The sequence below is a fragment of the Salmo trutta genome, unplaced genomic scaffold (genome assembly GCF_901001165.1).
Source record: "Salmo trutta unplaced genomic scaffold, fSalTru1.1, whole genome shotgun sequence".
Classification (NCBI taxonomy): Eukaryota; Metazoa; Chordata; class Actinopteri; order Salmoniformes; family Salmonidae; genus Salmo; species Salmo trutta.
This window is the reverse complement of record NW_021822222.1, coordinates 186882-321313: the sequence shown is the minus strand read 5'-3', so window position 1 is coordinate 321313 and position 134432 is coordinate 186882. Positions and strand designations below refer to the sequence as shown.

The window sequence follows — 134432 nt, the reverse complement described above, 5'->3', positions numbered from 1 at the left end:
TAAATAATAAATAAAATAAAACACCAGTTACCAAACAGGAAGGAGATGTCGTCCTCTGAAGAGGGTGGTGTCAACAGGCGTTCTACCTGTCCTGGACCTTCTACCTGTCCCGGACCTGCTACCTGTCCCGGACCTTCTACCTGTCCCGGACCTGCTACCTGTCCCGGACCTGCTACCTGTCCCAGACCTGCTACCTGTCCCAGACCTGCTTCCTGTCCAAGACCTGCTTCCTGTCCAAGACCTGCTTCCTGTCCAAGACCTGCTACCTGTCCCGGACCTGCTGCCTGTCCCAGACCTGCTACCTGTCCCAGACCTTCTACCTGTCCCAGACCTGCTACCTGTCCCAGACCTGCTACCTGTCCCAGACCTGCTACCTGTCCCAGACCTGCTACCTGTCCCAGACCTGCTGTTTTCAACTCTCTAGAGACAGCAGGAGCGGTAGAGATACTCTGAATGATCAGCTATGAAAAGCCAGGTGATATTTACTCCTGAGGTGCTGACCTGTTGAACCCTCGACAACTACTATGATTATTATTATTGACCCTGCTGGTCATTTATGAACATTTGAACATCTTGGCCATGTTCTGTTATAATCTCCACCCGGCACAGCCAGAAGAGGACTGGCCAACCCTCATAGCCTGGTTCCTCTCTAGGTTTCTAATCTCCACCCAGCACAGCCAGAAGAGGACTGGCCACCCCTCATAGCCTGGTTCCTCTCTAGGTTTCTAATCTCCACCCAGCACAGCCAGAAGAGGACTGGCCTCCCCTCATAGCCTGGTTCCTCTCTAGGTTTCTAATCTCCACCCAGCACAGCCAGAAGAGGACTGGCCAACCCTCATAGCCTGGTTCCTCTCTAGGTTTCTAATCTCCACCCGGCACAGCCAGAAGAGGACTGGCCACCCCTCATAGCCTGGTTCCTCTCTAGGTTTCTAATCTCCCCCCGGCACAGCCAGAAGATGACTGGCCACCCCCATAGCCTGGTTCCTCTCTAGGTTTCTAATCTCCACCCGGCACAGCCAGAAGAGGACTGGCCACCCCTCATAGCCTGGTTCCTCTCTAGGTTTCTAATCTCCACCCAGCACAGCCAGAAGAGGACTGGCCACCCCTCATAGCCTGGTTCCTCTCTAGGTTTCTAATCTCCACCAGCCAGCCAGAAGAGGACTGGCCACCCCTCATAGCCTGGTTCCTCTCTAGGTTTCTAATCTCCACCCAGCACAGCCAGAAGAGGACTGGCCACCCCTCATAGCCTGGTTCCTCTCTAGGTTTCTAATCTCCACCCGGCACAGCCAGAAGAGGACTGGCCACCCCTCATAGCCTGGTTCCTCTCTAGGTTTCTTCCTAGGTTCTGGCCTTTCTAGGGAGTTTTTCCTAGCCACCGTGCTTCTACACCTGCATTGCTTGCTGTTTGGGGTTTTAGGCTGGGTTTCTGTACAGCACTTTGAGGTATCAGCTGATGTAAGAAGGGCTATATAAATACATTTGATTGATTGATTGATTGATTGGATGGGCCCGAAAAACTAAAACAAAAAAAAAACACTAACGAGGAGGGAGTCTGAGACCACCTGTATGTAATATGTATGAGGAGGGAGTCTGGGACGACCCGTATGTAATATGTATGAGGAGGGGTCTGGGACGACCCGTATGTAATATGTATGAGGAGGGAGTCTGGGACGACCCGTATGTAATATGTATGAGGAGGGAGTCTGGGACGACCCGTATGTAATATATGAGGGGGAGTCTGAGACCACCCGTATGTAATATGTATGAGGAGGGAGTCTGGGACGACCCATATGTAATATGTATGAGGAGGGAGTCTGAGACCACCCGTGTGTAATATGTATGAGGAGGGAGTCTGGGACGACCCGTATGTAATATGTATGAGGAGGGAGTCTGGGACGACCCGTATGTAATATGTATGAGGAGGGAGTCTGGGACGACCCGTATGTATGATGAGGGAGGGTCTGGGACCACCCGTATGTAATATGTATGAGGAGGGAGTCTGGGACCACCCGTATGTAATATGTATGAGGGAGTCTGGGACCACCCGTATGTAATATGTATGAGGGAGTTTGGGACCACCCGTATGTAATATGTATGAGGAGGGAGTCTGGGATGACCCGTATGTAATATGTATGAGGAGGGAGTCTGGAACGACCCGTAGTAATATGTATGAGGAGGGAGTCTGGGACGACCCGTATGTAATATGTATGAGGAGGGAGTCTGGGACGACCCGTATGTAATATGTATGAGGAGGGAGTCTGGTACGACCCGTATGTAATATGTATGAGGAGGGAGTCTGGGACGACCCGTATGTAATATGTATGAGGAGGGAGTCTGAGACCACCCGTATGTAATATGTATGAGGAGGGCTGAGACCACCCGTATGTAATATGTATGAGGAGGGGAGTCTGGGACGACCCGTATGTAATATGTATGAGGAGGGAGTCTGGGACGACCCGTATGTAATATGTATAAGGAGGGAGTCTGGAACGACCCATGCGACTTTGTAAAACACAAGATTGTCTCACCTAGAAGGCTGGTAACTACGGAGACCAGACCGGTCCCGGCGCCCAGCTCGATGACGTTCTTGTCCAGCAGGTTGTACGTGTCACGATGCGTATCCAGGAAGTAACACAGCACTATGGCCTGATGGGAAATAACAGGACATTATAAAAATGAAGTTATACATGGTGAGGAAAAAAGTGGAATTTAAAAGTAATGATTGTGATGAAGGTGAGCAGAAGGGTAGTGTTAGTGAGGATGACGAAGGTGAAGGTAAGGGTAGTAGTGTTAGTGAGGATGACGAAGGTGAAGGTAAGGGTAGTAGTGTTAGTGAGGATGACGAAGGTGAGCGTAAGGGTAGTAGTGTTAGTGAGGATGACGAAGGTGAAGGTAAGGGTAGTAGTGTTAGTGAGGATGACGAAGGTGAGCAGAAGGGTAGTGTTAGTGAGGATGACGAAGGTGAAGGTAAGGGTAGTAGTGTTAGTGAGGATGACGAAGGTGAGGGTAAGGTAGTGTTAGTGAGGATGACGAAGGTGAGCGTAAGGGTAGTGTTAGTGAGGATGACGAAGGTGAAGGTAAGGGTAGTAGTGTTAGTGAGGATGATGAAGGTGAGCGTAAGGGTAGTAGTGTTAGTGAGGATGACGAAGGTGAGCGTAAGGGTAGTAGTGTTAGTGAGGATGATGAAGGTGAGCGTAAGGGTAGTGTTAGTGAGGATGATGAAGGTGAGCAAGGGTAGTGTTAGTGAGGATGATGAAGGTGAGCGTAAGGGTAGTAGTGTTAGTGAGGATGACGAAGGTGAGCGTAAGGGTAGTGTTAGTGAGGATGACGAAGGTGAGCAGAAGGGTAGTAGTGTTAGTGTGAGGACGAAGGTGAGCGTAAGGGTAGTGTTAGTGAGGATGACGAAGGTGAGCAGAAGGGTAGTGTTAGTGAGGATGATGAAGGTGAGCGTAAGGGTAGTGTTAGTGAGGATGACGAAGGTGAGCGTAAGGGTAGTGTTAGTGAGGATGACGAAGGTGAGCGTAAGGGTAGTGTTAGTGAGGATGACGAAGGTGAGCAGAAGGGTAGTGTTAGTGAGGATGACGAAGGTGAGCAGAAGGGTAGTAGTGTTAGTGAGGATGACGAAGGTGAGCGTAAGGGTAGTGTTAGTGAGGATGACGAAGGTGAGCAGAAGGGTAGTGTGTTAGTGAGGATGATGAAGGTGAGCGTAAGGGTAGTGTCAGTGAGGATGACGAAGGTGAGCGTAAGGGTAGTAGTGTTAGTGAGGATGACGAAGGTGAAGGTAAGGGTAGTAGTGTTAGTGAGGATGACGAAGGTGAGCGTAAGGGTAGTGTTAGTGAGGATGACGAAGGTGAGCGTAAGGGTAGTAGTGTTAGTGAGGATGACGAAGGTGAGCGTAAGGGTAGTAGTGTTAGTGAGGATGACGAAGGTGAGCGTAAGGGCAGTAGCGTTAGCGAGGATGACGAAGGCGAACTTTAAAGGCGCGTGTCGTACCGAGGGCCACATCACAGCTCCGTAGAGGTCATGTGACTCCTTGATCCTGATCTGATGATCGGCGAAGGTGTACCCCTCCCAGGCTTCCATGGTGATCAGAGACTGGATGATCCTCCTGGACATGATGGCAGCTGCCAGCTCAGCATCCGCAACATCAACTGGCAAACACAATGACGTCATATTTATTCTGTGAAGGAGACGTGAATTCTAAGGTGGTATTGAACTATTTCCAAACCATAACGGAGAAGGATGGTTACATTTCCCATCATCCTCTCTGTCAGTACAGTCTCAGGTTGTTGATGTATTTCCCCATCATCCTCTCTGTCAGTACAGTCTCAGGTTGTTAATGTATTTCCCATCATCCTCTCTGTCGGTACAGTCTCAGGTTGTTGATGTATTTCCATCATCCTCTCTGTCGGTACAGTCTCAGGTTGTGATGTATTTCCCATCATCCTCTCTGTCGGTACAGTCTCAGGTCGTTGATGTATTTCCCATCATCCTCTCTGTCAGTACAGTCTCAGGTCGTTGATGTATTTCCCATCATCCCTCTCTGTCAGTACAGTCTCAGGTTGTTGACGTATTCCCATCATCCTCTCTGTCAGTACAGTCTCAGGTTGTTGATGTATTTCCCATCATCCTCTCTGTCAGTGGAAAGAGCCTCATCTAAATCTCCATTAAAGTTGAGACCTGGCTTGGCCCAGAAGTCTCCCCCTGCCCCCACCCACTCCTCCTCATTGGTTGTCCACAGTAATGTAGGGTGACCTGTGACCTGTGACCTAGGGTTAGCAGGGCAGTAGGGTAATATAACCCCTCTACACGGCTAGTTGCCACAGCATCAGTACGGTAACCTAGCCCCTCAGTAGGGTAATTATAACCCCTATACACGGCTAGCTGACCCAGCATCAGTACAGTAACCTAGCCCCTCAGTAGGGTAATATAACCCCTCTACACGGCTAGCTGACCCAGCATCAGTACAGTAACCTAGCCCCTCAGTAGGGTATATAACGCCTCTACACGGCTAGCTGACCCAGCATCAGTACAGTAAACCTAGCCCCTCAGTAGGGTAATATAACCCCTCTACACGGCTAGCTGACCCAGCATCAGTACAGTAACCTAGCCCCTCAGTAGGGTAATATAACCCTCTACACAGCTAGCTGACCCAGCATCAGTACAGTAACCTAGCCCCTCAGTAGGGGTAATATAACCCCTTACACGGCTAGCTGACCCAGCATCAGTACAGTAACCTAGCCCCTCAGTGGGGTAATATAACCCCTCTACACGGCTAGCTGACCCAGCATCAGTACAGTAACCTAGCCCCTCAGTGGGGTAATATAACCCCTCTACACGGCTAGCTGACCCAGCATCAGTACAGTAACCTAGCCCCTCAGTAGGGTTAATATAACCCATCTACACGGCTAGCTGACCCAGCATCAGTACGGTAACCTAGCCCCTCAGTAGGGTAATATAACCCCTCTACACGGCTAGCTGACCCAGCATCAGTACAGTAACCTAGCCCCCTCAGTAGGGTAATATAACCCCCTCTATGTAGCTGATTAGTAGTGTACTCGCTGGGCAGGTTTATTTGCGGCCCTCTCTGACAGACAGACATGCAGCTGGTATATACCAGTTATGTAAGCTAGTGAGGGGAGGAGACGGAGAACAGCTCTTAATAACTTCACAGCTTGTGTGTGTGCGTGTGTGTGTGTCGTGTGTGGTTGTGTCAATGTACCCACGATTACGATGCTATATAAACAAGTCTATGAAGCACTTATAAAAACATGACTTTAACACTCATAGTGACCATTAATGAACGAATAACACCAATCTACCCAGAGTGCACTTCAACTACCGACAACCGACGTTTCCCAGACGTACAGCGATAAACCATAAAAGTCGACGTCGTAGTGATTTCATCCCATAAATCGACCCGTTTTCGTCTGTATCCCGTGTGGTTTCTGAAAGTTCTAGCTACGGTACCGTACCTTCCGTTTCAGCATCTTCCTCAGTCTGGACAGACTGGGTCGGGAGGAGGTTCATGTCTCTGGTTGTCCGGGGACTGGGGTAAGGGGTGAGGAGATTGTGGGTTAGTAGGGGTAAGGGGTGAGGAGATTGTGGGTTAGTAGGGGTAAGGGGTGAGGAGATTGTGGGTTAGTAGGGGTAAGGGTGAGGAGTTTGTGGGTTAGTAGGGGTAAGGGGTGAGGAGATTGTGGGTTAGTAGGGGTAAGGGGTGAGGAGTTGTGGGTTAGTAGCGGTAACAAAAAAAATCGGACCGTGTTGCTCAAAAACGGTGCGTTGGATGTCCAGGGAACAGAGTCGGGTTCCTTTAGGCTTGGTGCTCCGGGTCTCAGTCAGTCGGCTGGCTGTGTGTTGTGAGGGGTTGGTATATGATTCTCTTTCTCCTTGCCCTCCCTCTCTCTCTCTCTCTCTCTCTCTCTCTCTCTCTCTCTCTCCTTTCCTTCCCTCCCTCCCTCGGCATACTGGGTATGGTACCTCCCCTTCTCTCTTCTCTCTCTCTCTGTGTTGACATACTGGGTATGGTACACCCCTCCCTCCCTCCTTTCCTTCCCTCCCTCCCCTCCTGGCATACTGCCTGGTGGGTCAGCCAGAGAGAGAATGTGCAAGCCAAAGAGAGAGAGGGAAACATGAATTAGAGAGATGAAGAAAACGGTGAGAGAAGGTTAGGAAGAGCTAGAGAGAAGAGGAGAAGAGAGAGAGAGAGAGAAGGCTGGGAAGGGCTAGAGAGAAAGAGAGAGAGAGAGAGAGAGAAGAAGGCTGGGAAGGGCTAGAGAGAGAGAAAGAGAGAGAAATATTGTGACAAGGAGGGGGAGATTATCATTCCAAACACAGTTTGCTACAGTTAGCATCCCTTCCTGCTACAGTTAGCCTAAATAAGAACGCTGTTTCTGAGGCTGCACTTCCTGCTACATCCTAGCTGTTAAATAACGATGCTGTCTCTCTGAGGCATCCCTTCCTGCTGCATCCTAGCTGTTAAAGACGATGCTGTCTCTCTGAGGCATCCCTCCTGTTACATTATAGCTGTTAAAGAACGATGCTGTCTCTCTGAGGCACCCTTCCTGTTACATTAGCTGTTAAGAACGATGCTGTCTCTCTGAGGCATCCCTTCCTGCGCATTATAGCTGTTAAAGAACGATGCTGTCTCTCTGAGGCATCCCTTCCTGTTACATTATAGCTGTTAAAGAACGATGCTGTCTCTCTAGGCATCCCTTCCTGCTGCATTATAGCTGTTAAAGAACGATGCTGTCTCTCTCAGGCATCCCTTCCTGCTGCATTCTACCTGCTGCATTATAGCTGTTAGAGAACGATGCGTCTCTCTGAGGCATCCCCTCCTGCATCCTAGCTGTTAAGAACGATGCTGTCTCTCTGAGGCATCCCTTCCTGTTACATTATAGCTGTTAAAGAACGATGCTGTCTCTCTGAGGCATCCCTTCCTGCTGCATTATAGCTGTTAAAGAACGATGCTGTCTCTCTCAGGCATCCCTTCCTGTTACATTATAGCTGTTAAAGAACGATGCTGTCTCTCTCAGGCATCCCTTCCTGCTGCTTCTACCTGCTGCATTATAGCTGTTAGAGAACGATGCTGTCTCTCTGAGGCATCCTTCCTGTTACATTATGCTTAAAGAACGATGCTGTCTCTCTGAGGCATCCCTTCCTGCTGCATCCTAGCTGTTAAAGAACGATGTAAACAAGCAGACACATCGTGTAAACAAGCAGAGACACATCGTGTAAACAAGCAGAGACACATCGTGTAAACAAGCAGAGACACATCGTGTAAACAAGCAGACACATCGTGTAAACAAGCAGAGACCATCGTGTAAACAAGCAGACACATCGTGTAAACAAGCAGAGACACATCGGTAAACAAGCAGAGACACATCGTGTAAACACAGAGACACATCGTGTAAACAAGCAGAGACACATCGTGTAAACAAGCAGAGACACATCGTGTAAACAAGCAAGACACATCGTGTAAACAAGCAGAGACACATCGTGTAAACAAGCAGAGACACATCGTGTAAACAGCAGAGCACATCGTGTAAACAAAATAACAAGACTGCCTTTGTAATACAAAAACATTTTCATTATTCCAAATCTTCATCCCAAAACATAGAAAATACACAACAGACAGACAGCAGAGACGCCTCCTTATCAACAACATCATGGGTTTAACACAGCAGCGTCTTCTACACCCGCTACGCTCATATATTATCCCTCATCATTCAGAAACACATTCAGAAAACGGTTCCCAGTTTCCCAGCGGGTTTCAGCGCCTGTTTATCGGTCGAATATATCCCCTCTGATCATCATCACCACCAGACGGTCCAGTTTTAAAGTTTAAAAGTTCTCTCACAGTGTCTTCCTCCCTCTGCCTCTCCCCCTCCACCTCTCTTCCCCCTCCCCCCACCTCTCTTCCTCCTCCCCCCCCTCCCTTCCCTCGTTGGCCCCCGACACGGACTGGGCCGTTACCATGGCGACCCAAAAAACCCCGCTGATCGTCGTCACTGTCGTCCCCGGAACTGCCGCCGCCACTCCGCATCCGTCCTACTGGGGAGGAGTTTAGGTACGCCGTTATTAGGAGGAGGTAATTCCTTCCTCTGCTGGCTGGCCCCCTCCCACAACCAGGTTGGCCCCTCCCGTATTCTGACTAACCACTCCTACTTCTTTCTTCCTTTCTTGCTGGCCACTCCCACATCATGGCTGGCTCTTCCCATATCCTCTTGAGCAGGTTCTACTGACCTCTGCCCCCAGAAACCCCCCTGATCCCTCCTCTACCTCTTCCTTTCCTCTGCTTTGGCTCTGACCCTTCCCTCTCTTAGCACTTGGACGGGGAGACAGTCCCTTCTTCTTCTTCATCTTCTCTCCCTCCGTCCTCCCTCTCTTACTCCTCCTCCGTCCTCCCTCTCTTTCTCTTTTATACAGGTGACAGCCCGGCGGAGGCGCTGGCTCTTGATGGCCTGTCTCTCCTGCCTGCTCCAGACGGAAGAACGAGTCGATACGCAGCTGGGTCTACAGGGAAAGAGGAGGGAGAGGAGGACGGAGGGAAGGGAGGAGAGGGGAGAGGAAGTAGGAGAGAGGGGAGGGAGGGAGGAGAGGGAAGAGGAAGTAGGAGAGAGGGGGGGAGGAGAGGAGGGAAGAGGAAGTAGGAGAGGGGAGGGAGGAGAGGGAAGTAGGAGAGGGGGAGGGAGGGAGGAGAGGGAGTAGGAGGAGGGGAGGGAGGGAGGGAGGGAGGGGGGGAGGAGGAGAGGGGGAAGAGGAAGTAGGGAGGAGAGGGGGAGGGAAAGGGAGGGAGGGAGGGGAAAGGAGGAGAGAGGGAGGAGAGGGGGGGGGGAGGGGGGGGGGGGAGGGAGGGAAGGGAAGGGAGGGAGAGGAATGGAGGTATACAGGACAGATCAGAGGCAAATTGAGACACATTCACAATAAATTCACTATCCAAGTCATTCACAATAAATTCACTGTTATACCCCAAGTCATTCACAATAAATTCACTGTTATAACCCCAAGTCATTCACAATAAATTCACTGTTATACCCCAAGTCATTCACATAAATTCACTGTTATACCCCAAGTCATTCACAATAAATTCACTGTTATACCCCAAGTCATTCACAATAAATTCACTGTTATACCCCAAGTCATTCTCAATAAATTCACTATCCAAGTCATTCACAATAATTCACTGTTATACCCCAAGTCATTCACAATAAATTCACTGTTATACCCCAAGTCATTCACAATAAATTCACTGTTATACCCCAAGTCATTCACAATAAATTCACTGTTATACCCCAAGTCATTCTCAATAAATTCACTGTTATACCCCAAGTCATTCTCAATAAATTCACTATCCAAGTCATTCACAATAAATTCACTGTTATACCCTAAGTCATTCACAATAAATTCACTGTTATACCCCAAGTCATTCACAATAAATTCACTGTTATACCCCAAGTCATTCACAATAAATTCACTGTTATACCCCAAGTCATTCACAATAAATTCACTGTTATACCCCAAGTCATTCACAATAAATTCACTGTTATACCCAAGTCATTCACAATAAATTCACTGTTATACCCCAAGTCATTCTCAATAAATTCACACTGTTATACCCCAAGTCATTCACAATAATTCACTGTTATACCCCAAGTCATTCACAATAAATCACTGTTATACCCCAAGTCATTCACAATAAATTCACTGTTATACCCCAAGTCATTCACAATAAATTCACTGTTATACCCCAAGTCATTCACAATAAATTCACTGTTATACCCCAAGTCATTCACAATAAATTCACTGTTATACCCCAAGTCATTCACAATAAATTCACTATCCAAGTCATTCACAATAAATTCTCTGTTATACCCCAAGTCATTCTCAATAAATTCACTGTTATACCCCCAAGTCATTCACAATAAATTCACTGTATACCCCAAGTCATTCACAATAAATTCACTGTTATACCCCAAGTCCATTCACAAGAAATTCTCTGTTAGACCCCAAGTCATTCACAATAAATGCACTGTTATATACCCCAAGTCATTCACAATAATTCACTGTTATACCCCAAGTCATTCTCATAAATTCACTGTTATACCCCAAGTCATTCACAATAAATTCACTGTTATAACCCCAAGTCATTCACAATAATTACACTGTTATACCCCAAGTCATTCTCAAAAATTCACTGTTATAACCCCAAGTCATTCACAATAAATTCACTGTTATACCCCAAGTCATTCACAATAAATTCACTGTTTATAACCCCAAGTCAGTCAACAATAAATTCACTGTTATAACCCAAGTCATTCTCAATAATTCACTGTTATAACCCCCAAGTCATTCACAATAAATTCACTGTTATACACCCAAGTCATTCACAATAAATTCACTGTTATACCCCAAGTCATTCACAATAAATTCACTGGTTATACCCCAAGTCTTCACAATAAATTCTCGTGTTATACCCCAAGTCATTGTCAATCTGTACTTGTAATAATTAGGACCATTGACCCAGACTGGTACCTGCTGTGTGCTGAGCTGTTTGATAACAGGATGTAGAGTCCTCTTCTGTCTTCCTGCTGTTCCAACCAAAACGACTCTCACAGAACGTTGGCTTAGGGTTAAGAAAAGCTGTGTAGTGCCTCAAAGATGACACACACACACACACACACACACACACACACACACACACAGAAACCAGGGACACAAACACACACAGAAGCAGGGACACAAACACACACAGAAGCAGGGACACACACACACCACACCACACACACACACACAGAAGCAGGGACACACACACACACACACACACACACACACAGAAGCAGGGACACACACACAAGCAGGGACACACACACACACACACACACAACACACACACCACACACACACACACACACACACACACACTCCTAGAGGATATTCCTTGAGGAGGTCGAGATGTGGGCGTCCCCAGCTAAAGGAGCTTTCTGATAGGTCGACACTGGGCTGCAGGATAGGGCAGTTGCCACCGCAGGGGTCTGGGAAACCCGTCCGCAGCTGAAGGCCTCTCAGCTTCCTCTTGACCTTGGAGTCACGGGGGTCCAGAGGCCAGACGCTGCTGCTGCTGGGCCGAGGACCACCACTCACTGGAAGGGTCAAAACGGAGACAAAAGCATCAGACAGCATTGTGCCGTCTCTGTGATCTCTGAGGGAATTGAAACCCACAACCTCGGCATAGATAAAAAGAGCCACACTGGACAACTAGTTCATTATTCATCACCACACAAATATATATATATATATATATATATATATATATATATATAGATACACACACACATCACACACACACACACACCGTTCCTGACTGGTTCTGTACCAGGTCCAATCTACCATGAACATCCTGACTGGTTCTGTACCAGGTCCAATCTACCTGAACATCCTGACTGGTTCTGTACCAGGTCCAATCTACCTGAACATCCTGACTGGTTTCTGTGCCAGGTCCAATCTACCTGAACATCCTGACTGGTTCTGTACCAGGTCCATCTACCTGAACATCCTGACTGGTTCTGTGCCAGGTCCATCTACCTGAACATCCTGACTGGTTCTGTACCAGGTCCAGGGAACAGACCAATCTACCTGAACATCCTGACTGGTTCTGTACCAGGTCCAATGTACCTGAACATCCTGACTGGTTCTGTACCAGGTCCAATCTACCTGAACATCCTGACTGGTTCTGTGCCAGGTCCAATCTACCTGAACATCCTGACTGGTTCTGTACCAGGGTCCAATCTACCTGAACATCCTGACTGGTTCTGTGCCAGGTCAATCTACCTGAACATCCTGACTGGTTCTGTACCAGGTCCAGGGAACAGACCAATCTACCTGAACATCCTGACTGGTTCTGTACCAGGTCCAATCTACCTGAACATCCTGACTGGTTCTGTACCAGGTCCAATCTACCTGAACATCCTGACTGGTTCTGTACCAGGTCCAGGGAACAGACCAATCTACCTGAACATCCTGACTGGTTCTGTACCAGGTTCCAATCTACCTGAACATCCTGACTGGTTCTGTACCAGTCCGGGGAACTCGTTGAGGATCTCCATGCCGGTCACGTAGCCAAACCCCAGGGACTCCCTCCGTGTAGTCACTACCCAGCAGGTAGGCCAGGTTAATCAGCTTGGTACGGTCCACACCTGGGGGGGACGAGGGTTAGAGAGAGGAGTCTAGTGGGGGGGTTGGTGTCTAGTGGTTTGGGTGGGGGGGGGGGGGGGGGGGGTTGGTGTCTAGTGGTTTGGGTGGGTGGGGGGGGGGGTGGTGTCTAGTGGTTTGGGTGGGTGGGGGGGGTTGGTGTCTAGTGGTTTGGGTGGGGGGGGTTGGTGTCTAGTGGTTTGGGTGGGTGGGGGGGGGTTGGTGTGTAGTGGTTTGGGTGGGGGGGTGGGGGTTGGTGTCTAGTGGTTTGGGTGGGGGGGATTGGTGTCTAGTGGTTGGGTGGGTGGGGGGGGTGGTGTCTAGTGGTTTGGGTGGGTGGGGGGGGTTGGTGTCTAGTGGTTTGGGTGGGTGGGGGGGGTTGGTGTCTAGTGGTTTGGGTGGGTGGGGGGGTTGGTGTCTAGTGGTTTGGGTGGGTGGGGGTTGGTGTCTAGTGGTTTGGGTGGGTGGGGGGGGTTGGTGTCCTAGTGGTTGGGTGGGTGGTGGGGGGTTGGTGTCTAGTGGGTTTGGGTGGGTGGGGGGGTTGGTGTCTAGTGGTTTGGGTGGGGGGGGTTGGTGTCTAGTGGTTTGGGTGGGGGGGTTGGTGTCTAGTGGTTTGGGTGGGGGGGTGGGTGTCTAGTGGTTTGGGTGGGGGGGTTGGTGTCTAGTGGTTGGGGTGGGTGGGGGGGTTGGTGTCTCTAGTGTTGGGTGGGTGGGGGGTTGGTGTCTAGTGGTTTGGGTGGGTGGGGGGGTGGTGTCTAGTGGTTGGGTGGGTTGGTGTCTAGTGGTTGGGGTGGGTGGGGGGGGTTGGTGCTAGTGGTTTGGGTGGGTGGGTGGGGGGGTTGGTGTCTAGTGGTTGGGTGGTTTGGGTGGGTTGGTGTCTAGGGTTTGGGTGGGTTGGGGTGTCTAGTGGTTTGGGTATGTGGGGGGGGTTGGTGTCTAGTGGTTTGGGTGGGTGGGGGGGTCGGTGTCTAGTGTTTGGGTGGGTGGGGGGGTTGTGTCTAGTGGTTTGGGTGGGTGGGGGGGGTCGGTGTCCTAGTGTTTGGGTGGGTGGGGGGGGTTGGTGTCTAGTGGTTTGGGTGGGGGGGGGTGTGTCTAGTGTTTGGGGGGGGGGGGGGGGGGGGTGGGGGGGGCTTGGGTCTAGTGGTTTGGGTGGGGGGGGGGTGGGTGTCTAGTGGTTTGGGTGGGGGGGGGGGGTGGTGTCTAGTGTTTGGGTGGGGGGGGGTGGTGTCTAGTGGTTTGGGTGGGGGGGGGGGTTTGGGGTGGGGGGGTAGTTCTAGTTGGTTCTGTAGATCTAGGTACCGGTAGGGTTCTACGTACCCAGTTGGTTCTGTAGATCTAGGTACCGGTAGGGTTCTACGTACCCAGTTGGTTCTGTAGGTCTAGGTACCGGTAGGGTTCTACGTACCCAGTTGGTTCTGTAGGTCTAGGTACCGGTAGGGTTCTACGTACCCAGTTGGTTCTGTAGATCTACGTACTGGTAGTATTCTACGTATTTGTTCTGGCTGAAGAAGTTCTTGTAGACGTGTCGTCCTCCGAACAGCCAGACGTCGCTGTCGTCGGTGACTGTCCCGTGGGTCTGGTCGGTCCGGTCCAGCGCTGCACACTGGGCCTCGGCTTCACCGGGAGCCACCAGGAAGGGTACGCCAAACACCTCAACAGCTCCTGACGGACAAGACACACCGAGACGTTAGACCCCGGTAAGGGGATCGTCAACGACGAGGGGCTACGCTTTCTATGGGAAATAATGACCTACGGGAAAAGGTGTGTTCCACCGAGCGCTAGCAGTGAAGAACTGACCTTCCATGGAGTTGTATTATTACCCAGAAAAACCCATAGAGGCCCAGAGTTGATTATCTTGTATATAACATGGATATAATTTAACACATTGCAGGTACAAATGTGTTCAACATTCACTGAAGTAGTTAGCACGTTTACTAGATAGATACGGTAGTTTCCGTTGTAACCAAAAACAAACAAGCTTGTTTAGCTAACCAAACTAGCAGTCCTGGCTTGTTCAGCTAACCAAACTAGCAGTCCTATAGCTTGTTTAGCTAACCAAACTAGCAGTCCTATAGCTTGTTCAGCTAACCAAACTAGCAGTCCTATAGCTTGTTCAGCTAACCAAACTAGCAGTCCTATAGCTTGTTCAGCTAACCAAACTATCAGTCCTATAGCTTGTTCAGCTAACCAAACTATCAGTCCTATAGCTTGTTTAGCTCACCAAACTAGCAGTCCTAGCTTGTTTAGCTCACCAAACTAGCAGTCCTATAGCTTGTTTAGCTAACCAACTAGCAGTCCTATAGCTTGTTTAGCTAACCAAACTATCAGTCCTATAGCTTGTTTAGCTAACCAAACTATCAGTCCTATAGCTTGTTTAGCTAACCAAACTAGCAGTCCTATAGCTTGTTTAGCTAACCAAACTAGCAGTCCTATAGCTTGTTTAGCTAACCAAACTATCAGTCCTATAGCTTGTTTAGCTAACCAAACTATCAGTCCTATAGCTTGTTTAGCTCACCAAACTATCAGTCCTAGCTTGTTAGCTAACCAAACTATCAGTCCTATAGCTTGTTTAGCTAGCCAAACTATCAGTCCTATAGCTTGTTCTGCTAACCAAACTATCAGTCCTATAGCTTGTTTAGCTAACCAAACTATCAGTCCTATAGCTTGTTTAGCTAACCAAACTAGCAGACCTATAGCTTGTTTAGCTAACCAAACTAGCAGTCCTAGCTTGTTTAGCTAACCAAAATAGCAGTCCTAGCTTGTTCAGCTAACCAAACAGCGTCCTAGCTTGTTCAGTAACCAAACTAGCAGTCCTAGCTTGTTCGCTAACCACAACTAGCAGTCCTAGCTTGTTCAGCTACCAAACTAGCAGTCCTAGCTTGTTCAGAGCTAACCAAACTATCAGTCCTAAGCTTGTTCAGCTATACCAAACTATCAGTCCTATAGCTTGTTCAGCTAACCAAACTATCAGTCCTAGCTTGTTAGCTAACCAAACTATCAGTCCTATAGCTTGTTGAGCTAACCAAACTAACAGTCCTATAGCTGTTGAGCTACCAAACTATCAGTCCTATAGCTTGTTTTAGCTAACCAAACTAGCAGTCCTAGCTTGTTTAGCTAACCAAACTAGCAGTCCTAGCTTGTTTAGCTAACCAAACTAGCAGTCCTAGCTTGTTTAGCTAACCAAACTAGCAGTCCCAGATTGTTGAGCTAACCAAACTATCAGTCCTATAGCTTGTTGAGCTAACCAAACTATCAGTCCTATAGCTTGTTGAGCTAACCAAACTATCAGTCCTATAGCTTGTTTAGCTAACCAAACTATCAGTCCTATAGCTGTTTAGTCTAACCAAACTATCAGTCCTATAGCTTGTTTAGCTAACAAAACTATCAGTCCTATAGCTTGTTCAGCTAACCAAACTATCAGTCCTATAGCTTGTTTAGCTAACCAAACTATCAGTGCTATAGCTTGTTTAGCTAACCAAACTATCAGTCCTATAGCTTGTTTAGCTAACCAAACTAATCAGTCCTATAGCTTGTTCAGCTAACCAAACTATCAGTCCTATAGCTTGTTTAGCTAACCAAACTATCAGTCCTATAGCTTGTTTAGCTAACCAAACTATCAGTCCTATAGCTTGTTTAGCTAACCAAACTATCAGTCCTATAGCTTGTTTAGCTAACCAAACTATCAGTCCTATAGCTTGTTTAGCTAACCAAACTATCAGTCCTATAGCTTGTTTAGCTAACCAAACAAGCAGTCCTATAGCTTGTTTAGCTAACCAAACTATCAGTCCTAGCTTGTTTAGCTAACCAAACTAGCAGTCCTATAGCTTGTTTAGCTAACCAAACTATCAGTCGTATAGCTTGTTTAGCTAACCAAACTATCAGTCCTATAGCTTGTTGAGCTAACCAAACTAGCAGTCCTATAGCTTGTTTAGCTAACCAAACTAGCAGTCCTAGCTTGTTCAGCTAACCAAACTAGCAGTCCTAGCTTGTTCAGCTAACCAAACTAGCAGTCCTAGCTTGTTCAGCTAACCAAACTATCAGTCCTAACTTGTTCAGCTAACCAAACTATCAGTCCTATAGCTTGTTTAGCTAACCAAACTAGCAGTCCTATAGCTTGTTTAGCTAACCAAACAAGCAGTCCTATAGCTTGTTCAGCTAACCAAACTATCAGTCCTACAGCTTGTTTAGCTAACCAAACTATCAGTCCTATAGCTTGTTTAGCTAACCAAACTATCAGTCCTATAGCTTGTTTAGCTAACCAAACAAGCAGTCCTATAGCTTGTTTAGCTAACCAAACTATCAGCTTAAGTCCTAGCTTGTTTAGCTAACCAAACTAGCAGTCCTATAGCTTGTTTAGCTAACCAAACTAGCAGTCCTATAGCTTGTTTAGCTAACCAAACTATCAGTCCTATAGCTTGTTCAGCTAACCAAACTATCAGTCCTATAGCTTGTTCAGCTAACCAAACTAGCAGTCCTAGCTTGTTTAGCTAACCAAACTAGCAGTCCTAGCTTGTTTAGCTAACCAAACTAGCAGTCCTAGCTTGTTTAGCTAACCAAACTAGCAGTCCCAGATTGTTGAGCTAACCAAACTATCAGTCCTATAGCTTGTTGGAGCTAAACCAAACTAGCAGTCCTATAGCTTGTTTAGCTAACCAAACTATCAGTCCTATAGCTTGTTTAGCTAACCAAACTATCAGTCCTATAGCTTGTTCAGCTAACCAAACTATCAGTCCTATAGCTTGTTTAGCTAACCAAACAAGCAGTCCTATAGCTTGTTCAGCTAACCAAACTATCAGTCCTATAGCTTGTTTAGCTAACCAAACTATCAGTCCTATAGCTTGTTTAGCTAACCAAACTATCAGTCCTATAGCTTGTTTAGCTAACCAAACTAGCAGTCCTAGTTTGTTGAGCTAACCAAACTATCAGTCCTATAGCTTGTTGAGCTAACCAAACTAGCAGTCCTATAGCTTGTTTAGCTAACCAAACTAGCAGTCCTAGCTTGTTCAGCTAACCAAACTAGCAGTCCTAGCTTGTTCAGCTAACCAAACTAGCAGTCCTAGCTTGTTCAGCTAACCAAACTATCAGTCCTAACTTGTTCAGCTAACCAAACTATCAGTCCTATAGCTTGTTTAGCTAACCAAACTAGCAGTCCTATAGCTTGTTTAGCTAACCAAACAAGCAGTCCTATAGCTTGTTCAGCTAACCAAACTATCAGTCCTATAGCTTGTTTAGCTAACCAAACTATCAGTCCTATAGCTTGTTTAGCTAACCAAACTATCAGTCCTATAGCTTGTTTAGCTAACCAAACAAGCAGTCCTATAGCTTGTTTAGCTAACCAAACTATCAGTCCTAGCTGTTTAGCTAACCAAACTAGCAGTCCTATAGCTTGTTTAGCTAACCAACTAGCTCCTAAAGTCCTATAGCTTGTTTAGCTAACCAAACTATCAGTCCTATAGCTTGTTCAGCTAACCAAACTATCAGTCCTATAGCTTGTTCAGCTAACCAAACTATCAGTCCTATAGCTTGTTTAGCTAACCAAACTATCAGTCCCTAGTTGTTGAGCTAACCAAACTATCAGTCCTATAGATTGTTGAGCTAACCAAACTATCAGTCCTATAGCTTGTTTAGCTAACCAAACTAGCAGTCCTAGCTTGTTTAGCTAACCAAAACTAGCAGTCCTAGCTTGTTTAGCTAACTAAACTAGCAGTCCTAGCTTGTTTAGCTAACCAAACTAGCAGTCCCAGATTGTTGAGCTAACCAAACTATCAGTCCTATAGCTTGTTGAGCTAACCAAACTATCAGTCCTATAGCTTGTTGAGCTAACCAAACTATCAGTCCTATAGCTTGTTGAGCTAACCAAACTATCAGTCCTATAGCTTGTTGAGCTAACCAAACTATCAGTCCTATAGCTTGTTTAGCTAACCAAACAAGCAGTCCTATAGCTTGTTCAGCTAACCAAACTATCAGTCCTATAGCTTGTTTAGCTAACCAAACTATCAGTCCTATAGCTTGTTTAGCTAACCAAACAAGCAGTCCTATAGCTTGTTTAGCTAACCAAACTATCAGTCCTAGCTTGTTTAGCTAACCAAACTAGCAGTCCTATAGCTTGTTTAGCTAACCAAACTAGCAGTCCTATAGCTTGTTTAGCTAACCAAACTATCAGTCCTATAGCTTGTTCAGCTAACCAAACTATCAGTCCTTTAGCTTGTTTAGCTAACCAAACTAGCAGTCCTAGTTTGTTGAGCTAACCAAACTATCAGTCCTATAGCTTGTTGAGCTAACCAAACTATCAGTCCTATAGCTTGTTTAGCTAACCAAACTAGCAGTCCTAGCTTGTTTAGCTAACCAAACTAGCAGTCCTAGCTTGTTTAGCTAACCAAACTAGCAGTCCTAGCTTGTTTAGCTAACCAAACTAGCAGTCCCAGATTGTTGAGCTAACCAAACTATCAGTCCTATAGCTTGTTGAGCTAACCAAACTATCAGTCCTATAGCTTGTTCAGCTAACCAAACTATCAGTCCTATAGCTTGTTTAGCTAACCAAACTAGCAGTCCTAGCTTGTTTAGCTAACCAAACTATCAGTCCTATAGCTTGTTTAGCTAACCAAACTATCAGTCCTATAGCTTGTTTAGCTAACCAAACAAGCAGTCCTATAGCTTGTTTAGCTAACCAAACTATCAGTCCTAGCTTGTTTAGCTAACCAAACTAGCAGTCCTATAGCTTGTTTAGCTAACCAAACTATCAGTCGTATAGCTTGTTGAGCTAACCAAACTATCAGTCCTATAGCTTGTTGAGCTAACCAAACTATCAGTCCTATAGCTTGTTTAGCTAACCAAACTAGCAGTCCTAGCTTGTTTAGCTAACCAAACTAGCAGTCCTAGCTTGTTTAGCTAACCAAACTAGCAGTCCTAGCTTGTTTAGCTAACCAAACTAGCAGTCCCAGATTGTTGAGCTAACCAAACTATCAGTCCTATAGCTTGTTGAGCTAACCAAACTATCAGTCCTATAGCTTGTTGAGCTAACCAAACTATCAGTCCTATAGCTTGTTTAGCTAACCAAACTATCAGTCCTATAGCTTGTTTAGCTAACCAAACTATCAGTCCTATAGCTTGTTTAGCTAACCAAACTATCAGTCCTATAGCTTGTTCAGCTAACCAAACTATCAGTCCTATAGCTTGTTTAGCTAACCAAACTATCAGTCCTATAGCTTGTTTAGCTAACCAAACTATCAGTCCTATAGCTTGTTTAGCTAACCAAACTATCAGTCCTATAGCTTGTTTAGCTAACCAAACTATCAGTCCTATAGCTTGTTTAGCTAACCAAACTATCAGTCCTATAGCTTGTTTAGCTAACCAAACAAGCAGTCCTATAGCTTGTTTAGCTAACCAAACTAGCAGTCCTATAGCTTGTTTAGCTAACCAAACTATCAGTCGTATAGCTTGTTTAGCTAACCAAACTATCAGTCCTATAGCTTGTTTAGCTAACCAAACTATCAGTCCTATAGCTTGTTTAGCGAACCAAACTAGCAGTCCTAGTTTGTTGAGCTAACCAAACTATCAGTCCTATAGCTTGTTGAGCTAACCAAACTAGCAGTCCTATAGCTTGTTTAGCTAACCAAACTAGCAGTCCTAGCTTGTTTAGCTAACCAAACTAGCAGTCCTAGCTTGTTTAGCTAACCAAACTAGCAGTCCCAGATTGTTGAGCTAACCAAACTATCAGTCCTATAGCTTGTTGAGCTAACCAAACTATCAGTCCTATAGCTTGTTTAGCTAACCAAACTATCAGTCCTATAGCTTGTTTAGCTAACCAAACTATCAGTCCTATAGCTTGTTTAGCTAACCAAACTATCAGTCCTATAGCTTGTTCAGCTAACCAAACTATCAGTCCTATAGCTTGTTTAGCTAACCAAACTATCAGTCCTATAGCTTGTTTAGCTAACCAAACTATCAGTCCTATAGCTTGTTTAGCTAACCAAACTAGCAGTCCTATAGCTTGTTCAGCTAACCAAACTAGCAGTCCTATAGCTTGTTCAGCTAACCAAACTATCAGTCCTATAGCTTGTTTAGCTAACCAAACTATCAGTCCTATAGCTTGTTTAGCTAACCAAACTATCAGTCCTATAGCTTGTTTAGCTAACCAAACTAGCAGTCCTAGCTTGCTATTATGAAAATCGAATTCAACGACGCCAATAAATGTTTTCAATTTGACTTTTGCTTTCAAAAGCAGCTTAAAACATAAAAGAAAACATAAAACATGTAAGAATGAACTGTAACCGTTGAATTCTACCGTGCTGATATACAGTCCGTTACATGGAAATAATGCCCTTTCAAGCCAATCAGAAACATGGATTCAACAATGTCCTGGTATAAACACATATAAACTCAGCAGAAGAATACGGGGCATTATAAGCACTGAAATAGACCCAGGGTTTTTCCTGGATAAAAAAAGGGGCTTAGGCGGTGACCATGGCTGGCATGTTTTCAGTTTTAAAGCAAATTTCCTGTAAATCTATACCTTTTGCCATGGAGCTGAGAGAACAGGCTGCAGTTTTACGTCTCATTTCCTGTAAATCTATACCTTTTGCCATGGACAATGCTGTGATCTTTTAATCAAAACATAACCACGTCAATACTGATAACTTTCAATCACTTATTTTGGTGATTGTTTAGTTTCTCAAAGATTGTAGGATATTATTATAAGAAACTCTACCGTTCAATAGTTTGGGGTCACTTAGAAATGTCCTTGTTTTTGAAACATTAAAATGGTCCATTAAAATAACATCAAATTGATCAGAAATACAGTGTAGACATTGTTAATGTTGTAAATGACTATTGTAGCTGGAAACAGCTGATTTTTTATGGAATATCTACATAGGCGTACAGAGTCCCATTATCAGCAACCATCACTCCTGTGTTCCAATGGCATGTTGTGTTAGCTAATCCAAGTTTATCATTTTAAAAGGCTAATAGATCATTAGAAAACCCTTTTGCAATTATGTTAGCACAGCAGAAAACTGTTGTTTTGATTAAAGAAGCAATAAAACTGGCCTTCTTTAGACTAGTTGAGTATCTGGAGCATCAGCATTTGTGGGTTCGATTACAGGCTCAAAATGGCCAGAAACAAAGAACTTTCTTCTGAAACTCGTCAGTCTATTCTTATTCCATGCCAGAAATTGCCAAGAAACTGAAGATCGCGTACAACGCTGTGTATTACTCCCTTCACAGAACAGCGCAAACTGGCTCTAACCAGAACAGAAAGAGGAGTGGGAGGCCCCGGTGCACAACTGAGCAAGAGGACAAGTACATTAGAGTGTCCAGTTTGAGAAACAGACGCCTCAACTGGCAGCTTCATTAAATATTACCCGCAAAACACCAGTCTCAACGTCAACAGTGAAGAGGCGACTCCGGGATGCTGGCCTTCTAGGCAGAGTTGCAAAGAAACGGCCATATCTCAGACTGGCCAATAAAAAGAAAAGATTAAGATGGGCAAAAGAACAGACACTGGACAGAGGAAGATTGGAAAAAAAGTTTGGGGCAGAGTCAGGGTCAAACACAATCACACCCACTATGAACACTGTTGGTGCAGGGTGGGAAAACAAACAGAACACAATAATACCCCCTTTATCAGACTGACTAAATGTGTGTGTTGACTGTGTCCCCTACCTGGCTCTCCAGACACATCTGTCCGGTAACGGTGGCAGCGATGCGTTCCTGCTGCTGCTTCTGTTCTCTCAGACTGGACTGCTGCTCTCCAAGACTGCTCTCTAGCGCCACCAGCTCATCCTGGTGGACAATACAGGTACTGCATCAACCCAGTTCCACTACTGTACACAGTAACAGCTCCCCCTACAGGACAACACAGGTACTGCATCAACCCAGTTCCACTACTGAACACAGTAACAGCTCCCCCTACAGGACAATACAGGTACTGCATCAACCCAGTTCCACTACACAGTAACAGCTCCCCCTACAGGACAATACAGATACTGCATCAACCCAGTTCCACTACTGTACACAGTAACAGCTCCCCCTACAGGACAATACAGGTACTGCATCAACCCAGTTCCACTACACAGTAACAGCTCCCCCTACAGGACAATACAGGTACTGCATCAACCCAGTTCCACTACTGTACACAGTAACAGCTCCCCCTACAGGACAATACAGGTACTGCATCAACCCAGTTCCACTACACAGTAACAGCTCCTCCTACAGGACAATACAGGTACTGCATCAACCCAGTTCCACTACACAGTAACAGCTCCTCCTACAGGACAATACAGGTACTGCATCAACCCAGTTCCACTACTGAACACAGTAACAGCTCCTCCTACAGGACAATACAGGTACTGCATCAACCCAGTTCCACTACACAGTAACAGCTCCCCCTACAGGACAATACAGGTACTGCATCAACCCAGTTCCACTACACAGTAACAGCTCCTCCTACAGGACAATACAGGTACTGCATCCTCAAATCTCTACTGTACAAACAGCTCCTCCTACAGGACAACACAGGTACTGCATCCTCAAATCTCTACTGTACAAACAGCTCCCCCTACAGGACATCACAAATGCTGCAACAACAACATCTCAACCACACACAGAGAAATAGACATTTTCCTGTCTATTTCCTGGACATCATCTCCATGCTCTGTCTTTTCACCACTAAATGTAAGCAGTACTTATCTTACCACGTTGATGTCTTCCCACTCGTTGCGTAGAGGAACAGACGCTGAGGCAGGAAGAGCTGGGCTGGTCTCTGTGGGAGGCTCCTCTTCCTCCTCCTTCTCTTCCAAAGGGATAGCTCTGCTACTTAAAGCCTCCTCCTCTTCCTCCTCCCTCTCTTCCAAAGGGATAGCTCTGCTACTTAAAGCCTCCTCCTCTTCCTCCTTCTCTTCCAAAGGGATAGCTCTGCTACTTAAAGCCTCCTCTTCTTCCTCCTTCTTCTTCTTCTTGGCCACGTCTTCCTGTGCCTTAGATGGAGCACCGCCCCCAACCTCTATCGGTGAATCATCTGTCTCCTCCTCCTCCTTTAGCTCCTCTCCTTCAGACACGTCAATGAAGCTCTCTGAGTCACTGTCCTCCTCACCGTCCTCCATCTTCACAATCTGTCCATTCCTCTCCTCCTGCGATGGAGGTAAAGGCCCAGTCAGTAGGCTTCTCCTCCCCGTGTTCTGTCCATTCCTCTCCTCCTGCGATGGAGGTAAAGGCCCAGTCAGTAGGCTTCTCCTCCCCGTGTCCTGTCCATTCCTCTCCTCCTGCGATGGAGGTAAAGGCCCAGTCAGTAGGCTTCTCCTCCCCGTGTCCTGTCCATTCCTCTCCTCCTGCGATGGAGGTAAAGGCCCAGTCAGTAGGCTTCTCCTCCCCGTGTTCTGTCCATTCCTCTCCTCCTGCGATGGAGGTAAAGGCCCAGTCAGTAGGCTTCTCCTCCCCGTGTCCTGTCCATTCCTCTCCTCCTGCGATGGAGGTACAGGCCCAGTCAGTAGGCTTCTCCTCCCCGTGTCCTGTCCATTCCTCTCCTCCTGCGATGGAGGTAAAGGCCCAGTCAGTAGGCTTCTCCTCCCCGTGTCCTGTCCATTCCTCTCCTCCTGCGATGGAGGTAAAGGCCCAGTCAGTAGGCTTCTCCTCCCCGTGTTCTGTCCATTCCTCTCCTCCTGCGATGGAGGTAAAGGCCCAGTCAGTAGGCTTCTCCTCCCCGTGTCCTGTCCATTCCTCTCCTCCTGCGATGGAGGTAAAGGCCCAGTCAGTAGGCTTCTCCTCCCCGTGTCCTGTCCATTCCTCTCCTCCTGCGATGGAGGTAAAGGCCCAGTCAGTAGGCTTCTCCTCCCCGTGTCCTGTCCATTCCTCTCCTCCTGCGATGGAGGTAAAGGCCCAGTCAGTAGGCTTCTTCTCCCCGTGTTCTTCTCTCTGTTTAGACCTGATGAAGGAATGACACAGAGATCCTGACCCAAACTGTCCCCCTGACTTACTGCAGAGTGGAAAGCTCTGTTCCTGTTGTCGATGGCTTGCTCCAACTCCTCTCTGTTCCTGTTGTCGATGGCTTGCTCCAACTCCTCTCTGTTCCTGTTGTCGATGGCTTGCTCCAACTCCTCTCTGTTCCTGTTGTCGATGGCTTGCTCCAACTCCTCTCTGTTCCTGTTGTCGATGGCTTGCTCCAACTCCTCTCTGTTCCTGTTGTCGATGGCTTGCTCCAACTCCTCTCTGTTCCTGTTGTCGATGGCTTGCTCCAACTCCTCTCTGTTCCTCCTCAGAATCTCCTCCACCTCCTCTCTGTTCCTCCTGGTGGCGGTTTCATCCTGTTCCTCCCTGCCGAGGAGCACCCTGTCCGCGGGAGGAATGGGGAGGCTAAGGGGGAGGGGCGACTGTTGCTCATCGCCCTTCTCCACCTCAAGCCTGTCCTCATTGGTCAGAGTTGTCCTCAAGGGCGTGTCCTTCCCTTCAGTCTCCTCCTGTGAGCTGCTGATGACGACCAATCGGTTCGCAGGACGCTGGTGACTGGGAGAGTGGGGCTTAACAGGAGAATTGCCAATCATGGTGGCGTATTGGGACGGGCCTACCTCCAACTCTTCTCCCATGGCTCGCTGAATGGCCAGGAGGGTACGAGGAGACACACTGCCACCAGCACCCTCCTCCTCAGCCCTCCTCCCTCCCCTACCCCAGGAGCTATCCTCCTCCTCAGCCCTCCTTCCTCCCCTACCCCAGGAGCTATCCTCCTCCTCCTCCTCAGCCCTCCTCCCTCCCCTACCCCAGGAGCTATCCTCCTCCTCCTCAGGCCTCCTTCCTCCCCTACCCCAGGAGCTATCCTCCTCATCAGCCCTCCTCCCTCCCCTACCCCAGGAGCTATCCTCCTCCTCAGCCCTCCTTCCTCCCCTACCCCAGGAGCTATCCTCCTCCTCCTCAGCCCTCCTTCCTCCCCTACCCCAGGAGCTATCCTCCTCCTCCTCGTCTGAGAAGCTGCTATCCATGGCAGCCTGGATGGCCTTCAGTGTCCTAGGGGAAGTCGGTGCTGTGTCTCCCAGGCTCGGGTTAGTGTCCTGGGGATGTTTAGACGATGATGAGGGTCCCTCCTCCAGGCTCTCCTCCTCTGAGATGGGTCTCCAAAGGGGATCAGGTCTCTGCCTTCCCCCCGTCCTAATCCTCCCTGACAGGGGACCACCCAGCCAGGGAGAGGCCGCAGGCTGGATGTCTGGGACCCTCTCACTGTTGTCGGTCTTCTTCGGACCTGAGGAGCGAGCGCACACACACACACACACACAGAGCATATGAGGGGATGAGTTTGAACAGGTCAATGCGGAGAATCGCTAAATTTGATCGCTGACCCCCCCCCCCCTTTCAACCTCTAACCTTTGATGAGGATGTAGTGGGTGGAGTCTTCTGAGAGGAGGCGTCGTGTCTCCACGCTGTGCCCCTCCCCCTGGTTGTATAGCTCCACCCCCGGGGCGTTCCCTGCACTCCGGTTGGACATCTCTCTCTCCACCCCCTCCAGACGCACGTTCAGCTTGTTCCTCTGCAGCAGCCCTGCTAGCTGGTACTGGGAGAAGTCACCTGACCTCTGGGAGAGGGGGGGGGGGGGCTGGGTTAGGGGGTGGTACCTCAGGAGGTGTGTGGTACATGGTGTGTGGTACATGGTGTGTGGTACATGGTGTGTGGTACCTCAGGAGGTGTGTGGTACATGGTGTGTGGTACCTCAAGAGGTGTGTGGTACATGGTGTGTGGTACATGGTGTGTGGTACCTCAGGAGGTGTGTGTGGTACATGGTGTGTGGTACCTCAGGAGGTGTGTGGTACATGGTGTGTTGTACCTCAGGAGGTGTGTGGTACATGGTGTGTGGTACCTCAGGAGATGTGTGGTACATGGTGTGTGGTACCTCAGGAGGTGTGTGGTACATGGTGTGTGGTACATGGTGTGTGGTACCTGGCGTGTGGTACATGGTGTGTGGTACATGGTGTGTGGTACATGGTGTGTGGTACCTCAGGAGGTGTGTGGTACATGGTGTGTGGTACCCCAGGAGGTGTGCGTGGTACCTCAGGAGGTGTGCGTGGTACATGGTGTGTGGTACATGGTGTGTGGTACCTCAGGTGGTGTGTGGTACATGATGTGTGGTACCTCAGGAGGTGTGTGGTACCTCAGGAGGTGTGTGGTACATGGTGTGTGGTACCTCAGAAGGTGTGTGGTACATGGTGTGTGGTACATGGTGTGTGGTACCTCAGGAGGTGTGTGTGGTACATGGTGTGTGGTACCTCAGGAGGTGTGTGGTACATGGTGTGTTGTACCTCAGGAGGTGTGTGGTACATGGTGTGTGGTACCTCAGGAGATGTGTGGTACATGGTGTGTGGTACCTCAGGAGGTGTGTGGTACATGGTGTGTGGTACATGGTGTGTGGTACCTGGCGTGTGGTACATGGTGTGTGGTACATGGTGTGTGGTACATGGTGTGTGGTACCTCAGGAGGTGTGTGGTACATGGTGTGTGGTACCTCAGGAGGTGTGTGGTACCTCAGGAGGTGTGTGGTACATGGTGTGTGGTGCATGGTGTGTGGTGCATGGTGTGTGGTACATGGTGTGTGGTACATGGTGTGTGGTACCTCAGGAGGTGTATGGTACATGGTGCGTCGTCTCTTGCTGAATTCCTTCATGTCTTTAAGAATCTCGTGTTTCACCTCAGGAGGCATGGCAGAAAACTCCTCAGAGTTGATGTCCACAGAGTCTTCATAGAAATCCCCCTGACAGACAGACAGACAGAGACATACGCACAAACAGACAGACAGACAGACAGACAGACAGACAGACAGACAGACGTCACAACGTAGCAAAAACGTTATGAAACAAAAAGGAATACAGTGTTCTTATTGGACAAGTTGATAAAGCACCGCCCTCTCTGTTTTCTCCTCTATCACATGACGTGGGTGTTGACCTCACCTGGTAGATGTGACGGCTGTCCTCCTCCTCCTGCTCCTCCTCTGAGCTGCTCCTCTCTCTCTCCTCCTCCTCCTGGGCTGGCAGGGCAGGCAGAATGTACATGTCCTCCTCTCTCCTCCCAGCAGACAGGCTGGGCAGATGATCCTGACTGGAGCAGAAACACAACACAGAGAGATTGGTTACAGGTCTATACACAGACCAGATCTTCTATGAAACATGGAATGGTCCGTGTTCAGACGTCACCATCTTAGTGCTTGTAGATCTGTTATGAAGCTCTGAGCGGGCTTTGCCTTTCATTTAGGTCATGGTCTTCCTCCTCTCCTCTCCTCTCCCTTCCTCACCTCCTCTCCTCTCCCTTCCTTACCTCCTCTCCCTTCCTCCCCTCTCATCTCCTCTCCCTTCCTCTCCCTTCTTCACCTCCTCTCCTCACCTCTCTCTGCTCCTCTCCCTTCCTCCTCTCCTCACCTCCTCCTCTCCTCCCCTCTCTCTCTGCTCCTCTCCTCCCCTCCCCTCTCCTCACCTCCTCTCTCCCAGAGCAGCTTTGATGGCCTGTCTCTTCAGGAAGGTCTTGAGGAGTTTGTCATTGGTCTGTTTGGACTCCATAGTCTTCTCCTCCTTCCTCTGTCTTCTGATGGCCTGGAGGGAAGCACAGGGTTAACACACACACACACACACACACACACACACACACACACACACACACACACACACACACACACACACACACACACACACACACACACACAAACATAAAAACACAGACAGACAGACAGACAGACAGACAGACAGACAGACAGACCACATAAACAAACACACACACACACACACACACACACACACACACACACACACACACACACACACACACACAGACAGACAGACAGACAGACAGACAGACAGACAGACAGACCACATAAACACACACAGACAGACAGACCACATAAACAAACACACAGACAGACAGACAGACAGACAGACAGACAGACAGACAGACAGACAGACAGACAGACAGACAGACAGACCACATAAACACACACACACACACACACACACACACACACACACACACACACACACACAAACATAAAAACACACACAGACAGACAGACAGACAGACAGACAGACAGACAGACAGACAGACAGACAGACATACACAGACATACACAGACATACAGACAGACAGACCACATAAACAAACACACACACACACACATGGATGGACAGACGGACAGACAGACAGACAGACAGACAGACCACATAAACACAGACAGACAGACAGACCACATAAACAAACACACACACAGACAGACAGACAGACAGACAGACAGACAGACAGACCACATAAACACACAGACAGACAGACCACATAAACACACAGACAGACAGACAGACAGACAGACAGACAGACAGACCACATAAACACACACACACACACACACACACACACACACACACACACACACACACACACACACACACACACACACACACACCAGGGTCTGTTTCTTGATCAGAGGTGCATCTCCATCGAACACGAAGACAGGTCTGATGCGGAAAAAGAGCAATTTACAGAGGCGATGGAACAAGGTGAGGAGGTGGGCGTTCTGGACACTGTTACCCTCCCTGTCTCTCACACCCTTCACCGCCTGGTTCAACCAGATACTGATGTCTGGGAGGGGGACAGGGTCAAGGATATCTACTTGCACAATACACTGGACACTAATTCTATATAAGATGCAGACACATGCAAACAAACAACGTGTTATGACTGGGATATGCAGGAGGTGTGGGTGGGAGATTGACTGGAAGAAGTAGGGAACCTTACTTTTAAAAAAAAGTCAAGAACAAGAAGAGAGAAAGAGTTTAAGAGAGCAATAGGGGGGGCTCCTTGTGGTGCCCGGAAGGATACCGACAGCCAGGATCTTGCCCTCGAGTGTCTCGGGGTTGATGGGCTTCCCGGTGGTCTCAAGCAGCTTCCACAGCCCGTGTACCCCCATTGCTCTCCGAGTGACAACCTAGACAACATAAAGACAGAAATAAGACTATTAGCAAATCGCCCACATCGCAGTAGCTATTTGAAAAGCTCGATTCAAATACATACATGTGGCTATCAAACTCACCTGTACTAGAGAACAATAGTTTATTAACCAGAATTGATTATCTTCGGTACTTTGTACTAAGTTGTCTTCTCTGGGTGTAACAATATTTTATTTCCTACGGTGGAACAATGTAGCGCGGATAATAGTTCCGCATTATTCCACGGTTTGGTCATTTTGTTAACGCTGTAGTCTCAACTTCCGTTTACTGATCGTGAATCAGATTTTGGAATATCTGTTTACTGTCACCGCTATCGATGAGAAATCGTAGGAGCTGATTCAGAGTCAGTTTTGTGCAGGACAGCCCGTCCGCCAAGCCAACAGTATCCGGCCGGTGACAACACAAACAAGATGGCGACCAACATTTAATAACAGAGGAAATCTTTTGTTTTTCTTTCATCGGGTAACACAGTATGTACAGTGTTTTATTCTGACACCGTTACACTTCATTTTACACCGCTAATGTTAGCTAACAATGTCTATAAGTTTATGTCCAGGACACGGTTTGTTGTCAGTTACTGTTAGCTGAGGAAAGCTGAAGTCTGTTCTCTGAAGTCCTTATCTAACCCGGCTGGGTGTGGATCATGTGCTGACAGTGCTGTTAAAGCTCATCCACACATAACTAGTGACTTATTTTAACCTCGGAGCTCAGCCAGAGACTGAAGTCAACTAGTTAACTAGCCAAGTAAACAAATAGTTGGAAATGTCAGCTGTTTTAACTCTAATTTTACCAATTCAAAACATTTTTTTTTTTAAGAAATTGAAGGCAGAAAAAGTCCGTTAGTTATTTACAGGTAGCTGTGTGATATTCTCTCGCTACTTTCTTATTTTATTTTATTTGTTTAACATGTCTAACAGGGTGGTTAACTCAGAATCAATATTTGTTTGTCTGTCTTCAGGAGAGAGATCTAACTGCCATCCTGGAAGTCATCCATCGTCCTGTCCCTCTGTCATTCGACTGGACTGTTGTGAAAACTTCCTGTACCGTCATGTCTACTGCTGCAGTAGCAGACAGAGGTAAGCAGTTATCACCCGAAATCATTTCACAGACTGTTGTTTACATCCTCTCAGCCAATCACACAAAGCGATGTTGAGACCTGATAACTCCTCCAGTCAATACAATGAGAGAGAGAGAGAGAGAACATTCCAGAATGTCTGCCATGTTCCAGGTTCCGTCCGTCCAGTCAGGGGCCCCGGCGACGGCATGGAGACAGACGAGCCCCCAGTCGCTAAGGAGATCGGTGTCGTGGATACGCCTCTGTCTTCGGTGCCACTACTTAAAGTAGCTAGTCCCAAACAAAGCCCCAAGACGACGCACCCTTCCCCCGCCAGCCTCCAGCACAGCCCCCACTCCACCCCCCAGCAGAGCCCTAGAGCCAGTCCCAGAGACATTGCGTCTGCCCCCCAGCCCCCCGGGGTGCTCCACCTGGGGAAGGTTCCCCGGGAGGCCTGCGTAGTGGTGGAGGCGGTGAGGATCGTTGTTCCCCGTGCCGCCATCAGCCGGAGTGGGGGTCATGTAGGTCCGGCTGAGGAGAAAGGAGAGGCCTGGGCTGGGCAGCAGATGGAGGAACGACCCCCGTCTCCCTCCCCTCCTCTGGAGGACCTGAGAGGAGCCATTGAGAAGCTGCAGAACTCAGAGAGAAGACTGCTGCAGGACAAGGAGGGGCTCCTCAACCAGCTCCACGTACAGACTGAGGTGGGTAAATGAGTTAACGTAAAGGCCCAGTGCCATCAAAAATGTCAAATTACTGTGTTTTTATATTTCCACACTGAGTTTGGAGTACTACTGCGAAAATTATGATAAGGCCCTTTTAGTGTAAGAGCAATTTGAAAATACTTCCTGAAATTTCAGCCTGTTTTGGTGGGGTGGAGTTTTTGCCTGCCTGGTGACAGACCAATAATTTAATAGACCAATAAGAAAGAGTTCCAAACCTCTCTGCCAATAACAGCTAGTTTTCAGTTTTCCCTTCCTCATTCAGACCACTCCCAGACAGTCCTAACTAAATTCTTGCTTGAGAAATTACTCTTAGCTAAGAAGCTATTTCTGTTTCTTTTGAACCATTTTTAATTGAAGACAATCACGGTAAGGACCTTAATCGTTCCCCAGAAATGATTCGATATTGAGATAAAAACGGCTGCATTTGGGCTTTTAACACTTTTAACCACAATATTTGGGATTGTTCAGTGACTGTAGGAGTTAATCTGGATCCTGAGTTTTGTTCAGTGACTGTAGGAGTTAATCTGGATCCTGAGTTTTGTTCAGTGACTGTAGGATTATATCTGGATCCTGAGTTTTGTTCAGTGACTGTAGGATTATATCTGGGTCCTGAGTTTTGTTCAGTGACTGTAGGATTATATCTGGGTCCTGAGTTTTGTTCAGTGACTGTAGGATTATATCTGGATCCTGAGTTTTGTTCAGTGATTGTAAGAGTTAATCTGGATCCTGAGTTTTGTTCAGTGACTGTAGGATTATATCTGGATCCTGAGTTTTGTTCAGTGACTGTAAGACTTAATCTGGATCCTGAGTTTTGTTCAGTGACTGTAGGATTATATCTGGATCCTGAGTTTTGTTCAGTGACTGTAAGACTTAATCTGGATCCTGAGTTTTGTTCAGTGATTGTAGGATTATATCTGGGTCCTGAGTTTTGTTCAGTGACTGTAGGATTATATCTGGATCCTGAGTTTTGTTCAGTGACTGTAGGAATTAATCTGGATCCTGAGTTTTCAGCACTTGCCTTTGTCCCGATAAAATAACGATAGTACTTATGTTTTAAGAATCTGTCGGCACATGAAATACAGTACTTCGGTCCATATTTAAACCAACTCAACATCTGTATTCTCCTATAGGTGAACAGAGAGTTGAAGAAGTTGCTGGTAGCCTCTGTAGGGGACGACCTGCAGTACCACTTTGAGCGTCTGGCCAGAGAGAAGAACCAGATGATCTTAGAGAACGAGGCTCTGGGTCGCAGCCTGGCCTCCACGGCAGAACAGCTGGAACGCATGTCCATACAATGTGACGTCTGGAGGACCAAGTTCCTGGCCTCCAGGTGTGTGTGTGTGTGTGTGTGTGTGTGTGTGTGTGTGTTTGTGTGTGTGTGTGTGTGTGTTTGTCAGTGTGTATTGACTGACTGTTGTGTGTGTGGTATCTCTTCAAGAGTGATGGCGGAGGAGCTGACCAATGCCAGGGTTTCTCTCCAGCACCAGACCAGAGAGGCTCAGAGCGCCATCACAGACCTGCTGAGTGAGAGAGACGAGTTCTCCAGAGACATGATGCTAACCCACAGGTACGACACTGATATATGAACCTGGTGCTCAGTTAAAACACACAGACGTGATGCTAACCCACAGGTACGACACTGATATATGAACCTGGTGCTCAGTTAAAACACACAGAAGTGATGCTAACCCACAGATACAACACTGATATATGAACCTGGTGCTCAGTTAAAACACACAGACGTGACGTTAACCCACAGGTACAGTAGGACTTCTGTGCTTCACATAGGAACATAAAGTTGCTGAGATACACACTTTCATTACCAGCGATACAGATGATGTGTTTGTGTTGTCTCTCTCCCAGGTCTCTGGAGCAGCTGCTGGTTTCTCTCCAATGGGGTCGACAGCAGACCTACTACCCTAGTGCCCAGCCACTCAGCACGGGAGAACTTGCCCTAGCCAATCACAAGCTGGCAGAAGCCATCAACTCCCGCCTGCTGGGTAAGGTAGGGCCTGTAGGGAGCAGCGGCGGAGCCGGGCTGAGGAAAGGAAGACAGGCCTCAGAGCTCCCTAACACCTCACACACGCCTGCTGAGAAGATGGCTGAGAAGGTAGGAAGTGGAGTCGGACCCCCAGCAGGACACTCGCACTGACCTCTACCCAGAAACCACCACCTCACTCTTTCTGTCTTTCTCTCCTTCTTCCCATCTCTCTCTCTCCCCCACAATCCCTTCTCAGGTGTTGAAGATCCTGGACCCTATTTCCTGTTCAGACAACAAGGAAGAAACCTCCCCCCTCTCTATCTCTGACTCCTCCCCCTCGGCCTTCCTGACCAATAAGAAGAGCATCGGCCGGTTCCACCCTTACACTCGCTATGAGAACATCACCTTCAACTGCTGCGAGCGCTGCAGCGGAGACATCCTGGTACTCTAGGGGATCAGAGGGCAGGGGTCATGACCTTTTAACCTGGACAGGTCAACGCAGGCCGCTGTGAGGAACACCAGTCGGCTCTCCGTCTCTCCGTCGAACCGTCTGGTTTCACAGCGGCCTCAGAACGGGACTTGACTGGAAGTACGGCAGAACAACCGCTGGTTTTAATTGGCTGATCTCTCAGTCCATCACCGTCTCATAACCCTTAGAACCTCCCACTGCATTGTAGGCTTCAGAACGTGAGCAGAGCAAGTGATTTAAACGAGGAAGTGAGTTCGGAAAATCTTAAAAGTACTCATCTTAGAATCATTTGGGCTTCCCAAAAATAATATGGTTGAAATTATATAACACGCGTCAAAGTAATTCCACGGACGGCCGAGTGTCTGTGGGTCTCTGATTCTTCCCTGGACTTGACTGATGAATTAAGGTCACTAATTAGTAAGGAACTGCCCTCACCTGGTTGTCTAGGTTACTAATTAGTAAGGAACTGCCCTCACCTGGTTGTCTAGGTTACTAATTAGTAAGGAACTCCCCTCGCCTGGTTGTCTAGGTTACTAATTAGTAAGGAACTGCCCTCACCTGGTTGTCTAGGTTACTAATTAGTAAGGAACTGCCCTCACCTGGTTGTCTAGGTTACTAATTAGTAAGGAACTGCCCTCACCTGGTTGTCTAGGTTACTAATTAGTAAGGAACTGCCCTCACCTGGTTGTCTAGGTTACTAATTAGTAAGGAACTGCCCTCACCTGGTTGTCTAGATTACTAATGAGTAAGGAACTGCCCTCACCTGGTTGTCTAGGTTACTAATTAGTAAGGAACTGCCCTCACCTGGTTGTCTAGGTTACTAATTAGTAAGGAACTCCCCTCACCTGGTTGTCTAGGTCACTAATTAGTAAGGAACTGCCCTCACCTGGTTGTCTAGGTTACTAATTAGTAAGGAACTCCCCTCACCTGGTTGTCTAGGTTACTAATTAGTAAGGAACTCCCCTCACCTGGTTGTTTAACTCTTTGAGAGAGGTTACACCAGACCTGACATTAGACGGTCATTCATAAGGGAGGGAGATGAGGAAAGGAAACATTTTAAGACTGTTGGGACTAGCTTTTAGCTAACCACTAGGCTACCTGCTGGTTACTGGCCCAACGCTCTAACCACTAGGCTACCTGCTGGTTACTGGCCCAAAGCTCTAACCACTAGGCTACCTGCTGGTTACTGGCCCAACGCTCTAACCACTAGGCTACCTGCTGGTTACTGGCCCAACGCTCTAACCACTAGGCTACCTGCTGGTTACTGGCCCAACGCTCTAACCACTAGGCTACCTGCTGGTTACTGGCCCAACGCTCTAACCACTAGGCTACCTGCTGGTTACTGACCCAACGCTCTAACCACTAGGCTACCTGCTGGTTACTGGCCCAACTCTCTAACCACTAGGCTACCTGCTGGTTACTGGCCCAACACTCTAACCACTAGGTTACCTGCTGGTTACTGGCCCAACGCTCCAACCACTAGGCTACCTGCTGGTTACTGGCCCAACGCTCTAACCACTAGGCTACCTGCTGGTTACTGGCCCAACGCTCTAACCACTAGGTTACCTGCTGGTTACTGGCCCAACGCTCTAACCGCTAGGCTACCTGCCTCCTCTACACTCTAACCACTAGGCTACCTGTCTCCTCTACACTCTAACCACTAGGCTACCTGCCGCCTCTACACTCTAACCACTAGGCTACCTGCCGCCTCTACACTCTAACCACTAGGCTACCTGCCGCCTCTACGCTCTAACCACTAGGCTACCTGCCTCCTCTACGCTCTAACCACTAGGCTACCTGCCTCCTCTACGCTCTAACCACTAGGCTACCTGCCTCCTCTACGCTCTAACCACTAGGCTACCTGCCGCCTCTACGCTCTAACCACTAGGCTACCTGCCGCCTCTACGCTCTAACCACTAGGCTACCTGCCTCCTCTACGCTCTAACCACTAGGCTACCTGCCGCCTCTACGCTCTAACCACTAGGCTCCCTGCCTCCTCTACGCTCTAACCACTAGACTACCTGCCTCCTCTACACTCTAACCACTAGGCTACCTGCCTCCTCTACACTCTAACCACTAGGCTACCTGCCGCCTCTACGCTCTAACCACTAGGCTCCCTGCCTCCTCTACGCTCTAACCACTAGGCTACCTGCCTCCTCTACACTCTAACCACTAGGCTCCCTGCCTCCTCTACGCTCTAACCACTAGGCTACCTGCCGCCTCTACGCTCTAACCACTAGGCTCCCTGCCTCCCCAGCAGTATGATTGATTCACCATCAGGTTTTCATTCTGAGTGTTATATTTATTGAATTGATCTGATGATAATCCCTGTATCATCTCTAAGGTTCCTCAGACGAGCAGCGAATTTCAAACACTGATTCATCCGCAAAGACCAGGGAGGTTTTCCAATGACTTGTAAAGAAGGGCACCTATTGGTAGATGGGTAAAAATGGAATATCCCTTTGAGGATGGAGAAGGTATTAATTACACTTTGGATGGTGTATCAATACACCCAGTCACTACAAAGATACAGACGTCCTTCCTAACTCAGTTGCCGGAGAGGAAGGAAACCGCTCAGGGATTTCACCATGAGGCCAATGGTGACTTATTAAAACAGTTACAGAGTTTAATGGCTGTGATGGGAGAAAACTGAGGATGGATCAACAGCATTGTAGTTACTCCACAATACTAACCTAAATGACAGAGGGAAAAGAAGGAAGGCTGTACAGAATACAAATATTCCAAAACATACATCCTGTTTGCAAACAAAGCACTAAAGTAATACTGCAAAAAATGTGGAAAATAAATTAACTTTTTGTCCTGAATACAAAGTGTTCTGTTTAGGGCAAATCCAATGCAACACATTACCGAGTACCACTCTCCATATTTTCAAGCATAGTGGTGGCTGCATTATGTTATGGGTATGCTTGTAATCGTTAAGGCCTGGGGAGTTTTTCAGGATAAAAAAATAAACGGACTGGAGCCAATCACAGGAAGAATCCTAGAGGAAAACCTGGTTCAGTCTGCTTTCCACCAGACACTGGGAGATGAATTCACCTTTCATCAGGACAATAAACCTGAAACACAAGGACAAATATACACTGGAGTTACTTACCAAGAAGACAGTGAATGTTCCTGAGTGGTCTAGTTACAGTTTTGACTTAAATCGACTTTAAAATCTATAGAAAGATCTAAAAATGGTTGTCTAGCAATGATCAACAACCAATTTGACAGACCTTGAATGATTTAGAAAAGAATAACGGGCAAAATGTTGCACAATCCAGGCGTAGAAAGATCTTAGAGACTCACTCGGAAAGACTCGCAGCTTTAGTCGCTGCCAAAGATGCTTCTACAAAGTATTGACCATTAAGGTATTGACCGAACATGTTTTCACTTTGTCATTATGGGGTATCGTGTGTAGATGGGTGAGAATTATTCTCGCTCTGGCAAATTGGTTGTTGATCCCATTGCTAAACGGCCATTTTTTAGGTCTTTCCATAGATGTTCAAGTAGATTTTAAGTTTAAACTATCTAGGCCACTCACTAACATCCACTGTCTTGGCCACAACTCTTAAGTGTAGATTTGACCTTGTGTTTTAGGTGTGAATACATGATATATTTATGCTATTTCATTTTCAACACATTTGCTAAAATTTCTAAACACATTTTCACTGTCATTATAGAGTATTGTGTGTAGATGGGTGAGAGAAAAAAATATAAATTGAATCCATTTTGAATTCAGGTCAAAGGGTATGAATACTGTCCTTTCTGAAGGCACTGTATCTTCCCAATTTAGAGACTGAAAACATTTCACTTTTAAAGAAAACGTGTAATTAGATGAAAGAAAATAAGATTAATGTTTTTTTTTTGTGCAAAAGGTTGTTGTTGACCATTTTTCTCTTTGTAAAGATTTTTCTAAATTCTTTCATGTCAGAGACCAGAATTAAAGATTTGTTAAATCTATTTCCTGTTTAGTGAGAATCTATCCATCATAACGCTTGAATACAGGATAAATGGAAGTTAAACTGGAGAAAATGGTTTTTAACTTAAAACTAGACAATATAATGACATTAACATTTTTGTGGTTAAATATAATGAACAAAAATATATAAATGCAAACAATTTCAAAGATTTTACTGAGTTACAGTTTATAAGGAAATCAGTCAATTGAAATAAATTCATTAGGGCCCTGGATTTCACATGACTGGGCAGGTCCGCAAGCCATGGGTGGGCATGGGTGGGCCCACTCCACTGGGGAGCCAGGCCCAACCAATCAGAAAGTTTTTCCCCACAAAATGGCTTTATTACAGACAGAAATACTCCTCAGCAACCCCCCCCCACCCCACCTACCGCGAAGAAGTCGGATGTGGAGGTCCTGGGCTAGCGTAGTTACATGTGGTCTGCGGTTCTGAGGCCGGTTGGACGCATGGAGGGAGCGATGTTGGAGGCAGTTTACGATAGAGAAATTAACATTAAAATATCTGGCGACAGCTCTGGTGGACATTCCTGCAGTCAGCATGCCAACTGCACACTCCCTCAGGCCACTTTAATAAAATGTGCAGTTTTGTCACACAACTCAATGCCACAGGTGTCTCAAGTTTTGAGGGAGAGTGCAGTTGGCATGCTGACTGCAGGAATGTCCACCCGGAGCTGTTGCCAAAGTGGCCTTTTATTGTCCCCCTGCACGAGGTGCACCTGTGTAACAATCATGCTGTTTAATCAGCTTCTTGATATGCCACATCTGTCAGGTGGATGGATTATCTTGACGAATAAGAAATGCTCACTAACAGGGATGTAAACAAATTTGTGCAAAGATTTGAGAGAAATAAGCTTTTTGTACATGTGGAAAATGTTCTGTATCTTTTTATTTCAGCTCATAAAACATGGAACAAACGCTTCACATGTTGCGTTTTATATGTATTTTTTCAGTTGTACATTGACACAAAGTATCAATACGCCAAAGATTCCTTAACAATCAACAGTCTCACTGAGTTGCTTATGAAAATGTTTAATGTTCATGGCATTTAGAAGTGCTTTTTCATCAGTTCATCTCTGAATCCATTAACACAACATGGTGAAACGGAAGCACATTCAGAGGAGAAATGTCTGGTTACTCTTCCTCTCGTCATTTCTTCCCGCTCTTGGCTGTACTGTTCCGATCCTCCATCTTGCTTTTTAGTGAGGTCCGTACCGTGGTGGTGGTCTGCGTGTTCTGCCTGTTCTCTGAATCCCCTGTCGGTCCTGCTTCCTTACTGACTGTTAACCTGTCTCTGCTACTGAATACACTGTCCTTATGTCTCCTCTCCTCCGTACTATCTCCGTCCCTGTCTCCTTCTCTGTCCCTGTCTCCTTCTCTGTCCCTGTCTCTGCTACTGAATACACTGTCCTTATGTCTGTTAGTGGATCCTCTCTCTCTGACCACACCATTCATCTGTCTCTGTCTCCACTCCTCCATAGCATCTCTGTCTCTTTCTCTGTCCCCAGTCCTGATTGCTTGGTCTCTGTCCCCAGTCCTGATTGCTCTGTCTCTGTCTCCTTCTCTGTCTCCTCTGTCCCCAGTCCTGATTGATCTATCACTGTCCCCACTCTTCAATACACTGTCTCTCCTACTAAATGCCCTCTCTCTGTCCCCACTTGTGAATGTTCTATCACAGTCTCTGTCCCCAGCCCTGAACCCTGTGTTTCCTCTGGTTCTGCCACTAAAAAATCTCCTGTCCTTATCTGATCCTCTGTCTCTGTCCTGCTGGGGTTTCTCCTGGTAGAATCCATCATGTTTCCTCTTGGGTACGTGCTCCAGCGCCTCCTTCCACCTCCCTCTCTCCTTCAGCGTCAGCAGAATGCGTACCATCTGATCCAGGGTCAGGTTCTTGGCCCCCGTCTCCCATTGGAGGAAGTCATCCAGCGGCAGACGAGCCGTGTTCAGCTTCAGACGCTTGGCGTTGGCCAAGGAGAGCCCTGATTGGATGGAGCGGTCCACCATGGAGCCTACGATGTAGACCTTAGAGTTGTCGAAGGTACGGAGGACGTTAGGGGAGTCAGCCGTCAGGTAGACCAGGTCGTCCCGGGGGAACAGGTCCACGTGACGTCGCTCCGTGGAGGTGACGAGGAGACGCTCCCAGGCCTCGGCGCCGTACCGTTTAACCAGCTCCCGGCGGTAGCCGCCGTCCGGCTGCAAGTTACAGAAGTGCAGGTGGAAGGGGTCCGCTGCTCGTCTGTTCCACCCCTCCACCTCCATCAGCTGGGATACAGTGTTCTCCACCTCCCGACGAGTCATCTGCTGTTCGTAGGACATATCAAACACCAGTGGCTGTCCGAACACCATGGCCTGGGCCGACCTCCAGCCCAGCAGCTTATCCAGGGAACGACCCCAAAACTGGAGCAGAAAGGTGTTCCTCAGTTCCCCCTCCTCTTCTCCTCTCAGACCACCAGGCCTGATCCTATCGTCCTCCTGAATCCTCTCACTCCTCTCTGCCTTCCTCTTCTCCTGCTTCTGCTTGTGGCTTTTCTTGTGGCCCTCCTTGACGGCCAGGTATTTCAGGTACTTCTTCTTGGAGGATTTGGTTTGTAGCTCCGCCAGGATCCCCAGCTCTTCGTCAGTCATGGTCTCTGGCACCAGCTTCCCAGCCTGACGCCACATCACTATCAGCTCTCTGGTGGCCTCCAGTGGTGAGATCTCCTCCTGCCCTGTTACACCTCCAGCAGCACAATCACCACCTCCCAGTTTCTCCTCCTCCTCCACCCCGGGGACCTGCAACCTCATCACAGACTTCCATATGTCCAGATCCAGTTTCTCTTCAGTCTGATCTGCTTTAGACTGAGGGAGGGGTACATCGTTTCTTAGCGTGGCCCCAGTATAGAGAGGCCGGCTTGGGGTTGCAGAATGGTGGGGTGGGAGAAGGCAGGTGATCGGTAGATGTTTATTTGCGACGGTAGATACCAACGGGAGACGCCGCCGCAACTCGTTCAAAAGCGGTGTGGTGAGAAACCTCATCATTTCAATGGTTTGATGATACATACATATGGAGTCAAGATGTTGACACTCACGTCGTTTATATTAAAGTCCCAGAACTGGCCATCAGGAGAGGAGGAAATACCGTTCGACAAGATGGGAAGCGTTTGTTGTTCCGTAATCACGAAAAATAAATTATACAAACTGTAATTAAGGTCCACTCTGAACAAGGACAGAATGAATCATATAATCCAGGTAGTATTCCACTGAATGACTTATATTTGTGTCAGTCTGAATTCAATTTTACATCCGTGCTTATCGAAAAATATCGAAAGGTCACGTTGAAAACGTGTGCAACGCCATTATGGAGTCGTGCTGATGCAAGTGCAAAACATATTTGTTCCGGGATTAATGTCTCCGGGCATAACAATTTGTTCAGAAGACCGTCTCACATTTCACCAATCATACAAAAACATGTTATTTTCCTACGCCAATACATAGTAAACAACGTTAAATGCAAGAGAGAATTTGGAACCGGAAATGACCCTAAACTACCAACTGAGTTTAAAGTTCACCTGAGTCCAACTCAGTGGTTCGTATTTACACTAGATGACTGATAGGGGGCGCTGTGTTGAAGCCACCGTGCCTCCATCTTGGCACTCCCCCGCCGTTGTAAAACATTTTATTATTATTATTATTTAGAATGTTTTAATTTTTTATTAACAGTAACATTTTAAAACATAACAGTCAGAGGTATTCCACCAATAAATTATTTTTTACATTTTTAAAAATAAACTAATCCACATTATATAATTTCAAATACAGACATGTGGCAAATAAATTTTTTTTGTATACGTTTCCGTTGTAAAACATATTTAGGAAGCTATAGAAAGGGAGCTCCAAAAAAAACGCTAAAAAACCCATTGGGCGTCTATTATCAGAATGCTAACAAAATTAGCACAATTAATAGCGAATTTCCATGGAGGCTGCTAGCTAAATATTCGACATTCGTTTTTTTGCCACGTTTATTCTATTACAGACACCTTAATGCATACTTTTAAATTATATTGTGTGAGCGAAACATAAAATAAATAAAAAAAATATTCAAACATTTTCCTTGAAGTATAATTGTTTTAGATTACAAATGTTATTGTCCCCACTAGAACAAGAAAATACTTAAATACATGTACTTTTGTCCTTGAAACATTTAAAGCTGCAATATATACATTTTTGGAATACTCCACCAAATTCACATAGAAATGCGTGTTATAGATCTGTCATTCTCATTGAAAGCAAGTCTAAGAATCAGTAGATGTGTCCTATGTGTGCTATTTCTATGCTTCCTGTAAGTTTTGTTTTTGTGTCCTTTACTTTAGGTTTTGTACACCAGCTTCAAACAGCTGAAAATAAATGTTGGTTATGGAAAATATATTTCACAGCGGTTTAGATGGTACAATGATTCTCTACTCTAGACTTGCTTGTTTTGTCACATAAACTGAAATGAGGCAAACTATTCTAATGTTAACAACCAGGAAATGGTGGTGCGATTTCTGCATAGTGCATCTTTAATTGAAATACTGTAGAATTACATTCATTCCAATGGAAGACTGCGCCTACTGGGGAGTGGCAATATGGCCGACCAGCAGCTTCAAAGCCTCTCAATGGCCAATACGCAGAATCATCAATCCCATGGTTTAAATACATCTAGGGTTTATATACATCGCGTGGTGTTTTATTTTATTTTATTGTATTCACAGGAATGTCCCTGTATTGATATGTAATATTGGTATTATCGCTGCAATAATAATAATACAAAAATAATACAAATTTGTGTATGTGACCAATAATATGTTATTTGATTTGAAAGAGCGGCATATGCCTGATTTGTGGAACCTGTTTTCCGAAATATCCAAAATTATGGCAAAAGCATTGGGCAAAGTCAAATCAGTGATGAGAAGTGGGTTAGTTCTGATTTCTTGTGTTTCTGAGGAACAGAATAAATGTCTGTTGGACATCAAACAAGCTGATGAATATAATGTAGGACACCTGTCTAGGGAGGACACCTGTCTAGGGAGGACACCTGTCTAGGGAGGACACCTGTCTAGGGAGGACACCTGTCTAGGGGGGTCATTTCTGGGGTCTCATAGGATTTTGTAGTGCTTTATTTAAGGGAATTCCAGGAGTGATCGACGTAGAATGAATCACATGGTTAACGGCAAGAAGGAGAAGAGTTAGTCTGTTCTAGTGTTGTTTTTTTTGGACGTGGAGTCTCTCAGCTGGGACGTCTGTACCGTTAGAGCTTCTGTAGAAAGGCCTTTTACAATGTTCCTTCTGTCAAATGTCTGGACATGGAAGAAGTGTCTGCAGACGGGAGAAGCTGAGATGTGGGATGTGTGGGGAAACACCACAATGTATGAGATGCTAAATGTCTAGTAGAAGAGAATAGACAAGGCGCAACATGTTGCCACTGTGGTGGGGAGCATGAAGACGCAATCATTGGACTTCCCGATGTAGGGTGAAAGAGACTGAGGTTGCTAAAATCAGGGCAGTTGAGAGTCTCCTATGCAGAGGCTGTCAAAAGGGGTTTGTAAGAGTGAGTATGTTTGAAGGTCCGGCGGTATTGCAGAACGGTATGCTTACGTTGGAGCCTTCACCACAGACTGAGAATCAACAGCAGGACCCAGAAATCTTTCATGTGAAGAAAGTGGACTCTGTGTCATTTATAGCATTGGTGATAAATGGAACTGCACAAGTTGAAAGTAGGTCAAGAAAGATCGATATCATTGTTAATGTAGCTGAACTATTTCTGGGATTAAAATATGTTTACATTATTATTATTTTATTTTTTAGTGGTTAAAGTTTTTGTTTTCACTCCATCCAGTAGCTGGTGGCAATACACCATTTTTGGATGTAGTCCGCCAATAAAACCTCGAAGAAGAAAACCATGCTGCCTGCATGCCCCCGGACTTTCTCTCCCCGCTTGACCACCTCCCTCAGATGACCACTCAAGCCATGAATTTTCTATTAACTGTCAATCTCATTAATGTCTTGTTTTGTTTCTTTAAAGCGCTTTGAGATTCTTTATGTAATGAATAGTGCTATAACAGGTGAATAAATTATTATTAAATGTTGCTGTTTCCGGCGGACATTTTATGTGGTTGCAAACAATCTACGTGCCTTCGATGTCACTTCCGTTTGTTTGTTGTGATCCGCTAGTGGTGGTTGCTATGCGGCTCGGAGCGGGACCGTTGAAATTAGGAAAACAGCGACCACCAAAACATTTAGGGTTGTTTTCGCGAATATAAGTAGTAGTAAATGCTAAAAAACAATTTAATTTATGGATATGACAAAAAACGAATAATTTGTTACGGAATTAGCCAGCTAGCTAGGAAGCTACCTGTTGAACAGTGAACTTTTCCAACAGTTCGACGTTAGCTAACTATAACTAGGTAACTACTAGTACTGTACACTAGCTAACGGTTAATGTAACCACAGACAAAGAGCTAGTTACCAGTTAATATGTCGTGCAACAGTCGACGTCGTTAGCTAGCTAGTACAATCATGTAACTAGCTAACTAACACCTTAATGTCCTTGAACTCTTGAGTTTGCTAATCCTTCTTAAATCTTCGGTAATACTAAAGTTATATGCTAGTAGTTAGCTGACAAAAGCAGATAGCTACCTCGCTTTTGTCAAACAAGTAGTGAACGTTTAAAAAAAAAACTCTAGCATCAAAATGCCTCCGAAGAAGCAGAAAAACCCATCGGTGAACATCTCCAGCTCGCTAGAGGAGTCGGAAGAGTTGAGTCTGGAGACCACGGTGCCCACGGAAGACATCTCGTCTTCAGACGAACGAGACCGCACCGGGACCCAGAAAGTCACCCGACAGCTCATCGAGAGGAAGGAGCTCCTGCACAACCTTCAGCTGTTGAAAATAGAGATGTCGCAGAAAAATCTCATCATAGATAACATGAAAGTGGACCACTTGACAAAGGTAAGTTAATTAGCTAGGATCTTATTTATGTTATCTTTAACTCTGCATTGTTTGGGAAATGACCTGTAAGTAAGCATTTCACTGTTACTCTACACTTGTTGTCTATGAAGAATGTGACATAAAAAAACCCATCTGTCCTGCTTTAAATTTACTCTTGACAGTTGTAATAGTAGAATGCACAAGGTGACATGTCTAAATTGGGTAGTGCATCATCAGGTCCTCTTGTCATGTCCGTCATTACAGACCATAGAGAGATATTTATAACTTGTCAGTCATTACAGACCATAGAGAGATATTTATAACTTGTCATTACATTACAGACCATAGAGAGATATTTATAACTTGTCATTACATTACAGACCATAGAGAGATATTTATAACTTGTCATTACATTACAGACCATAGAGAGATATTTATAACTTGTCATTACAGACCATAGAGAGATATTTATAACTTGTCATTACAGACCATAGAGAGATATTTATAACTTGTCAGAAATGTCCAGATCAACTAGCCCCATGTCAGCTAAAGTTAAAAAAAACATTTACTCATAGTGTTAAAAACAAATCAAAATATATTTTAGATTCTTCAAAGTAGCCACCCTTTTCCTTGATGACAGCTTTGCACACTCTTGGCATTCTCTCAACCAGCTTCACCTGGAATTATTTTTCCAACAGTCTTGCTGAGTACTTGTTGGCTGCCTTTTCTTCCCCCCTCCCATCTATCTCTGACCACCATCCAGTCCCATCCTTCAGCTCCCCTCAACCCCTCCCATCTATCTCTGACCACCATCCAGTCCCATCCTTCAGCTCCATCCAGTTCCATCCTCCAGCTCCATCCAGTCCCATCCTTCAGCTCCATCCAGTCCCATCCTTCAGCTCCATCCAGTCCCATCCTTCAGCTCCATCCAGTCCCATCCTTCAGCTCCATCCAGTCCCATCCTTCAGCTCCATCCAGTCCCATCCTTCAGCTCCATCCAGTTCCATCCTTCAGCTCCACTCAACCCCTCCCATCTATCTCCTGAACACCGTCCAGTTTGGATTTCTATTTGCCGTATATTTTTTTAACTGTGTTGTTTCACAGAAGTTGTGAACCTATATACATTTTACAGACCCAGGATAATTTCCAATTAGTTATCTTGTTGTTTTTTTTGTCCTACTCTTTTAGCTCCAACCACAACCTGTCCTTTCAACATGAATTTCACATGGTATTGTAGTTAATCAGGTAGAAACTGCTAAAGGAGGCCAAAAACATGCTGCCATTTTAGATTTATTCAGGTTATATACCAGATATCACCAGAATGGTGTTTGTCCTGTCCGGCTGAAGTAGTGCACTATAATAGGGAAGATAATAAAGGGCCATTCGGGACACGCTGATGTATCACACTACTTGTTCTGTGCTCTCTTCCCTAGACGGAGGAGCTGGAGGAGAGGCTGAATGTTGCCCTGCACCAGAAACAAGTCCTGGCTCTGAGACTGGACAGCCAGCTACAACTCACCCAGGATGAGAGCAGGTAGGAATAGATCTGAGACCTTGACTAACAAGTCCTGGCTCTGAGACTGGACAGCTCCAACTCACCCAGGATGAGAGGAGGTAGGAACAGAGCTGAGACCTTGACTAACAGGTCCTGGCTCTGAGACTGGACAGCTCCAACTCACCCAGGATGAGAGCAGGTAGGAACAGAGCTGAGACCTTGACTAACAAGTCCTGGCTCTGAGACTGGACAGCTACAACTCACCCAGGATGAGAGGAGGTAGGAACAGAGCTGAGACCTTGACTAACAGGTCCTGGCTCTGAGACTGGACAGCTACAACTCACCCAGGATGAGAGGAGGTAGGAACAGAGCTGAGACCTTAACTAATAAGTCCTGGCTCTGAGACTGGACAGCCAGCTACAACTCACCCAGGATGAGAGCAGGTAGGAATAGATCTGAGACCTTGACTAACAAGTCCTGGCTCTGAGACTGGACAGCTCCAACTCACCCAGGATGAGAGGAGGTAGGAACAGAGCTGAGGCCTTGACTTACCTTTAGCCATAATAATATGTCTGATACAGAGTCTCTCTGATCAGTCGTAGAGGTCAACACACGATCACCTTGCTGAACCCAGACTCTACAGGATTGGAAGATGTTCCTCTGAGCAGGCATGGAAAGGAAGCTCTCCTTGATATTTGCCTCGAGTCAGTGTTAGTTCTCTGTCTGTCCTGTAGGAAGCAGCAGGCTCTGAGGAAGCAGGAGATGGATGTGATCCTACTGAGACAGAAACAGCTGGAGGAGACCAACAGACAGCTGTGTGACAAGGCAGGAGACCTGCGACGCAGCTTCAGGGACCTGGAGCTCACTGAGGACAAATACAAGGAGCTCCGAGATATCCCCGAGGAGAGACTGTCTATCACTGAATACGTAGCGGTGAGAACTGGGGACAGATCGGGTTAATGCAGTGTGTTAATGCAGTGTGTCAATGCAGTGTGTGGTGTTAATGCAGTGTGTTGTGTTAACGCAGTGTTAATGCAGTGTGTTAATGCAGTGTGTGGTGTTAATGCAGTGTGTGGTGTTAATGCAGTGTGTTAATGCAGTGTGTTAATGCAGTGTGTGGTGTTAATGCAGTGTGTTAATGCAGTGTGTGGTCTTAATGCAGTGTGTTAATGCAGTGTGTTGTGTTAATGCAGTGTGTTAATGCAGTGTGTGGTGTTAATGCAGTGTGTGGTGTTAATGCAGTGTGTTGTGTTAATGCAGTGTGTGGTGTTAATGCAGTGTGTTGTGTTAATGCAGTGGGTTAATGCAGTGTGTGGTGTTAATGCAGTGTGTGGTGTTAATGCAGTGTGTTGTGTTAATGCAGTGTGTTAATGCAGTGTGTGGTGTTAATGCAGTGTGTGGTGTTAATGCAGTGTGTTAATGCAGTGTGTTGTGTTTATGCAGTGTGTTAATGCAGTGTGTGGTGTTAATGCAGTGTGTGGTGTTAATGCAGTGTGTTAATGCAGTGTGTTGTGTTTATGCAGTGTGTTAATGCAGTGTGTGGTGTTAATGCAGTGTGTTGTGTTAATGCAGTGTGGTGTGTTAATGCAGTGTGTCGTGTTAATGCAGTGTGTGGTGCTAATGCAGTGTGTGGTGCTAATGCAGTGTTAATGCAGTGTGTGGTGTTAATGCAGTGTGTTGTGTTAATGCAGTGTGTTGTGTTAATACAGTGTGTGGTGCTAATGCAGTGTTAATGCAGTGTGTGGTGCTAATGCAGTGTTAATGCAGTGTGTTGTGTTAATGCAGTGTGTTGTGTTAATGCAGTGTGTTGTGTTAATGCTGTGTGTGGTGTTAATGCAGTGTGTTGTGTTAATGCAGTGTGTTGTGTTAATGCTATGTTAATGCTGTGTGTTGTTCTTCCAGGTGTGTTTCTATGAGGTGGTGAGTCCTCTCAAAGCCCAGCTCTCTGAGCTTCATGTCAAGAGGAACAGTCTGACAGACGACCTGGAGACACACAGGACTCAGATCAATGCCCTTATGAAGGTGTGTACGCACACACACCCACACACACACACACACACACACACACACACACACACACACACACACACACACACACACACAGAGGACAGAGGACAGATCAGAGCCTTCATGGAGGTACAGACAGAGAGAGGACAGATCAGAGAGAGGACAGATCAGAGCCTTCATGGAGGTACAGACAGAGAGAGGACAGATCAGAGCCTTCATGGAGGTACAGACAGAGAGAGGACAGATCAGAGAGAGGACAGATCAGAGAGAGGACAGATCAGAGAGAGGACAGATCAGAGAGAGGACAGATCAGAGAGAGGACAGATCAGAGAGAGGACAGATCAGAGCCTTCATAGAGGTACAGATCAGAGAGAGGACAGATCAGAGAGAGGACAGATCAGAGAGAGGACAGGTCAGAGAGAGGACAGATCAGAGCCTTCATGGAGGTACAGACAGAGAGGACAGATCAGATAGAGGACAGATCAGAGAGAGGACAGATCAGAGAGAGGACAGATCAGAGAGAGGACAGATCAGAGCCTTCGTGGAGGTACAGACAGAGAGAGGACAGATCAGAGAGAGGACAGATCAGAGAGAGGACAGATCAGACCCTTCATGGAGGTACTGTCCTGGACCTGTGAATCACAGGAGACTGTGTTAGCCCGCTGAGCACAAGGCTAAATCACAGGGAGCTAACGCAAGTGTTCACGTCTCAGGCGCGGTTACTGCTGGCTGGTTTGGTTCTGCAGCTACGCCAGTTTTTAAGAGAGGGGGGGGCTTGTTGTTTTGTCATAGAACAGTATCTTCCATGTGTTTGTATTGTAACCCTCCTCCCGTGGTGTAGAGTTACGAGGAGGAGCGCAGGGCGAGGTCAGAGCTGGAGATCAGGAACCAGAGACTAACTCTGGAGCTGGCTGACACTAAACGGCTCATCCAGGAGGGAGACTTCAAGCGGGACAACTACTCTAACATCAAACGGTGAGAGAGTGTGTGAGAGAGAGAGTGTGTGAGAGAGAGAGTGTGTGAGAGAGAGAGTGTGTGAGAGAGAGAGTGTGTGAGAGAGAGAGTGTGTGAGAGAGAGAGAGTGTGTGAGAGAGAGAGTGAGGGTGCGAGAGAGTGAGTGTGAGAGAGAGTGTGAGAGAGAGATCCTCTGTTTTCATCGAGTGTCCCTGTCAGATCAAATGTCTGGAGAAGGATTTACAAAATTGACTATTTCACTTTAAAAAAAATGTATTTGTATGTTTTGACATTTTAGAAAGTAAACGTCGATCCTTCCTTTCCAGTGAGCGCGATGCGTTTGAGTGTGAGGTGAGAGAGTTGAGGAAGAGACTGGAGCCGCTGGAGATGACTCACGAGGTCCAGACCAGGGAGAGGAACGAGCTGAGTCGAGAGGTACGACACCAACCTGGATACTACTGCTACCTACCTACCTACCTACCTACCTACCTACCTACCTACCTACCTACCTACCTACCTACCTACCTACCTACCGAACACCTGGATGTTACCAACACTGGACTGTTCACAATACCACTGATTAGCTGATAGATGTTGTTTCACCTTCCGTAGTGGAAGATACTGACTGGAAGTCCCTCTGGATTACAGCGTCTGCTAAATGACAACACCTTAAATGTCCTCCAGCTGTCTGCAGCAGTCAGTGCCCCTCCTCCAGATGGACCCTCCTCCAGATGGATAGACTACCTCTAACCCCTCTGTCCTCCAGGTGTCTACTCTGCAGCAGTCAGTGACCCTCCTCCAGATGGATAGACTACCTCTAACCCCTCTGTCCTCCAGGTGTCTACTCTGCAGCAGTCAGTGACCCTCCTCCAGATGGATAGACTACCTCTAACCCCTCTGTCCTCCAGGTGTCTACTCTGCAGCAGTCAGTGACCCTCCTCCAGATGGATAAACTACCTCTAACCCCTCTGTCCTCCAGGTGTCTACTCTGCAGCAGTCAGTGACCCTCCTCCAGATGGATAGACTACCTCTAACCCCTCTGTCCTCCAGGTGTCTACTCTGCAGCAGTCAGTGACCCTCCTCCAGATGGATAAACTACCTCTAACCCCTCTGTCCTCCAGATGAACCCTCCTCCAGATGGATAAACTACCTCTAATCCCTCTGTCCTCCAGGTGTTTTCTCTGCAGCAGTCAGTGACCCTCCTCCAGATGGATAGACTACCTCTAACCCCTCTGTCCTCCAGGTGTCTACTCTGCAGCATTCAGTGACCCTCCTCCAGATGGATGAACTACCTCTAACCCCTCTGTCCTCCAGATGGACCCTCCTCCAGATGGATAGACTACCTCTAACCCCTCTGTCCTCCAGGTGTCTACTCTGCAGCAGTCAGTGACCGTCCTCCAGATGGATAAACTACCTCTAACCCCTCTGTCCTCCAGGTGTCTACTCTGCAGCATTCAGTGACCCTCCTCCAGATGGATAAACTACCTCTAACCCCTCTGTCCTCCAGGTGTCTACTCTGCAGCAGTCAGTGACCCTCCTCCAGAAGGATAAAGAATATGTTCACAGACAGAACATGGAGCTGAAGGTCCGCTGTGCCCACCAGGAAGACCGTCTAGAGAGGCTGCATACCCAGCTGGACGACGCCCAGAGGGCCAGGGAGGAGCTCTACCACAAATACATCGCTTCTAGGTCGGTACCCCTCCCTAACCCTTCTGGGTCGGTACCCCTCCCTAACCCTTCTGGGTCGGTACCCCTCCCTAACCCTTCTGGGTCGGTACCCCTCCCTAACCTTTCTGGGTCGGTACCCCTCCCTGACCCTTCTAGGTCGGTACCCCTCCCTAACCCTTCTGGGTCGGTACCCCTCCCTAACCCTTCTAGGTCGGTACCCCTCCCTAACCCTTCTAGGTCGGTACCCCTCCCTAACCCTTCCGGGTCGGTACCCCTCCCCGACCCTTCCAGGTCGGTACCCCTCCCCAACCCTTCTAGGTCGGTACCCCACCCTAACCCTTCTAGGTCGGTACCCCACCCTAACCCTTCTAGGTCGGTACCCCTCCCTGACCCTTCTAGGTCGGTACCCCTCCCTAACCCTTCTAGGTCGGTACCCCTCCCTAACCCTTCTAGGTCGGTACCCCTCCCTAACCCTTCTAGGTCGGTACCCCTCTCTTACCCTTCTAGGTCGGTACCCCTCCCTAACCCTTCTAGGTCGGTACCCCTCCCTAACCCTTCCAGGTCGGTACCCCTCCCTGACCCTTCTAGGTCAGTACCCCTCCCTGACCCTTCTAGGTCGGTACCCCTCCCTAACCCTTCTAGGTCGGTACCCCTCCCTAACCCTTCTAGGTCGGTACCCCTCCCTGACCCTTCTAGGTCGGTACCCCTCCCTGACCCTTCTAGGTCGGTACCCCTCCCTGACCCTTCTAGGTCGGTACCCCTCCCTGACCCTTCTAGGTCGGTACCCCTCCCTAACCCTTCTAGGTCGGTACCCCTCCCTGACCCTTCTAGGTCGGTACCCCTCCCTAACCCTTCTAGGTCGGTACCCCTCCCTGACCCTTCTAGGTCGGTACCCCTCCCTAACCCTTCTATGTCGGTACCCCTCCCTAACCCTTCCGGGTCGGTACCCCTCCCTAACCCTTCCGGGTCGGTACCCCTCCCTGACCCTTCTTGGTCGGTACCCCTCCCTGACCCTTCTTGGTCGGTACCCCTCCCTAACCCTTCTAGGTCAGTACCCCACCCTAACCCTTCTGGGTCGGTACCCCTCCCTGACCCTTCTGGGTCGGTACCCCTCCCTGACCCTTCCGGGTCGGTACCCCTCCCTAACCCTTCCGGGTCGGTACCCCTCCCTAACCCTTCCGGGTCGGTACCCCTCCCTAACCCTTCCAGGTCGGTACCCCTCCCTAACCCTTCTTTGTCGGTACCCCTCCCTAACCCTTCTAGGTCGGTACCCCTCCCTGACCCTTCTAGGTCGGTACCCCTCCCTAACCCTTCTAGGTCGGTACCCCTCCCTAACCCTTCTAGGTCGGTACCCCTCCCTAACCCTTCCGGGTCGGTACCCCTCCCTGACCCTTCCGGGTCGGTACCCCTCCCTAACCCCAACCCTTCTAGGTCGGTACCCCTCCCTGACCCTTCTAGGTCGGTACCCCTCCCTAACCCTTCTAGGTCGGTACCCCTCCCTAACCCTTCTAGGTCGGTACCCCTCCCTAACCCTTCTAGGTCGGTACCCCTCCCTGACCCCAACCCTTCCGGGTCGGTACCCCTCCCTAACCCTTCCGGGTCGGTACCCCTCCCTGACCCTTCTAGGTCGGTACCCCTCCCTAACCCTTCCGGGTCGGTACCCCTCCCTAACCCTTCTAGGTCAGTACCCCTCCCTGACCCTTCTAGGTCGGTACCCCTCCCTAACCCTTCTAGGTCGGTACCCCTCCCTAACCCTTCTAGGTCGGTACCCCTCCCTGACCCTTCTAGGTCGGTACCCCTCCCTAACCCTTCTAGGTCGGTACCCCTCCCTGACCCTTCTAGGTCGGTACCCCTCCCTAACCCTTCTAGGTCGGTACCCCTCCCTAACCCTTCTGGGTCGGTACCCCTCCCTGACCCTTCTAGGTCGGTACCCCTCCCTGACCCTTCTAGGTCGGTACCCCTCCCTGACCCTTCTAGGTCGGTACCCCTCCCTAACCCTTCTAGGTCGGTACCCCTCCCTAACCCTTCTAGGTCGGTACCCCTCCCTGACCCTTCCAGGTCGGTACCCCTCCCTAACCCTTCTAGGTCGGTACCCCTCCCTAACCCTTCCGGGTCGGTACCCCTCCCTAACCCTTCTAGGTCAGTACCCCTCCCTGACCCTTCTAGGTCGGTACCCCTCCCTGACCCTTCCAGGTCGGTACCCCTCCCTAACCCTTCTAGGTCGGTACCCCTCCCTGACCCTTCTAGGTCGGTACCCCTCCCTAACCCTTCTAGGTCGGTACCCCTCCCTAACCCTTCTAGGTCGGTACCCCTCCCTGACCCTAACCCTTCTAGGTCGGTACCCCTCCCTGACCCTTCTAGGTCGGTACCCCTCCCTAACCCTTCTAGGTCGGTACCCCTCCCTAACCCTTCTAGGTCGGTACCCCTCCCTGACCCTGCATGGGAAGCATGTTGAAAGTTACTGAGCTCTTCAGTACGAGTCATTCTACTGCCAATGTTTGTCTATGGAGATTGCATGGCGGTGTGCTCGATTGTATACATCTGTCAGCAACGGTTGAGGCTGAAATAGCCGAATCCACTAATTTGAAGGGGTGTCCACATGCTTTTGTATATACAGTACCAGTCAAAAAAGACACACCTAATTCATTCAAGGGTTTTTTTTTAATTTTTGCTATTTTCTACATTGTAGAATAATAGTGAAGACATCAAAACTATGAAATAACACATATGGAATCATGTAGTAACCAAAAAAAGTGTTCAAAAATCAAAATATATTTTATATTTTTGTTTCTTCAAAGTAGCCACCCTTTGCCTTGATGACTTTTCCAACAGTCTTGAAGGAGTTCCCACATATGCTGAGCACTTGTTGGCTGCTTTTCCTTCACTCTATGGTCCAACTCATCCCAAAACATCTCAATTGGGTTGAGGTCGGGTGATTGTGGAGGCCAGGTCATCTGATGCAGCACTCCATGACTCTCCTTCTTGGTCAAATAGCCCTTACACAGCCTGGAGGTGTGTTTTGGGTCATTGTCCTGTTGTAAAACAAATGATAGTCCCACTAAGCGCAAACCAGATGGGATGGCGTATCGCTGCAGAATGCTGTGGTAGCCATGCCGGTTAAGTGTGCCTAGAGTTCTAAATAAATCACAGACAGTGTCGCCAGCAAAGCACAATCACACCTCCTCCTCCATGCTTCACGGTGGAAAACACACATGCAGGGATCATCCCTTCACCTACTCTGCGTCTCACAAAGACACAGTGCTTGGAACCAAAAATCTCAAATTTGGACTCCTCAGACCAAAGGACAGATTTCCACCAGTCTATTGTCCATTGCTTGTGTTTCCTTGCCTAAGCAAGTCTCTTCTTCTTATTGGTGTCCTTTAGTAGTGGTTTCTTTGCAACGAATCGACCATGAAGGCCTGATTCACACAGTCTCCTCTGAACAGTTGATTTTGAGATGTTGTCTGTTACTTGAACTCTGTGAAGCATTTATTTGGGCTGCAATTTCTGAGGCTGGTAACTCTAATGAACTTATCCTCTACAGCAGAGGGAACTCTGGGTCTTCCTTTCCTGTGGCGGTCCTCATGAGGCTGGTAACTCTACTGAACTTATCCTCTGCAGCAGAGGGAACTCTGGGTCTTCCTTTCCTGTGGCGGTCCTCATGAGAGCCAGTTTCATCATAGCGCTTGATGGTTTTTGCGGCTGCACTTGAAGAAACTTTCAAAGTACTTGACACTTTTTGGATTGACTGACCTTCATGTCTTAAAGTAATGATGGACTGTCTTTTCTCTTTGCTTATTTGAGCTGTTCTTGCCCTAATATGGACTTGGTCTTTTACCAAATAGGGCTCTCTTCTGTATACCGCCCCTACCTTGTCAGAACCCAACTGATTGGTTCAAACGCATTAAGAAGGAAAGAAATTCCACAAATTAACATTTAACAAAGCACACCTGTTAATTGAAATGCATTCCAGGTGATTACCTCATTAAGCTGGTTGAGAGAATGCCAAGAGTGTGCAAAACTGTCATCAAGGGTGGCTACAATCAGATATAATATAATGTTTGTTCCACAGAGACCACTACAAGACAGAGTACGAGAATAAACTTTCTGATGAGCTGGAGAACATTCGTCTGAAGACCAGCCAGGAGATCGACAGCCTGCAGAGGACCTCAAAGGAGATGTATGAGAGAGAGAACAGGTGAGATTATAGAGATGTACCAGAGAGAGAGAGATAGAACAGGTGGGATTATAGAGATGTACCAGAGAGAGAGAGAACAGGTGGGATTATAGAGATGTACCAGAGAGAGAACAGGTGGGATTATAGAGATGTACCAGAGAGAGAAAGAACAGGTGAGATTATAGAGATGTACCAGAGAGAGAAAGAACAGGTGAGATTATAGAGATGTACCAGAGAGAGAGAGAACAGGTGGGATTATAGAGATGTACCAGAGAGAGAACAGGTGGGATTATAGAGATGTACCAGAGAGAGAGAGAACAGGTGAGATTATAGAGATGTACCAGAGAGAGAACAGGTGAGATTATAGATTTGTACCAGAGAGAGAGAGAACAGGTGGGATTATAGAGATGTACCAGAGAGAGAACAGGTGAGATTATAGAGATGTACCAGAGAGAGAACAGGTGGGATTATAGAGATGTACCAGAGAGAGAGAGAACAGGTGGGATTATAGAGATGTACCAGATAGAGAACAGGTGGGATTATAGAGATGTACCAGAGAGAGAACAGGTGAGATTATAGAGATGTACCAGAGAGAGAGAGAACAGGTGGGATTATAGAGATGTACCAGAGAGAGAACAGGTGAGATTATAGAGATGTACCAGAGAGAGAGAGAACAGGTGGGATTATAGAGATGTACCAGAGAGAGAGAACAGGTGAGATTATAGAGATGTACCAGAGAGAGAGAACAGGTGGGATTATAGAGATGTACCAGAGAGAGAGAGAGAGAACAAGTGAGATTATAGAGATGTACCAGAGAGAGAACAGGTGGGATTATAGAGATGTACCAGAGAGAGAACAGGTGAGATTATAGAGATGTACCAGAGAGAGAACAGGTGGGATTATAGAGATGTACCAGAGAGAGAGAGAACAGGTGGGATTATAGAGATGTACCAGAGAGAGAACAGGTGGGATTATAGAGATGTACCAGAGAGAGAGAGAACAGGTGGGATTATAGAGATGTACCAGAGAGAGAGAGAGAACAGGTGAGATTATAGAGATGTACCAGAGAGAGAACAGGTGAGATTATAGAGATGTACCAGAGAGAGAGAGAACAGGTGGGATTATAGAGATGTACCAGAGAGAGAACAGGTGAGATTATAGAGATGTACCAGAGAGAGAGAACAGGTGAGATTATAGAGATGTACCAGAGAGAGAGAACAGGTGGGATTATAGAGATGTACCAGAGAGAGAGAGAACAGGTGAGATTATAGAGATGTACCAGAGAGAGAGAGAACAAGTGAGATTATAGAGATGTACCAGAGAGAGAACAGGTGGGATTATAGAGATGTACCAGAGAGAGAGAGAGAACAGGTGAGATTATAGAGATGTACCAGAGAGAGAGAACAGGTGGGATTATAGAGATGTACCAGAGAGAGAGAGAACAGGTGGGATTATACATCCACCAGAGGGACTCTTTCACTGTGTCCTGAATACAGTACTGTGTCCACTAGAGGGACTCTTTCTCCTCAGAACATGGATTCAGATATTCAACAAATTGTGTGATTCAGTGCCCCTAAAAATGCACCTTATTCCCTATTTATTGCTCTTGTCAAAAGTAGTGCGCAATGCACCCTATTCAAAAGGGCCCTACTTTTGACTAAGACCCACAGGTACCATTTGAGACAGTTTGACAGGGAGCCATTTTTTCTACATAAAGAAGATTGTTTGTTATTATCTGCGTGGTTTTAATTCTTACCTGAACTGCTTCTGTCTGTCCTCTAGGAACCTCCGTGAGACGCGGGACAATGCAGTGCTGGAGAAGGACAGAGCAACGGCGGCAGAGAGAGAGACACAGGCCAGATACGACCAGCTACTAGAACAGTAAGAGAGAGAGAGACCAGATACTACCAGCTACTAGAACAGTAAGAGAGAGAGAGAGACCAGATACGACCAGCTACTAGAACAGTAAGAGAGAGAGAGAGACCAGATACTACCAGCTACTAGAACAGTAAGAGAGAGAGAGAGAGAGACCAGATACTACCAGCTACTAGAACAGTAAGAGAGAGAGAGACCAGATACGACCAGCTACTAGAACAGTAAGAGAGAGAGAGAGACCAGATACTACCAGCTACTAGAACAGTAAGAGAGAGAGAGAGAGACCAGATACTACCAGCTACTAGAACAGTAAGAGAGAGAGAGAGACCAGATACTACCAGCTACTAGAACAGTAAGAGAGAGAGAGAGACCAGATACTACCAGCTACTAGAACAGTAAGAGAGAGAGAGAGACCAGATACTACCAGCTACTAGAACAGTAGGAGAGAGAGAGACCAGATACTACCAGCTACTAGAACAGTAAGAGAGAGAGAGAGACCAGATACTACCAGCTACTAGAACAGTAAGAGAGAGAGAGACCAGATACTACCAGCTACTAGAACAGTAAGAGAGAGAGAGACCAGATACTACCAGCTACTAGAACAGTAAGAGAGAGAGAGAGAGACCAGATACTACCAGCTACTAGAACAGTAAGAGAGAGAGAGACCAGATACTACCAGCTACTAGAACAGTAAGAGAGAGAGAGACCAGATACTACCAGCTACTAGAACAGTAAGAGAGAGAGAGAGAGACCAGATACTACCAGCTACTAGAACAGTAAGAGAGAGAGAGAGACCAGATACTACCAGCTACTAGAACAGTAGAGAGAGAGAGAGAGAGACCAGATACTACCAGCTACTAGAACAGTAAGAGAGAGAGAGACCAGATACTACCAGCTACTAGAACAGTAAGAGAGAGAGAGACCAGATACTACCAGCTACTAGAACAGTAAGAGAGAGAGAGAGAGACCAGATACTACCAGCTCCTGGAACAGTAAGAGAGAGAGAGAGACCAGATACTACCAGCTACTAGAACAGTAAGAGAGAGAGAGAGAGAGACCAGATACTACCAGCTACTAGAACAGTAAGAGAGAGAGAGAGAGACCAGATACTACCAGCTACTAGAACAGTAAGAGAGAGAGAGAGAGACCAGATACTACCAGCTACTAGAACAGTAAGAGAGAGAGAGAGAGACCAGATACTACCAGCTACTAGAACAGTAAGAGAGAGAGAGAGACCAGATACTACCAGCTACTAGAACAGTAAGAGAGAGAGACCAGATACTACCAGCTACTAGAACAGTAAGAGAGAGAGACCAGATACTACCAGCTACTAGAACAGTAAGAGAGAGAGAGACCAGATACTACCAGCTACTAGAACAGTAAGAGAGAGAGAGACCAGATACTACCAGCTACTAGAACAGTAAGAGAGAGAGAGACCAGATACTACCAGCTACTAGAACAGTAAGAGAGAGAGAGAGAGAGACCAGATACTACCAGCTACTAGAACAGTAAGAGAGAGAGAGAGAGAGACCAGATACTACCAGCTACTAGAACAGTAAGAGAGAGAGAGAGAGAGAGACCAGATACTACCAGCTACTAGAACAGTAAGAGAGAGAGAGAGACCAGATACTACCAGCTACTAGAACAGTAAGAGAGAGAGAGACCAGATACTACCAGCTACTAGAACAGTAAGAGAGAGAGAGAGACCAGATACTACCAGCTACTAGAACAGTAAGAGAGAGAGAGACCAGATACTACCAGCTACTAGAACAGTAAGAGAGAGAGAGAGACCAGATACTACCAGCTACTAGAACAGTAAGAGAGAGAGAGAGAGACCAGATACTACCAGCTACTAGAACAGTAAGAGAGAGAGAGAGAGAGACCAGATACTACCAGCTACTAGAACAGTAAGAGAGAGAGAGAGAGACCAGATACTACCAGCTACTAGAACAGTAAGAGAGAGAGAGACCAGATACTACCAGCTACTAAAACAGTAAGAGAGAGAGAGAGAGACCAGATACTACCAGCTACTAGAACAGTAAGAGAGAGAGAGAGAGACCAGATACTACCAGCTACTAGAACAGTAAGAGAGAGAGAGACCAGATACTACCAGCTACTAGAACAGTAAGAGAGAGAGAGAGACCAGATACTACCAGCTACTAGAACAGTAAGAGAGAGAGAGACCAGATACTACCAGCTACTAGAACAGTACGAGAGAGAGAGACCAGATACTACCAGCTACTAGAACAGTAAGAGAGAGAGACCAGATACTACCAGCTACTAGAACAGTAAGAGAGAGAGAGAGAGAGACCAGATACTACCAGCTACTAGAACAGTAAGAGAGAGAGAGACCAGATACTACCAGCTACTAGAACAGTAAGAGAGAGAGAGAGAGAGAGACCAGATACTACCAGCTACTAGAACAGTAAGAGAGAGACCAGATACTACCAGCTACTAGAACAGTAAGAGAGAGAGAGACCAGATACTACCAGCTACTAGAACAGTAAGAGAGAGAGAGAGACCAGATACTACCAGCTACTAGAACAGTAAGAGAGAGAGAGAGAGACCAGATACTACCAGCTACTAGAACAGTAAGAGAGAGAGAGACCAGATACTACCAGCTACTAGAACAGTAAGAGAGAGAGAGACCAGATACTACCAGCTACTAGAACAGTAAGAGAGAGAGAGAGACCAGATACTACCAGCTACTAGAACAGTAAGAGAGAGACCAGATACTACCAGCTACTATAACAGTAAGAGAGAAAGAGAGAGACCAGATACTACCAGCTACTAGAACAGTAAGAGAGAGAGGGAGAGACCAGATACTACCAGCTACTAGAACAGTAAGAGAGAGAGAGACCAGATACTACCAGCTACTAGAACAGTAAGAGAGAGAGAGACCAGATACTACCAGCTACTAGAACAGTAAGAGAGAGAGAGACCAGATACTACCAGCTACTAGAACAGTAAGAGAGAGAGGGAGAGACCAGATACTACCAGCTACTAGAACAGTAAGAGAGAGAGAGAGAGACCAGATACTACCAGCTACTAGAACAGTAAGAGAGAGAGAGAGAGAGAGAGAGACCAGATACTACCAGCTACTAGAACAGTAAGAGAGAGAGACCAGATACTACCAGCTACTAGAACAGTAAGAGAGAGAGAGACCAGATACTACCAGCTACTAGAACAGTAAGAGAGAGAGAGACCAGATACTACCAGCTACTAGAACAGTAAGAGAGAGAGAGAGAGAGACCAGATACTACCAGCTACTAGAACAGTAAGAGAGAGAGAGACCAGATACTACCAGCTACTAGAACAGTAAGAGAGAGAGAGAGAGAGACCAGATACTACCAGCTACTAGAACAGTAAGAGAGAGAGAGAGAGAGACCAGATACGACCAGCTACTAGAACAGTGAGAGAGAGAGAGACCAGATACGACCAGCTACTAGAACAGTAAGAGAGAGAGAGAGACCAGATACTACCAGCTACTAGAACAGTAAGAGAGAGAGAGACCAGATACTACCAGCTACTAGAACAGTAAGAGAGAGAGAGAGAGACCAGATACTACCAGCTACTAGAACAGTAAGAGAGAGAGAGAGAGACCAGATACTACCAGCTACTAGAACAGTAAGAGAGAGAGAGAGAGACCAGATACTACCAGCTACTAGAACAGTAAGAGAGAGAGAGACCTGATACTACCAGCTACTAGAACAGTAAGAGAGAGAGAGAGAGAGACCAGATACTACCAGCTACTAGAACAGTAAGAGAGAGAGAGACCAGATACTACCAGCTACTAGAATAGTAAGAGAGAGAGAGAGAGAGACCAGATACTACCAGCTACTAGAACAGTAAGAGAGAGAGAGAGAGACCAGATACTACCAGCTACTAGAACAGTAAGAGAGAGAGAGAGACCAGATACTACCAGCTACTAGAACAGTAAGAGAGAGAGAGAGACCAGATACTACCAGCTACTAGAACAGTGAGAGAGAGAGAGAGAGAGACCAGATACTACCAGCTACTAGAACAGTAAGAGAGAGAGACCAGATACTACCAGCTACTAGAACAGTAAGAGAGAGAGAGACCAGATACTACCAGCTACTAGAACAGTAAGAGAGAGAGAGAGAGACCAGATACTACCAGCTACTAGAACAGTGAGAGAGAGAGAGAGACCAGATACTACCAGCTACTAGAACAGTGAGAGAGACCAGATACTACCAGCTACTAGAACAGTGAGAGAGAGAGAGACCAGATACTACCAGCTATTAGAACAGTAAGAGAGAGAGAGAGACCAGATACTACCAGCTACTAGAACAGTAAGAGAGAGAGAGAGAGAGACCAGATACTACCAGCTACTAGAACAGTAAGAGAGAGAGACCAGATACTACCAGCTACTAGAACAGTAAGAGAGAGAGAGAGAGACCAGATACTACCAGCTACTGCAAAATTTGTTGAGAGAAATAAGCTTTTTGTGCGTCTGTATTTCAGTTCCTGAAACATGGGACCAACACTTTAATGTTGCTTTTAAATCAAAATCAAATCAAATTTTTTTAGTCACATGCGCTCCGAATACAACAGGTGTAGTAGACCTCACAGTGAAATGCTGAATACAACAGGTGTAGTAGACCTCACAGTGAAATGCTGAATACAACAGGTGTAGTAGACCTCACAGTGAAATGCTGAATACAACAGGTGTAGTAGACCTTACAGTGAAATGCTGAATACAACAGGTGTAGTAGACCTCACAGTGAAATGCTGAATACAACAGGTGTAGTAGACCTCACAGTGAAATGCTGAATACAACAGGTGTAGTAGACCTCACAGTGAAATGCCGAATACAACAGGTGTAGGTAGACCTTACAGTGAAATGCTGAATACAACAGGTGTAGTAGACCTTACAGTGAAATGCTGAATACAACAGGTGTAGTAGACCTTACAGTGAAATGCTGAATACAACAGGTGTAGTAGACCTCACAGTGAAATGCTGAATACAACAGGTGTAGTAGACATCACAGTGAAATGCTGAATACAACAGGTGTAGTAGACCTCACAGTGAAATGCTGAATACAACAGGTGTAGTAGACCTCACAGTGAAATGCTGAATACAACAGGTGTAGTAGACCTCACAGTGAAATGCTGAATACAACAGGTGTAGTAGACCTCACAGTGAAATGCTGAATACAACAGGTGTAGTAGACCTCACAGTGAAATGCTGAATACAACAGGTGTAGTAGACCTCACAGTGAAATGCTGAATACAACAGGTGTAGTAGACCTCACAGTGAAATGCTGAATACAACAGGTGTGGTAGACCTCACAGTGAAATGCTGAATACAACAGGTGTAGTAGACCTCACAGTGAAATGCTGAATACAACAGGTGTAGTAGACCTTACAGTGAAATGCTGAATACAACAGGTGTAGTAGACCGTACAGTGAAATGCTGAATACAACAGGTGTAGTAGACCTCACAGTGAAATGCTGAATACAACAGGTGTAGACCGTACAGTGAAATGCTGAATACAACAGGTGTAGTAGACCGTACAGTGAAATGCTGAATACAACAGGTGTAGTAGACCTCACAGTGAAATGCTGAATACAACAGGTGTAGTAGACCTTACAGTGAAATGCTGAATACTACAGGTGTAGGTAGACCTTACAGTGAAATGCTGAATACAACAGGTGTAGTAGACCTCACAGTGAAATGCTGAATACAACAGGTGTAGTAGACCTCACAGTGAAATGCTGAATACAACAGGTGTAGTAGACCTCACAGTGAAATGCCGAATACAACAGGTGTAGTAGACCTCACAGTGAAATGCTGAATACAACAGGTGTAGTAGACCTTACAGTGAAATGCTGAATACAACAGGTGTAGTAGACCTTACAGTGAAATGCTGAATACAACAGGTGTAGTAGACCTCACAGTGAAATGCTGAATACAACAGGTGTAGTAGACCTCACAGTGAAATGCTGAATACAACAGGTGTAGTAGACCTCACAGTGAAATGCTGAATACAACAGGTGTAGTAGACCGTACAGTGAAATGCTGAATACAACAGGTGCAGTAAAACAACAATGTCCAGACTTTATTCAGGCGGTACCGGTACAGAGTCCATGTTTATATTAGTTTCTATTTTAGTTCAGTGTAGTTTTAGTTACTAAAGCTGCTTTTATGATGCCCTGGTAATGTTCGTTCCTTCCTGAGGACATAACTTGGTAGCACTTCAAAGGTGTAGTATTCTGTACGTGATGACCTGTCTGGCTGGATTCCACTGAGATATCTGTCTAGACATCATGATTACCATGGTTATCAGCTTGACCTTTACATGTTGGTGAGATGTGGGAGAACACCTGGCTGGCTGGCTGGCTGTCTGGTTGACTGGCTGACTGGCTGGTTGACTGGCTGGCTGGCTGGTTGATTGACTGTCTGTCTAGACATCATGATTACCATGGTTATCAGCTTAACCTTTACATGTTGGTGAGGTGTGGGAGAACACCTGGCTGGTTGACTGGCTGACTGGCTGGCTGGCTGGCTGGTTGATTGACTGTCTGTCTAGACATCATGATTACCATGGTTATCAGCTTGACCTTTACATGTTGGTGAGGTGTGGGAGAACACCTGGTTGTGTTGTGCTTTCTCTGACTGACTGGTTGGTTGGCTGGCTGGTTGGCTGGCTGACTGACTGACTGGCTGGCTGGCTGGTTGGTTGGCTGGTTGGCTGGCTGGCTGGCTGGTTGACTGGCTGGCTGGCTGGTTGGCTGGCTGGCTGGCTGGCTGGTTGGGCTTTCTCTGACTGGCTGGCTGGCTGGCTGGTTGACTGGCTGGCTGGTTGACTGGCTGGCTGGTTGACTGGCTGGCTGGCTGGCTGGTTGACTGGCTGGCTGGTTGACTGGCTGTCTAGCTGGTTGACTGGTTGGTTGACTGGCTGTCTGGCTGGTTGGCTGGCTGGCTGACTGGCTGTCTAGCTGGTTGACTGGCTGGCTGGCTGGCTGGCTGGCTGGTTGACTGGTTGGTTGACTGGCTGGCTGGTTGACTGGCTGGCTGGCTGTCTGGCTGGTTGACTGGCTGGCTGGCTGACTGGCTGGTTGACTGGTTGGTTGACTGGCTGACTGACTGGCTGACTGGCTGACTGACTGACTGGTTAATGATGTTTAATTAAAGGGAGTTCATATCGAAGTTCAGTCAGTCAGGGGGTCAACTGGCGTCAGCTTCGGTCTGAACAGACGTTTATCTAACAGCCTGAAGGTCAATAACATTTATGATTCACGAGGAAGTTCGTTTCACACCAATAATATCCGGTAACATCTCTGGGTTTCGGCTCAGTGTTTTCAGTTGTTCTCAACTCTAAGCTGCCAGTGTGTCTTTGACAGGGTCAGACAATATATAGAGGTTTGATGGTTTCTCCAGTACTTTAGAGATCTCTGCAATATATATATATATATATATATATATGTTGTTTGATGGTTTCTCCAGTGTAATATATATATATAGATGTTGGTTGATGGTTTCTCCAGTGTAATATATATATGTTGTTTGATGGTTTCTCCAGTGTAATATATATATATATATATATATATATATATATATATATAGATGGTGTTTGATGGTTTATCCAGTGTAATATATATATATTACATGTTGTTTGATGGTTTCCCCAGTGTAATATATATATATATAGATATATATAGATGTTGGTTGATGGTTTCCCCAGTGTAATATATATATATATATTATTGTCACGGTTGTCGTCGGTGAATGAGGACCAAAATGCAGCAGGTACGTGTATGCTCATTTTGAGATTTATTAACTTTCCAAAATGAATACAAAATAACAAACCACGAGAATGAACGCACAACCAACAAACAGTCTGGCGAAGCCTAGGGCTGAACACAGAACAATCACCCACAAATCACAAACACAAACACACCCTTATATATGGGACTCTCAATCAAAGGCAGATAGACAACACCTGCCTTCAACTGAGAGTCCCAACCTCAATTAACCAACATAGAAACACACTCACCAGATTAGACATAGAAATACATAAACAGACTATAAACCAAAACCCCGGAAATACTAAATCAAACCCCCCTTTGAACAAACACACCACTATGAACCACATAAAACAAATACCCTCTGTCACGCCCTGACCAAACTACAAAACAATTAACCTTAAATACTGGCCAGGACGTGACAGTACCCCCCCCCTTAAAGGTGCTACCCCGGAAGCACCTTAACAAAAATAAAAAATACCCCCAAACAATACCCAAAAGAAAAATTCCCCCTTACTAAAGGGAGGGAAGGGAGGGTGGCTGCCGTCAACGACGGCACTGTGCTACACCCCCCCCTCCCCAACCCACCTATTTTTGGAGGTGGCTCCGGCTCAGGCCGTTCCAGGCTGTCTGGGCAGTCTGGCAGCTCGGGACAGTCTGGGCAGTCTGGCAACTCGGGACAGTCTGGGCAGTCTGGCAACTCGGGACAGTCTGGGCAGTCTGGCAACTCGGGACAGTCTGGGCAGTCTGGCAACTCGGGACAGTCTGGGCAGTCTGGCCACTCGGGACAGTCTGGGCAGTCTGGCCACTCGGGACAGTCTGGGCAGTCTGGCCACTCGGGACAGTCTGGGCAGTCTGGCCACTCGGGACAGTCTGGGCAGTCTGGCCACTCGGGACGTTCAGCGCAGTCTGGCCACTCGGGACGTTCAGCGCAGTCTGGCCACTCGGGACGTTCAGCGCAGTCTGGCCACTCGGGACGTTCAGCGCAGTCTGGCACTCGGGACGTTCAGCGCAGTCTGGCCACTCGGGACGTTCAGCGCAGTCTGGCCACTCGGGACGTTCAGCGCAGTCTGGCCACTCGGGACGTTCAGCGCAGTCTGGCCACTCGGGACGTTCAGCGCAGTCTGGCCACTCGGGACGTTCAGCGCAGTCTGGCCACTCGGGACGTTCAGCGCAGTCTGGCCACTCGGGACGTTCAGCGCAGTCTGGCCACTCGGGACGTTCAGCGCAGTCTGGCCACTCGGGACGTTCAGCGCAGTCTGGCCACTCGGGACGTTCAGCGCAGTCTGGCCACTCGGGACGTTCAGCGCAGTCTGGCCACTCGGGACGTTCAGCGCAGTCTGGCCACTCGGGACGTTCAGCGCAGTCTGGCCACTCGGGACGTTCAGCGCAGTCTGGCCACTCGGGACGTTCAGCGCAGTCTGGCCACTCGGGACGTTCAGCGCAGTCTGGCCACTCGGGACGTTCAGCGCAGTCTGGCCACTCGGGACGTTCAGCGCAGTCTGGCCACTCGGGACGTTCAGCGCAGTCTGGCCACTCGGGACGTTCAGCGCAGTCTGGCCACTCGGGACGTTCAGCGCAGTCTGGCCACTCGGGACGTTCAGCGCAGTCTGGCCACTCGGGACGTTCAGCGCAGTCTGGCCACTCGGGACGTTCAGCGCAGTCTGGCCACTCGGGACGTTCAGCGCAGTCTGGCCACTCGGGACGTTCAGCGCAGTCTGGCCACTCCGGCAGTTCAGCGCAGTCTGGCCACTCCGGCAGTTCAGCGCAGTCTGGCCACTCCGGCAGTTCAGCGCAGTCTGGCCACTCCGGCAGTTCAGCGCAGTCTGGCCACTCCGGCGACTGTTGACTGGCGGGCAGCTCCGACGACTGTTGACTGGCGGGCAGCTCCGACGACTGTTGACTGGCGGGCAGCTCCGACGACTGTTGACTGGCGGGCAGCTCCGACGACTGTTGACTGGCGAGGCTGGGTTTACGGGGCTGGAATAACTCGCACCGGACTGTGCGTGCGTATGGGTGAGATATTGCGCTTCTCAGCGAAACATGGCGCTCCCCACCTCATACGCTCCTCCATATAACCACGGGTAGCTGGCTTCCGGCTCTTCCTTCGCCTAGCCAAACTACCCGTGTGCCCCCCAAAAAAATTTATTGGGGGTGCCTCTCGTGCTTCTCCCTCAGCGCGTCTCTGGCCTCGTACCACCGCCTCTCTGCCTTGGCTGCCTCAATTTCCCACTGCGGGCGGCGATACTCCCCAGCCTGATGCCAAGGTCCGGCCCCGTCCAGAACTTCTTCCCAAGTCCACTTCTCCCGCCAGTCCAACTCGTAATTCCTCCGCTCCTTCCTCTGCTGCTTGGTCCTTTGGTGGTGGGTGATTCTGTCACGGTTGTCGTCGGTGAATGAGGACCAAAATGCAGCAGGTACGTGTATGCTCATTTTGAGATTTATTAACTTTCCAAAATGAATACAAAATAACAAACCACAAGAATGAACGCACAACCAACAAACAGTCTGGCAAAGCCTAGGGCTGAACACAGAACAATCACCCACAAATCACAAACACACCCTTATATATGGGACTCTCAATCAAAGGCAGATAGACAACACCTGCCTTCAAATGAGAGTCCCAACCCCAATTAACCAACATAGAAACACACTCACCAGATTAGACATAGAAATACATAAACATAGACTATAAACCAAAACCCCAGAAATACTAAATCAAACCCCCCTTTGAACAAACACACCACTATGAACCACATAAAACAAATACCCTCTGTCACGCCCTGACCAAACTACAAAACAATTAACCTTATATACTGGCCAGGACGTGACATATATATATATATATCTCAAAATATATATATATATATATATATATATGTTGGTTGATGGTTTCCCCAGTGTAATATATATATTACATGTTGTTTGATGGTTTCCCCAGTGTAATATATATATTACATGTTGTTTGATGGTTTCCCCAGTGTAATATATATATATAGATAGATAGATAGATAGATAGATAGATAGATAGATAGATGTTGGTTGATGGTTTCTCCAGTGTAATATCCCAGTACCTCAGAGGTCTCCTGAAGCTCCAGTCACGTTTCATCCCTGTATCCTGGGGAAGCTCCAGTCACATTTCATCCCTGTATCCTGGGGAAGCTCCAGTCACATTTCATCCCTGTATCCTGGGGAAGCTCCAGTCACATTCATCCCTGTATCCTGGGGAAGCTCCAGTCACATTTCATCCCTGTATCCTGGGGAAGCTCCAGTCACATTTCATCCCTGTATCCTGGGGAAGCTCCAGTCACATTCATCCCTGTATCCTGGGGAAGCTCCAGTCACATTTCATCCCTGTATCCTGGGGAAGCTCCAGTCACATTTCACCCCTGTATCCTGGGGAAGCTCCAGTCACATTTCATCCCTGTATCCTGGGGAAGCTCCAGTCACATTTCATCCCCGTATCCTGGGGAAGCTCCAGTCACATTTCATCCCTGTATCCTGGGGAAGCTCCAGTCACATTCATCCCCGTATCCTGGGGAAGCTCCAGTCACATTCATCCCTGTATCCTGGGGAAGCTCCAGTCACATTTCATCCCTGTATCCTGGGGAAGCTCCAGTCACATTCATCCCCGTATCCTGGGGAAGCTCCAGTCACATTCATCCCCGTATCCTGGGGAAGCTCCAGTCACATTTCATCCCTGTATCCTGGGGAAGCTCAGTCACATTCATCCCCGTATCCTGGGGAAGCTCCAGTCACATTCATCCCCGTATCCTGGGGAAGCTCCAGTCACATTCATCCCCGTATCCTGGGGAAGCTCCAGTCACATTTCATCCCTGTATCCTGGGGAAGCTCCAGTCACATTTCATCCCCGTATCCTGGGGAAGCTCCAGTCACATTTCATCCCCGTATCCTGGGGAAGCTCCAGTCACATTTCATCCCCGTATCCTGGGGAAGCTCCAGTCACATTTCATCCCTGTATCCTGGGGAAGCTCCAGTCACATTTCATCCCCGTATCCTGGGGAAGCTCCAGTCACATTTCATCCCCGTATCCTGGGGAAGCTCCAGTCACATTTCATCCCGTATCCTGGGGAAGCTCCAGTCACATTTCATCCCCGATACCTGGGAAGCTCCAGTCACATTTCATCCCGTATCCTGGGGAAGCTCCAGTCACATTTCATCCCCGTATCCTGGGAAGCTCCAGTCACATTTCATCCCCGTATCCTGGGGAAGCTCCAGTCACATTTCATCCCTATATCCTGGGGAAGCTCCAGTCACATTCATCCCCGTATCCTGGGGAAGCTCCAGTCACATTCATCCCCGTATCCTGGGGAAGCTCCAGTCACATTTCATCCCCGTATCCTGGGGAAGCTCCAGTCACATTTCATCCCCGTATCCTGGGGAAGCTCCAGTCACATTTCATCCCCGTATCCTGGGGAAGCTCCAGTCACATTTCATCCCTATATCCTGGGGAAGCTCCAGTCACATTTCATCCCCGTATCCTGGGGAAGCTCCAGTCACATTTCATCCCCGTATCCTGGGGAAGCTCCAGTCACATGTCATCCCCGTATCCTGGGGAAGCTCCAGTCACATGTCATCCCCGTATCCTGGGGAAGCTCCAGTCACATTTCATCCCTGTATCCTGGGGAAGCTCCAGTCACATTTCATCCCCGTATCCTGGGGAAGCTCCAGTCACATTTCATCCCTGTATCCTGGGGAAGCTCCAGTCACATTTCATCCCTGTATCCTGGGGAAGCTCCAGTCACATTTCATCCCTGTATCCTGGGGAAGCTCCTCGTAACAACGATCCTCTTCTGTTGACAGCATGTGTCCACATGGTGACCCTGAATAATGACATATACATTCTGTCTTCTCTACCACGTCAAGCTGCCGTTGATAATGATGGGCGTCATAGTAACAGTCAGTGTGACGGTTGTCACGTTAACTACGGACGTCACGGTAACAGGAACGGTCAGTGTGACGGACGTCACTGTAACAGGAACGGTCAGTGTGACGGTTGTCACGGTAACTACGGACGTCACGGTAACAGGAACGGTCAGTGTGACGGTTGTCACGGTAACTACGGACGTCACGGTAACAGGAACGGTCAGTGTTCAAATCTCAATGTTTTATTTGACTTGACATTTTACATGTTTTACATTTCAGTCATTTAGCAGACGCTCTTATCCAGAGCGACATACAGTAGTGAATGCAGACATTTCATATATTTTTTTATTTTTCCCCCCCATACTGGTCCCCCCGTGGGAATCGAACCCACAACCCTGGCGTTGCAAACACCATGCTCTACCAACTGAGCCACACGGGGACTTGAGTACGGAGACCCAAACCCCGTGTAGATCAGAGACGTATTTCTCCCTGGTTGTTGTCGATCCTAACGGTGGTATTTAGGGCCCAGCTACTGTATCTCAGGCCTGGTTGTTGTCGATCCTAACGGTAGTATTTAGGGCCCAGCTACTGTATCTCAGGCCTGGTTGTTGTCGATCCTAACGGTGGTATTTAGGGCCCAGCTACTGTATCTCAGGCCTGGTTGTTGTCGATCCTAACGGTGGTATTTAGGGCCCAGCTACTGTATCTCAGGCCTGGTTGTTGTCGATCCTAACGGTAGTATTTAGGGCCCAGCTACTGTATCTCAGGCCTGGTTTTGCCTAGTCCTCCTCCCCAGCAGAGCAGTAGAGATCTCAGAGGGGATGTAAGGGGACTGTCACTGAGCTAGTCCTAGTGTTGCAGACCATACATTCCTCCACACATTCCTCCACACACATTCCTGTAGACATTCCTGCAGGTCTTGTACAGCAGATGGCCCATCCCCTGTTGTTCTGCTGGGGGGGCCATGGAGCTCCCAGCCCCTTCAACCCCCCCCTCAGGGCTCCCATTCACCCAGGCAGCAGGCACTTGTTGTGGGGCCAACAACAACAGATGCTGCTCCTGCAGCCCAGCCCCTCCATCACACTATGTACGACATCCCGCTATTCTGGGATGAGGAAAGAAAAAGGACACATTTGATATCTTATGGGGGCAACACATTTCTGTACATGCTGTCACCATACTGGGTCAGTGGTTCCAGTCCTCCAGAACCCCTAACAGAACACATTATATACTGGGTCTCTAATGCCAGTGGTTCCAGTCCTCCAGAACCCCTAACAGAACACATTATATACTGGGTCTCTAATGCCAGTGGTTCCAGTCCTCCAGAACCCCTAACAGAACACATTATATACTGGGTCTCTAATGCCAGTGGTTCCAGTCCTCCAGAACCCCTAACAGAACACATTATATACTGGGTCTCTATTGCCAGTGGTTCCAGTCCTCCAGAACCCCTAACAGAACACATTATATACTGGGTCTCTAATGCCAGTGGCTCCAGTCCTCCAGAACCCCTAACAGAACACATTATATACTGGGTCTCTAATGCCAGTGGTTCCAGTCCTCCAGAACCCCTAACAGAACACATTATATACTGGGTCTCTAATGCCAGTGGTTCCAGTCCTCCAGAACCCCTAACAGAACACATTATATACTGGGTCTCTAATGCCAGTGGTTCCAGTCCTCCAGAACCCCTAACAGAACACATTATATACTGGGTCTCTAATGCCAGTGGTTCCAGTCCTCCAGAACCCCTAACAGAACACATTATATACTGGGTCTCTAATGCCAGTGGTTCCAGTCCTCCAGAACCCCCAACAGAACACATTATATACTGGGTCTCTAATGCCAGTGGTTCCAGTCCTCCAGAACCCCCAACAGAACACATTATATACTGGGTCTCTAATGCCAGGGGTTCCAGTCCGCCAGAACCCCCAACAGAACACATTATATACTGGGTCTCTAATGCCAGTGGTTCCAGTCCTCCAGAACCCCCAACAGAACACATTATATAATGGGTCTCTAATGCCAGTGGTGTCCAACTCTGGTGTGATTTGGTAATAATTCCAGTGTATTAAGCAACAGTGATGTGGTTTTCAGTGGAAGTATTTTCTTTCCCCGCAGGCCAACACCTGCAGTATTCACTCGCCAATAATGATACTGCCTTTTCACTCTGCCACAAACAGACAGACTTCTATGGTCGTTCCACGTTATGGCCCATATTGATACAGTAACACTAGAGAAAGGCTTGGTGGAGAGACAGAATGGTTTATTATCGTGTTACAGTAACACTAGAGAAAGGCTTGGAGGAGAGACAGAATGGTTTTATTACCGTGTTACAGTAACACTAGAGAAAGGCTTGGTGGAGAGACAGAATGGTTTATTACCGTGTTACAGTAACACTAGAGAAAGGCTTGGAGGAGAGACAGAATGGTTTATTACCGTGTTACAGTAACACTAGAGAAAGGCTTGGTGGAGAGACAGAATGGTTTTATTACCGTGTTACAGTAACACTAGAGAAAGGCTTGGTGGAGAGACAGAATGGTTTATTACCGTGTTACAGTAACACTAGAGAAAGGCTTAGAGGACAGACAGAATGGTTTTATTACCGTGTTACAGTAACACTAGAGAAAGGCTTGGTGGAGAGACAGAATGGTTTATTACCGTGTTACAGTAACACTAGAGAAAGGCTTGGAGGAGAGACAGAATGGTTTTATTACCGTGTTACAGTAACACTAGAGAAAGGCTTGGTGGAGAGACAGAATGGTTTATTACCGTGTTACAGTAACACTAGAGAAAGGCTTGGCGGAGAGACAGAATGGTTTATTACCGTGTTACAGTAACACTAGAGAAAGGCTTGGCGGAGAGACAGAATGGTTTTATTACCGTGTTACAGTAACACTAGAGAAAGGCTTGGTGGAGAGACAGAATGGTTTATTACCGTGTTACAGTAACACTAGAGAAAGGCTTGGTGGAGAGACAGAATGGTTTATTACCGTGTTACAGTAACACTAGAGAAAGGCTTGGCGGAGAGACAGAATGGTTTATTACCGTGTTACAGTAACACTAGAGAAAGGCTTGGCGGAGAGACAGAATGGTTTATTACCGTGTTACAGTAACACTAGAGAAAGGCTTGGCGGAGAGACAGAATGGTTTATTACCGTGTTACAGTAACACTAGAGAAAGGCTTGGTGGAGAGACAGAATGGTTTATTACCGTGTTACAGTAACACTAGAGAAAGGCTTGGCGGAGAGACAGAATGGTTTATTACCGTGTTACAGTAACACTAGAGAAAGGCTTAGAGGAGAGACAATGGTTTATTACCGTATTACAGTAACACTAGAGAAAGGCTTAGAGGAGAGACAGAATGGTTTTATTACCGTGTTACAGTAACACTAGAGAAAGGCTTGGTGGAGAGACAGAATGGTTTATTACCGTGTTACAGTAACACTAGAGAAAGGCTTGGCGGAGAGACAGAATGGTTTATTACCGTGTTACAGTAACACTAGAGAAAGGCTTGGCGGAGAGACAGAATGGTTTTATTACCGTGTTACAGTAACACTAGAGAAAGGCTTGGTGGAGAGACAGAATGGTTTATTACCGTGTTACAGTAACACTAGAGAAAGGCTTAGAGGAGAGACAGAATGGTTTATTACCGTGTTACAGTAACACTAGAGAAAGGCTTGGCGGAGAGACAGAATGGTTTATTACCGTGTTACAGTAACACTAGAGAAAGGCTTGGTGGAGAGACAATGGTTTATTACCGTGTTACAGTAACACTAGAGAAAGGCTTGGTGGAGAGACAGAATGGTTTATTACCGTGTTACAGTAACACTAGAGAAAGGCTTGGCGGAGAGACAGAATGGTTTTATTACCGTGTTACAGTAACACTAGAGAAAGGCTTGGCGGAGAGACAGAATGGTTTTATTACCGTGTTACAGTAACACTAGAGAAAGGCTTGGAGGAGAGACAGAATGGTTTATTACCGTGTTACAGTAACACTAGAGAAAGGCTTGGCGGAGAGACAGAATGGTTTTATTACCGTGTTACAGTAACACTAGAGAAAGGCTTGGTGGAGAGACAGAATGGTTTATTACCGTGTTACAGTAACACTAGAGAAAGGCTTGGTGGAGAGACAGAATGGTTTTATTACCGTGTTACAGTAACACTAGAGAAAGGCTTGGCGGAGAGACAGAATGGTTTATTACCGTGTTACAGTAACACTAGAGAAAGGCTTGGTGGAGAGACAGAATGGTTTATTACCGTGTTACAGTAACACTAGAGAAAGGCTTGGTGGAGAGACAGAATGGTTTATTACCGTGTTACAGTAACACTAGAGAAAGGCTTGGTGGAGAGACAGAATGGTTTATTACCGTGTTACAGTAACACTAGAGAAAGGCTTGGTGGAGAGACAGAATGGTTTTATTACCGTGTTACAGTAACACTAGAGAAAGGCTTGGAGGAGAGACAGAATGGTTTTATTACCGTGTTACAGTAACACTAGAGAAAGGCTTGGCGGAGAGACAGAATGGTTTATTACCGTGTTACAGTAACACTAGAGAAAGGCTTGGTGGAGAGACAGAATGGTTTATTACCGTGTTACAGTAACACTAGAGAAAGGCTTGGTGGAGAGACAGAATGGTTTTATTACCGTGTTACAGTAACACTAGAGAAAGGCTTGGCCGACAGACAGAATGGTTTATTACCGTGTTACAGTAACACTAGAGAAAGGCTTGGTGGAGAGACAGAATGGTTTATTACCGTGTTACAGTAACACTAGAGAAAGGCTTGGCGGAGAGACACAAACTGCCTCATTGCAAAGTGTTGTGTGACGTACTAAATGCTACCTACCGTTTTACCGTTATATGGCAAGGCTGCTTCGATTACCAGTTGAGTAATTAAAATTGTAGCTCGTTTTAATGGTGGTTGATAAAACATTTAACCCCCTAAGGTCGATTTAAAAAAAAATTATATATATATATATATATATATATATATATTGTTTTTTCTTCGGAAATCCAATCCATTTAGCATAATACACAAATCCCCATCAAAATCCTTTTGTTTAAGCAAGATAAGTTTTAGTTTTTTTTTGCGTTAGATGCGTTTCAATCCGCTTACATGGTCCGATGTCGCAGTTCATCTGAGGTGAAAGGTGACAGAGCTGAGTGGTGTTTCAGACCGTGAAGACGTTCTGAAAAATCGTCTGTAGCGTCCCAACAGTTTGGGCGACAAACTAATATGACCCCTCTGTGGAAAGACGAGACTCTCAGGAACACGTACATGTCGGTGGTTCTGCTCTAGGATGCCCACGGGCCTCACCAGACTGGTCTGAATGTCCACGGTACCAGTTGAACACATGTATATGGTAGTATATATGGAGACTGGTTAGCGGCAAAAATATAGGGGTAAATACATGTCCAAAAAAATAAAATGAAAAGTATAAATGTTTCCAGATCTTTCTCTCAGATATAGGACAGACATTTTAGAACAAACTGTTTCATGTAGTCTGGGGGGGGGTGGCTGTTCCATGTAGTTTGGGGGGGGCTGTTCCATGTAGTTTGGGGGGGGCTGTTCCATGTAGTCTGGGGGGGTGGCTGTTCCATGTAGTCTGGGGGGGGGGTGTTCCATGTAGTCTGGGGGGGGCTGTTCCATGTAGTCTGGGGGGGGGGCTGTTCCATGTAGTCTGGGGGGGGGCTGTTCCATGTAGTTTGGGGGGGGCTGTTCCATGTAGTTTGGGGGGGGCTGTTCCATGTAGTTGGGGGGGGCTGTTCCATGTAGTTGGGGGGGCTGTTCCATGTAGTTGGGGGGGCTGTTCCATGTAGTCTGGGGGGGGGGGGTGTTCCATGTAGTCTGGGGGGGGGGGTGTTCCATGTAGTCTGGGGGGGCTGTTCCATGTAGTTTGGGGGGGGGCTGTTCCATGTAGTTTGGGGGGGGGCTGTTCCATGTAATTGGGGGGGGGGGGGCTGTTCCATGTAGTTTGGGGGGGGCTGTTCCATGTAGTTGGGGGGGGGCTGTTCCATGTAATTGGGGGGGGGCTGTTCCATGTAGTTTGGGGGGGGGCTGTTCCATGTAGTTTGGGGGGGGCTGTTCCATGTAGTCTGGGGGGGGGGGCTTTTCCATGTAGTTTGGGGGGGGGTGTTCCATGTAGTTTGGGGGGGGCTGTTCCATGTAGTTTGGGGGGGGCTGTTCCATGTAGTCTGGGGGGGGCTTTTCCATGTAGTTTGGGGGGGGGGGCTGTTCCATGTAGTTTGGGGGGGCTGTTCCATGTAGTCTGGGGGGGGTGTTCCATGTAGTTTGGGGGGGGCTGTTCCATGTAGTTTGGGGGGGGCTGTTCCATATAGTTTGGGGCGGCTGTTCCATGTAGTTGGGGGGGGGCTGTTCCATGTAGTTTGGGGGGGGGCTGTTCCATGTAGTTGGGGGGGGGCTGTTCCATGTAGTTCGGGGGGGGGCTGTTCCATATAGTTTGGGGGGGCTGTTCCATGTAGTTGGGGGGGGGGGGCTGTTCCATGTAGTTTGGGGGGGCTGTTCCATGTATTTTGGGGGGGGCTGTTCCATGTAGTTTGGGGGGGGCTGTTCAATGTAGTTTGGGGGGGCTGTTCCATGTAGTTGGGGGGGGGCTGTTCCATGTAGTTTGGGGGGGCTGTTCCATGTAGTTTGGGGGGGGGCTGTTCCATGTACTTTGGGGGGGCTGTTCCATGTACTTTGGGGGGGGGCTTATCCATGTAGTTTGGGGGGGGGGCTGTTCCATGTAGTTTGGGGGGGGGCTGTTCCATGTAGTCTGGGGGGGCTGTTCCATGTAGTTTGGGGGGGGGCGCTGTTCCATGTAGTCTGGGGGGCCTGTTCCATGTAGTTGGGGGGGGGGGTCTGTTCCATGTCGTTGGGGGGGGCCGTTCCATGTGGTTGGGGGGGGCCGTTCCATGTAGTTTGGGGGGGGGGGCGTTCCATGTAGTTGGGGGGGGCCGTTCCATGTAGTTGGGGGGGCTGTTCCATGTAGTTGGGGGGGGCCGTTCCATGTAGTTGGGGGGGCTGTTCCATGTAGTTGGGGGTGGGGGGCGTTCCATGTAGTTGGGGGGGGCCGTTCCATGTAGTTGGGGGGGGCCGTTCCATGTAGTTGTGGGGGGGCCGTTCCATATAGTTGGGGGGGGGGCCGTTCCATTTGGTTGGGGGGGGCTGTTCCATGTCGTTGGGGGGGGGGGGGGGGCGTTCCATGTAGTTCGGGGGGGCCGTTCCATGTAGTTGGGGGGCGCCGTTCCATGTAGTCTGGGGGGGGTCGTTCCATGTAGTGTTGCGGGGGGCCGTTCCATGTAGTCTGGGGGGGGGGGCCGTTCCATGTAGTCTGAGGGGGGGGCCGTTCCATGTAGTTGGGGGGGGGCCGTTCCATGTAGTTGTGGGGGGCCGTTCCATATAGTTGGGGGGCGCCGTTCCATGTAGTTGGGTGGGGGCCGTTCCATGTAGTCTGGGGGGGGCGTTCCATGTAGTTTGGGGGGGGCCGTTCCATGTAGTCTGGGGGGGGGCCGTTCCATGTAGTCTGAGGGGGGGGGCGTTCCATGTAGTTGGGGGGGGCGTTCCATGTAGTTTGGGGGGGGTTGTTCCATGTAGTTGGGGGGGGGCTGTTCCATGTAGTTGGGGGGGGCTGTTTCCATGTAGTTGTGTGGGGGGGCCGTTCCATGTAGTTGGGGGGGGGGGCCGTTCCATGTAGTTGGGGGGGGGGCCGTTCCATGTAGTTGGGGGGGGCCGTTCCATGTAGTTGGGGGGGGGGGCTATTCCATGTAGTTGGGGGGGGGGGCTATTCCATGTAGTTGGGGGGGGGGCTATTCCATGTAGTTGGGGGGGGGCCGTTCCATGTAGTTGGGGGGGGGCCGTTCCATGTAGTTGGGGGGGGGCCGTTCCATGTAGTTGGGGGGGGGGCGTTCCATGTAGTTGGGGGGGGGGCGTTCCATGTAGTCTGGGGGGGCTGTTCCATGTAGTTTGGGGGGGGGCGCTGTTCCATGTAGTCTGGGGGGCCTGTTCCATGTAGTTGGGGGGGGGGGTCTGTTCCATGTCGTTGGGGGGGGCCGTTCCATGTGGTTGGGGGGGGCCGTTCCATGTAGTTTGGGGTGGGGGCGTTCCATGTAGTTGGGGGGGGCCGTTCCATGTAGTTGGGGGGGCTGTTCCATGTAGTTGGGGGGGGCCGTTCCATGTAGTTGGGGGGGCCTGTTCCATGTAGTTGGGGGTGGGGGGCGTTCCATGTAGTTGGGGGGGGCCGTTCCATGTAGTTGGGGGGGCCGTTCCATGTAGTTGTGGGGGGGCCGTTCCATATAGTTGGGGGGGGGCCGTTCCATTTGGTTGGGGGGGGCTGTTCCATGTCGTTGGGGGGGGGGGGGGGCGTTCCATGTAGTTCGGGGGGCCGTTCCATGTAGTTGGGGGGCGCCGTTCCATGTAGTCTGGGGGGGGGTCGTTCCATGTAGTGTTGCGGGGGGCCGTTCCATGTAGTCTGGGGGGGGGGCCGTTCCATGTAGTCTGAGGGGGGGGCCGTTCCATGTAGTTGGGGGGGGCCGTTCCATGTAGTTGTGGGGGGCCGTTCCATATAGTTGGGGGGCGCCGTTCCATGTAGTTGGGTGGGGGCCGTTCCATGTAGTCTGGGGGGGGCGTTCCATGTAGTTTGGGGGGGGCCGTTCCATGTAGTCTGGGGGGGGGCCGTTCCATGTAGTCTGAGGGGGGGGGCGTTCCATGTAGTTGGGGGGGGCGTTCCATGTAGTTTGGGGGGGGTTGTTCCATGTAGTTGGGGGGGGGCTGTTCCATGTAGTTGGGGGGGGCTGTTCCATGTAGTTGTGTGGGGGGGCCGTTCCATGTAGTTGGGGGGGGGGCCGTTCCATGTAGTTGGGGGGGGGGGGCCGTTCCATGTAGTTGGGGGGGCCGTTCCATGTAGTTGGGGGGGGCCGTTCCATGTAGTTGGGGGGGGGGGCTATTCCATGTAGTTGGGGGGGGGCTATTCCATGTAGTTGGGGGGGGCCGTTCCATGTAGTTGGGGGGGGCCGTTCCATGTAGTTGGGGGGGGGCCGTTCCATGTAGTTGGGGGGGGGGCGTTCCATGTAGTTGGGGGGGGGGCGTTCCATGTAGTCTGGGGGGGCTGTTCCATGTAGTTTGGGGGGGGCTGTTCCATGTAGTCTGGGGGGCCTGTTCCATGTAGTTGGGGGGGGGGTCTGTTCCATGTAGTTGGGGGGGGCCGTTCCATGTGGTTGGGGGGGCCGTTCCATGTAGTTTGGGGGGGGGGGGGCCGTTCCATGTAGTTTGGGGGGGGGGGGCGTTCCATGTAGTTGGGGGGGCCGTTCCATGTAGTTTGGGGGGCTGTTCCATGTAGTTGGGGGGGGGCCGTTCCATGTAGTGGGGGGGCTGTTCCATGTAGTTGGGGGTGGGGGGCGTTCCATGTAGTTGGGGGGGGGCGTTTCCATGTAGTTGGGGGGGCCGTTCCATGTAGTTGGGGGGGGCCGTTCCATGTAGTTGGGGGGGGCCGTTCCATGTAGTTGTGGGGGGCCGTTCCATATAGTTGGGGGGGGGCCGTTCCATTTGGTTGGGGGGGCTGTTCCATTGTTCCATGTAGGTGGGGGGGGGGGGGGGGGGGGGCGTTCCATGTAGTTCGGGGGGCCGTTCCATGTAGTTGGGGGGCGCCGTTCCATGTAGTCTGGGGGGGGGCCGTTCCATGTAGTTGGGGGGGGCCGTTCCATGTAGTTGGGGGGGGCGTTCCATGTAGTTGTGGGGGGCCGTTCCATATAGTTGGGGGGGGCCGTTCCATTTGGTTGGGGGGGGCTGTTCCATGTAGTTGGGGGGGGGGGGCGTTCCATGTAGTTGGGGGGGGCCGTTCCATGTAGTCTGGGGGGGGGCCGTTCCATGTAGTTTGGGGGGGCCGTTCCATGTAGTCTGGGGGGGGGCCGTTCCATGTAGTCTGAGGGGGGGGGGCCGTTCCATGTAGTCTGAGGGGGGGGGCGTTTCCATGTAGTTGGGGGGGCCGTTCCATGTAGTTTGGGGGGGGCGTTCCATGTAGTTTGGGGGGGGCTGTTCCATGTAGTTTGGGGGGGGGCTGTTCCATGTAGTTGGGGGGGGGCCGTTCCATGTAGTTGGGGGGGGGCCGTTCCATGTAGTTTGGGGGGGGCCGTTCCATGTAGTTTGGGGGGGGCCGTTCCATGTAGTTTGGGGGGGGCCGTTCCATGTAGTTGGGGTGGGCCGTTCCATGTAGTTGGGGGGGGCCGTTCCATGTAGTTTGGGGGGGCCGTTCCATGTAGTTTGGGGGGGGCCGTTCCATGTAGTTTGGGGGGGGCCGTTCCATGTAGTTGGGGGTGGGGCGTTCCATGTAGTCTGGGGGGGGCTGTTCCCTGTAGTTAATATTTTATTCAATGTGTTTGTATGGGCTAATAACAGTAAGGCCAAATACAATGGCTAACCAAATACATTTAATATACACTGCTCAAAAAAATAAAGGGAACACTTAAACAACACAATGTAACTCCAAGTCAATCACACTTCTGTGAAATCAAACTGTCCACTTAGGAAGCAACACTGATTGACAATACATTTCACATGCTGTTGTGCAAATGGAATAGGCAACAGGTTGAAATTATAGGCAATTATCAAGACACCCCCAATAAAGGAATGGTTCTGCAGGTGGGGACCACAGACCACTTCTCAGTTCCTATGCTTCCTGGCTGATGTTTTGGTCACTTTTGAATGCTGGCGGTGCTTTCACTCTAGTGGTAGCATGAGACGGAGTCTACAACCCACACAAGTGGCTCAGGTAGTGCAGCTCATCCAATGCGAGCTGTGGCAAGAAGGTTTGCTGTGTCTGTCAGCGTAGTGTCCAGAGCATGGAGGCGCTACCAGGAGACAGGCCAGTACATCAGGAGACGTGGAGGAGGCCGTAGGAGGGCAACAACCCAGCAGCAGGACCGCTACCTCCGCCTTTGTGCAAGGAGGAGCAGGAGGAGCACTGCCAGAGCCCTGCAAAATGACCTCCAGCAGGCCACAAATGTGCATGTGTCTGCTCAAACGGTCAGAAACAGACTCCATGAGGGTGGTATGAGGGCCCGACGTCCACAGGTGGGGGTTGTGCTTACAGCACAACACCGTGCAGGACGTTTGGCATTTGCCAGAGAACACCAAGATTGGCAAATTCGCCATTGGAGCCCTGTGCTCTTCACAGATGAAAGCAGGTTCACACTGAGCACGTGACAGACGTGACAGAGTCTGGAGACGCCGTGGAGAATGTTCTGCTGCCTGCAACATCCTCCAGTATGACCGGTTTGGCGGTGGGTCAGTCATGGTGTGGGGTGGCATTTCTTTGGGGGGCCGCACAGCCCTCCATGTGCTCGCCAGAGGTAGCCTGACTGCCATTAGGTATCGAGATGAGATCCTCAGACCCCTTGTGAGACCATATGCTGGTGCGGTTGGCCCTGGGTTCCTCCTAATGCAAGACAATGCTAGACCTCATGTGGCTGGAGTGTGTCAGCAGTTCCTGCAAGAGGAAGGCATTGATGCTATGGACTGGCCCGCCCGTTCCCCAGACCTGAATCCAATTGAGCACATCTGGGACATCATGTCTCGCTCCATCCACCAACGCCACGTTGCACCACAGACTGTCCAGGAGTTGGCGGATGCTTAAGTCCGGGTCTGGGAGGAGATCCCTCAGGAGACCATCCGCCACCTCATCAGGAGCATGCCCAGGCGGTGTAGGGAGGTCATACAGGCACGTGGAGGCCACACACACTACTGAGCCTCATTTTGACTTGTTTTAGGGACATTACATCAAAGTTGGATCAGCCTGTAGTGTGGTTTTCCACTTTAATTTTGAGTGTGACTCCTCCATGGGTTGAAAATTGGATTTCCATTGATTATTTTTGTGTGATTTTGTTGTCAGCACATTCAACTATGTAAAGAAAAAAGTATTTAATAAGATTGTTTCTTTCATTCAGATCTAGGATGTGTTGTTTAAGTGTTCCCTTTATTTTTTTGAGCAGTGTATACATATATATATATTTACACACTCACTTTAAGGGGTCTTACAATTCAAAATGAAATAGCAAAGGCTTGGACTGTTAGACGGGGCTTGGACTCTTAGACGGGGCTTGGACTGTTAGACGGGGCTTGGACTGTTAGACGGGGCTTGGACTGTTAGACGGGGCTTGGACTGTTAGACGGGGCTTGGACTGTTAGACGGGGCTTGGACTGTTAGACGGGGCTTGGACTGTTAGACGGGGCATGGACTGTTAGACGGGGCTTGGACTGTTAGACGGGACTTGGACTTTTAAGGTTAACGGCAGGTAGCCAAGCGGTTAAGAATGTTGGGCCAGTAACTGAAATGTCACTGGTTCGAATCCCTGACCCCGTGAAACATCTGCCAGTGTGTCCTTGAGCAAGACACTTAACCCTAATAACAGTGCCTTCGGAAAGTATTCAGGCCCCTTGATTTTTTTTGCACATTTTGTTTACTGTACAGCCTAATTCTAAAATTGATTAAATACAACAAAAATTACTCATCGATCTACACACAATACCCCATATTGACAAAGCGGAAACAGGTTTTTAGACATTTTTGCAAATGTATTAAAAATAAATAAAAATAGATTATTTTCATAAGTATTCAGACCCTTTGCTATAAGACTTGAAATTGAGCTCAGGTGCATCCTGTTTCCATTGATCATCCTTGAGATGTTTCTACAATTGGATTGAAGTCCACCTGGGGTAAATTCAATTGATTGGACATGATTTGGAAAGGCACACACCTGTCTATATAAGGTCCCACTGTTGACAGTGCATGTCAGAGCAAAAACCAAGCCATGAGGTCGAAGGAATTGTCTGTAGAGCTCCGAGACAGGATTGTGTCGAGGCACAGATCTGGGGAAGGGTACCAAAAAAGTTATGCAGCATTGAAGGTCCATCAGGAACACCGTGGCCGCCATCATTCTCAAATGGAAGAAGTTTGGAGCCACCAAGACTATCTCTGCAGCACTCCACCAATTAGGCCTTTATGGTAGAGTGGCCAGACGGAAGCCACTCCTCAGTAAAAGGCACATGACAGCCCGCTTGGAGTTTGCCAAAAGACATCTAAAGGACTCTCAATTCATGAGAAACAAGATTCTCTGGTCTGATGAAACCAAGATTAAACTCTTTGGCTTGAATGCCAAGCGTCACGCCTGGAGGAAACCTGGCACCATCCCTACGGTGAATCATGGTGGTGGCAGCATCATGCTGTAGGGAGGTTTTTCAGCGGCAGGGACTGGGAGACTAGTCAGGATCGAGGCAAAGATGAACGGAGCAAAGTACAGAGAGATCCTTGATGAAAACCTGCTCCAGGGCGCTCAGGACCTCAGACTGGGGTGAAGGTTCACCTTCCAACAGGACAATGACCCTAAACACACAGCCAAGACAATGCAAGAGTGGCTTCGGGACAAGTCTCTGAATGTCCTTGAGTGACCCAGCCAGAGCCTGGACTTGAACCCGATCGAACATCTCTGGAAAGACCTGAAAATAGCTGTGCAGCGACGCTCCCCATCCAACCTGACAGAGCTTGAGAGGATCTGCAGAGAAGAATGGGAGAAACTCCCCAAATACAGGTGTGCCAAGCTTGTAGCGTCATACCCAAGAAGACTCGAGGCTGTAATTGCCGCCAAAGTTAATTCAACAAAGTACTGAATACTTATGTAAATGTGATATTTAAAAAAAGAAATAATAATAATTAGCAAAAATGTCTAAACACATGTTCTTTATCATTACGGGGTATTATGGGTAGATTGAGGGGGGGGGGAGTCTAACGTAACAAAATGTGGGAAAAGTCCAAGGGTCTGAATACTTTCCGAATGCACTGTAAATGACTAAAATGTAAAGGTATTTTCATAAATTAAAACATTAAACAACATTATTTTGCGATGGGATTTTTTCTTCTTTCTACCAGGCAATTTGCCTGCGCTAATTATATGTGGGCTAACGGAAACCCTGGAGTGTGTGTGAGAGTGTGTGTGAGAGTGTGTGTGAGGTGCCATGTCGTGCCGTACGCCCTGTCCGGACTTGTCTATGCGGCCACCAGAAACTCATGAGTAAAACCGTAAACTGGTGACTCCCCATGCCAGTTAGTCTCTCTGCGTCAGTGAAAACTTCAAACTGAATACAATACAAACTGCCAGTTTGATTGAGAAACGACAGTTTATACAGTTAAAGTCAGAAGTTTACATACACCTTAGCCAAATACATTTGAACTCAGTTTTTCCATAATTCCTGACATTTAATCCTAGTAAAAATTCCCTGTCTTAGGTCAGTTAGGATCACCACTTTATTTTCAGAATGTGAAATGTCAGAATAATAGTAGAGAGAATGATTTATTTCAGCTTTTATTTCTTTCATCACATTCCCAGTGGGTCAGAAGTTTACATACACTCAATTAGTATTTGGTAGCGTTGCCTTTAAATTGTTTAACTTGAGTCAAACGTTTCGGGTAGCCTTCCACAAGCTTCCCACAATAAGTTGGGTGAATTTTGGCCCATTCCTCCTGACAGAGCTGGTGTAACTGAGTCAGGTTTGTAGGCCTCCTTGCTCGCACACGCTGTTTCAGTTCTGCACACAAATGTTCTATAGGATTGAGGTCAGGGCTTTGTGATGGGGTCATAACATCTAGTTATACAGCAGCATAGAGAGAAACATCTAGTGATACAGCAGCGCCGATGCAGAACAAGAAGCCAGTTCATAGTAGCAGGAAGTGGCAGCAGGATGAGTGAGCAGACTCAAGTCAGCTTAAATAGACCCAACAAGGTTGGTGTGATTTGTTCCTAGCCTTGTCTCACTGGTGCCGTCTCAGCTGATACGCCAGCCTGAAGAAGGGGGATTTGGGTTTCCCCTTCTGAACTGGCTCAGCTTCATATCTTACTGAGTCTGATTGAGAAACAACAGTTTCATAGATCAACATGAGTCAAAACCATATCATGTTATTGTGTTTATTATGTTGTTAAATATGGAACCATTTCCTGTCCGGTATCACTGCAGGTGGTTTGTAGTCAGTGATAAATATGGAACCATTTCCTGTCCGGTATCACTGCAGGTGGTTTGTAGTCAGTGTTAAATATGGAACCATTTCCTGTCCAGTATCACTGCAGGTGGTTTGTAGTCAGTGATAAATATGGAACCATTTCCTGTCCAGTATCACTGCAGGTGGTTTGTAGTCAGTGATAAATATGGAACCATTTCCTGTCCAGTATCACTGCAGGTGGTTTGTAGTCAGTGATAAATATGGAACCATTTCCTGTCCGGTATCACTGCAGGTGGTTTGTAGTCAGTGATAAATATGGAACCACTTCCTGTCCGGTATCACTGCAGGTGGTTTGTAGTCAGTGTTAAATATGGAACCATTTCCTGTCCAGTAACACTGCAGGTGGTTTGTAGTCAGTGATAAATATGGAACCATTTCCTGTCCAGTAACACTGCAGGTGGTTTGTAGTCAGTGATAAATATGGAACCATTTCCTGTCCAGTATCACTGCAGGTGGTTTGTAGTCAGTGATAAATATGGAACCATTTCCTGTCCGGTATCACTGCAGGTGGTTTGTAGTCAGTGTTAAATATGGAACCATTTCCTGTCCAGTATCACTGCAGGTGGTTTGTAGTCAGTGTTAAATATGGAACCACTTCCTGTCCAGTATCACTGCAGGTGGTTTGTAGTCAGTGATAAATATGGAACCATTTCCTGTCCAGTATCACTGCAGGTGGTTTGTAGTCAGTGTTAAATATGGAACCATTTCCTGTCCAGTATCACTGCAGGTGGTTTGTAGTCAGTGATAAATATGGAACCACTTCCTGTCCAGTATCACTGCAGGTGGTTTGTAGTCAGTGTTTAAATATGGAACCATTTCCTGTCCAGTATCACTGCAGGTGGTTTGTAGTCAGTGTTAAATATGGAACCATTTCCTGTCCAGTATCACTGCAGGTGGTTTGTAGTCAGTGATAAATATTGAACCATTTCCTGTCCAGTATCACTGCAGGTGGTTTGTAGTCAGTGTTAAATATGGAACCATTTCCTGTCCAGTATCACTGCAGGTGGTTTGTAGTCAGTGTTAAATATGGAACCACTTCCTGTCCAGTATCACTGCAGGTGGTTTGTAGTCAGTGATAAATATGGAACCATTTCCTGTCCAGTATCACTGCAGGTGGTTTGTAGTCAGTGATAAATATGGAACCATTTCCTGTCCAGTATCACTGCAGGTGGTTTGTAGTCAGTGATAAATATGGAACCATTTCCTGTCCAGTATCACTGCAGGTGGTTTGTAGTCAGTGATAAATATGGAACCATTTCCTGTCCAGTATCACTGCAGGTGGTTTGTAGTCAGTGATAAATATGGAACCATTTCCTGTCCAGTATCACTGCAGGTGGTTTGTAGTCAGTGATAAACATGGAACCATTTCCTGTCCAGTATCACTGCAGGTGGTTTGTAGTCAGTGATAAATATGGAACCATTTCCTGTCCAGTAACACTGCAGGTGGTTTGTAGTCAGTGTTAAATATGGAACCACTTCCTGTCCAGTATCACTGCAGGTGGTTTGTAGTCAGTGATAAATATGGAACCATTTCCTGTCCGGTAACACTGCAGGTGGTTTGTAGTCAGTGTTAAATATGGAACCATTTCCTGTCCAGTATCACTGCAGGTGGTTTGTAGTCAGTGATAAATATGGAACCATTTCCTGTCCAGTGTCACTGCAGGTGGTTTGTAGTCAGTGTTAAATATGGAACCACTTCCTGTCCAGTATCACTGCAGGTGGTTTGTAGTCAGTGTTAAATATGGAACCACTTCCTGTCCAGTATCACTGCAGGTGGTTTGTAGTCAGTGATAAATATGGAACCACTTCCTGTCCAGCAGTGATTTGTAGTCAGTGATACTCAAGGCCAATAGAACATACAGTAGGGAGACCTCTACTCTCTCCATCTCAACTTAACACGTGTTTAACTGAACAGCCAGTCCCCCCCCTATGCAAGATTCACCGGGAAGAGCTAAATGTGTCTCTGTGTCCTCCAGGTTGAATAGATATATAACTGTGTGTGTCCAGGTTCCGTGGTGTCCAGATGGGGACAGACAGCCGGGTGGCAGAGCTCCTGAACCAGGTGAAGCTGAAGAGCTTGGAGACGGAGCGCTCTCAGATGGTACAAGAGGAGACTGCCAGGAACCTGGGACAGTATCAGATGGAGACAGAGAAACTCCAGAAGAAACTAGAGGTAGGGGACTGCGTCCCAAATGGAGCCCTTTTCCCTATATAGTGCACTACTATAGACCAGGGCCCTATAGAACCCTATTCCCTATATAGTGCACTACTTTAGACCAGGGCCCTATAGAACCCTATTCCCTATATAGTGCACTACTATAGACCAGGGCCCTATAGAACCCTATTCCCTATATAGTGCACTACTATAGACAGGGCCCTATAGAACCCTATTCCCTATATAGTGCACTACTTTAGACCAGGGCCCTATAGAACCCTATTCCCTATATAGTGCACTACTATAGACCAGGGCCCTATAGAACCCTATTCCCTATATAGTGCACTACTTTAGACCAGGGCCCTATAGAACCCTATTCCCTATATAGTGCACTACTATAGACCAGGGCCCTATAGAACCCTATTCCCTATATAGTGCACTACTTTAGACCAGGGCCCTATAGAACCCTATTCCCTATATAGTGCACTACTTTAGACCAGAGCCCTATAGAACCCTATTCCCTATATAGTGCACTACTTTAGACCAGGCCCCTATAGAACCCTATTCCCTATATAGTGCACTACTATAGACCAGGGCCCTATAGAACCCTATTCCCTATATAGTGCACTAATTTAGACCAGGGCCCTTCAGAACCCTATTCCCTATATAGTGCACTACTTTAGACCAGGACCCTATAGAACCCTATTCCCTATATAGTGCACTACTTTAGAGCAGTGTTACATACAGCCCATTAGCTCTAGTCCAGGGTGTTACCTACGCCCCATTAGCTCTGGCCCAGGGTGTTACACACAACACCTTAGCTCTGATCCAGGGTGTTACATACAGCCCCCCCTAGCTCTGGTCCAGGGTGTTACATACACCCCAGTGGCTCTGGTCCAGGGTGTTACAGACAGCCCATTAGCTCTGGTCCAAGGTGTTACACACAGCCCATTAGCTCTGGTCCATGGTGTTACATACAGCCCCTTAGCTCTGGTCCAGTGTGTTACATACAGCCCATTAGCTCTGGTCCATGGTGTTACATACTGTCCCTTAGCTCTGGTCCTGGGTATTACGTACTGCCCCTTAGCTCTGGTCCAGGGTGTTACATACATCCTGTTAGCTCTGGTCCAGTGTGTTACATGCGACCCGTTAGCTCTGGTCCAGAGTGTTACATGTGGCCCACAGCTAACTGCCCCTTGTCTTCCATCAGGTCATGACCAAGGAGTTGTACAGGCTGCAGACGGCCTCAGAGAAGCAGATAACGGAACTCCAGGCCCAGAATGCCGAGCAGCAGGCCAGACTACAGACCTACGAGAAACTGGAGCAAGAGCTGGACGACGTCACCATGCAGGCTGCTGAAAGTAACGTTCTCACGACGTTAGGATAGTCATGTTCTCAAAACGTTAGAATAGTCATGTTCTCACAACGTTAGAACGTTAGAATAGTCATGTTCTCACGACGTTAGGATAGTCATGTTCTCACGACGTTAGGATAGTCATGTTCTCACCACGTTAGGATAGTCATGTTCTCACGACGTTAGGATAGTCATGTTCTCACAACGTTAGGATATTCATGTTCTCACAACGTTAGGATAGTCATGTTCTCACAACGTTAGGATAGTCATGTTCTTACGACGTTAGTCATGTTCTCACAACGTTAGTCATGTTCTCACAACGTTAGTCATGTTCTCACAACGTTAGTCATGTTCTCACAACGTTAGTCATGTTCTCACGACGTTAGGATAGTCATGTTCTCACGACGTTAGGATAGTCATGTTCTCACGACGTTAGGATAGTCATGTTCTCACCACGTTAGGATAGTCATGTTCTCACAACGTTAGTAATGTTCTCACAACGTTAGTCATGTTCTCACAACGTTAGGATAGTCATGTTCTCACAACGTTAGGATAGTCATGTTCTCACAACGTTAGGATAGTCATGTTAGAATAATACTGGAGTCATGTTGGCACAACGTTAGAATAATACTGGAGTCACGTTGGCACGACGTTAGAATAATACTGGAGTCACGTTGGCACGACGTTAGAATAATACTGGAGTCAAGTTGGCACGACGTTAGAATAATACTGGAGTCACGTTGGCACGACGTTAGAATAATGCTGGAGTCACGTTGGCACGACGTTAGAATAATACTGGAGTCACGTTGGCACGACGTTAGAATAATACTGGAGTCACGTTGGCACGACGTTAGAATAATACTGGAGTCAAGTTGGCACGACGTTAGAATAATACTGGAGTCACGTTGGCACGACGTTAGAATAATGCTGGAGTCACGTTGGCACGACGTTAGAATAATACTGGAGTCACGTTGGCACGACGTTAGAATAATACTGGAGTCACGTTGGCACGACGTTAGAATAATACTGGAGTCACGTTGGCACGACGTTAGAATAATACTGGAGTCACGTTGGCACGACGTTAGAATAATACTGGAGTCACGTTGGCACGACGTTAGAATAATACTGGAGTCACGTTGGCACGACGTTAGAATAATACTGGAGTCACGTTGGCACGACGTTAGAATAATACTGGAGTCACGTTGGCACGACGTTAGAATAATACTGGAGTCACGTTGGCACGACGTTAGAATAATACTGGAGTCACGTTGGCACGACGTTAGAATAATACTGGAGTCACGTTGGCACGACGTTAGAATAATACTGGAGTCACGTTGGCACGACGTTAGAATAATACTGGAGTCAAGTTGGCACGACGTTAGAATAATACTGGAGTCACGTTGGCACGACGTTAGAATAATACTGGAGTCACGTTGGCACGACGTTAGAATAATACTGGAGTCATGTTGGCACGACGTTAGAATAATACTGGAGTCATGTTGGCACGACGTTAGAATAATACTGGAGTCATGTTGGCACGACGTTAGAATAATACTGGAGTCACGTTGGCACGACGTTAGAATAATACTGGAGTCACGTTGGCACGACGTTAGAATAATACTGGAGTCACGTTGGCACGACGTTAGAATAATACTGGAGTCATGTTGGCACGACGTTAGAATAATACTGGAGTCACGTTGGCACGACGTTAGAATAATACTGGAGTCATGTTGGCACGACGTTAGAATAATACTGGAGTCACGTTGGCACGACGTTAGAATAATACTGGAGTCACGTTGGCACGACGTTAGAATAATACTGGAGTCATGTTGGCACGACGTTAGAATAATACTGGAGTCATGTTGGCACGACGTTAGAATAATACTGGAGTCATGTTGGCACGACGTTAGAATAATACTGGAGTCATGTTGGCACGACGTTAGAATAATACTGGAGTCACGTTGGCACGACGTTAGAATAATACTGGAGTCATGTTGGCACGACGTTAGAATAATACTGGAGTCATGTTGGCACGACGTTAGAATAATACTGGAGTCATGTTGGCACGACGTTAGAATAATACTGGAGTCATGTTGGCATTACAGGTCATATCATCATCAACAGTAGCAGTGATTGACACTACAGATTATCTGACTATAAAATATGCTGTACAACCAGGAGAATCATACACACACACACACACACACACACACACACACACACACACACACACACACAGACACACACAGCTCTGATACAGTATTTTCCGCTATGTAACCAAATGTAACTATTCATTTTGTTGTTGGTTGTCGTCTCTCGTCAGTTGATAATGAGGAGGAAGCAGAGAGAGTTCTGTTCTCCTACGGTTACGGCGCCAACGTTCCCACAACCGCCAAGAGACGACTGAAGCAGAGGTGAGATCTGATCTGGATCTGATCTGGATCTGATCTGGATCTGATCTGACGGTCCCTAATGGCCTCTTATTCACTATATAGGGCCCTGGTCTAAAGTAGTGCACTATATAGGGAATAGGGTTCTATAGGGCCCTGGTCTATAGTAGTGCACTATATAGGGAATAGGGTTCTATAGGGCCCTGGTCTAAAGTAGTGCACTATATAGGGAATAGGGTTCTATAGGGCCCTGGTCTAAAGTAGTGCACTATATAGGGAATAGGGTTCTATAGGGCCCTGGTCTAAAGTAGTGCACTATATAGGGAATAGGGTTCTATAGGGCCCTGGTCTAAAGTAGTACACTATATAGGGAATAGGGTTCTATAGGGCCCTGGTCTAAAGTAGTGCACTATATAGGGAATAGGGTGCAGTTTGGGATGCATATTATTGGTTGGTTTTCTGTTTGAGAGTTTATTTAATGTGTGTGTTTGTTGCAGTGTCCATCTGGCCCGAAGACTGTTGCAGCTAGAGAAACAAAACACACTGCTGAGGAGAGATCTGGAGAAACGCAACACACACACAGGACAGATCTCTGAGGAGGTAACACACAGGACAGACCTCTGAGGAGGTAACACACAGGACAGATCTCTGAGGAGGTAACACACAGGACAGATCTCTGAGGAGGTAACACACAGGACAGATCTCTGAGGAGGTAACACACAGGACAGACCTCTGAGGAGGTAACACACAGGACAGATCTCTGAGGAGGTAACACACAGGACAGATCTCTGAGGAGGTAACACACAGGACAGATCTCTGAGGAGGTAACACACAGGACAGATCTCTGAGGAGGTAACACACAGGACAGATCTCTGAGGAGGTAACACACAGAACAGATCTTTGAGGAGGTAACACACAGGACAGATCTCTGAGGAGGTAATAACACACAGGACAGATCTCTGAGGAGGTAAAAACACAGGACAGGACAGATCCCTGAGGAGGTAACACACAGGACAGATCTCTGAGGAGGTAAAAACACAGGACAGGACAGATCCCTGAGGAGGTAACACACAGGACAGGACAGATCCCTGAGGAGGTAACACACAGGACAGATCTCTGAGGAGGTAACACACAGGACAGATCTCTGAGGAGGTAACACACAGGACAGATCACTGAGGAGGTAACACACAGGACAGATCTCTGAGGAGGTAACACAACACACAGGACAGATCTCTGAGGAGGTAACACACTGGACAGATCTCTGAGGAGGTAACACACAGGACAGATCTCTGAGGAGGTAACACACAGAACAGATCTCTGAGGAGGTAACACACAGGACAGATCTCTGAGGAGGTAACACACAGGACAGATCTCTGAGGAGGTAAAAACACAGGACAGATCTCTGAGGAGGTAAAAACACAGGACAGGACAGATCCCTGAGGAGGTAACACACAGGACAGATCTCTGAGGAGGTAACACACAGGACAGATCACTGAGGAGGTAACACACAGGACAGATCTCTGAGGAGGTAACACACAGGACAGATCACTGAGGAGGTAACACACAGGACAGATCTCTGAGGAGGTAAAAACACAGGACAGGACAGATCTCTGAGGAGGTAACACACAGGACAGGACAGATCCCTGAGGAGGTAACACACAGGACAGATCTCTGAGGAGGTAACACACAGGACAGATCTCTGAGGAGGTAACACACAGGACAGATCTCTGAGGAGGTAACACACAGGACAGGACAGATCCCTGAGGAGGTAACACACAGGACGGATCTCTGAGGAGGTAACACACAGGACAGATCTCTGAGGAGGTAACACACAGGACAGATCTCTGAGGTAACACACAGGACAGATCTCTGAGGAGGTAACACACAGGACAGATCTCTGAGGAGGTAAACACACAGGACAGATCTCTGAGGAGGTAACACACAGGACAGATCTCTGAGGTAACACACAGGACAGATCTCTGAGGAGGTAAACACACAGGACAGATCTCTGAGGAGGTAACACACAGGACAGATCTCTGAGGAGGTAACACACAGGACAGATCTCTGAGGAGGTAACACACAGGACAGATCTCTGAGGAGGTAACACACAGGACAGATCTCTGAGGAGGTAACACACAGGACAGGACAGATCCCTGAGGAGGTAAACACACAGGACAGATCTCTGAGGAGGTAACACACAGGACAGATCCCTGAGGAGGTAACACACAGGACAGATCTCTGAGGAGGTAAAAACACAGGACAGGACAGATCACTGAGGAGGTAACACACAGGACAGATCTCTGAGGAGGTAACACACAGGACAGACCTCTGAGGAGGTAACACACAGGACAGACCTCTGAGGAGGTAACACACAGGACAGACCTCTGAGGAGGTAACACACAGGACAGATCTCTGAGGAGGTAACACACAGGACAGATCCCTGAGGAGGTAACACACAGGACAGATCTCTGAGGAGGTAAACACACAGGACAGATCTCTGAGGAGGTAAAGGACAGATCTCTGAGGAGGTAACACACAGGACTGATCTCTGAGGAGGTAACACACAGGACAGATCTCTGAGGAGGTAAAGGACAGATCTCTGAGGAGGTAACACACAGGACAGATCTCTGAGGAGGTAACACACAGGACAGATCTCTGAGGAGGTAAAGGACAGATCTCTGAGGAGGTAACACACAGGACTGATCTCTGAGGAGGTAACACACAGGACAGATCTCTGAGGAGGTAAACACACAGGACAGATCTCTGAGGAGGTAACACACAGGACAGATCTCTGAGGAGGTAACATACAGGACAGATCTCTGAGGAGGTAACACACAGGACAGATCTCTGAGGAGGTAACACACAGGACAGATCTCTGAGGAGGTAACACAACACACAGGACAGATCTCTGAGGAGGTAACACACAGGACAGATCTCTGAGGAGGTAACACACAGGACAGGACAGATCCCTGAGGAGGTAACACACAGGACAGATCTCTGAGGAGGTAACACAACACACAGGACAGATCTCTGAGGAGGTAACACACAGGACAGATCTCTGAGGAGGTAACACACAGGACAGATCTCTGAGGAGGTAAAGGACAGATCTCTGAGGAGGTAACACACAGGACAGATCTCTGAGGAGGTAACACACAGGACAGATCTCTGAGGAGGTAAAGGACAGATCTCTGAGGAGGTAACACACAGGACAGATCTCTGAGGAGGTAAACACACAGGACAGATCTCTGAGGAGGTAAAGGACAGATCTCTGAGGAGGTAACACACAGGACAGATCTCTGAGGAGGTAACACACAGGACTGATCTCTGAGGAGGTAACACACAGGACAGACCTCTGAGGAGGTAACACACAGGACAGACCTCTGAGGAGGTAACACACAGGACAGATCTCTGAGGAGGTAACACACAGGACAGATCTCTGAGGAGGTAACACACAGGACAGATCTCTGAGGAGGTAACACACAGGACAGATCTCTGAGGAGGTAACACACAGAACAGATCTTTGAGGAGGTAACACACAGGACAGATCTCTGAGGAGGTAACACACAGGACAGATCTCTGAGGAGGTAACACACAGGACAGATCTCTGAGGAGGTAACACAACACACAGTGTAGTGGTACAGACTCCTAACCCACACAGTGTAGTAGTATAGACTCCTAACCCACACAGTGTAGTGGTACAGAGTCCTAACCCACAGTGTAGTGGTATAGACTCCTAACCCACACAGTGTAGTGGTACAGACTCCTAACCCACACAGTGTAGTAGTATAGACTCCTAACCCACACAGTGTAGTGGTACAGACTCCTAACCCACACAGTGTAGTGGTACAGACTCCTAACCCACACAGTGTAGTGGTACAGACTCCTAACCCACACAGTGTAGTAGTACAGACTCCTAACCCACACAGTGTAGTGGTACAGACTCCTAACCCACACAGTGTAGTGGGGCAGAATCCTAACCCACACAGTGTAGTGGTACAGACTCCTCACCCACACAGTGTAGTGGTACAGACTCCTAACCCACACAGTGTAGTGGTACAGACTCCTAACCCACACAGTGTAGTAGTACAGACTCCTAACCCACACAGTGTGGTGGTACAGACTCCTAACCCACACAGTGTGGTGGTACAGACTCCTAACCCACACAGTGTAGTGGTACAGACTCCTAACCCACACAGTGTAGTGGTACAGACTCCTAACCCACAGTGTAGTGGTATAGACTCCTAACCCACACAGTGTAGTAGTATAGACTCCTAACCCACAGTGTAGTGGTACAGACTCCTAACCCACACAGTGTAGTGGTATAGACTCCTAACCCACACAGTGTAGTGGTACAGACTCCTAACCCACACAGTGTAGTAGTACAGACTCCTAACCCACACAGTGTAGTGGGACAGACTCCTAACCCACACAGTGTAGTGGGACAGACTCCTAACCCACACAGTGTAGTGGTACAGACTCCTAACCTACACAGTGTAGTGGTATAGACTCCTAACCCACACAGTGTAGTGGTACAGACTCCTAACCCACACAGTGTAGTAGTAGTACAGACTCCTAACCCACACAGTGTAGTAGTAGTACAGACTCCTAACCCACACAGTGTAGTGGTACAGACTCCTCACCCACACAGTGTAGTGGTACAGACTCCTAACCCACACAATGTAGTAGTACAGACTCCTAACCCACACAGTGTAGTGGTACAGACTCCTAACCCACACAGTGTAGTGGTACAGACTCCTAACCCACACAGTGTAGTGGTACAGACTCCTAACCCACAGTGTAGTGGTACAGACTCCTAACCCACACAGTGTAGTGGTACAGACTCCTTACCCACACAGTGTAGTGGTATAGACTCCTAACCCACACAGTGTAGTGGTACAGACTCCTAACCCACAGTGTAGTGGTACAGACTCCTAACCCACACAGTGTAGTGGTACAGACTCCTAACCCACACAGTGTAGTGGTACAGACTCCTAACCCACACAGTGTAGTGGTACAGACTCCTAACCCACACAGTGTAGTGGTACAGACTCCTAACCCACACAGTGTAGTGGTACAGACTCCTAACCCACAGTGTAGTGGTACAGACTCCTAACCCACACAGTGTAGTGGTACAGACTCCTAACCCACACAGTGTAGTGGTACAGACTCCTAACCCACACAGTGTAGTGGTACAGACTCCTAACCCACACAGTGTAGTGGTACAGACTCCTAACCCACAGTGTAGTGGTACAGACTCCTAACCCACACAGTGTAGTGGTACAGACTCCTTACCCACACAGTGTAGTGGTATAGACTCCTAACCCACACAGTGTAGTGGTACAGACTCCTAACCCACAGTGTAGTGGTACAGACTCCTAACCCACACAGTGTAGTGGTACAGACTCCTAACCCACACAGTGTAGTGGTACAGACTCCTAACCCACACAGTGTAGTGGTACAGACTCCTAACCCACACAGTGTAGTGGTACAGACTCCTAACCCACACAGTGTAGTGGTACAGACTCCTAACCCACACAGTGTAGTGGTACAGACTCCTAACTAACTAGAGGTCTCACCACCTCTATCCAAACCTTCCTTCCTGTCAGTGTTCAACATCGCCAACAAAATATATTCCACCTGAAAGGTGTGTTTATTTTAGAGGACCCTCCCAATCAAAGGCCACGTCAGTGACTGTAGCATGAATCAACAAACGGGTTAAACAAGTGTGTGTGTGTGTGTGTGTGTGTGTGTGTGTGTGTGTGTGTGTGTCCTAGCTGGAAGCAGCTAACCATCTCCTACAGCAGGCCCAGCAGCCCTACAGTTACCTGATGGACACGGTGAGACAGAGAGACAAACAGATACTGTCCCTCAGAGAACGCATCATACAGCTGGAGGAGGACACCAGGTACACATCCCACAGTCTCCCCCTTTCGGTCTCCCCCTTTCGGTCTCCCCCTTTCAGTCTCCCCCCTGTCTTTCAGTCTCCCCCTTTCAGTCTCCCCCTTTCAGTCTCCCCCCTGTCTTTCAGTCTCCCCCCTGTCTTTCAGTCTCCCCCCTGTCTTTCAGTCTCCCCCCTGTCTTTCAGTCTCCCCCCTGTCTTTCAGTCTCCCCCTTTCAGTCTCCCCCCTGTCTTTCAGTCTCCCCCCTGCCTTTCAGTCTCCCCCTTTCAGTCTCCCCCCTGCCTTTCAGTCTCCCCCCTGCCTTTCAGTCTCCCCCTTTCAGTCTCCCCCCTGTCTTTCAGTCTCCCCCCTGTCTTTCAGTCTCCCCCTTTCAGTCTCCCCCCTGTCTTTCAGTCTCCCCCCTGCCTTTCAGTCTCCCCCTTTCAGTCTCCCCCCTGTCTTTCAGTCTCCCCCCTGTCTTTCAGTCTCCCCCTTTCAGTCTCCCCCCTGTCTTTCAGTCTCCCCCCTGTCTTTCAGTCTCCCCCCAGGTCCTGTCTTTCTCAGCCCTAGGGGCCCTGCCCAAAGGTAGTGCACCATCGAGGGCTCTGGTTAAAAGTAGTGCACTATATAGGGTCCTGGTCTAATGTAGTGCACTATATAGGGAATAGGGTTCTATAGGGCTCTGGTCTATAGTAGTGCACTATATAGGGAATAGGGTTCTATAGGGGCCTGGTCTAAAGTAGTGCACTATATAGGGAATAGGGTTCTATAGGGCCCTGGTCTAAAGTAGTGCTCTATATAGGGAATAGGGTTCTATAGGGTCCTGGTCTAAAGTAGTGCACTATATAGGGAATAGGGTTCTATAGGGCCCTGGTCTAAAGTAGTGCACTATATAGGGAATAGGGTTCTATAGGGCTCTGGTCTAAAGTAGTGCACTATATAGGGAATAGGGTTCTATAGGGCCCTGGTCTATAGTAGTGCACTATATAGGGAATAGGGTTCTATAGGGGCCTGGTCTAAAGTAGTGCACTATATAGGGAATAGGGTTCTATAGGGCCCTGGTCTAAAGTAGTGCACTATATAGGGAATAGGGTTCTATAGGGCCCTGGTCTAAAGTAGTGCACTATATAGGGAATAGGGTGTAATTTGGAAGGTAAGATATGAAATAGTTGGTTAGTTGGGGTTTATGTGGATGTTAATACTTCTGTCTGTTTTGGTTTGTCCGTCCAGATCTCTGAGGAAAGAGAAGACGTCTCTCCAACAGGTGAAGAACAATATGGCCTCCGACCTGGAGCGACTGCTCAACCACCGAGAGGTACACACACACACTCTCTCTCTCTCTCTGTCTCTCTCTGTCTCTCTCTCTCTCTATGTCTCTCTCTCTCTCTCTCTCTCTCTCTCTCTGTCTCTCTCTCTCTCTCTCTCTCTCTCTCTCTCTCTCTCTCTCTCTGTCTCTCTCTGTCTCTCTCTGTCTCTCTCTCTCTCTCTCTCTCTCTCTGTCTCTCTCTGTCTCTCTCTCTCAGCCTCTCCCTCTGTCTCTCTGTCTCTCTCTCTCAGCCTCTCCCTCTGTCTCTCTGTCTCTCTCTGATTGAATAAAGCCACTGGATGTGTAATATTGCATCATATATATTCTAATGAAAGTTGATGATGTCATGTAGGTGTGAGTCTTTTATGACAGGTGTGTTTTTATATGGCTGAGGCCAGACTGCATGTCTGCAGGAGGGAGAGACTGGGAGGGAGGGAGGGAGAGACTGAGAGAGACTGAGGGAGAGCGACTGAAGGAGAGACTGAGGGAGAGCGACTGAAGGAGAGACTGAGGGAGAGCGACTGAAGGAGAGACTGAGGGAGGGAGAGAGACGGATGGCGTGAGGCAGAGGGAGGGAGAGAGGCGGAGGGAGGGAGAGACTGAGGGAGAGACTGAGGGAGAGCGACTGAAGGAGAGACTGAGGGAGGGAGAGAGACGGATGGCGTGAGGCAGAGGGAGGGAGAGAGAGGCGGAGATCCGGTGAGAGGAGAGTGGCTTTGCCGGTCTCTAGGTGTGCCTCCCTCCCTCCCTCTTCTTTCACTGTCACCCTTTTCACCTTTCGCGTCTTGGTCACTACCTGTCTGATCCCTGTTTCAACAAGCCTCCACACTGTAGTGGTGTAGTACAGTAGAAACCCACAGCTCAACAAGCCTCCACACTGTAGTGGTGTAGTACAGTAGGAACCCACAGCTCAACAAGCCTCTACACTGTAGTGGTGTAGTACAGTAGGAACCCACAGCTCAACAAGCCTCTACACTGTAGTGGTGTAGTACAGTAGGAACCCACAGCTCAACAAGCCTCCACACTGTAGTGGTGTAGTACAGTAGGAACCCACAGCTCAACAAGCCTCTACACTGTAGTGGTGTAGTACAGTAGAAACCCACAGCTCAACAAGCCTCTACACTGTAGTGGTGTAGTACAGTAGAAACCCACAGCTCAACAAGCCTCTACACTGTAGTGGTGTAGTACAGTAGGAACCCACAGCTCAACAAGCCTCTACACTGTAGTGGTGTAGTACAGTAGAAACCCACAGCTCAACAAGCCTCTACACTGTAGTGGTGTAGTACAGTAGAAACCCACAGCTCAACAAGCCTCTACACTGTAGTGGTGTAGTACAGTAGAAACCCACAGCTCAACAAGCCTCTACACTGTAGTGGTGTAGTACAGTAGGAACCCACAGCTCAACAAGCCTCTACACTGTAGTGGTGTAGTACAGTAGAAACCCACAGCTCAACAAGCCTCTACACTGTAGTGGTGTAGTACAGTAGAAACCCACAGCTCAACAAGCCTCTACACTGTAGTGGTGTAGTACAGTAGAAACCCACAGCTCAACAAGCCTCTACACTGTAGTGGTGTAGTACAGTAGGAACCCACAGCTCAACAAGCCTCTACACTGTAGTGGTGTAGTACAGTAGAAACCCACAGCTCAACAAGCCTCTACACTGTAGTGGTGTAGTACAGTAGAAACCCACAGCTCAACAAGCCTCTGCACTGTAGTGGTGTAGTACAGTAGAAACCCACAGCTCAACAAGCCTCTACACTGTAGTGGTGTAGTACAGTAGGAACCCACAGCTCAACAAGCCTCTACACTGTAGTGGTGTAGTACAGTAGAAACCCACAGCTCAACAAGCCTCCACACTGTAGTGGTGTAGTACAGTAGGAACCCACAGCTCAACAAGCCTCCACACTGTAGTGGTGTAGTACAGTAGAAACCCACAGCTCAACAAGCCTCTACACTGTAGTGGTGTAGTACAGTAGGAACCCACAGCTCAACAAGCCTCCACACTGTAGTGGTGTAGTACAGTAGGAACCCACAGCTCAACAAGCCTCTACACTGTAGTGGTGTAGTACAGTAGAAACCCACAGCTCAACAAGCCTCTACACTGTAGTGGTGTAGTACAGTAGAAACCCACAGCTCAACAAGCCTCCACACTGTAGTGGTGTAGTACAGTAGAAACCCACAGCTCAACAAGCCTCTACACTGTAGTGGTGTAGTACAGTAGAAACCCACAGCTCAACAAGCCTCCACACTGTAGTGGTGTAGTACAGTAGAAACCCACAGCATCTGTACCTGCTCAGGTATTACAGCTAATTAACCAGAAGGCTCTGGTGACCTTTCCTTTTTAGTGGTTCAGTCGGTTGGCCTGAGGCCTGTTCCGCCGGTTGGCCTGAGGCCTGTTCCGTCGGTTGGCCTGAGGCCTGTTCCGTCGGTTGGCCTGAGGCCTGTTCCGTCGGTTGGCCTGAGGCCTGTTCCGTCGGTTGGCCTGAGGCCTGTTCCGCCGGTTGGCCTGAGGCCTGTTCCGTCGGTTGGCCTGAGGCCTGTTCCGTCGGTTGGCCTGAGGCCTGTTCCGTCGGTTGGCCTTTACTAGAAGTGCATGAACCTTTTAACACGGTCCCTCTACGTCCTCAGACACATTATATGATGTCTTCTCTAAAGCCCCTTTCAAACCACGACGAAAAGCTGCCAACCTTACCAATGCCGCCAACTTTCTGCCCACGTTTCATTATATCTGAAAGGTATTGCCCGGGTAACAAAGCCTTTACTTTTATATCTGCCAACCACAGTTATCAGTAATGTATTTAGAGGTCCCGCCAACCCCTCAGTGTAAACGTCCCCTTTCATCTTAACCATCTTTTGCACTCAGTAAATCAAATGAAATGTATATCCCAGCCATTTGGTTGGTTGCTAGCTTGTTAGCTAGATAACCAGCTGGCTATCCCAGCCATTTGGTTGGTTGCTAGCTTGTTAGCTAGATAACCAGCTGGCTACCCAGCCATTTGGTTGGTTGCTAGCTTGTTAGCTAGATAACCTCTGGCTATCCCAGCCATTTGGTTGGTTGCTAGCTTGTTAGCTAGATAACCAGCTGGCTATCCAGCCATTTGGTTTGTTGCTAGCTTGTTAGCTAGATAACCAGCTGGCTATCCAGCCATTTGGTTTGTTGCTAGCTTGTTAGCTAGATAACCAGCTGGCTACCCAGCCATTTGGTTTGTTGCTAGCTTGTTAGCTAGATAACCAGCTGGCTATCCAGCCATTTGGTTGGTTGCTAGCTTGTTAGCTAGATAACCAGCTGGCTATCCAGCCATTTGGTTTGTTGCTAGCTTGTTAGCTAGATAACCAGCTGGCTATCCCAGCCATTTGGTTTGTTTCTAGCTTGTTAGCTAGATAACCAGCTGGCTATCCAGCCATTTGGTTGGTTGCTAGCTTGTTAGCTAGATAACCAGCTGGCTATCCAGCCATTTGGTTGGTTGCTAGCTTGTTAGCTAGATAACCAGCTGGCTATCCCAGCCATTTGGTTTGTTGCTAGCTTGTTAGCTAGATAACCAGCTGGCTATCCCAGCCATTTGGATCGTTGCTAGCTTTTTAGCTAGATAACCTCTGGCTACCCAGCCATTTGGTTCGTTGCTAGCTTGTTAGCTAGATAACCAGCTGGCTATCCCAGCCATTTGGATCGTTGCTAGCTTTTTAGCTAGATAACCTCTGGCTACCCAGCCATTTGGTTCGTTGCTAGCTTGTTAGCTAGATAACCTCTGGCTACCCAGCCATTTGGTTCGTTGCTAGCTTGTTAGCTAGATAACCAGCTGGCTATCCAGCCATTTGGTTCGTTGCTAGCTTGTTAGCTAGATAACCTCTGGCTACCCAGCCATTTGGTTCGTTGCTAGCTTGTTAGCTAGATAACCTCTGGCTACCCAGCCATTTGGTTCGTTGCTAGCTTGTTAGCTAGATAACCAGCTGGCTATCCAGCCATTTGGTTTGTTGCTAGCTTGTTAGCTAGATAACCAGCTGGCTATCCAGCCATTTGGTTTGTTGCTAGCTTGTTAGCTAGATAACCAGCTGGCTATCCAGCCATTTGGTTTGTTGCTAGCTTGTTAGCTAGATAACCTCTGGCTATCCAGCCATTTGGTTTGTTGCTAGCTTGTTAGCTAGATAACATCTGGCTATCCAGCCATTTGGTTTGTTGCTAGCTTGTTAGCTAGATAACCAGCTGGCTACCCAGCCATTTGGTTTGTTGCTAGCTTGTTAGCTAGATAACATCTGGCTACCCAGCCATTTGGTTTGTTGCTAGCTTGTTAGCTAGATAACCAGCTGGCTACCCAGCCATTTGGTTTGTTGCTAGCTTGTTAGCTAGATAACCTCTGGCTACCCAGCCATTTGGTTCGTTGCTAGCTTGTTAGCTAGATAACCTCTGGCTACCCAGCCATTTGGTTCGTTGCTAGCTTGTTAGCTAGATAACCAGCTGGCTATCCAGCCATTTGGTTTGTTGCTAGCTTGTTAGCTAGATAACCAGCTGGCTATCCAGCCATTTGGTTTGTTGCTAGCTTGTTAGCTAGATAACCAGCTGGCTATCCAGCCATTTGGTTTGTTGCTAGCTTGTTAGCTAGATAACCTCTGGCTATCCAGCCATTTGGTTTGTTGCTAGCTTGTTAGCTAGATAACATCTGGCTATCCAGCCATTTGGTTTGTTGCTAGCTTGTTAGCTAGATAACCAGCTGGCTACCCAGCCATTTGGTTTGTTGCTAGCTTGTTAGCTAGATAACATCTGGCTACCCAGCCATTTGGTTTGTTGCTAGCTTGTTAGCTAGATAACCAGCTGGCTACCCAGCCATTTGGTTTGTTGCTAGCTTGTTAGCTAGATAACCAGCTGGCTACCCAGCCATTTGGTTTGTTGCTAGCTTGTTAGCTAGATAACCAGCTGGCTATCCAGCCATTTGGTTTGTTGCTAGCTTGTTAGCTAGATAACCAGCTGGCTACCCAGCCATTTGGTTTGTTGCTAGCTTGTTAGCTAGATAACCAGCTGGCTACCCAGCCATTTGGTTTGTTGCTAGCTTGTTAGCTAGATAACCAGCTGGCTACCCAGCCATTTGGTTTGTTGCTAGCTTGTTAGCTAGATAACCAGCTGGCTACCCAGCCATTTGGTTTGTTGCTAGCTTGTTAGCTAGATAACCAGCTGGCTACCCAGCCATTTGGTTTGTTGCTAGCTTGTTAGCTAGATAACCAGCTGGCTACCCAGCCATTTGGTTTGTTGCTAGCTTGTTAGCTAGATAACCTCTGGCTATCCAGCCATTTGGTTTGTTGCTAGCTTGTTAGCTAGATAACATCTGGCTATCCAGCCATTTGGTTTGTTGCTAGCTTGTTAGCTAGATAACATCTGGCTATCCAGCCATTTGGTTCGTTGCTAGCTTGTTAGCTAGATAACCAGCTGGCTACCCAGCCATTTGGTTTGTTGCTAGCTTGTTAGCTAGATAACATCTGGCTATCCCAGCCATTTGGATCGTTGCTAGCTTTTTAGCTAGATAACCTCTGGCTACCCAGCCATTTGGTTCGTTGCTAGCTTGTTAGCTAGATAACCAGCTGGCTATCCCAGCCATTTGGATCGTTGCTAGCTTTTTAGCTAGATAACCAGCTGGCTACCCAGCCATTTGGTTTGTTGCTAGCTTGTTAGCTAGATAACATCTGGCTATCCAGCCATTTGGTTTGTTGCTAGCTTGTTAGCTAGATAACCAGCTGGTTACCCAGCCATTTGGTTTGTTGCTAGCTTGTTAGCTAGATAACATCTGGCTATCCAGCCATTTGGTTTGTTGCTAGCTTGTTAGCTAGATAACCAGCTGGCTATCCAGCCATTTGGTTTGTTGCTAGCTTGTTAGCTAGATAACATCTTGCTACCCAGCCATTTGGTTTGTTGCTAGCTTGTTAGCTAGATAACCAGCTGGCTACCCAGCCATTTGGTTTGTTGCTAGCTTGTTAGCTAGATAACCAGCTGGCTACCCAGCCATTTGGTTTGTTGCTAGCTTGTTAGCTAGATAACCAGCTGGCTATCCAGCCATTTGGTTTGTTGCTAGCTTGTTAGCTAGATAACCAGCTGGCTACCCAGCCATTTGGTTTGTTGCTAGCTTGTTAGCTAGATAACCAGCTGGCTACCCAGCCATTTGGTTTGTTGCTAGCTTGTTAGCTAGATAACCAGCTGGCTACCCAGCCATTTGGTTTGTTGCTAGCTTGTTAGCTAGATAACCAGCTGGCTACCCAGCCATTTGGTTTGTTGCTAGCTTGTTAGCTAGATAACCAGCTGGCTACCCAGCCATTTGGTTTGTTGCTAGCTTGTTAGCTAGATAACCAGCTGGCTACCCAGCCATTTGGTTTGTTGCTAGCTTGTTAGCTAGATAACCAGCTGGCTACCCAGCCATTTGGTTTGTTGCTAGCTTGTTAGCTAGATAACCAGCTGGCTACCCAGCCATTTGGTTTGTTGCTAGCTTGTTAGCTAGATAACATCTGGCTATCCAGCCATTTGGTTTGTTGCTAGCTTGTTAGCTAGATAACATCTGGCTATCCAGCCATTTGGTTTGTTGCTAGCTTGTTAGCTAGATAACATCTGGCTATCCAGCCATTTGGTTTGTTGCTAGCTTGTTAGCTAGATAACATCTGGCTATCCAGCCATTTGGTTCGTTGCTAGCTTGTTAGCTAGATAACCAGCTGGCTACCCAGCCATTTGGTTTGTTGCTAGCTTGTTAGCTAGATAACATCTGGCTATCCCAGCCATTTGGATCGTTGCTAGCTTTTTAGCTAGATAACCTCTGGCTACCCAGCCATTTGGTTCGTTGCTAGCTTGTTAGCTAGATAACCAGCTGGCTATCCCAGCCATTTGGATCGTTGCTAGCTTTTTAGCTAGATAACCTCTGGCTACCCAGCCATTTGGTTTGTTGCTAGCTTGTTAGCTAGATAACATCTGGCTATCCAGCCATTTGGTTTGTTGCTAGCTTGTTAGCTAGATAACCAGCTGGCTACCCAGCCATTTGGTTTGTTGCTAGCTTGTTAGCTAGATAACCAGCTGGCTACCCAGCCATTTGGTTTGTTGCTAGCTTGTTAGCTAGATAACATCTGGCTACCCAGCCATTTGGTTTGTTGCTAGCTTGTTAGCTAGATAACATCTGGCTATCCCAGCCATTTATGGGGTTTATTTTTCTTTATTTTCTCTTATTATAATTTTATATCACACAGTTTTGTTTCACTTCTCTGGAACCTTTCCTCACCTGGGGAATGTCTTTCTATGAAACCTTAGAGACTTTAGTCGTATTGTTCTTAGTTCAAATTTGTGTTGCTGTTCCTGTCTATTAGATTTCTGTATTTTGTCATGTTTTGTGTGGAAGAATAGCTGCTGTTTCTTCAACAGCTAATGGGGATCCTAAAAGGAGAAGAGAAAAAAAACCTAATCTGACAACGTTTAGAGTTTAACTGTAGCCAACTTTTTTTTAGTCACCATAACAGGAAAATGAATACATCACAAGATCATTATTTACAAATGATTTACAAGTATGGCGAGCTGCTAACTTAACTGTTGTGAATGTGAAAAACTGAAACGGTTTGGATCCCGCCTGAGGAATTTACAACTTGCTGCTGTCACGTCAGGTTACCGTGACAACGACCGCAACAACAGGGTCAAAGTTGAATGTCTCCTTCTCCTTGCGATGGCTATATAAAAGACGAATGCCGCCGAGAGAGGTAAAAAAGGGGTCTGTTTGAAAAGGGGATCATATAAACATTGCCCATTGGTTTTTACAGGCTACGTACTGTGAATCCTATGTGAAAGGTGTGTTAACCTCGTTTACATCATCAGGTCTTTCATTTTTATATAACTTTGACTGTAGGTCCTCCTCGACGGTGTGACTGTAGGTCCTCCTCGACGGTGCGACTGTAGGTCCTGTAGGTCCTCCTCAATGGTGCGACTGTAGGTCCTCCTCGACGGTGCGACTGTAGGTCCTCCTCGACGGTGCGACTGTAGGTCCTCCTCGACGGTGCGACTGTAGGTCCTCCTCGACGGTGCGACTGTAGGTCCTCCTCGACGGTGCGACTGTAGGTCCTGTAGGTCCTCCTCGACGGTGTGACTGTAGGTCCTCCTCGACGGTGCGACTGTAGGTCCTCCTCGACGGTGCGACTGTAGGTCCTCCTCGACGGTGCGACTGTAGGTCCTCCTCGACGGTGCGACTGTAGGTCCTCCTCGACGGTGCGACTGTGGGTCGTCCTCGACGGTGCGGTGCGGCTGTAGGTCCTCCTCGACGGTGCGACTGTAGGTCCTCCTCGACGGTGCGACTGTAGGTCCTCCTCGACGGTGCGACTGTAGGTCCTCCTCGACGGTGCGACTGTAGGTCCTCCTCGACGGTGCGACTGTAGGTCCTCCTCGACGGTGCGACTGTAGGTCCTCCTCGACGGTGCGACTGTAGGTCCTGTAGGTCCTCCTCGACGGTGTGACTGTAGGTCCTCCTCGACGGTGCGACTGTAGGTCCTCCTCGACGGTGCGACTGTAGGTCCTCCTCGACGGTGCGACTGTAGGTCCTCCTCGACGGTGCGACTGTAGGTCCTCCTCGACGGTGTGACTGTAGGTCCTCCTCGACGGTGCGACTGTAGGTCCTCCTCGACGGTGCGACTGTAGGTCCTCCTCGACGGTGCGACTGTAGGTCCTCCTCGACGGTGCGACTGTAGGTCCTCCTCGACGGTGCGACTGTAGGTCCTCCTCGACGGTGCGACTGTAGGTCCTCCTAGACGGTGCGACTGTAGGTCCTCCTCGACGGTGCGACTGTAGGTCCTCCTCGACGGTGCGACTGTAGGTCCTCCTCGACGGTGCGACTGTAGGTCCTCCTTGACGGTGCGACTGTAGGTCCTTCTCGGCGGTGTCTGAGTTTAAACATGAATAGTAATTGGTCAGACAAAGTGTATGGTGTGCATTATATTAACAAATATGTCTCTCAGGCTGCGTTTACACCGGAAGCCCAATTCTGATCTTTCTCCACTAATTGGTCTTACATTTACATTTACATTTAAGTCATTTAGCAGACGCTCTTATCCAGAGCGACTTACAAATTGCTTATGAACAACCAGATCAGATCCTTTGCTAATAATTAGGCAAAAGGCTGGGCTGCCTGAGCAAACCCACCCAAAGTGTTTTTTAATAGGGGTAGTGATGATGGTGTGTAATGGTTTGCTGCATGTTTCCACTGTTTCCTACATGACTTAACTTACTGTACAGAACAGAGAGGCTTGTTTGAAGAATCACACTGTACAGAACAGAGAGGCTTGTTTGAAGAATCTCGATGATAAAGTCATGTCAGTATTATTATTAAACGTGGAGGCAACAGGACAGACTGGTTCCTTCTGTCTCGTGGTTCCCAGGAAAAGGTGTCCCTTCCACTGAGAATAACAACACCTCTCTAATGTTGACCCCTCCTGTACATCCTGCTATACACTGAGTATAAACAACACCTCTCTAATGTTGACCCCCCTGTACATCCTGCTATACACTGAGTATAACAACACCTCTCTAATGTTGATCCCTCCTGTACATCCTGCTATACACTGAGTATAACAACACCTCTCTAATGTTGACCCCCCTGTACATCCTACTATACACTGAGTATAACAACACCTCTCTAATGTTGACCTCCCCTGTACATCCTACTATACACTGAGTATAACAACACCTCTCTAATGTTGTTGACCCCCCCTGTACATCCTACTATACACTGAGTATAACAACACCTCTCTAATGTTGACCTCCCCTGTACATCCTACTATACACTGAGTATAACAACACCTCTCTAATGTTGACCCCCCCCCTGTACATCCTACTATACACTGAGTATAACAACACCTCTCTAATGTTGACCTCCCCTGTACATCCTACTATACACTGAGTATAACAACACCTCTCTAATGTTGACCCCCCCCCCTGTACATCCTACTATACACTGAGAATAACAACACCTCTCTAATGTTGACCCCCCCTGTACATCCTACTATACACTGAGAATAACAACACCTCTCTAATGTTGACCCCCCCCTGTACATCCTACTATACACTGAGTATAACAACACCTCTCTAATGTTGACCCCCCCCCTGTACATCCTACTATACACTGAGAATAACAACACCTCTCTAATGTTGTTGACCCCCCCCTGTACATCCTACTATACACTGAGTATAACAACACCTCTCTAATGTTGACCTCCCCCCTGTACGTCCTACTATACACTGAGTATAACAACACCTCTCTAATGTTGTTGACCCCCCCTGTACATCCTACTGTACACTGAGTATAACAACACCTCTCTAATGTTGTTGACCCCCCCCTGTACATCCTACTGTACACTGAGTATAACAACACCTCTCTAATGTTGACCCCCCCTGTACATCCTGCTATACACTGAGAATAACAACACCTCTCTAATGTTGACCCCCCCTGTACATCCTACTATACACTGAGTATAACAACACCTCTCTAATGTTGACCCCCCCTGTACATCCTACTATACACTGAGTATAACAACACCTCTCTAATGTTGACCCCCCCCTGTACATCCTACTATACACTGAGTATAACAACACCTCTCTAATGTTGACCCCCCTGTACATCCTACTATACACTGAGTATAACAACACCTCTCTAATGTTGACCCCCCCTGTACATCCTACTATACACTGAGTATAACAACACCTCTCTAATGTTGACCCCCCCCTGTACGTCCTACTATACACTGAGTATAACAACACCTCTCTAATGTTGACCCCCCCTGTACATCCTACTATACACTGAGTATAACAACACCTCTCTAATGTTGACCCCCCCTGTACATCCTACTATACACTGAGAATAACAACACCTCTCTAATGTTGACCCCCCCCTGTACATCCTACTATACACTGAGTATAACAACACCTCTCTAATGTTGACCCCCCCCTGTACATCCTACTATACACTGAGTATAACAACACCTCTCTAATGTTGACCCCCCCCCTGTACATCCTACTATACACTGAGTATAACAACACCTCTCTAATGTTGACCCCCCCCCCTGTACATCCTACTATACACTGAGTATAACAACACCTCTCTAATGTTGACCCCCCCCCTGTACATCCTACTATACACTGAGTATAACAACACCTCTCTAATGTTGACCCCCCCCCTGTACATCCTACTATACACTGAGTATAACAACACCTCTCTAATGTTGACCCCCCCCCCTGTACATCCTACTATACACTGAGTATAACAACACTCTCTATGCTATCCACTGAGTATAACACACCTCTCTAATGTTGACCCCCCCCCTGTACATCCTACTATACACTGAGTATAACAACACCTCTCTAATGTTGTTGACCCCCCCCCTGTACATCCTACTATACACTGAGTATAACAACACCTCTCTAATGTTGACCCCCTCCTGTACATCCTACTATACACTGAGTATAACAACACCTCTCTAATGTTGACCCCCCCTGTACATCCTACTATACACTGAGTATAACAACACCTCTCTAATGTTGTTGACCCCCCCTGTAAAGTGGATTTAACAAATGGCGTCAGTAAGGGAACATAGCTTTCACCTGGTATGTCATGGAACGAGCAGGTGTTCTTAATGTTTTGTCCTGTCAGTGTATGTCATGGAAACAGCAGGTGTTCTTAATGTTTTGTCCTGTCAGTGTATGCCATGGACCGAGCAGGTGTTCCTAATGTTTTGTCCGTTCAGTGTATAGCCTCCTGCCTAGTGATGTACAGTAACGTTTCCTCCTCCCTGGTGGGTTCATCACATTATATCGATCTCAAAGATCAATCCATCGTTGGGTCAATTCTGAGTCCATTTTCTGAAGTGGATTTAAATTTGTAATTGCTCTCACTTGAATTGAATGAATAAAAACGTCCACAATTCATTCAGAATTACACAGATTTGTTTTCGGTCTCTATCAAGTTGCCCCATAAGACATGCTGACGACATGCCACTCATATCATATCCTTCCATATTAGAGCCTGAGAGCTGATAACAGAATTCGATTCGAGAAATGTTCTGCTTAGCTATTTACAACCACAGCATTCTACTACTGGCCCACTGGCATCAAGTATGTCCCCCTCAGCCCTGGCAGACAGCTGCTCCTCATATTAGGCCTGCCGTATTAGAGAGGAGCAGGCCTGGCTGTTTGAAATGCCAGAGAGGCAGCCAGGGCATGTGTCCACATGGTGAGAAATACAGAGCCACAACGGTCCTGACGGCTATGTAGCCAGCGAACTAAAACACTGCTCCTTAACTAACTAGCCAGCGAACTAAAACACTGCTCCTTAACTAACTAGCCACTAGCCACCGCACTGCTCCTTAACTAACTAGCCACTAACTAAAACACTGCTCCTTAACTAACTAGCCACTAACTAAAACACTGCTCCTTAACTAACTAGCCACTAACTAAAACACTGCTCCTTAACTAACTAGCCACTAACTAAAACACTGCTCTGTAACTAACTAGCCACTAGCCACCGCACTGCTCCTTAACTAACTAGCCACTAACTAAAACACTGCTCTGTAACTAACTAGCCACCGCACTGCTCCTTAACTAACTAGCCACTAACTAAAACACTGCTCTGTAACCAGCTAGCCACTACCTAAAACACTGCTCCTTAACTAACTAGCCAGCTAACTACTAGCTACTAGCCACCACACTGCTCTGTAACCAACTAGCCACCACACTGCTCTGTACCAACTAGCTACTAGCCACCACACTGCTCTGTAACCAACTAGCTACTAGCCACCACACTGCTCTGTAACCTACTAGCTACTAGCCACCACACTGCTCTGTAACCGACTAGCCACCACACTGCTCTGTAACCAACTAGCTGCTAGCCACCACACTGCTCTGTAACCTACTAGCTACTAGCCACCACACTGCTCTGTAACCAACTAGCTGCTAGCCACCACACTGCTCTGTAACCTACTAGCTACTAGCCACCACACTGCTCTGTAACCGACTAGCCACCACACTGCTCTGTAACCAACTAGCTGCTAGCCACCACACTGCTCTGTAACCTACTAGCTACTAGCCACCACACTGCTCTGTAACCAACTAGCTACTAGCCACCACACTGCTCTGTAACCAACTAGCTACTAGCCACCACACTGCTCTGTAACCAACTAGCTACTAGCCACCACACTGCTCTGTAACCTACTAGCTGCTAGCCACCACACTGCTCTGTAACCTACTAGCTACTAGCCACCACACTGCTCTGTAACCAACTAGCTACTAGCCACCACACTGCTCTGTAACCAGCTAGCTACTAGCCACCACACTGCTCTGTAACCTACTAGCTACTAGCCACCACACTGCTCTGTAACCGACTAGCCACCACACTGCTCTGTAACCAACTAGCTGCTAGCCACCACACTGCTCTGTAACCTACTAGCTACTAGCCACCACACTGCTCTGTAACCAACTAGCTACTAGCCACCACACTGCTCTGTAACCAACTAGCTACTAGCCACCACACTGCTCTGTAACCAACTAGCTACTAGCCACCACACTGCTCTGTAACCTACTAGCTGCTAGCCACCACACTGCTCTGTAACCTACTAGCTACTAGCCACCACACTGCTCTGTAACCAACTAGCTACTAGCCACCACACTGCTCTGTAACCAGCTAGCTACTGGCCACCACACTGCTCTGTAACCAGCTAGCTACTAGCCACCACACTGCTCTGTAACCTACTAGCTACTAGCCACCACACTGCTCTGTAACCGACTAGCCACCACACTGCTCTGTAACCAACTAGCTGCTAGCCACCACACTGCTCTGTAACCTACTAGCTACTAGCCACCACACTGCTCTGTAACCAACTAGCTACTAGCCACCACACTGCTCTGTAACCAACTAGCTACTAGCCACCACACTGCTCTGTAACCAACTAGCTACTAGCCACCACACTGCTCTGTAACCTACTAGCTGCTAGCCACCACACTGCTCTGTAACCTACTAGCTACTAGCCACCACACTGCTCTGTAACCAACTAGCTACTAGCCACCACACTGCTCTGTAACCAGCTAGCTACTGGCCACCACACTGCTCTGTAACCTACTAGCTACTAGCCACCACACTGCTCTGTAACCTACTAGCTACTAGCCACCACACTGCTCTGTAACCGACTAGCCACCACACTGCTCTGTAACCTACTAGCTACTAGCCACCACACTGCTCTGTAACCTACTAGCTACTAGCCACCACACTGCTCTGTAACCTACTAGCTACTAGCCACCACACTGCTCTGTAACCATCTAGCCACCACACTGCTCTGTAACCTACTAGCTACTAGCCACCACACTGCTCTGTAACCTACTAGCTACTAGCCACCACACTGCTCTGTAACCTACTAGCCACCACACTGCTCTGTAACCTACTAGCTACTAGCCACCACACTGCTCTGTAACCAGCTAGCCACCACACTGCTCTGTAACCTACTAGCCACCACACTGCTCTGTAACCTACTAGCTACTAGCCATAGTATATACTTATATACTTACTAATGTAATCTAGTCTCCTATTGTCTAATGTAATCTGGTCTCCTATTGTCTAGTGTAATCTGGTCTCCTATTGTCTAGTGTAATCTGGTCTCCTTTGTCTAATGTAATCTGGTCTCCTATTGTCTAGTGTAATCTGGTCTCCTATTGTCTATTGTAATCTGGTCTCCTATAGTCTAATGTAATCTGGTCTCCTATTGTCTAGTGTAATCTGGTCTCCTATTGTCTAGTGTAATCTGGTCTCCTATTGTCTAGTGTAATCTGGTCTCCTATTGTCTAGTGTAATCTGGTCTCCTATTGTCTAGTGTAATCTGGTCTCCTATTGTCTAGTGTAATCTGGTCTCCTATTGTCTAGTGTAATCTGGTCTCCTATTGTCTAATATAATCTGGTCTCCTTTGTCTAGTGTAATCTGGTCTCCTATTGTCTAGTGTAATCTGGTCTCCTATTGTCTAATGTAATCTGGTCTCCTATTGTCTATTGTAATCTGGTCTCCTATTGTCTAGTGTAATCTGGTCTCCTATTGTCTAGTGTAATCTGGTCTCCTATTGTCTAGTGTAATCTGGTCTCTTATTGTCTAGTGTAATCTGGTCTCCTATTGTCTAGTGTAATCTGGTCTCCTTTGTCTAATGTAATCTGGTCTCCTATTGTCTAGTGTAATCTGGTCTCCTATTGTCTAGTGTAATCTGGTCTCCTATTGTCTAGTGTAATCTGGTCTCCTATTGTCTAATATAATCTGGTCTCCTTTGTCTAGTGTAATCTGGTTTCCTATTGTCTATTGTAATCTGGTCTCCTATTGTCTAGTGTAATCTGGTCTCCTTTGTCTAGTGTAATCTGGTCTCCTATAGTCTAATGTAATCTGGTCTCCTATTGTCTATTGTAATCTGGTCTCCTATTGTCTAGTGTAATCTGGTCTCCTATTGTCTAATATAATCTGGTCTCCTTTGTCTAGTGTAATCTGGTCTCCTATTGTCTAGTGTAATCTGGTCTCCTATTGTCTAGTGTAATCTGGTCTCCTATTGTCTAGTGTAATCTGGTCTCCTATTGTCTAATGTAATCTGGTCTCCTATTGTCTATTGTAATCTGGTCTCCTATTGTCTAGTGTAATCTGGTCTCCTATTGTCTAGTGTAATCTGGTCTCCTATTGTCTAGTGTAATCTGGTCTCCTATTGTCTAGTGTAATCTGGTCTCTTATTGTCTAGTGTAATCTGGTCTCCTATTGTCTAGTGTAATCTGGTCTCCTATTGTCTATTGTAATCTGGTTTCCTATTGTCTATTGTAATCTGGTCTCCTATTGTCTAGTGTAATCTGGTCTCCTATTGTAATCTGGTCTCCTATTGTCTAGTGTAATCTGGTCTCCTATTGTCTAGTGTAATCTGGTCTCCTATTGTCTAGTGTAATCTGGTCTCTTATTGTCTAGTGTAATCTGGTCTCCTATTGTCTAGTGTAATCTGGTCTCCTATTGTCTATTGTAATCTGGTCTCCTATTGTCTAGTGTAATCTGGTCTCCTATTGTAATCTGGTCTCCTATTGTCTAGTGTAATCTGGTCTCCTATTGTCTAGTGTAATCTGGTCTCCTATTGTCTAGTGTAATCTGGTCTCCTATTGTCTAGTGTAATCTGGTCTCCTATTGTCTAATATAATCTGGTCTCCTTTGTCTATTGTAATCTGGTCTCCTATTGTCTAGTGTAATCTGGTCTCCTTTGTCTAGTGTAATCTGGTCTCCTTTGTCTAGTATAATCTGGTCTCCTATTGTCTAGTGTAATCTGGTCTCCTATTGTCTAGTGTAATCTGATCTCCTATTGTCTAGTGTAATCTGATCTCCTATTGTCTAGTGTAATCTGGTCTCCTATTGTCTAATATAATCTGGTCTCCTATTGTCTACTGTAATCTGGTCTCCTATTGTCTAGTGTAATCTGGTCTCCTGTTGTCTAGTGTAATCTGGTCTCCTGTTGTCTAGTGTAATCTGGTCTCCTATTGTCTAGTGTAATCTGGTCTCCTATTGTCTAGTGTAATCTGATCTCCTATTGTCTAGTGTAATCTGATCTCCTATTGTCTAGTGTAATCTGGTCTCCTATTGTCTAATATAATCTGGTCTCCTATTGTCTACTGTAATCTGGTCTCCTATTGTCTAGTGTAATCTGGTCTCCTGTTGTCTAGTGTAATCTGGTCTCCTATTGTCTAGTGTAATCTGGTCTCTTATTGTCTAGTGTAATCTGGTCTCTTATTGTCTACTGTAATCTGGTCTCTTATTGTCTACTGTAATCTGGTCTCCTATTGTCTACTGTAATCTGGTCTCTTATTGTCTAGTGTAATCTGGTCTCCTATTGTCTAGTGTAATCTGATCTCCTATTGTCTAGTGTAATCTGGTCTCCTATTGTCTAGTGTAATCTGGTCTCCTATTGTCTAGTGTAATCTAGTCTCCTATTGTCTAGTGTAATCTGGTCTCCTATTGTCTAGTGTAATCTGGTCTCTTATTGTCTAGTGTAATCTGCTCTCCTAGTGTCTAGTGTAATCTGGTCTCCTATTGTCTATTGTAATCTGGTCTCCTATTGTCTAGTGTAATCTGGTCTCCTATTGTAATCTGGTCTCCTATTGTCTAGTGTAATCTGGTCTCCTATTGTCTAGTGTAATCTGGTCTCCTATTGTCTAGTGTAATCTGGTCTCTTATTGTCTAGTGTAATCTGGTCTCCTATTGTCTAGTGTAATCTGGTCTCCTATTGTCTATTGTAATCTGGTCTCCTATTGTCTAGTGTAATCTGGTCTCCTATTGTAATCTGGTCTCCTATTGTCTAGTGTAATCTGGTCTCCTATTGTCTAGTGTAATCTGGTCTCCTATTGTCTAGTGTAATCTGGTCTCCTATTGTCTAATATAATCTGGTCTCCTTTGTCTATTGTAATCTGGTCTCCTATTGTCTAGTGTAATCTGGTCTCCTTTGTCTAGTGTAATCTGGTCTCCTTTGTCTAGTATAATCTGGTCTCCTATTGTCTAGTGTAATCTGGTCTCCTATTGTCTAGTGTAATCTGATCTCCTATTGTCTAGTGTAATCTGATCTCCTATTGTCTAGTGTAATCTGGTCTCCTATTGTCTAATATAATCTGGTCTCCTATTGTCTACTGTAATCTGGTCTCCTATTGTCTAGTGTAATCTGGTCTCCTGTTGTCTAGTGTAATCTGGTCTCCTATTGTCTAGTGTAATCTGGTCTCTTATTGTCTAGTGTAATCTGGTCTCCTATTGTCTAGTGTAATCTGGTCTCTTATTGTCTACTGTAATCTGGTCTCTTATTGTCTACTGTAATCTGGTCTCCTATTGTCTACTGTAATCTGGTCTCTTATTGTCTAGTGTAATCTGGTCTCCTATTGTCTAGTGTAATCTGATCTCCTATTGTCTAGTGTAATCTGGTCTCCTATTGTCTAGTGTAATCTGGTCTCCTATTGTCTAGTGTAATCTGGTCTCCTATTGTCTAGTGTAATCTGGTCTCCTATTGTCTAGTGTAATCTGGTCTCTTATTGTCTAGTGTAATCTGGTCTCTTATTGTCTAGTGTAATCTGGTCTCTTATTGTCTAGTGTAATCTGGTCTCCTATTGTCTAGTGTAATCTGGTCTCTTATTGTCTAGTGTAATCTGGTCTCCTATTGTCTAGTGTAATCTGGTCTCCTATTGTCTACTGTAATCTGGTCTCTTATTGTCTAGTGTAATCTGGTCTCCTATTGTCTAGTGTAATCTGGTCTCCTATTGTAATCTGGTCTCCTATTGTCTACTGTAATCTGGTCTCCTATTGTCTATTGTAATCTGGTCTCCTATTGTCTACTGTAATCTGGTCTCTTATTGTCTAGTGTAATCTGGTCTCTTATTGTCTAGTGTAATCTGCTCTCCTAGTGTCTAGTGTAATCTGGTCTCTTATTGTCTAGTGTAATCTGGTCTCTTATTGTCTAGTGTAATCTGGTCTCCTATTGTCTAGTGTAATCTGGTCTCTTATTGTCTAGTGTAATCTGGTCTCTTATTGTCTAGTGTAATCTGGTCTCTTATTGTCTAGTGTAATCTGGTCTCCTATTGTCTAGTGTAATCTGGTCTCCTATTGTCTAGTGTAATCTGGTCTCCTATTGTCTAGTGTAATCTGGTCTCCTATTGTCTATTGTAATCTGGTCTCCTATTGTCTAGTGTAATCTGGTCTCCTATTGTAATCTGGTCTCTTATTGTCTAGTGTAATCTGGTCTCTTATTGTCTAGTGTAATCTGGTCTCCTATTGTCTAGTGTAATCTGGTCTCCTATTGTCTAGTGTAATCTGGTCTCCTGTTGTCTAGTGTAATCTGGTCTCTTATTGTCTACTGTAATCTGGTCTCTTATAGTCTAGTGTAATCTGGTCTCTTATAGTCTAGTGTAATCTGGTCTCTTATTGTCTAGTGTAATCTGGTCTCTTATAGTCTAGTGTAATCTGGTCTCCTAGTGTCTAGTGTAATCTGGTCTCCTATTGTCTAGTGTAATCTGGTCTCTTATTGTCTAGTGTAATCTGGTCTCCTATTGTAATCTGGTCTCTTATTGTCTAGTGTAATCTGGTCTCTTATTGTCTACTGTAATCTGGTCTCTTATAGTCTAGTGTAATCTGGTCTCTTATAGTCTAGTGTAATCTGGTCTCTTATTGTCTAGTGTAATCTGGTCTCTTATAGTCTAGTGTAATCTGGTCTCCTAGTGTCTAGTGTAATCTGGTCTCCTATTGTCTAGTGTAATCTGGTCTCTTATTGTCTAGTGTAATCTGGTCTCCTATTGTAATCTGGTCTCTTATTGTCTAGTGTAATCTGGTCTCCTATTGTAATCTGCTCTCCTAGTGTCTAGTGTAATCTGGTTTTGTCTTCTCTCTAGGAGTTATCTGTGATGAAGCAGGTTCTGCTCAGTATGAGGTCCAGAGAGTCCCAGTCCCTCCTGGATCCTGATGGGACCGGGAAGGCCTTCAGCAGACCCAAACACCTCAGCAGAACCACAGAGGAGGATGAGCAGAACCCTCATAGACACCGACCCAAACCCACCGTGTTCGTGAGTGTTCACCCTTCACACCCACACGGGTTAATACTGCAGCACACCCACCCACACGGGTTAATACTGCAACACTCCCACCCACACGGGTTAATACTGCAACACGCCCACCCACACGGGTTAATACTGCAACACGCCCACCCACACGGGTTAATACTGCAACACACCCACCCACACGGGTTAATACTGCAACACACCCACCCACACGGGTTAATACTGCAACACGCCCACACGGGTTAATACTGCAACACGCCCACCCACACGGGTTAATACTGCAACACACCCACCCACACGGGTTAATACTGCAACACACCCACCCACACGGGTTAATACTGCAACACGCCCACCCACACGGGTTAATACTGCAACACACCCACCCACACGGGTTAATACTGCAACACTCCCACCCACACGGGTTAATACTGCAACACACCCACCCACACGGGTTAATACTGCAACACACCCACCCACACGGGTTAATACTGCAACACGCCCACCCACACGGGTTAATACTGCAACACACCCACCCACACGGGTTAATACTGCAACACGCCCACCCACACGGGTTAATACTGCAACACACCCACCCACACGGGTTAATACTGCAACACACCCACCCACACGGGTTAATACTGCAACACGCCCACCCACACGGGTTAATACTGCAACACTCCCACCCACACGGGTTAATACTGCAACACTCCCACCCACACGGGTTAATACTGCAACACACCAACCCACACGGGTTAATACTGCAACACACCCACACGGGTTAATACTGCAACACGGGTTAATACTACAACACACCAACCCACCCACACGGGTTAATACTGCAACACACCCACACGGGTTAATACTGCAACACGCCCACCCACACGGGTTAATACTGTAGCACACCCACCCACACGGGTTAATACTGTAGCACACCCACCCACACGGGTTAATACTGCAACACGGGTTAATACTGCAACACACCCACCCACACGGGTTAATACTGCAACACGCCCACCCACACGGGTTAATACTGCAACACACCCACACGGGTTAATACTGCAACACACCCACCCACACGGGTTAATACTGCAACACGCCCACCCACACGGGTTAATACTGCAACACGGGTTAATACTGCAGCACACCCACCCACACGGGTTAATACTGCAACACACCCACCCACACGGGTTAATACTGCAACACACCCACCCACACGGGTTAATACTGCAACACGCCCACCCACACGGGTTAATACTGCAACACTCCCACCCACACGGGTTAATACTGCAACACACCCACCCACACGGGTTAATACTGCAACACTCCCACCCACACGGGTTAATACTGCAACACACCCACCCACACGGGTTAATACTGCAACACACCCACCCACACGGGTTAATACTGCAACACGCCCACCCACACGGGTTAATACTGCAACACGCCCACACGGGTTAATACTGCAACACTCCCACCCACACGGGTTAATACTGCAACACACCCACCCACACGGGTTAATACTGCAACACGCCCACCCACACGGGTTAATACTGTTCCTATATATATTCCCTATATAGTGCACTACTTTAGACCAGAGCCCTATAGAACCCTATTCCCTATATAGTGCACTACTTTAGACCAGGGCCCAATAGAACCCTATTCCCTATATAGTGCACTACTTTAGACCAGGGCCCTATAGAACCCTATTCCCTATATAGTGCACTACTTTAGACCAGGGCCCTATAGAACCCTATTCCCTATATAGTGCACTACTTTAGACCAGGGCCCTATAGAACCCTATTCCCTATATAGTGCACTACTTTACACCAGGGCCCTTCAGAACCCTAATCCCTATATATAGTACACTACTTTACACCAGGGCCCTATATAGTGCACTACTATAGACCAGGGCCCTATAGAGCCCTATTCCCTATATAGTGCACTACTTTACACCAGGGCCCTATAGAACCCTATTCCCTATATAGTGCACTACTTTAGACCAGGACCCTATAGAGCCCTATTCCCTATATAGTGCACTACTATAGACCAGGGCCCTATAGAACCCTATTCCCTATATAGTGCACTACTTTACACCAGGGCCCTATAGAACCCTATTCCCTATATAGTGCACTACTTTAGACCAGGGCCCTATAGAACCCTATTCCCTATATAGTGCACTACTTTAGACCAGGGCCCAATAGAACCCTAGTCCCTATATAGTGCACTACTTTAGACCAGGGCCCTATAGAACCCTATTCCCTATATAGTGCACTACTTTAGACCAGGGCCCTATAGAACCCTATTCCCTATATAGTGGACTACTATAGACCAGAGCCCTATAGAACCCTATTCCCTATATAGTGCACTACTTTAGACCAGGGCCCTATAGAACCCTATTCCCTATATAGTGCACTACTATAGACCAGGGCCCTTCAGAACCCTATTCCCTATATAGTGCACTACTTTAGACCAGGACCCTATATCGGGGGCCATTTGGGCAACATTTAGGGTGCTATTTGTGATTGTTGACATCCTTATCCTCACCAACACCTCCCGTAGACCAGTCTTCCAGTAGACCAGTCCTCCGGTAGACCAGTCCTCCGGTAGACCAATCCTCCAGTCCTCCAGTAGACCAGTCCTCCGGTAGACCAGTCCTCCGGTAGACCAGTCCTCTGGTAGACCAGTCCTCCAGTAGACCAGTCCTCCGGTAGACCAGTCCTCCGGTAGACCAGTCCTCCAGTCCTCCGGTAGACCAGTCCTCCAGTCCTCCAGTTGACCAGTCCTCCGGTAGACCAGTCCTCCGGTAGACCAGTCCTCCAGTAGACCAGTCCTCCGGTAGACCAGTCCTCCAGTCCTCCGGTAGACCAGTCCTCCAGTAGACCAGTCCTCCGGTAGACCAGTCCTCCGGTAGACCAGTCCTCCGGTAGACCAGTCCTCCGGCAGACCAGTCCTCCGGCAGACCAGTCCTCCGGCAGACCAGTCCTCCGGTAGACCAGTCCTCCGGTAGACCAATCCTCCAGTCCTCCATTAGACCAGTCCTCCGGTAGACCAGTCCTCCGGTAGACCAGTCCTCCGGCAGACCAGTCCTCCGGCAGACCAGTCCTCCGGCAGACCAGTCCTCCGGTAGACCAGTCCTCCGGCAGACCAGTCCTCCGGTAGACCTGTCCTCCAGTCCTCCGGTAGACCAGTCCTCCAATAGACCGGTAGACCAGTCCTCCGGTAGACCAGTCCTCCGTTAGACCAGTCCTCCGGTAGACCAGTCCTCCAGTAGACCAGTCCTCCGGTAGACCAGTCCTCCGGTAGACCAGTCCTCCGGTAGACCAGTCCTCCAGTCCTCCGGTAGACCAGTCCTCCGGTAGACCAGTCCTCCGGCAGACCAGTCCTCCGGTAGACCAGTCCTCCGGCAGACCAGTCCTCCGGTAGACCAGTCCTCCAGTAGACCAGTCCTCCAATAGACCAGTCCTCCAGTAGACCAGTCCTCCGGTAGACCAGTCCTCCAATAGACCAGTCCTCCAGTAGACCAGTCCTCCGGTAGACCAGTCCTCCAGTCCTCCGGTAGACCAGTCCTCCGGTAGACCAGTCCTCCGGCAGACCAGTCCTCCAGCAGACCAGTCCTCCGGTAGACCAGTCCTCCGGCAGACCCGTCCTCCGGTAGACCAGTCCTCCAGTAGACCAGTCCTCCAATAGACCAGTCCTCCAGTCCTCCAGTAGACCAGTCCTCCGGTAGACCAGTCCTCCAATAGACCAGTCCTCCAGTAGACCAGTCCTCCGGTAGACCAGTCCTCCAATAGACCAGTCCTCCAGTCCTCCAGTAGACCAGTCCTCCAGTAGACCATTCCTCCGGTAGACCAGTCCTCCAATAGACCGGTAGACCAGTCCTCCGGTAGACCAGTCCTCCAATAGACCGGTAGACCAGTCCTCCGGTAGACCAGTCCTCCAGTAGACCAGTCCTCCAGTAGACCAGTCCTCCAATAGACCGGTAGACCAGTCCTCCGGTAGACCAGTCCTCCGGTAGACCAGTCCTCCAGTAGACCAGTCCTCCAGTCCTCCGGTAGACCAGTCCTCCAGTAGACCAGTCCTCCGGTAGACCTGTCCTCCGGTAGACCAGTCCTCCGGTAGACCAGTCCTCCGGTAGACCAGTCCTCCCATAGACCAGTCCTCCCGTAGACCAGTCCTCCCGTAGACCAGTCCTCCGGTAGACCAGTCCTCCAGTCCTCCAGTAGACCAGTCCTCCAGTAGACCAGTCCTCCGGTAGACCAGTCCTCCAGTAGACCAGTCCTCCGGTAGACCAGTCCTCCAATAGACCAGTCCTCCGGTAGACCAGTCCTCCAATAGACCAGTCCTCCAGTCCTCCGGTAGACCAGTCCTCCAGTAGACCAGTCCTCCGGTAGACCAGTCCTCCGGTAGACCAGTCCTCCAGTAGACCAGTCCTCCGGTAGACCAGTCCTCCAGTAGACCAGTCCTCCAGTAGACCAGTCCTCCCGTAGATCAGTCCTCCAGTATTTTTGAGTAATTCAAAGCTCAGTGCATCACCAGCCGTATTACCAATAAGGTAACATTTCCCCTGGACTAACTCATGTTCTCTCTCTCTTCCAGACCAATCAAGAAGCTCCTGAATGGTACAGGAAAGTCAAGTTCCAGCCTGAATGACCAATGAGTGGCCTTACAGGTGGTGCAGATGGGATTTGTGTAGACACTCCAAACTGGTTTTATTTACACGACTGTATTGGTAATAGTATATCTGTGTGTCTTGTACTGTACTGTTGTAATCGGTTGACTTGCTAAAACTTTTTAATATAAAAATCTGTCAAAAACTACACTCTACTCGTCTTCAGATTTCTGTTTTGCTTGGTATTGGCTCTAACCCTGACCCTAGCCCTGACCCTAGCCCTGACACTAGCCCTGACCCTAGCCCTGACCCTAGCCCTGACCCTAGCCCTGACCCTATCGGTGACCCTAGCCCTGACCCTAGCCCTGACCCTAGCGGTGACCCTAGCCCTGACCCTATCGGTGACCCTAGCCTTAACCCTAGCCGTGACCCTAGCCCTGACCCTAGCGGTGACCTTAGCCCTGACCCTAGCCTTGACCCTAGCCCTGACCTTAGCCCTGACCCTATCGGTTACCCTAGCCCTGACCCTAGCCTTAACCCTAGCCTTAACCCTAGCCCTGACCCTAGCCTTAACCCTAGCCCTGACCCTAGCCCTGACCCTAGCCTTAACCCTAGCCCTGACCCTAGCCCTGACCCTAGCCCTGACCCTAGCCTTGACCCTAGCCCTGACCCTGACCCTATCGGTGACCCTAGCCCTGACCCTAGCCCTGACCCTGACCCTATCGGTGACCCTAGCCCTGACCCTAGCCCTGACCCTATCGGTGACCCTAGCCCTGACCCTAGCCCTGACCCTATCGGTGACCCTAGCCCTGACCCTAGCGGTGACCCTAGCCCTGACCCTGACCCTATCGGTGACCCTAGCCCTGACCCTAGCCTTAACCCTAGCCCTGACCCTATCGGTGACCCTAGCCCTGACCCTATCGGTGACCCTAGCCCTGACCCTAGCCTTAACCCTAGCCCTGACCCTAGCCTTAACCCTAGCCCTGACCCTAGCCTTAACCCTAGCCCTGACCCTAGCCCTGACCCTGACCCTATCGGTGACCCTAGCCCTGACCCTATCGGTGACCCTAGCCCTGACCCTAGCCTTAACCCTAGCCCTAACCCTATCGGTGGTAGTAGTAATACAGTATAGTAATAGTAGTAGTAATACAGTATAGTAATAGTAGTAGTAATACAGTATAGTAATAGTAGTAGTAGTAATACAGTATAGTAATAGTAGTAGTAATACAGTATAGTAATAGTAGTAGTAGTAATACAGTATAGTAATAGTAGTAGTAATACAGTATAGTAATAGTAGTAGTAATACAGTATAGTAATAGTAGTAGTAATACAGTATAGTAGTAGTAATACAGTATAGTAGTAGTAATACAGTCTAGTAATAGTAGTAGTAATACAGTCTAGTAATAGTAGTAGTAGTAATACAGTATAGTAATAGTAGTAGTAATACAGTATAGTAATAGTAATACAGTATAGTAATAGTAATACAGTATAGTAATAGTAGTAGTAATACAGTATAGTAATAGTAGTAGTAATACAGTATAGTAATAGTAGTAGTAATACAGTATAGTAATAGTAGTAGTAATACAGTATAGTAATAGTAGTAGTAGTAATACAGTATAGTAGTAGTAGTAGTAGTAGTAATACAGTATAGTAATAGTAATACAGTATAGTAATAGTAGTAGTAATACAGTATAGTAATAGTAATACAGTATAGTAATAGTAGTAGTAATAATAGTAGTAGTAATACAGTATAGTAATAGTAGTAGTAATACAGTATAGTAATAGTAGTAGTAATACAGTATAGTAATAGTAGTAGTAATACAGCAGCTCAGGCAGCACCTCCTCCTCCTCCTCCTGAATCAACACTGTAGTTTAACTGTTAGTCGTCTAGTAGAGGGGACAGCAGCGCAGGCAGAACCTCCTCCTCCTCCTCCTCCTCCTCCTCCTGAATCAACACTGTAGTTTAACTGTTAGTCGTCTAGTAGAGGGGACAGCAGCTCAGGCAGCACCTCCTCCTCCTCCTCCTCCTCCTCCTCCTGAATCAACACTGTAGTTTAACTGTTAGTCGTCTAGTAGAGGAGACAGCAGCTCAGGCAGCACCTCCTCCTCCTCCTCCTGAATCAACACTGTAGTTTAACTGTTAGTCGTCTAGTAGAGGAGACAGCAGCTCAGGCAGCACCTCCTCCTCCTCCTCCTCCTGAATCAACACTGTAGTTTAACTGTTAGTCGTCTAGTAGAGGGGACAGCAGCTCAGGCAGCACCTCCTCCTCCTCCTCCTCCTCCTGAATCAACACTGTAGTTTAACTGTTAGTCGTCTAGTAGAGGTGACAGCAGCTCAGGCAGCACCTCCTCCTCCTGAATCAACACTGTAGTTTAACTGTTAGTCGTCTAGTAGAGGAGACAGCAGCTCAGGCAGCACCTCCTCCTCCTCCTCCTGAATCAACACTGTAGTTTAACTGTTAGTCGTCTAGTAGAGGGGACAGCAGCTCAGGCAGCACCTCCTCCTCCTCCTCCTCCTCCTCCTGAATCAACACTGTAGTTTAACTGTTAGTCGTCTAGTAGAGGTGACAGCAGCTCAGGCAGCACCTCCTCCTCCTCCTCCTCCTCCTCCTCCTGAATCAACACTGTAGTTTAACTGTTAGTCGTCTAGTAGAGGGGACAGCAGCTCAGGCAGAACCTCCTCCTCCTCCTCCTCCTGAATCAACACTGTAGTTTAACTGTTAGTCATCTAGTAGAGGAGACAGCAGCTCAGGCAGCACCTCCTCCTCCTCCTCCTCCTCCTCCTCCTCCTGAATCAACACTGTAGTTTAACTGTTAGTCGTCTAGTAGAGGGGACAGCAGCTCAGGCAGCACCTCCTCCTCCTCCTCCTGAATCAACACTGTAGTTTAACTGTTAGTCGTCTAGTAGAGGGGACAGCAGCTCAGGCAGAACCTCCTCCTCCTCCTCCTCCTCCTCCTCCTGAATCAACACTGTAGTTTAACTGTTAGTCGTCTAGTAGAGGGGACAGCAGCTCAGGCAGAACCTCCTCCTCCTCCTCCTCCTCCTCCTGAATCAACACTGTAGTTTAACTGTTAGTCGTCTAGTAGAGGGGACAGCAGCTCAGGCTGCACCTCCTCCTCCTCCTCCTCCTCCTCCTCCTGAATCAACACTGTAGTTTAACTGTTAGTCGTCTAGTAGAGGAGACAGCAGCTCAGGCAGCACCTCCTCCTCCTCCTGAATCAACACTGTAGTTTAACTGTTAGTCGTCTAGTAGAGGGGACAGCAGCTCAGGCAGCACCTCCTCCTCCTCCTCCTCCTGAATCAACACTGTAGTTTAACTGTTAGTCGTCTAGTAGAGGAGACAGCAGCTCAGGCAGCACCTCCTCCTCCTCCTCCTCCTCCTCCTCCTGAATCAACACTGTAGTTTAACTGTTAGTCGTCTAGTAGAGGGGACAGCAGCGCAGGCAGCACCTCCTCCTCCTCCTCCTCCTCCTGAATCAACACTGTAGTTTAACTGTTAGTCGTCTAGTAGAGGGGACAGCAGCTCAGGCAGCACCTCCTCCTCCTCCTCCTCCTCCTGAATCAACACTGTAGTTTAACTGTTAGTCGTCTAGTAGAGGGGACAGCAGCTCAGGCAGCACCTCCTCCTCCTCCTCCTGAATCAACACTGTAGTTTAACTGTTAGTCGTCTAGTAGAGGAGACAGCAGCTCAGGCAGCACCTCCTCCTCCACCTCCTCCTCCTCCTCTCCGCTATTTGATTTGTTAGACGAAGCCAAGAAGGCATTGGCTTTTAAAAATAGAAATGGTACGCATACCTTGATGTTTTCAGACTCATGTTCTTATCGGTGTCGTATTATTGAGCCCGTCTGTCCGTCCTGAATTTCTTCAATTACTCCCTCCGTCTCACCCTCCCTCCCTCCGTCCCTCCCTCCCTCCCTCCGTCCCTCCCTCCCTCCCTCTGTCTCTTCCTCCCTCTGTCTCTTCCTCCCTCCGTCCCTCCGTTCCTCCCTCCGTCCCTCCCTCCTCTCAATGTTCCTTTCTTTCTATATTTCTGAGCTGGGACATCCGTTCCAGAACATTCTATGTGTTGGTGGTGAATGATCACCCGTCCATCACTACTCTGGACGGCTCTGACTTAAAATACGTGGACAACTACAAATACCTAGGTGTCTGGTTAAACTGTAAACTCTCCTTCCAGACTCACATTAAACATCTCCAATCCAAAATTAAATCTAGAATCGGCTTCCTATTTCACAACAAAGCATCCTTCACTCATGCTGCCAAACATACCCTTGTAAAACTGCCCATCCTACCGATCCTCGACTTCGGCGATGTCATTTACAAAATAGCCTCCAATATCCTACTCAATAAACTGGATGCAGTCTATCACAGTGCCATCCGTTTTGTCACCAAAGCCCCATATACTACCCACCACTGGGACCTGTACGCTCTCGTTGGTTGGCCCTCGCTTCATACTCGTCGCCAAACCCACTGATTCCAGGTCATCTACAAGTCTCTGCTAGGTAAAGCCCCGCCTTATCTCAGCTCACTGGTCACCATAGCAGCACCCACTTGTAGCACGCGCTCCAGCAGGTATATCTCACTGGTCACCCCCAAAGCCAATTCCTCCTTTGGCCGCCTTTCCTTCCAGTTCTCTGCTGCCACTGAAGCTGGAGACTCAGAGCAGCTCACAGATCACTGCAGCTGTACATAGCCCATCTGTAAACAGCCCATCTATCTACCTCATCCCCATACTGTATTTATTTATTTATCTTGCTCCTTTGCACCCCAGTATCTCTACTTGCACATTCATCTTCTGCACATCTACCATTCCAGTGTTTAATTGCTATATTGTAATTACTTCGCCACCGTGGCCTATTTATTGCCTTTACCTCATTTTTACTCACTTGTATATAGACTTTTTGTTTTATTTTTTTCTACTGTATGTTTTGTTTATTCCATGTGTAACTCTGTGTTGTTGTATGTGTCAAACTGCTTTGCTTTATCTTGGCCAGGTCGCAATTGTAAATGAGAACTTGTTCTCAACTGGCCTACCAGGTTAAATAAAGGACTTGTTCTCAACTAGCCTACCTGGTTAAATAAAGGACTTGTTCTCTACTAGCCTACCTGGTTAAATAAAGGACTTGTTCTCAACTAGCCTACCTGGTTAAATAAAGGACTTGTTCTCAACTAGCCTACCTGGTTAAATAAAAGTGAAATAAATAAATACATTTATTCTGTGTGTTGGAGGTGAAGGATCATTTAAAACAAACACGGTCTGTGTTTATTTCGACCTCCCTGGTCCATCCCCTCCTAGACTTCTGCAGTCCCTAAAATGTGTGCATGAAAACAGCCCTTTATGTCTATGATATATCTATGATATGTGCTGGGGACTGTTAGTGCTCATATGTCCCTGGAGACAGCGGTTCCATCACCCTGGAGTCAGCGGTTCCATCGCCCTGGAGTCAGCGGTTCCATCGCCCTGGAGTCAGCGGTTCTATCACCCTGGAGTCAGCGGTTCCATCACCCTGGAGTCAGCGGTTCCATCGCCCTGGAGTCAGCGGTTCCATCGCCCTGGAGTCAGCGGTTCCATCGCCCTGGAGTCAGCGGTTCCATCGCCCTGGAGTCAGCGGTTCCATCGCCCTGGAGTCAGCGGTTCCATCACCCTGGAGTCAGCGGTTCCATCACCCTGGAGTCAGCGGTTCCATCGCCCTGGAGTCAGCGGTTCCATCGCCCTGGAGTCAGCGGTTCCATCACCCTGGAGTCAGCGGTTCCATCGCCCTGGAGTCAGCGGTTCCATCGCCCTGGAGTCAGCGGGTTTATCGCCCTGGTCAGCGGTTCCATCAACCTGGTCAGCGGTTCCGCCGCCCTGGAATCGGCGGTTCCGCCGCCCTAGAGTCGGCGGTTCCATCAACCTGGTCAGCGGTTCCGCCGCCCTGGAGTCGGCGGTTCCGCCGCCCTGGAGTCGGCGGTTCCATCACCCTGGAGTCAGCGGTTACATCGCCCTGGAGTCAGCGGGTTTATCGCCCTGGTCAGCGGTTCCATCAACCTGGTCAGCGGTTCCGCCGCCCTGGAATCGGTGGTCCGCCGCCCTGGAGTCGGCGGTTCCATCGCCCTGGAGACAGCGGTTCCATCGCCCTGGTCAGCGGTTCCATCGCCCTGGAGTCAGCGGTTCCATCGCCCTGGAGTCAGCGGTTACATCACCCTGGAGTCAGCGGTTCCATCGCCCTGGTCAGCGGTTCCATCACCCTGGTCAGCGGTTCCGTCGCCCTGGAGTCAGCGGTTCCGTCGCCCTGGTCAGCGGTTCCGTCGCCCTGGAGTCGGCGGTTCCATCACCCTGGAGTCAGCGGTTCCATCGCCCTGGAGTCAGCGGTTCCATCACCCTGGAGTCAGCGGTTCCATCACCCTGGAGTCAGCGGTTCCATCGCCCTGGAGGCAGCGGTTCCATCACCCTGGAGTCGGCGGTTCCATCGCCCTGGAGTCAGCGGTTCCATCGCCCTGGAGTCAGCGGTTCCGTCACCCTGGAGTCAGCGGTTCCGTCGCCCTGGTCAGCGGTTCCATCACCCTGGAGTCAGCGGTTCCGTCGCCCTGGAGTCAGCGGTTCCATCGCCCTGGAGTCGGCGGTTACATCGCCCTGGTCAGCGGTTCCGCCGCCCTGGAGTCAGCGGTTCCATCGCCCTGGTCAGCGGTTCCGTCGCCCTGGAGTCAGCGGTTACATCGCCCTGGAGTCAGCGGTTCCATCGCCCTGGTCAGCGGTTCCGTCGCCCTGGAGTCAGCGGTTCCGTCGCCCTGGAGTCAGCGGTTCCATCGCCCTGGAGTCAGCGGTTCCGTCGCCCTGGAGTCAGCGGTTCCATCGCCCTGGAGTCAGCGGTTCCATCGCCCTGGAGTCAGCGGTTCCGTCGCCCTGGAGTCAGCGGTTCCGTCGCCCTGGAGTCAGCGGTTCCATCGCCCTGGAGTCAGCGGTTCCATCGCCCTGGAGTCAGCGGTTCCATCGCCCTGGAGTCAGCGGTTCCATCACCCTGGAGTCAGCGGTTCCGTCGCCCTGGAGTCAGCGGTTCCGTCGCCCTGGAGTCAGCGGTTCCATCGCCCTGGAGTCGGCGGTTACATCGCCCTGGTCAGCGGTTCCGCCGCCCTGGAGTCAGCGGTTCCATCGCCCTGGTCAGCGGTTCCGTCGCCCTGGAGTCAGCGGTTACATCGCCCTGGAGTCAGCGGTTCCATCGCCCTGGTCAGCGGTTCCGTCGCCCTGGAGTCAGCGGTTCCGTCGCCCTGGAGTCAGCGGTTCCATCGCCCTGGAGTCAGCGGTTCCGTCGCCCTGGAGTCAGCGGTTCCATCGCCCTGGAGTCAGCGGTTCCATCACCCTGGTCGGCGGTTCCATCGCCCTGGAGGCAGCGGTTCCATCGCCCTGGAGTCAGCGGTTCCATCGCCCTGGAGTCAGCGGTTCCATCGCCCTGGAGTCAGCGGTTCCATCACCCTGGAGTCAGCGGTTCCATCGCCCTGGAGTCAGCGGTTCCGTCGCCCTGGAGTCAGCGGTTCCATCACCCTGGAGTCAGCGCTTCCATCACCCTGGTCGGCGGTTCCATCGCCCTGGTCGGCGGGTTTATCACCCTGGTCGGCAGGTTCATCACCCTGGTCGGCGGGTTTATCACCCTGGGCGGCGGTTCCATCACCCTGGTCGGCGGGTTTATCACCCTGGTCAGCGAGTTTATCACCCTGGTCGGCGGGTTTATCACCCTGGTCGGCAGGTTCATCACCCTGGTCGGCGGGTTTATCACCCTGGTCGGCGGGTTTATCACCCTGGTCGGCGGGTTTATCACCCTGGTCGGCAGGTTCATCACCCTGGTCGGCGGGTTTATCACCCTGGTCGGCGGGTTTATCACCCTGGTCGGCGGGTTTATCACCCTGGTCAGCGAGTTTATCACCCTGGTCGGCAGATTTATCACCCTGGTCGGCAGGTTCATCACCCTGGTCGGCGGGTTTATCACCCTGGGCGGCGGTTCCATCACCCTGGTCGGCGGGTTTATCACCCTGGTCGGCGGGTTTATCACCCTGGTCGGCGGGTTTATCACCCTGGTCGGCAGATTTATCACCCTGGTCGGCAGGTTCATCACCCTGGTCGGCAGGTTCATCACCCTGGTCGGCGGGTTCATCACCCTGGTCAGCGGGTTCATCACCCTGGTCAGCGGGTTCATCACCCTGGTCAGCCACTCACTTTCTGAACTAGTTCTAGTTTTGTCAATGAAACTTGAAAATAGCTTCAATATAAAAATATGTAAATTGGGAAGAATCATTCAAGAATATGAATAATTAATAATATTTTTCATTTTTTATGTATGAAATGTTTGCATTCACTACTGTAAGTCGCTCTGGATAAGAGCGTCTGCTAAATGACTAAAATGTAATAATAATTCCCTTTAATAATTAAAGGTGAATATTTACTCTGTGAGCCCTGAGAAGAAACGTGTGGACTATAGTTTAATATTCCCAGGAGGCACATTCCACAGAATGTACATACACGTGATAAATAAAAAGGATTTGATTTGGTGTTGATAGAAAATGTTCTTGAAGCCCTGGTGGGGGGGGGAACCCCCTGTGAAATGATGCAGGTCAAAGCTTGAGAACATGAAACATGGTGAGAATGAGGATAATACTGAGCTGTCCTTGGTATGTGTGTAACCTAGCGAGATATTCAGTGAACAGGGCTTTAGGGAGAGAAGCCCTCTGTGAAACGGGGGTGTCGGTGCCCGGGGAGCTGTTTTACGGTTGTTCTACTAAAGCCTTTTAACGGTGTATGATCCGTTCTGTTCCGTCTTTATTTTGTTGGCCACGCCCTGCCTCTCTCTTTTTGGAAACACTAAACCGACTGAACCTGCCCCACGCCCGCCTTGCTTCCTCCTCTCATCGCATGACTTGACATGGATAGAAAAGAGCACAAGCTCTGAACTATTACCAACAGACTGCAGTCCTGCCGAACCGAGACCAGTGGATAACCCAGTCAGACCGGATAGCTGACTAGACCACACACACACACACACAGACAGACAGATCACAGCCTTGCAGTTACATCGCTACAGTCTGTTCTCTCATGCACCGTCCCGTTTCATCTGTCGCCTCTGCCGTTATTGTTATATGATTATTATTGCGGCCGTTCGCACCTTGTTATTCCGGTGTGGAGGGAGGGGGAGTACATTTATATGGCCGCGACGCTGATCACGATGAGCGCTGGGACCGGGTCCGGGACCGGGCAGGACGAGATGTTCTACACCCTGCTGAAGCCCATGCTTTCGGAAGGCTTCCCGGTCGAGGAATCGGCTCTGTTCGGTTTCGATCCCAAGAACGTAGTGACGGAAAGGAGTGGACAGAGTGAATACACGCAGCAGGTAATGTAGAGTCAGTCAGTGTTGCTGTTTATCTCAGAATGGGCGAGGTTGGTAGCATGTTGCACAGCACCAGGCTGGCTGTTTCGCTGTCATAGGGAATTATATACTATAACAAAACATCCACAGGAGATTGACGCTTTAATTGTGCGGAATAATAATGTCTCCTGATTTTTTTTTGGTTTGTTTTGGTTGTAAGTATTTTTATCATTCGATGTGTAGGCCTATGGGTCGGGACACAGCAGGAGGATTACATGATAGGGAACGAGATACATCGTAGGGACGGCAGGGTAGCCTAGTGGTTAGAGGGGGGAGGCAGGTTGGACTAGTTGCTGGATCGAATCCCCGAGCTGACAAGGTACAAAATCTGTCGTTCTGCCCCTGAACAAGGCAGTTAACACACTGTTCCTAGTCCGTCATTGTAAATAAGAATTTGTTCTTAATAACTGACTAGTTAAATACATTTTTTTTTTAAATACCAAGACGCATTTAGCGCATAGTTCATTGGAGCTGGTAGGACAGGCAGCTCTGCCAGTTGCTCACAATTGGTTTTCTTGGCTCCCATTCCCATCAACAACTGACTCCGTCCGATTCCATCTACCCTCTAACGCGCGGTGCGGGATCCGGACCCAACCCGATATAGTAGGTAGAAACTTCCCAGCAATGTCGACAGACAGCCCGACCGCCTTAATCGGAAAACACTTGTGACAGATATATACATGACCAGTTAACAGCTGGACGATCTAAACGACAGAAATAGAAAAGCTTTCCTTCAGCCAGCAAGTTATTGCGTAAAGAACAGGACAGGGCAGATACTTTGTAGGGACAAGGGGGTGTTTAACTTCCATTTCCTTAATTAGTTAGATGTTCTTTTAATGAGTTATTTATGTGGAGCCTTAATAAGAGTTTATTATGGTGTGTGTCTGTCCCCCCCCCCCCCCCACTGAGCTGAGGGAATGGAGAGAGAGTCAGGTTCATTCCTTCATCATGACCACCTGTCAGTAGGCTGCTGTTCCAAATGGCACCCTATTCCCTATGTAGTGCACTACTTTTAATCACAGCCAACCTATCTATGAGTGCCGTTTTTAGGAAGCAGATAGTGCCTGTTTAAAGCCCTCTGGTCTGCTTGGTGTGAGTACAGTTTACAGCTGAGGGGGGAATGTGGCAGCGGCTCACTGAAGGCTACTTGATAAATGTTTGACTGGTGACTCTGTCTCTGTCTGTCCTATCAAACATTACTACCGGACTCCTCATCCCACTGGCCACCACATAGTTTCAGCGTGACACATTCAAACACTGGTTCTGAACTCTTAAATGGACTATACAGATGTAGTATCTTAATTTGATCATTCTTTTCTCGCGGAGAATTTCCCTGCATCGAAAACACTTTTTTTAGTTTTTTTATTTAACCTTTATTTAACCAGGTAGGCTAGTTGAGAACAAGTCCTTTATTTAACCAGGTAGGCTAGTTGAGAACAAGTCCTTTATTTAACCAGGTAGGCTAGTTGAGAACAAGTTCTCATTTACAATTGCGACCTGGCCAAGATAAAGCAAAGCAGTTCGACACATACAACAACACAGAGTTACACGTGGAATAAACAAACATGCAGTCAATAAAACAGTAGAAAAAAGACAAATCTATATACAGCGAGTGCAAATGAGGTGCGATAAGGGAGTTAAGGTAATAAATAGGCCATGGTGGCGAAGTAATTACAATTTACTAACAAACGATTATATTAACAGTATTGCGGTTTTCATGTCGTCTACTTTCGGGCCAGCTAATAGCCTATCGACCGATCAAGTAACATTACTTGATGTTCAGATCCTATTGCTGCAGGATTATTTCGCTGTGACAGTATAGGTCAAATTAAGATTCTACATCTGTATGAGGTTTGAAATGATTGATGAATTTGAATTAGACGTGACCAAATTTGTTGGTACCGCTCCACTAAAAACTACACATTTTCTCTGAAATACTTTTGTCAGTTTCAAGGTAATTGCCATCCATCATTTGTTTGTTCCACATTTAATAGAAATCAGCTTTTGATTTTTTTTTTATTCAACATAATATTATAAATACTAAAACAAAATGAAAATGACATGGACAAAAATGATGGGACCCTTAACCTAATATTGTGTTGCACAACCTTCAGATGCAATCACTGCAATCAAATGTTTTCTGTAGCTCTCAATGAGACGTCTGCACCTGTCAACAGGTAGTTTTAGCCCACTCTTCCTGAGCAAACTGCTCCAGCTGTCTCAGGGTACCTTCTGCACCTGTCAACAGGTAGTTTTGGCCCACTCTTCCTGAGCAAACTGCTCCAGCTGTCTCAATGAGCAGTCTGCACCTGTTAACAGGTAGTTTGGCCCACTCTTCCTGAGCAAACTGCTCCAGCTGTCTCAGGGTACCTTCTGCACCTGTCAACAGGTAGTTTTGGCCCACTCTTCCTGAGCAAACTGCTCCAGCTGTCTCAGGGTACCTTCTGCACCTGTCAACAGGTAGTTTTGGCCCACTCTTCCTGAGCAAACTGCTCCAGCTGTCTCAGGGTACCTTCTGCACCTGTCAACAGGTAGTTTTAGCCCACTCTTCCTGAGCAAACTGCTCCAGCTGTCTCACGGTACCATCTGCACCTGTCAACAGGTAGTTTGGCCCACTCTTCCTGAGCAAACTGCTCCAGCTGTCTCAGGGTACCATCTGCACCTGTTAACAGGTAGTTTGGCCCACTCTTCCTGAGCAAACTGCTCCAGCTGTCTCAGGGTACCTTCTGCACCTGTCAACAGGTAGTTTGGCCCACTCTTCCTGAGCAAACTGCTCCAGCTGTCTCAGGTTTGATGGGTACCTTCTCCAGACTGTAAGATTCAACTCTTTCCATAGATGTTCGATAGGATTCAGATCAGGACTCATTAGAAGGCCACTTCAGAATAATCCAATGGGTTTGTTCTTATTATTCATTCTATGGGTTTGTTTAGCTGTGTGTTTTTGGGTTATTATCCTATTGGAGGAAACCTGCGACTGAGACAGAGATTTCTGACACTGAGCAGTATGTTTCGAATCCAGAATGCCTTTGATAGTCTTCAGATTTCATTGTGCCCCTGCACAGATTCAAGGCACCCTGTGCCAGACGCGGCACAGCAGCCCCAGAAC

At 47.9% G+C, this 134432-nt stretch overlaps 5 protein-coding genes and 1 pseudogene across 6 annotated transcripts in view; 3 read left to right on the top strand and 3 right to left on the bottom strand.

The window, feature by feature from the left end:
- Window positions 1–1536: 1536 nt before the first annotated feature.
- Window positions 1537–6155, bottom strand: LOC115181178 (protein-lysine methyltransferase METTL21E-like). Its single transcript, XM_029743207.1, has 5 exons — window positions 6086–6155; window positions 5976–6054; window positions 3994–4151; window positions 2529–2646; window positions 1537–1562 (listed from the first exon to the last, which is right to left on the bottom strand). Exons 2-5 carry the CDS (start codon window positions 6028–6030, stop codon window positions 1537–1539), a joined length of 357 nt encoding a protein of 118 aa, XP_029599067.1. The 5' UTR covers window positions 6031–6054; window positions 6086–6155.
- Window positions 6156–8903: 2748 nt separating this feature from the next.
- On the bottom strand, window positions 8904–29877 carry LOC115181175 (DNA repair protein complementing XP-G cells-like; annotated as a pseudogene).
- A 143-nt stretch (window positions 29878–30020) lies between these two features.
- On the top strand, window positions 30021–34181 carry LOC115181200 (golgin-45). The gene is made up of 7 exons (XM_029743237.1): window positions 30021–30117; window positions 30606–30723; window positions 30876–31402; window positions 32554–32753; window positions 32862–32990; window positions 33287–33533; window positions 33661–34181. The coding sequence occupies exons 2-7, from the start codon at window positions 30696–30698 to the stop codon at window positions 33853–33855; spliced, it is 1326 nt and encodes a 441-aa protein (XP_029599097.1). The 5' UTR covers window positions 30021–30117; window positions 30606–30695; the 3' UTR covers window positions 33856–34181.
- Window positions 34182–38719: 4538 nt separating this feature from the next.
- On the bottom strand, window positions 38720–41182 carry LOC115181198 (tRNA methyltransferase 10 homolog C). The gene has a single exon (XM_029743234.1). The coding sequence runs from the start codon at window positions 40886–40888 to the stop codon at window positions 38999–39001; it is 1890 nt and encodes a 629-aa protein (XP_029599094.1). The 5' UTR covers window positions 40889–41182; the 3' UTR covers window positions 38720–38998.
- A 2825-nt stretch (window positions 41183–44007) lies between these two features.
- Window positions 44008–122142, top strand: pibf1 (progesterone immunomodulatory binding factor 1). 2 transcript variants are annotated; one of them, XM_029743233.1, is made up of 18 exons: window positions 44008–44815; window positions 46228–46328; window positions 47024–47222; window positions 48192–48311; window positions 49138–49271; window positions 49577–49685; window positions 50758–50939; window positions 54991–55116; window positions 56878–56976; window positions 86681–86846; window positions 88039–88189; window positions 90506–90596; window positions 91070–91160; window positions 92751–92762; window positions 96347–96477; window positions 97682–97766; window positions 117159–117329; window positions 121920–122142. In XM_029743233.1, the coding sequence occupies exons 1-18, from the start codon at window positions 44558–44560 to the stop codon at window positions 121971–121973; spliced, it is 2280 nt and encodes a 759-aa protein (XP_029599093.1). In that variant the 5' UTR covers window positions 44008–44557; the 3' UTR covers window positions 121974–122142. The 2 variants fall into 2 exon arrangements, with proteins under 2 accessions (XP_029599093.1, XP_029599092.1); XM_029743232.1 differs by lacking the exon at window positions 92751–92762 and having other exon boundaries at window positions 91070–91172.
- Window positions 122143–130755: 8613 nt separating this feature from the next.
- klf5a (Kruppel like factor 5a) overlaps window positions 130756–134432 on the top strand; it is a 19377-nt gene continuing 15700 nt past the window's right edge. The window contains exon 1 of the mRNA XM_029743235.1: window positions 130756–131290. Coding sequence (XP_029599095.1) covers window positions 131105–131290 — 186 coding nt within the window. The 5' untranslated portion in view covers window positions 130756–131104. The remainder of the gene's footprint in view (window positions 131291–134432) is intronic.

Excerpts from the sequence above, each read along its gene's own strand:
- LOC115181178 (XM_029743207.1), bottom strand. The coding sequence starts at position 6,030 with ATGAACCTCCTCCCGACCCAGTCTGTCCAGACTGAGGAAGATGCTGAA. Across the intron at positions 2,647-3,993 it reads GAGCTGTGATGTGGCCCTCG|GCCATAGTGCTGTGTTACTT; the intron begins GTACGACACGCG and ends ATTTCCCATCAG. Across the intron at positions 1,563-2,528 it reads CGTAGTTACCAGCCTTCTAG|GTGGTCTCAGACTCCCTCCT; the intron begins GTGAGACAATCT and ends TATTACATACAG.
- LOC115181200 (XM_029743237.1), top strand. The coding sequence starts at position 30,696 with ATGTCTACTGCTGCAGTAGCAGACAGAG. Across the intron at positions 31,403-32,553 it reads AGCTCCACGTACAGACTGAG|GTGAACAGAGAGTTGAAGAA; the intron begins GTGGGTAAATGA and ends ATTCTCCTATAG. Across the intron at positions 33,534-33,660 it reads CTGAGAAGATGGCTGAGAAG|GTGTTGAAGATCCTGGACCC; the intron begins GTAGGAAGTGGA and ends ATCCCTTCTCAG.
- LOC115181198 (XM_029743234.1), bottom strand. The coding sequence starts at position 40,888 with ATGTATCATCAAACCATTGAAATGATGAGGTTTCTCACCACACCGCTT.
- pibf1 (XM_029743233.1), top strand. The coding sequence starts at position 44,558 with ATGCCTCCGAAGAAGCAGAAAAACCCATCGGTGAACATCTCCAGCTCG. Across the intron at positions 46,329-47,023 it reads CTCACCCAGGATGAGAGCAG|GAAGCAGCAGGCTCTGAGGA; the intron begins GTAGGAATAGAT and ends TCTGTCCTGTAG. Across the intron at positions 117,330-121,919 it reads GACCCAAACCCACCGTGTTC|ACCAATCAAGAAGCTCCTGA; the intron begins GTGAGTGTTCAC and ends TCTCTCTTCCAG.